Raw genomic sequence first — 144,179 nt, forward strand, 5'->3', positions numbered from 1 at the left:
AGGGCCTGAACCCCACAGATTTCATGGAAACCCTAATACTGCAGGAAATTGGGGCAGCCAATCTCTCACAGGGATTTGTGGTGGAGAGGGCCCACAGTTCCATGCAAAAACGACCACCGCTGGGCTCACACCCCTGCCCGATGATAGCAAGAATTCTGAACTATCCGGACTGGGAGGCTATCCTGAAATACTCAAGAGAGGGTGGAGAGATACGAAGGGATGATGCCAACATGGCTATATACCCGGACTACACACCTGCGGTCCGGAGAGCAAGAAACTCCTTTGTACCAGTTAAAGCCAGACTCAGACAATTCAACCTTAAATACATGCTGATCTACAAAGGACGGCCTGTCTTCCTTGAAACACCGGTGGCGGCCACATTGTGGATGGAACACAATAACATTGCTGAGGGGGAGGAGGCAGTCACATGAATGGCGATTATGTTTATGTTTATTGAGTTATATAGCGCTTTAATCCAAAGCCTAATTGGGGTGCTGGGGTGCGGGGTGAGCATGATAATAGAAATAGCCACAAGGGTTCAACTGCAAAGTGACTGAAACTTACCGTAACCATATCTCTGTTCTGAATGTTTGACGGGGTGAGTTCAGGCTCCTCGACCCAGGGTAATAGACCCACCCCACAAATCGTTTGCTGTCGGTCAGTTGCTGACACTACACAGCTCGCACACGATGGCCCGGACGGGTCAGAATGGTGCTGTGGTGCCTGAGCGCCGCAGCAAGGAAGTGGCTGCTGGGCGCAGTTATTTAGTTTGGTTTGTTATTTGGAAGGTTGTTCTTCACAAACAATGACACACACGCTGAGAAGTGCACTGGCTAGGCGAAGGGATACTCATGGGCAGCGGCCTCCCAAACAGAAGAGAGTGTGGAATGAATACACGCTGCATGAGGAGAGGAGCGGGGAGAAGGGGTCTAAGAGTACAATCTCACATTGTCATGGCAGCTGATATTAAAATAATGATGTGGCATGTTCGTGGCCTGGGCACATATATACGAAGGAACCAGGTGAAATCCTTCCTTCACATGAAAAAAATCTCTATTGCACTGCTGCAGGGAACACATTTAACACAAGACACTATGGTCAAGGTCAGGGACTACTGGGGCAGGCAAGGCTATGGAGCGGTTTACTCTAAATATGCCAGGGGTGTCTTTACATGGATAAGCGCAGTGGTTCTCTTCCGGTTACTAGGGATGGGGGCTGACCCAGATGGGAGGTACCTGATTTTGAGGGGCCACATAGAACAAGTTGAAATATATATAGTTAATTCCTACTTCCCTAACCATGGGATCCCAACCCACCTTACCAAAGTATGTGCTAAAATAGCCCCTTACCTGGACTGCTTTTTCATTTGGGGTGGGGACTTTAACTGTGTACGAGTTCTGAACCTAGATAGATCCAACCCCAAGGAATTATCAAGGAATTCCCGCTTTAGGCTGATACAATTAAACGTACTGTAACGCGCGTACATGACCCCGCATAGGATAGCTACGTTCAGTGACCGTACACCACCTGCAGGTCCCTGGTGTGCACTGGGTGATGCAGATTTGATAAACATGTTCTGGGGATGTTCGAGAGTGCAAATGTTCTGGGCAGTGATAGAACAGGCCTGTAAGAAGGCTGGGATAGTGAGATACAAATGGACACCAAAAGAATGCTTGCTAGGCGCATATCTCATAAATAGTAAATGCTAGCATGTGGTCCGGTTCATGGATATGGCATGCATACTGGCCAAAAGAGCCATTGCGATGGCCTGAAAGTCAGCTAGGGGGCCACAGTATGTTTGCTGGTACCGAGAATTTGAACGTTGGGCTGAGGCTGAGACTAGTGTATGGATGGAGGGAGCTTGCAGATCTGACACAGAAGGTAGCGACAAAGGCACAGCATGGAATCTGTTGGTCTGCGATATGTTCCACCCGTCGGATGACAAACCCCCTTGAACACCAATAGACTGGTTGTTTGCAGATGCTATTCATATATCGATTACAACTGCTGAATATTTAGTGGAAGCTGGGGGGTTACTGTCTGCCTGTTGATATTATCCGTCACCTCTGGCCCTTCTGCCATGCTACACGCACATGCAAAAGTTGAATAATACTATGGCCCTCACTATAAGGTTGGTGGAATGGGGTTACCGGCACCGGTAAAGGTGCTGGTGCCGGTAAACCCGTTCCGCCCTATTACGAGGTCTCCTCGCGGGACCCGCAATGAGCGCCTGGAAAAACCAGGCGTCCTTACCGGGTCCCGCGAGGGGACCAGGGAGCTAAAAACAGGCCCGTCATTAACGGGCCCGTTGTTAGCTCCATCCCCATTCCCATTGAGCCCTATGAGGGCTCGAATGGGAATGGGGATGGATCGGGTCCGGGTTCCTCGGACAGGGAATTACCGGGTCCGCCAAGGTTGCGATGGCACGGTAATTCCTCATTCAAGGAACCCGGGCCCGGATTGCGGTATGAAGGCAACCATGCCGCTAAAAGCGGCATGGTTCCCTCCAACCTTCTAATGAGGCCCTATGTCTCTCAAGTGATGTAACTGTTTGTTTGTTATCTTGTTTACCGTTATTATTAGCAGGTCGCTATAAGGCATGGACACGTTTGCTACGATGTAAACACCTGATATGTGAACATATGTACTTTACAAATGCCAATAAAAACACGTTAAAAAATAAATAAAAACAAAAGAAATAGACTGATCATACATCCTTGGGTTAATATGCTACAATGGAAGTCTAGTTGCCTGACAACAACAGACAGAAAATCATGACAAATAACTACAATACCCTAATCACAAACACATCAATCACAAATCATCAATGCTATACATATGTATACAAGTTTATAAAAGTAATGCAATTAAAAATGTCCTAGGAAACAGTATAGAACTCTTTGTCCCAACATAATAAGCTGTTCATGTTTATGCAATCCGCCTCCATGGTATCCTTCCATTTTTCTAGCCTGCCAGTATCTTTTGTGCAGGGCAGAGGAATCAGCAGCTTGGCTGGTAAATGTCCAATTTTGTATTTTATGTTTCTGTTCCCTAAGTAAGGGGTCATTATGAGTTGGGCGGTGCGGGTTAAATGCAACGGTATTAACATATACTGCTGCGTTACCGTGCCGCCCAACTATGAATTGGGTGTAAAGTTGGAGGATTCATCTCCATGAGTTGGAGGTAAATCCGCTGGCTTTCCGCCCATTTTCGTCGGAGTGACTGTGGCAGAATTACTGCTGCAATAATTCTCACGAAAAAGCTCCATAGAGTCCAATGCACTCTAAAAGAATTGTAATCCAGAGGTAATTCCGCCAGACGAAGTAGCCGTAACAGTAATTCCATTGGGCGGGGGATTTACCGCCAGAATACTGCTCCACTCGTAATGATCCCTTATGACTTTCTCTCAGCCTGACTTGAAAAACAACACATTCGAACACACAGATTCACAACCGTTTCTCTCTACAGTGTAAACGTGTTATTGAAAAACGTGGACCTTCATAAATTGCACAGCATTTCCTATGGAAGTGCGTTACGCTGAACGATCAATTAAATATTGGTTACTGTGTTCCCAAATTTGCATGCGCACATCTATGCACATCATTCTAGGCTGATTCTAGGAGCTATGTTTTTAATGAATGCTATATTATGCTTAACAATTTTGGGAATCACCCACACATTTGACAGTCCTTCACCAGAGAAGCGTCAGTCCTCAGCTGTAAAGTGGACAATAGGCACGGAAATGAAGCACGCAGTGTATGGAGTGGCCAAAACCAACAGCACCCACCAGCTCTCTGGGGGCGGGGGAGCAGGAGAAAACAGAGGCCCTTGACAGGCGGAGGGATACATGAAAGTGCAGCTCTGAGAAAGATGAGGTGAAGAAAAGAATGCTGCGCAGGAGCCGAACACCACTCATCAGCAAACAGGAAAAGTTCCTCTGGAAAACATGAAGACCGCGCCCACCTACATTAGCCTCTACTACTCTGGCTCCTGCTAGTTACTGGCACTTTTCGCTTTCCGGTAAGACCTGCCATCTTGGAGTGACATAAGTTCTAAACGGGTGACCGTGTTAAAAAAAAAATACATATGTGTAGTATGTTTGTGTAAGTTCTTTAGGGTTGGTGGGTGAGGTGGTCGGGGTGGGCTAACACCACGGTGAAAATTGCTGTGGCCAAAATTGCTGCGATGAAAACACGTGAAACCTTTCTAAACCAATCCTTTGTGCTGCTCGACCGCTTGCCTACTTTCAACCTGTGAACCAATTCTTGCTCCTGCTATTCATTTTCCCAGCAGAACTGCCACACTCGCCAACCTGTGCCCAAGGCTGTGCCCCCGCTGAAACCATGCCATCTAGAGAAGGTCAGGATGAGAAGGTTTTGAGGGAATGTATTGGTGTAATGCATGCAATAACCAGGGTACCATTGACTGCCAGGAGCATTCTTCTGGACTATATCCCTTCCATCCAACTAAATGCTGTAATTGGCCACAACGTATCCTAGAAACTAAACATGATGACTTTGCTGGTCATCAGACATAGAAAGATACTATGTTAATAATTGGCAAACTCTGAAAGGGTCACTACAAAAGGTGTTACAAATTAAGGATGGTACCCTTGTATTTCCAGAAAACGAGTGCACAGGTGAACCCAGTTGAAACACTTGTGTACGAGCGCGCTATAAATAAAATATATCATATCATACCTGTTACATGGGTTGCAATGCACATTTAGTACCAGCAAACCGCTTGTACAAGCCTTTTGCTATTTTGAGGTAGTTAGCAACTTCTAATGAATTCTTGAAAGATTTCTCTAACGATCCTGATAACTTACTGGACCCCATACCCCAGGAAACATTTTTGGGTTAAAGCCAAAGTTAACTAACAACGGAGATCCTTGTGTAGAACTGCGCAGCAAATTGTTGTGCACCAATCCTGCGATAGGAAATAATTTTGCCCAGACTTCTGCGTTTTCCTTGAGAAGTACCGAAGGTATTGTTTGGTGACTTGCATAACACTTATCCTTTGCACATACGATTGGGGGTCAAGCAGAGTTGTCCAACTCTGGGCCTCGAGGGCCAGAATCCTGATGAGTTTTCAGGCTATCCCTCATTAATATTCATTAAACATTTGCGTACATTTAGAATCATTTTATGCAAATGTATCTCATGAATATTAATGAGGGATATTCTGAAAACTTGGCATGGATCCTGTCCTCTAGGCCTGGAGTTGGACAACCCTGCAGGATTTATGGGATTCAATCTTCATTACTGACAATAGCACACCCCATACTTTGGAGACAAACTGAGTGGCGCACTCTTATATTATGTATATCATTGGAATAGTCTGAATGATTCAGAGTCAGGCAGCCCCTTCGGTTATTCCCCATCGCTGAGTCCCATTAAACACGTTTGGGATGCCATGTTACTGACGGCAGTAATATCGCATCCGGAGCTGCTTTTGTGGGAACTTAAAAGCAGGTGGTTTTGATGAGTTTCAGTTGTGAAGCTTGGAATTTGTTTCAGTTGTGAAGCTTGGAATTTGCCAAAGTCATGATGGGGCTTAACGCTATGGTTCGATGTTGTCCAGCCAGACATGCCATTTGGTAGCCATCGTACTGATAAAGGTCCTGAAATAGTAAAACATTAGTAGGAAGGCACAACTTTTGTTTCTAACATAGCGACCCATCTTGGATCATTCTATCCTTTACATCCTCCCCTCCCTCTCCACACCGCCACCATGCTAGTTGCCTCTCAATGCAAAATCGTTCTCTTTAAATCCCTTATTGTCCTCAAATCTATCCATGGTCTTGCCTCCACCCTCACCTTGCTGACTGCATCTTGCTGTACTCACCTTCTTGTACACTGTGTGCCTGCCCCTTCTTCGACCTCTACGTTGTGCACCTCCACCTGCTTCCCCTCCTTCTCCCTACCTGCCACCCTCTACCGCCTCCTGCTTCCACTTCTTCTCCATACTTGCCCCCTCCACTGCAATTCCCTCCTTCCAGACACCAGGGCTATCCCATCTGTCGAACGCATTAAAACCAGACTCAAGCTACACCTTTTGCTAAGTGAAGGGGCTTCTTCCTCCCTCGCTTATTGGCCCCATTCGTCCTCTTGCCACTTAACCCCATGCTCTTTCCAGCTGTGAATATGTAATTATGTGAATATGTAGTGTATCAATTACTATGGCACTAGGCCAGAGGCAGGTAAGTAGTATGCCTTTTCTCTAGTCATGTATCAGACTTTTTATGTGACTCCTGCATTAACTGGTTACACATTGTCAAACACAGTCAATCTATTGCGAAGGCACCTTAACCAGGCACTGCCTCTGTCTCGTGTATTGCTCCCTATGTTAGTCATTTCTGATTGAATGATATCCAAACTTTTAATAAATAACAAATAAGTAAATACAAAATGCTGCCAACGCCAATCGGATAATTGTACCTTGCAGCAGTCTGCGGAGACTGGCTCTGGTCCAAGTGTCTGCAGAGCACGAGTGAGAATGCCTGATCTGTCGCGGACACAAACTGTAACTTCATGGAGGTTGACTCGCAGCCTAGTATACACACTGTGTATGCAATGACGGATGCAGAGGGGGTCTTTGGATTCATATTTCAAGAGACATAATTCATAGATAACATGCCCCACAAAAATATGATTCCTACTATATACCTCAATTTTCGTAGAGTAGTCAAATGGTTTTGACCAATGCCCCGGGTAGAGGCCGCTTATACACCCAGCATCGAAACATGACTTCACGTCTGAAGCATGGGGAGGAGAGCTTTGCCGGATTGAGGGACAGACTTCCGGTCTCAGGGCTGTATTATGACTAATGATCCCTGGAGACCGAATTACAGGCCAGAGTGCAGTAAGTATATAGAAGTATATAGAAATTGAAGGCTATATGAACTAATTGGTGGGCTATGCTGGTTTGTCTATCCTGCAAAATGCCCAATAAGAACTCTCTTTAAGTATTCCAAGGGTTAGCTCGAGGGTGATACCAGGAGTTATGGGACCTTAAGACTGAGTTGAAGACCAAAGCACAACAAGTGTTTAACGTGTTTGACAGGCCCCCAACTCCCGGTACAGCCAGGGGGCATGGTCTATAAAGCTATTAGTGCACCCCTCGCTCTTTAGAATAATGAGGAGTAAATCTTTTTCAGAACCAGTCTTATATATTCTTGTTTTTTTTAGATGTGGTACACCACAGAGAGCTCCTTCAGTGTTTTGTGACCTTTCATTGCTGTCTTCAGAGTTGAGCCACACTCTAAACTGCAGTTTCTGAGAAGGTCAAAGCTTATGCTTACCATTACGTATGGAGGGTCTGGAGGATGACATGTAGCCCACGAAGATAGAAACAGCAACAAACAAGGGACACGATTACCGTAGGTCCCATTGATTTAATGTGACGCTATTGCAGGCCTAGCTTGTGGAAGTGGGCGGGGGATAATGAAATGGTGGCACAGCTGTTTATTGGAGGCACCGTAATGCAGGTTAGGGAGTGCACTGCTAGTGTGCACTTCTGTGACATTGTCGGTGTGCGATTGAGTCCTCTTGAGGGAGCGCGTTGCTAGTGTACACTTGGTTGCATTGCCGGTGTGTTCTTCGGCCCTTGGAAATACATATAAAAGCATTTGAAACTTTTTTTTTCGTTCCTTTTGGTTTTGAAAAAAAGGGCATTCGATCCTTTTTTTTCGATCCTTTGACCGGACACCGCTGAGGGAGTACTGTTGCAGGTGTGCTTGCTGCATCATTTTCCGTTTCCTCTGCATAGTTTTTGTTTTTGTATTTATTTGAAGAACAGGGATGTCAATTTCAGTCAGAAATGACCTACAATAACAGATTTGCTGATGGCGGAAGAATTTCCACGAAGGGTGCCTCTACAATAGACTAAAGATGAGAAGAAGTAGTGTGCCAGTTTATAATAGTGTAAACAGAATTAGGACCTATACCAGGGAGAAAACAAACAGAAAAACGTTTATAAAAGAAAACAGGTTACTTGCAAAGCTAACACTAACCTAAGGGGGAAAGTGCTTCAAATAAAAGAGGAGCACTAATTAAATATTCAAAATTACGTAATTAAGCGTCAATGTAGGCAGTGGTGGGGTCAGGTAGTGAGGAAGGGTGAGAGGGCGGGGCAGTTCACTCTAGCAATTAAGTGAAGTTTAAGCCGAGCTTTGAAGGCATCCACAGTTGGTCTAGCTTTGATTGTTATGGGCAGTGAGTTCCAGTGGAGTGGGGCGAGTAGGTAGAAAGGGCGGGAGCGAGAGGAGGCAGAGGGGGAGTATGGGACGGACAGATTGAGTGCAGTGGAGGATTGTATGAAATTAGATTGTGAGTAAACTGAGATACAGTCAGACAGGTACTGAGGAGCAAGACCCTTCATAGCTTTGCAGACTAGGAGAAGGAGCATGAAAAGAGTGTTGTGCATGGAGAGCCAACCAGCATGTTGTTGGTATCTAGAAGTGGGGGAGGATCTGGGTAGATTGTAGAGAGTGTGGGTAAACAAATTGAGGACTTTATCTAGCGCAAGGAAGCAGTAGGGAGGAAGGTCAAGGTGTTGCCTTGAGCAGTAGCCCAGTTTGCAGAGCAAGAGTGGAGATTAGAGATTTGTAGAGTTAGTAAGAAAATAATGCATTTTCTGAATGTTGTGAAGGGTAATACGAGCAACAGAGGAGGTGGTAGTGATTAATTGTTGCAGTCACAGGTCCCTATCAAAGAAGATCTCAGGTTTGTGTGAGAAACCTAAAGGTGCCTCACTTGCTAGTCCCCGGGTATCTGTCATCCAGGTGGGCAGGACACGGTCATCGCTTATAGATCCGGGTCGATGGGAGTGTACCAGTGCGGGAGGATCACCTGCCTGACGGGTCTTCAGGGAGTGGAAGTTGGCACCACCGGATTACGAGATGCGGTATCACCTTCCCTGTAACACCTTTATCCCATTCTACCAGATAGGATACTTAGAAACTCAACCCACCCCCTTTTCACAACACAAACACTTTCTATCGGACAGCTCGCTATGAAAGAAAACGGACTAACACCCGAGTTGTATACCTGATATGTCCCAATAAAATGGTCTGGCAGGATCTGACCATCACGCACACCTGACTTCCATCACACTCTGATCAAGGCAAAACACACGAGGAAGCAGCAGTTCCAAGATGGCAGTTTGACACGAGGAGAAAGATGGCAAAACAGAAGGGTATTGCAAGGAGGGAAGTGCCCTTGACCTTTTCAACGAGGAACCATTACTCTCACGAACCCTCAAGAATAGAAAGCGTAAGTTCAGGAAACAAGGCTGAAGAATCCTGTATTGTGTGTCAGAGGTACCCGGGGCCCTCCCTCGTCGATAATCAAGGCGGGGTGAACAACAAAGCAGTACAAGTGAAATAAACACAGCCGGTGCGTTGGGGAGGCCGATATCAGACCAGTCTGTGTTGAAGCCAAGGTTGCATGCAGCAACATTGTATGGTGAGCGCTGAAGCAGACAGTGTGTTAAAATGCATGTGATAACCAACACTAACCAAATTGAATAACAGATGAGTGACTGAACTGTGAAACTAAGATACAATAACTTTTGACAGAGTCGTCTGGCACTGCCTGTGTGCTCATTCAAAGGTCTCTGTAAGGTATCCAAATAAGAGTGAAGAAAGGTGAAAGTGTGGCAAAGAACTGTGCATCAAAGTGGTCATGTGACTGTTCAAGCAAAATCCTGGGCACAATCGAAAGTCTTCGATGTTGACATTGCCTAACAAATTGATGATAAGTGAATTAAGTTGGTCTGAGACCGAAACGAGGGAGATCAATTGAACAAGTTAATGACAAAGTGAATTAAATTGGTCCGAGCCCAAACGAGGGAGATCAATTGAAAGGTTTTGGGACAAAATAAATTTTGTGTTAAAGAGAATTAAATTGATCCGAGCCTGGTGGAGCGAGACTGATTGAACATTGTGTTAAACCGCATCTGAGCACGGCTGAGGGGATCCAAGGTGAATAGTGAGTCACCTATAAGGTTGAGTACATGTGAACTTCCGAGAGGAAAGGAACTTGTGCTCAGAAGGCCCTGATGCTAAAGTTTGAACTGCACCTATGCGCAAGTGAAGCCAGAGACTGTGCTAAACTCGAGTGTATACTGCCTTGTCCTGTGCTGAAAACGTGGGGAAGGGAGGCCAACGGCCTCAACATCCTGACATATGATTTCTTGAACACTTTTCTTTTGCATAACATTGTTTCCCACACTTTTTGTATTTGGAGCTAAGGATTGACAATAGGGTTATTAGTATAGGCCCTTTTATTTTGACAAGACATCACTAGGACTGCATTATTATTATTTGATGGTCGTAGCTTGCTCCTATCTTTAGATTTAGGATTAGATAGTCGTTTTTCAAACCATTTCATTTGAAATTCAATTAACACCCTTGAACTGTATTCACTTGTGTCTGTCTTACTGTGGATGCCATGCCTTCCTTACAATTGCTTGCAAACCCCGGGTGATGGAGCAACAGCATCAGGCAGGAAGGGAATGGGAGCAGGGAGAGTAGGGATGGCATTGACAGTTGGGAGAAAGATGGCTTCCATTTTTGAGGAGTTCAGCATGAGGCAGTGGAGAGACATCCAGTGATGAACTGTAGCGGGACAGTTTGTAATCTGTTCGGTGATGGCTGGGGTGGAGGAGGGGAAGGAGAAAACGGTTTAGGTACCATCAAAAAAAAGGTGGCTGTGAAAGCAAAAGGATGAGCTTAGTCTTCCTAGGGCAGACGTATAGAGGGTGAAGAGCAGGGATCCAAGCACTGATCCTAGGTCGAAGGCAACAAGTAGAGGGGTGGGATCAGAGGTTTGTGAGTTCCAAGAGATTTTAAAGGATTGACCTTCCAGGTAGGAGTCGATCCAGGAAAGTACAGAATTGTGAAACCTAAGGTCCTGGAGAACAATGATGACAGCGGAGTGGTTGACAGGGGCAAAAGCGGCAGAAAGGTCCTAAAGGATGAGTATGGAATAGAGTTTGGAGTGGCGAGCATCATGTAAAAAGTTGGAGACATGTATGGGTGCCTTCTCGGTGGAATATTTCCTAACAATGCTATATTGAAGTGGATCTCTAAGGCTATTATCCTTAAAGGCATGGTCTAGTAAAACATTTATTTAAAAAATAGATAGGCAAAAATACTAGCATTCTCTTTTTTAAAACTTCCATGGGCGCATCCATTTTGTAAAATGGATGCCCTCGTGTGCTGGCTTTTGCTTTTGCGGCACTAATGAAGGAAAAGCCAGCCAGCTGTAGTAAACAAATGCTACCGCTGGGTGGCTTTCCCTTCATTAGTGCTGTACGCGGAGGACGGGGACCGGAGACCAGAGCAGGAAAGCTGCAGCTGAATCTCGGTAAGTGCTATTTATTTTTTTAAAAAATAAGCACGAGCTGCGTTTTTTTTTCTAAGTTTTCCGGGCCGGAGGAGCCCACTTAGAAATAAAACCGCAGCTTTAAAAACGTTGTATTTGTGTTTGCGGTCGCTTTTGAAGCGAACGCAAACATAAATACAACGTTATTGTGTTGGAAAACGCTGCGGTTTATCTTTCCAAGTTTCTCAGGCTCCTCCGGCTCGGAGGAGCCTGAGAAACTCGAAAAGAAAAACCGCAGCGTTTTCCAACACAACCGCGTTGTGTTTCGGCCTGACTCTGCTTTCCCATTTGGGGCTCTCGGGCTCCCCATGGGGAGCTCGAGAGCCCCAAATGGGAAAGCAGATTTAGGCAGAAACAACGCAGCATTTAGCATTTCCCATTTGGGGCTCTCGGGCTCCCCATGGGGAGCCCGAGAGCCCCAAATGGGAAATCAGCTGTAGGCAGAAACACTATGCGGCATGTAAACACAACCGCGTTGTGTCTCTGCCTGCTGTGGCTTTCACTTTGGGTCTCCGGTGCTCCCCTGGGAGCACCGGAGACCCAAAGTGATAGCCACAGCAGGCAGAAACACAATGCGGTTGTGTTGGAAAACGCTGCGGTTTTTCTTTCTGAGTTTCTCAGGCTCCTCCAAGCCATAGGAGCCTGAGAAACGTGGAAAGAAAAAGCGCAGCGTTTTCCAACACAATAACGTTGTATTTATGTTTGCGGTCGCTTCAAACGCGACCGCAAACATAAATACGTTTTTAAAGCTGCGGTTTTATTTCTAAGTTTTCCGGGCTCCTCCAGCCTGGAAAACGTAGAAAAAAAAACGCAGCTAGTGCTTATTTTTAAAAAAAAATAAATAGCACTTACCGAGATTCAGCTGCAGCTTTCCTGCTGTGGTCTCCGGTCCCCGTCCTCTGCGTACAGCACTAATGAAGGGAAAGCCACCCAGCGGTAGCTTTTGTTTACTACAGCTGGCTGGCTTTTCCTTCATTAGTGCCGCAAAAGCCAGCACAGGAGGGCATCCATTTCACAAAATGGATGCGCCCATGTGCTTGCTTTTGCGAATTTTGAGGGTTTCTTCAATAGGGGTAAGACAGTTGCATATTTAAATCGATCAGGGGAGATTCCAGCTGAGAGAGAGACTTCAAAGAGCTCAGAGTGATAAGGGCAAGTGGTTGAGACTAAGGCTTTGGCCATTTGGGGAGAAGAAGGTTTGAGACGAGTGCATGATGGCTTGGCACTGTCAAGTATGGGTGCAAAGTCAATAGGAGAGGTAGGAAAGAAGTAGTAGAAGAGGTAATGGGAGAGGTGGTGGACAGAAGGAGGGTTGGGAAGGAAGAGAGACGAGGGCTGTGAGAGTGACACCAATTTTTGAGCTTTTAGACGGAAGGTAGTGAGCCAAGTCATTAGTGGGAGGAGGCGATAGATGTTGGCTTGGGAGGTGTAAGAAAAGATTGGAGGGTAGATGAAAGTGCACAGCAGCAGAGTAATGGAGGTACTGGTTGTACATGGCTGTGATGCTTGACCGATCAACTAGCTATACTGGACAATAGAGCTTGCAGATTGACCAATCGCCATACAAGAGGGGGCACTTATTAAGCTTTATTGACCTAGCCTGAGGGCTGGACAGTGAGTTGTGGGTCCTGAAGACCGGAATAAAGACACAAGTGCAGAGAGGGCTTTTAACAATTTGTACAGGCGTATAACACCTGGTATGGACCAAGGGCATGGTCTTTAAAGCTATTACTGTACCTGTTGCTCTGTAAATTAATGGAGAGAACATTTTAAGCTTGTTCAGAACAGTCTTTATATTTTTGGCAGGTGAGCACAAGGGGGCGTACCTTCAATATTTTTTGGTCTTTCATTTGTGTCTTCAGAGATAAGCCACATCTCTACATTGAAGTTTCCCAGAAGGCCAAACGTAATGCTTTTAATTATGTATGCGTGGAGAGGAGGGGGGTCGGGGGGCTGGCATGTGTCCTATGAAGACAGAAACACTAGGAACCAGGAGCTTGGTGACAGTAAGCAGTGGCACGACTACCATTGGGCAGATCGGGCCACACCCAGTAACCGCCCGACCCCACGAAATGTTGGGTTATGTTGACTTGATCTGGCTGACCTGGCAGTGCAGGACGCAGACAATAAACCGTGCTGTGGCTGCACAGCTAACAAAAGCCCAGCAATTACTAATGTAAAGCGTTTCACTGTTAACACCTGCATTTGTATGCACACTATTTTAAGCAGTTGAAATCGTGATGGGGTGTTAGCGCTTGCATGTCATGGGGGACAGTAGACAGCTCATGCTCACAGCAGTCCTTAAGTGTGTGGTTTCAGACGTGAATGAGCGAGTTGAATGTGTGTAATATTGCAAATGCACTAGAGTAGTCTAAATAAAATGTGTAAATAAGTTAGTTTCCCACACGCAAGTAAGTTAGCCCCTGCAGTTTGCCCCCTCCCAAAATCTGAAGAGTTAGCCACCCCCCCTCGAAATGTGTGTCTAGATGCATGCCTGACAGTAAGGACCTCTGATTTAATGTGTCGTTAATGCAGGCCTAGCTTGTGGATGTTGGTGAGGGGTTGGGAAATGGCTGATGGTGCTGTATACATTAATGGCGGCGCACTAATGCAGTTGAGGGAGCGCATTGCCAGCCTGCGATTATGGCCTTTTACTGGGGGGTCCGAGCTAGTGCATGTGGGGGGGACATGGGGGCCGCAGGGCTGAGATTTTAAGCACCCCATAGAAACATTTGCCTCATAGCCCCTCACAATATTACTCCCGAATTCCTGTAAAATAGCCCCATTTCTTATAGTCTCATCAAAATACAATATGTCACATTTGAACCTCCTCCCCCAAAAAAATACAGATCAATGTTTCCGCTCCAGTGCAATAGTGATAAGGGACTGCACAGGACTCTTGCTCAGACCTCAAGTGTTGTGGAGAAATGTCTCGCCTCTGAACCTAGCAACCACGATTCAGGCACCACAGAATTCTAAAATAATTGTAAAAAGCAGCATTCTAGAATGAATGCAGAATGCACATGATTGATTGATATTTTATTTCTATCGCGCTCGTACACAAGTGTTTCAGAGCGCGATAAGGCAAGGGAGGGGAACAGGGGAGATCAAAACAGCGATCTTAGTAGGCCCAGTGACATTGAGAACGCGCAAGTGCATGGGAGAGGGGAGGGAGGGGAAAAGTGCATGGAAGGGGGGAGAGGTGGAAAGTGTGAAGCAGAGGAGAAACAGATACATAACAATAAATAAATAATAAAGGCAACAAACAGTGGTAATGCAGCCAGCAATTTGCAAGTGCTAGGTTTAAGGCAGCAGACAGGGTAGGTCTGATAAGTGCAGGAAGAAAAAGGGGGGGCTGTATGGGTACAGATACAGACTCCAGTGCAAGGGGTGGCCCGGAGGCAGTGCGGGAGGGTGGCAGGATGAGCAGGTACCCGGGCCCAAAAGACAGAGGGTGGCCAGATGCACGGTGCCAAGAGAGAACAGATCAGCAGGGGAGAGGGGGAGCGAAGGCAGAGGAAAAGAGGAAGGTCTTGAGGTGTTTCCAGAGCCGGAGATGGTTCTCCTCAAGTTTTAGAGTGGCAGGGAGGCTGTTCCAGAGGGAGGCCCCAGCCGAAGACAGAGATCTACCTCCAGCTCGTTTCTTAGTAAAACGACTGACCCTGAGTGAGTTGGAGGTAGATGAGTGAAGAGCTTGAGAGGGGAGGTATTTGCGGAGGGATTGCTGAAGGTATTTTGGACCCAGGCCCCAGAAAGCCTTGTGGACAATGCAGAGGGTTTTGAATTTAATCCCTGCATCCACTGGGAGCCAGTGGAGAGATTTCACAGCTGGAGAGATAGGATCCCAGGGCTTGAGGCCAAGGACAAGTCTCGCAGTCCTGTTTTGGATTTGTTGCAGAGGGCAGAGAGTAGAGGCAGGTAGAATAGAGGCTGTTACAATAGTCCAGCCTAGAGAGAACCAGAGCTTGAGATACCATGAGCTTCTGGGGGAAGGAGAGGAAAGGCAGAGTACCTCTGAGGAGGTGCAGTCGGAAATTTGACTTTTTAGAGACCTCAGAGATGTGGGCGGAAAAGGAAAGGGTGGAGTCAAAGATGACCCCGAGGTTCTTAGCCTCGCAGGTGGGGGTAGGAGGAGGGCCAAGGGAGGCCGGCAAGAGAGTGAGGGGAAAGGATGGTGAAGGTGTGCCGATGAGGAGGATCTCCGTCTTGCTGGCATTCAGACAAAGATCATTGGCGGCACACCAATCTTGAATGGTAGTTAGGCAATCAGAGATGAGAGAGGGAGAGGAGGTGGAAGAGGGCAGCCTGGAAATTAGTTGAGTGTCGTCAGCGTAGCACTGGAAATTTAAGCAGAAAATGGCAATGCAGTGGGCGAGAGTTGCCAGGTATTGGTTGAAAAGCCAGGGCGAGAGGTTAGACCCCTGGGGAACACCACAGGTAGAGAGGAAGATAGATGAGAGGAAGGACCCAAGTTGGACCTGGGAGGGTCGATCTGAGAGGAAAGAGGTTAGCCAGGCCAGAGCCTGATCAGTGATACCCAGGTTTTCACAGAGACGGTTGAGCAGGATGGTATGGTTGACCGTGTCAAAGGCAGAAGAGAGATCGAGGAGGATGAGGACAGAGAGAATGTTAGAGTCAAGGTTGGTGAGCAGATCTTCACAGATGTTTAGGAGAGCAGTTTCCGTGCTTCTGGCAGCTCTGAAGCCAGACTGGTGGTCATGGAGAAAGCCAACAGAATTGGAATGAAGGTTAAGCTGAGAGATGGCCAACTTTTCCTGGACTTTGCCAAGAAAGGGAGTAATGGAAATTGGGCGATAGTTAGCTGGACAAGAAGGATCAGCTGTGGGTTTCTTGAGAAGAGGATGCACAAAGGAGTGCTTCAGAGGGGAGAGGAAGGATCCAGAGGCAAAGGAGTGGTTGCAAAAATCAGCAAGGGCCGGAGCAAGGGTGTCAATGTGGTCCTTGATGGTTTTAGAGGAACAGGGATGAATCTGTTTTGAAGAGGCTTTCATAGATCGGACTTGTCTAGCAACCACGTCAGGAGTGAAAAGAGGAAAGGGCGAGAAGGATGGTGGGAGGGTGGCTAAAGGAGGGTCAGCAAGCACAGATGGAGAGGGAAGAGGAGGAGTGTGGGTGGAGAGGGTGGACAGGATGTCCTGGGTTTTTTAAATGAAGTGAGAGGCAAGGGCATTGCAAAGAGCCTGGGAGGCAACAGGAGGGGTAGAGACTGCAGCAGGGTTGGCCAGCTCCTTGCAGATTTTGAAGAGTTCGGCCGAGTTGTTAGATGCCGCAGAGACACAAGCTTGAATATGGACTCTCTTCTTGGTGAGGACAGAGAGTCGGTATTGCCTTTGTAGCAGGCGACAGGCCAGTTTGTCAGAGGATGAACAGGAAGTCCTCCATTTCCTCTCAGCTGCCCTACACTTACGTTTAAGTGTAGCTAGGTCAGAGTCATACCAGGAATTGCACTTGGCTTTGGACTTCAAACGGATCCTCATGACAGGGGCAAGAGCATCAAGCGTATCAGAAATTGAAGAGTAGAGCAGAGACAGGGCTGTGTCAGGATGTGAGACAGCCAAAGGTGGAGGGGGGGGGGAGAAAGTGGCAGCAAAAGCCTCAACTGACACACGCTTCATGGCCCGGATGTCCGAGAAGGTAGATGGCAGTGTTGGGGTAGGATTGGCTTGGGGGGAAGAGAGGGAGAGATGAGATGAGAGGAGGGAGTGATAGCTCCAGGAGAGAGGAGTGGTCAGAGGGATGGAGAGGGGTAGGTCAGAGGAGATCAAGACATCGAGTGTGTGCCCTGCAGAGTGAGTCGGGCCAGAGGGCAGGATGGACAGGGAGAGGGAGTCGCAGAGGTCACGGAAGAGCACAGAGGAGGAGCAAGGAGAGTCTAAATGTATATTTAGGTCACCGAGGAGGAGGAGTTGAGTGGTAGAGGCCAGGAGGGAGGAGGAGAGGTCTGCCCACTCATGGATTTGCCAGGATTTTGTGGAGCCACATCTGAGATCAGGTAAGGCATTTTCTGATGGATCTTGGATCTGGGACGATACGGCCCAATGCCAACACTGCTTGGTTGAGGGAGAACGTTGCGGGTATGTGCTTCGGTTCCCCAAAGCAACTGAGGGAGTGCCAGTGTGCTTGCTGAATCTTTTTCCATGGCCTGCGCATCCCATTGTCAGTGTGCTTGCTCAAACTTTTTCCATGACCTGCACATCCCATCGCCAGTGTGCTTGCTGAATCTTTTTACACAACGCTTGCTGAATCTTTTTACATGACCTTCGCTTACCATTGCCAGTGTGCTTACTGAATCTTTTTCCATGACCTGCGCATCCCATTGCCAGTGTGCTTGCTGAATCTTTTTCCATGATGCTTGCTGAATCTTTTTCCAAGACCTGCGCATCCCATTGCCAGTGTGCTTGCTGCATCTTTTTCCATGACTTGCTCATCCCATTGCCAGTGTGCTTGCTGAATCTTTTCCCATGACCTGCGCATCCCATTCCCAGTGTGCCTGCTGAATCTTTTTCCATGATGCTTACTGAATGACCTTCGCATTCCATTGCCAGTGTACTTGCTGAATCTTTTTCCATGACCTGCGCATCCCATTGCCAGTGTGCTTGCTGAATCTTTTTCCATGACCTGCGCATATCATTGCCAGTGTGCTTGCTGAATCTTTTTCCATGACCTGCGCATATCATTGACAGTGTGCTCGCTGAATCTTTTTTCATGACCTGCGCATCCCATTGCCAGTGTGCTCGTTGAATATTTTTCCATGACCTGCACATCCCATTGCCAGTTTGCTTGCTGATTCTTTTTCTATGACGGTTGCTGAATATTTCTCCATGACCTGCGCTTCCTATTGCCAGTGTGGTTGCTGTAACTTGTTCCATCAACTGAGCATCCCATTGCCAGTGTGCTTGCTGAATCTTTTTCTATGACCTGCGCATCCCATTGCCAGGGTGCTTGCTGAATTATTTTCCATGACGTGCACATCCCTTTGCCAGTGTGCTTGCTGAATCTTTTTCCATGATGCTTGCTGAATCTTTTTCCATGACCTGCGCATCCCATTCCCAGTGTTCTTTCTGAATCTTTTTCCATGACTTGCGCATCCCATTGATAGTGTGCTTGCTGAATCTTTTTCCATGACCTGCACATCCCATTGGCAGTGTGCCTGCTGAATCTGTTTCCATGCCCTGCATATCCCATTGCCAGTGTGCTTGCTGAATCTTTTTCCATTATCTGTGCATCCCATTGCCAGTATGCCTGCTGAATATTCTGCCATGACCTCTGCATCCCATTGCCAGTGTGCTTGCTGAATCTTTTTCCATGGCCTGCGCATCCCATTGACAGTGTGGTTGCTGAATCTTTTTCTGTGGAGCTTGCTGAAACTTTGTCCATGACCTGCACTTCCTATTGCCAGTGTGGTTGCTGAAACTTTTTCCATGACCTGCGCATCCCATTGCCAGTGTGCTTGCTGAATCTTTTTCCATGACCTGCAAATCCCATTGCTAGTATGCTTGCTGAATCTTTTTCTATGACCTGCGCATCCCATTGCCAGGCATATTTGCTGAATTCTTTTCCATGATCTGCGCATCCCATTGCCAGTGTGCTGGCTGACTCGTTTTCCATGATGCTTGCTGAATCTTTTTCCATGACCTGTGCACCCCATTGCCAGTGTGCCTATTGAATCTTTTTCCATGACCCGCGCATCCCATTGCCAGTGTGCTTGCTGAATCTTTTTCCATGACCTGCGCATCCCATTGATAGTGTGCTTGCTGAATCTTTTTCCATGACCTGCGCATACCACTGGCAGTGTGCCTGCTGAATCTTTTTCCATGACCTGCGCATCCCATTGCCAGTGTGCTTGCTGAATCTTTTTCTATGACCTGCGCATCCCATTGCCAGTGTGCCTGCTGAATTGTCTGCCATAACCTGCACATCCCATTGCCAGTTTGCTTGCTGATTCTTTTTCTATGACGCTTGCTGAATATTTCTCCATGACCTGCGCTTCCTTTTGCCAGTGTGGTTGCTGAAACTTGTTCCATCACCTGAGCATCCCATTGCCAGTGTGCTTGCTGAATCTTTTTCTATGACCTGCGCATCCCATTGCCAGGGTGCTTGCTGAATTGTTTTCCATGACGTGCGCATCCCTTTGCCAGGGTGCTTGCTGAATCTTTTTCCATGACCTGCGCATCCCATTGGCAGTGTGCCTACTGAATCTTTTTCCATGACCTGCGCATCCCATTCCCAGTGGGCTTGCTGAATCTTTTTCCATGACCTGTGCATCCCATTGCCAGTGTGCCTACTGAATCTTTTCCATGACCTGCGCATCCCATTGCCAGTGTTCTTTCTGAATCTTTTTCCATGACTTGCGCATCCCATTGATAGTGTGCTTGCTGAATCTTTTTCCATGACCTGCACATCCCATTGGCAGTGTGCCTGCTGAATCTTTTTCCATGCTCTGCACATCCCATTGCCAGTGTGCTTGCTGGATCTTTTTCCATTACCTGTGCATCCCATTGCCAGTGTGCCTGCTGAATATTCTGCCATGACCTCTGCATCCCATTGCCAGTGTGCTTGCTGAATCTTTTTCCATGGCCTGCGCATCCCATTGACAGTGTGGTTACTGAATCTTTTTCTGTGGCGCTTGCTGAACCTTTCTCCATGACCTGCGCTTCCTATTGCCAGTGTGGTTGCTGAAACTTTTTCCATGACCTGCGTATCCCATTGCCAGTGTGCTTGCTGAATCTTTTTCCATAACCTGCACATCCCATTGACAGTGTGGTTGCTGAATCTTTTTCTATGACGTTTGCTGTATCTTTCTCCATGACCTGCGCTTCCTATTGCCAGTGTGGTTGCTGAAACTTTTTCCATGACCTGCGCATCCCATTGCCAGTGTGATTGCTGAAACTTTTTCCATGACCTGCACATCCCATTGCTAGTGTGCTTGCTGAATCTTTTTCTATGACCTGCGCATCCCATTGCCAGGCATATTTGCTGAATTCTTTTCCATGATCTGCACATCCCATTGCCAGTGTGCTTGCTGACTCGTTTTCCATGATGCTTGCTGAATCTTTTTTCATGACCTGTGCACCCCATTGCCAGTGTGCCTATTGAATCTTTTTCCATGACCTGCGCATCCCATTGCCAGTGTGCTTGCTGAATCTTTTTCCATGACCTGCGCATCCCATTGATAGTGTGCTTGCTGAATCTTTTTCCATGACCTGCGCATACCATTGGCAGTGTGCCTGCTGAATCTTTTTCCATGACCCTGCGCTTCCCATTGCCAGTGTGCTTGCTGAATCTTTTTCTATGACCTGCTCACCCCATTGCCAGTGTGGTTGCTGAAACTTTTTGCATGAACTGCGCTTCCCATTGCCAGTGTGCTTGCTGAATCTTTTTCTATGACCTGCACATCCCATTGCCAGGGTGCTTGCTGAATTCTTTTCCATGAACTGCGCCTCCCATTGCCAGTGTGGTTGCTTTAAACTTTTTCCATGAACTGCGCATCCCATTGCCAGTGTGCTTGCTGAATCTTTTCCATGACCTGCGCATCCCATTGACAGTGTGGTTGCTAAATCTTTTTCTATGACACTTGCTGAATCTTTCTCCATGACCTGCGCTTCCTATTGCCAGTGTGGTTGCTTAAACTTTTTCCATGACCTGCGCATCTCATTGCCAGTGTGCTTGGTGAATCTTTCTCAATGATGCTAGCTGAATCTTTTTCCATGCCCTGCACATCCCATTCAGTGTGCCTACTGTATCTTTTTCCATGACCTGCGCATCCCATTGCCAGTGTGCATGCTGAATCTTTTTCTATGACCTGTGCATCCCATTGCTAGTGTGCTTGCTGAATCTTTTTCCATGACCTGCGCATCCCATTGCCAGTGTGCTTGCTGAATCTTTTTCCATGACCTGCGCATCCCATTGCCAGTGGGCCTGCTGAATCTTTTGCCATGACCTGTGCATTCCATTGCCAGTGTGCTCGCTGAATCTTTTTCCATGACCTGCGCATCCCATTGCCAGTGTGCTCGCTGAATCTTTTTCCATGACCTGCACATCCCATTGCCAGTGTGCTTGCTGGATCTTTTTCCATGACGCTTGCTGAATCGTTTTCCATGACCTTCACATCCCATTGCCAGTGTACTTGCTGAATCTTTTTTCCATGAATTGCGTCCCATTGCCAGTGTGCTTGCTGAATCGTTTTCCATGATGCTTGCTGAATCTTTTTCTATGACCTGCACATCCATTGCCAGTGTGCCTACTGAATCTTCTGCCATGACCTGTGCATCCCATTGCCAGTGTGCTTGCTGAATCTTTTTCCATCACCTGCGCATCCCATTGACAGTGTGGTTGTTGAATCTTTTTCTATGATGCTTGCTGTATCTTTCTCCATGACCTGCGTTTCCTATTGCCAGTGTGGTTGCTGAAACTTTTTCCATGACCTGTGCATCCCATTGCCAGTGTGCTTGCTGAATCTTTTTCCATGACTTGCACATCCCATTGCTAGTGTGCTTGCTGAATCCTTTTCTATAACCTGTGCATCCCATTGCCAGGGTGCTTGCTGAATTCTTTTCCATGACCTGTACATCCTATTGCCAGTGTGCTTGCTGAATCTCTTTCCATGATGCTTGCTGAATCTTTTTCCATGACCTGTGCATCCCATTGCCAGTGTGCCTACTGAATCTTTTTCCATGACCTGCGTATCCCATTGCCAGTGTGCTTGCTGAATCTTTTCCATGACCTGCGCATCCCATTGCCAGTGTGCTTGCTAATCGTTTTCCATGATGCTTGCTGAATCTTTTTCTATGACCTGCGCATCCCATTGCCAGTGTGCCTACTGAATCTTCTGCCATGACCTGTGCATCCCATTGCCAGTGTGCTTGCTGAATCTTTTTCCATCACCTGCGCATCCCATTGACAGTGTGGTTGCTGAATCTTTTTCTATGATGCTTTCTGAATCTTTCTCCATGACCTGCGTTTCCTATTGCCAGTGTGGTTGCTGAAACTTTTTCCATGACCTGTGCACTGTGCATCCCATTGCCAATGTGCTTGCTGAATCTTTTTCCATGACTTGCACATCCCATTGCTCGTGTGCTTGCTGAATCTTTTTCTATAACCTGCGCATCCCATTGCCAGGGTACTTGCTGAATTCTCTTCCATGACCTGTACATCCCATTGCCAGTGTGCTTGCTGAATCTCTTTCCATGATGCTTGCTGAATCTTATTCCATGACCTGCGTATCCCATTGCCAGTGTGCTTGCTGAATCTTTTCCATGACCTGCGCATCCCTTTGCCAGTGTGCTTGCTGAATCTTGTTCGATGACCTGCGCATCCCATTGCCAGTGTGCTTGCTGAATCTTTTTCCATGACCTGCGCTTCCCATTGCCGGTGTGCTTGCTGAATCTTTTTCTATGACCTGCGCATCCCATTGCCAGGGTGCTTGCTGAATTCTTTTCCATGACCTGCGCATCCCATTGCCAGTGTGGTTGCTTTAAACTTTTTCCACGAACTGCGCATCCCATTGCCAGTGTGCTTGCTGAATCTTTTTCTATGACACTTGCTGAATCGTTCTCCATGACCCTGCACTTCCTATTGCCAGTGTGGTTGCTGAAACTTTTTGCATGAACTGCGCTTCCCATTGCCAGTGTGCTTGCTGAATCTTTTTCTATGACCTGCGCATCCCATTGCCAGGGTGCTTGCTGAATTCTTTTCCATGACCTGCGCATCCCATTGCCAGAGTGGTTGCTTTAAACTTTTTCCATGAACTGCGCATCCCATTGCCAGTGTGCTTGCTGAATCTTTTCCATGACCTGTGCATCCCATTGACAGTGTGGTTGCTAAATCTTTTTCTATGACACTTGGCTGAATCTTTTTCCATGACCTGCGCTTCCTATTGCCAGTGTGGTTGCTTAACCTTTTTCCATGACCTGCGCATCCCATTGCCAGTGGCCTTGCTGAATCTTTCTCAATGATGCTAGCTGAATCTTTTTCCATGCCCTGCTCATCCCATTCCAGTGTGCCGACTGTATCTTTTTCCATGACCTGTGCATCCCATTGCCAGTGTGCATGCTGAATCTTTTTCCATGACGTATGCATCCCATTGCCAGGGTGCTTGCTGAATTATTTTCCATGACGTGCGCATCCCTTTGCCAGGGTGCTTGCTGAATCTTTTTCCATGACCTGCGCATCCCATTGCCAGTGGGCCTGCTGAATCCTCTGCCATGACCTGTGCATCCCATTGCTAGTGTGCTTGCTGAATCTTTTTCCATGACCTGCACATCCCATTGCCAGTGTGCTTGCTGAATCTTTTTCCATGACCTGCGCATTCCATTGCCAGTGTGCTTGCTGAATCTTTTTCCATGACCTGCGCATCCCATTGACAGTGTGTCTGCTGAATCTTCTGCCATGACCTGTGCATGCCATTGCCAGTGTACTCGCTGAATCTTTTTCCATGACCTGCGCATCCCATTGCCAGTGGCCTTGCTGAATCTTTCTCAATGATGCTAGCTGAATCTTTTTCCATGCCCTGCTCATCCCATTCCAGTGTGCCGACTGTATCTTTTTCCATGACCTGCGCATCCCATTGCCAGTGTGCTCGCTGAATCTTTTTTCCATGAATTGTGTATCCCATTGCCAGTGTGCTTGCTCAATCTTTTTCCACGACCTGCGCATCCCATTGCCAGTGTGCTTGCTGAATCTTTTTTCCATGAATTGCGTATCTCATTGCCAGTGTGCTTGCTGAATCATTTTCCACGACCTGCGCATCCCATTGCCAGTATGCTTGCTGAATCTTTTTCCACGACCTGCACATCCCATTGTCAGTGTGCTTGCTGAATCTTTTTCCATGACCTGCGCATCCCATTGACAGTGTGGTTGCTGAATCTTTTTCCATGGCGCTTGCTGAATCTTTTTCCATGACCTGCGTTTCCTATTGTCAGTGTGCTTGCTGAATCATTTTCCATGACCTGTGCATCCCATTGCCAGTTAGCTTGCTGCATCTTTTTCCTTGACATGCTCATCCCATTGTCAGTGCGCTTGCTAAATCTTTTTCCATGACCTGCGCATCCCAATGCCAGTGTGCTTGCTGAATCTTTTTCCATGATGCTTGCTGAATCTTTTTCCATGACCTGTGCATCCCATTGCCAGTGTGCCTACTGAATCTTTTTCCATGACCTGCGTATCCCATTGCCAGTGTGCTTGCTGAATCTTTTCCATGACCTGCGCATCCCATTGCCAGTGTGCTTGCTAATCGTTTTCCATGATGCTTGCTGAATCTTTTTCTATGACCTGCGCATCCCATTGCCAGTGTGCCTACTGAATCTTCTGCCATGACCTGTGCATCCCATTGCCAGTGTGCTTGCTGAATCTTTTTCCATCACCTGCGCATCCCATTGACAGTGTGGTTGCTGAATCTTTTTCTATGATGCTTTCTGAATCTTTCTCCATGACCTGCATTTCCTATTGCCAGTGTGGTTGCTGAAACTTTTTCCATGACCTGTGCACTGTGCATCCCATTGCCAATGTGCTTGCTGAATCTTTTTCCATGACTTGCACATCCCATTGCTCGTGTGCTTGCTGAATCTTTTTCTATAACCTGCGCATCCCATTGCCAGGGTACTTGCTGAATTCTCTTCCATGACCTGTACATCCCATTGCCAGTGTGCTTGCTGAATCTCTTTCCATGATGCTTGCTGAATCTTATTCCATGACCTGCGTATCCCATTGCCAGTGTGCTTGCTGAATCTTTTCCATGACCTGCGCATCCCTTTGCCAGTGTGCTTGCTGAATCTTGTTCGATGACCTGCGCATCCCATTGCCAGTGTGCTTGCTGAATCTTTTTCCATGACCTGCGCTTCCCATTGCCGGTGTGCTTGCTGAATCTTTTTCTATGACCTGCGCATCCCATTGCCAGGGTGCTTGCTGAATTCTTTTCCATGACCTGCGCATCCCATTGCCAGTGTGGTTGCTTTAAACTTTTTCCACGAACTGCGCATCCCATTGCCAGTGTGCTTGCTGAATCTTTTTCTATGACACTTGCTGAATCGTTCTCCATGACCCTGCACTTCCTATTGCCAGTGTGGTTGCTGAAACTTTTTGCATGAACTGCGCTTCCCATTGCCAGTGTGCTTGCTGAATCTTTTTCTATGACCTGCGCATCCCATTGCCAGGGTGCTTGCTGAATTCTTTTCCATGACCTGCGCATCCCATTGCCAGAGTGGTTGCTTTAAACTTTTTCCATGAACTGCGCATCCCATTGCCAGTGTGCTTGCTGAATCTTTTCCATGACCTGTGCATCCCATTGACAGTGTGGTTGCTAAATCTTTTTCTATGACACTTGGCTGAATCTTTTTCCATGACCTGCGCTTCCTATTGCCAGTGTGGTTGCTTAACCTTTTTCCATGACCTGCGCATCCCATTGCCAGTGGCCTTGCTGAATCTTTCTCAATGATGCTAGCTGAATCTTTTTCCATGCCCTGCTCATCCCATTCCAGTGTGCCGACTGTATCTTTTTCCATGACCTGTGCATCCCATTGCCAGTGTGCATGCTGAATCTTTTTCCATGACGTATGCATCCCATTGCCAGGGTGCTTGCTGAATTATTTTCCATGACGTGCGCATCCCTTTGCCAGGGTGCTTGCTGAATCTTTTTCCATGACCTGCGCATCCCATTGCCAGTGGGCCTGCTGAATCCTCTGCCATGACCTGTGCATCCCATTGCTAGTGTGCTTGCTGAATCTTTTTCCATGACCTGCACATCCCATTGCCAGTGTGCTTGCTGAATCTTTTTCCATGACCTGCGCATTCCATTGCCAGTGTGCTTGCTGAATCTTTTTCCATGACCTGCGCATCCCATTGACAGTGTGTCTGCTGAATCTTCTGCCATGACCTGTGCATGCCATTGCCAGTGTACTCGCTGAATCTTTTTCCATGACCTGCGCATCCCATTGCCAGTGGCCTTGCTGAATCTTTCTCAATGATGCTAGCTGAATCTTTTTCCATGCCCTGCTCATCCCATTCCAGTGTGCCGACTGTATCTTTTTCCATGACCTGCGCATCCCATTGCCAGTGTGCTCGCTGAATCTTTTTTCCATGAATTGTGTATCCCATTGCCAGTGTGCTTGCTCAATCTTTTTCCACGACCTGCGCATCCCATTGCCAGTGTGCTTGCTGAATCTTTTTTCCATGAATTGCGTATCTCATTGCCAGTGTGCTTGCTGAATCATTTTCCACGACCTGCGCATCCCATTGCCAGTATGCTTGCTGAATCTTTTTCCACGACCTGCACATCCCATTGTCAGTGTGCTTGCTGAATCTTTTTCCATGACCTGCGCATCCCATTGACAGTGTGGTTGCTGAATCTTTTTCCATGGCGCTTGCTGAATCTTTTTCCATGACCTGCGTTTCCTATTGTCAGTGTGCTTGCTGAATCATTTTCCATGACCTGTGCATCCCATTGCCAGTTAGCTTGCTGCATCTTTTTCCTTGACATGCTCATCCCATTGTCAGTGCGCTTGCTAAATCTTTTTCCATGACCTGCGCATCCCAATGCCAGTGTGCTTGCTGAATCTTTTTCCATGATGCTTGCTGAATCTTTTTCCATGACCTGCGCATCCCATTGCCAGTGTGCTTGCTAAATCTTTTTCCATGACCAGCGCATCCGTGGCAGCAGAGTAATGGAGGTACTGGGTGTGCTTTGCTATGCCGCATGACCGATCCGCAAACTTCATAGGATAACATAACCCACAGATTGGCTAATCTCCATACTAAACCTTAGAACCTAGTATGGAGCATGCTAAGTAGCAAAGAGGATGCTTGAATGCCTCTGGCCTTGATATAGAATTCAAATGATGGTATTTGCAGAGCAATTTCATAAACCGAAAAATATCTATGCCGTATGTTTAGGGGTTGTGGAGATTGGCACCCCTGCGCTGCTTCTTACAATATTTGTATTTTTGCTTTCCCATTGTGCATGTCAGCGCTGTGTGTGCTGTTCACAAGTGAAAGGGGACAACTTGAAACATCAGCAAACTCATCTCATGGTTGCATTTTCAGGGAAAGGTCTCTGATTCTATGTCAAGACGGAGGAGAGCATTAAGCTTTCTCTTCTCTTTAATTTACTCTCCAGCAGTTTCAACAAATAACATTTTTTCAAAATAACATTTTTTTTTTTCTTCAAAACTTCAAGTCCCATCATTCCCTTTAGTCTCTATCTCCAGTTTCTGTAACTTAGTCCTTCCTGTTCCTGTGTTCCTCCTCTTCTTTTCCTGCTCTCCGGAGATAAGTACACGTGTATACTAGCTCCGTATAGTATGCCTGTATAACTAGATATATATTGTGTTTGTGAGCTAATGTGAACGTTTTACGTAAGGGATGATTGAGGAGCGCTGCGCAGAGTTTAGTTTCACATCATTCCTTTGGTTTTGTTAAGGAGCCGGCGGCCCTGTGCCGCATTACTCGGCACATCAGGGGCCAGCCGCCCTCCTTACATAGGCCCGCAGCGCGTTTCTCGCGCTTCAGAGCGATTAAGCCCCCACCCTCGTGAGGGCGGAGCAAGCATCAGCAACAGAGTGGCCCCTTCCCTCGCGAAGGAGGAACTGAGCGCGAGCGTGTGGTGGAAGTTCGCGCTCAAAATAGGAGAGTGGCCCCCTCCCTTGCGAGGGAGGGGCCGGCCTCACGAGCACAAGGCCAATCGAAGAGCGCGAGTGCTCGACTCTAACAGCACCCACCCTTGGGGGGGCGGAGCCATATCTCACGACACAGTGAGAATTCGCTTCAGGACACACGGAGCGTTACGGAGCGGTAATAAGCTCGTTTTTTCATACATCTAGCTGAAAATCATAAAGAAAGTGTATTTTCATACATAAAGGGCACAGACACTATCCCTGAGAGGGCCTGCCCATTGCAGAAACAGTTCACACCGGTGCAGCCTCCCAGAGTGAAGCAGTGGACGTGCCACTACACCTGAAAAAGTTTTGAAAGGCACCTAAACTGCACGATAATGACCAATTTTGAGTGGAGTGAGGAGGAGCAGGAGGCAGTCTATCCGGAAGACTTAGCCTACAGCTTTAAAGAAGTTCTGGGAGATTCGCTCACAGAGGCAGTGGCTCAGGGAGTAAGACCCCTACAAGATAGACTACACAATATTGAACTGTATTTGAGCCAAAAAGAGAGCACCGAAGAGAGCACGTCCACTAGGGTCACAGCAGAGGACCCCAAGGGGTGTAACAAGGCTCGGAAGAGCAAAGACTCTTCAGACCCCCCGGGCAAAAGTGAAGGGGCAAATACAAAGGCCCCGGAGGCTTCAGACGCTTTCAGCAAACTAAGAGAAGTGTTCATGAGAAAAGCACAGGTGCCAAGCCTCGAGACCCACTACCCAGGGGACGACAAAATGGGCAATATGGAGGAAGAAGGCTTCCACAAAGAGGAACCCCCAGAATCCCCCACCTCCTCACAAGAAGAGGCAGACAACGAAGGGGAAGAAGGAAGCCAGCCTCCGCCGAAGAAAGGCAAAGAAAATTGAACAACTTGGAAGAGGATGAGACATCTGACATGTTCAATCCTGATGACATCAGGAAGCCTAGATCGTCCGATTGGGTGCCATCACCAAGAGTGGCGAAATACATGATGCAAAGATTGCGTAAAGCTCTAGAGAAAGAAGTCAGGCAGAGGATGAGGGCAGAATCCGGCAGAGGTCCGAGACCGGAATTACCAGGCAAGGTGGCAGAGGTACCAGAGCTTGATCCGAAAATGCTATCGTTTGTCTCAAAATCGAACAGAGACCCAAGGAAGGGTATAGACCGCTCTTGGAAGAGCTGCCAGGAAAAGGTCCTCGATATAGCTGGACCGTTAGCAAAAATTAGGGACCTGGCAGAGCAGGCGAAGGACACTGGAGAGGAAGTGGACCCAGGAGTCCTAGCAAACTGGGCGCAAAGAGCAGTATGTCTTTTAGGCAATGCAAATTGCGCAATCTCCTCCGAACGCAGGGCTCCTGCTTAAAATTGACAACAAATTGGGAGATTTGTCGTCATATGAGGCCGGAGAGGCAGCGCAAGGACTGCTGTTCGGCAAAACTTTTGGCAAAGAAATGGGGAGGTTCGTGGGAACCTATACCTCCTTAGAAAAGGCCCAAGCGTCGATGAAGAACATCTTCCCCGGGAGAGTTTTTGGCGGGACCGGTCGGTCCAGAGGCCGAGCGACCGGTCGCTATCAAGCTTTCAGAAGGCCTCAAGGAAATAGAAATAACTACTTGGAGAACAGACAACCAGACACATTGTTACCGCCAAGAGGTTGCTTCCCTAGAGGAAGGCGAGACAGAGGACAAGGAAGAGGACACAACTTCCCCACAGGTGAGAATTTCTACGTACCCTCCTGTTGGGGGGTGAACAGCTATATGCTGGGAGAATTGGCGCTCGCTTTCCAGCGACGCCTGGGTTCTGCAGACAGCGAGAGGCATTGGCATAGAGTTTATAGACACTCCCGCTCAAGGTCAACCACCTCGTCCTCTAGCCAAGACACAAGTAGAGATAGATCTTTTACACGCAGAATTACAAAGGCTTGCAGAGAAGCAGGCAATAGAGCCATGCGAAACACATCCAAAATTTGTGAGCAACATGTTTTTGGTCCACCGAAAAGACAAAGTGAGACCAGTAATAAACTTAAAGAGCATGAACAGATGGGTGGTGTACAATCATTTCAAAATGGAAGGGACCCATCAGCCCAGAGACACACTCAGGCAAGACGACTGGTTAGTGAGGATAGACCTCAAAGACGCATATCTCAGTGCAAAGAGACTTTCGTCCATTCCTAGCGTTCAACTGGGACGGGCAATTATGGCAATTTGCCACAATGCCGTTTGGCCTAGCTTCAGCGCCATGGGCATTCACAAAGATTATGAAACCAGTAGCAGCAGCGATCAGGGAGAAGGGTATACGTATGATTATATATCTAGACGACATCCTCCTGATGGCCAGCTGCAGAGAGACACTTCTCTACCAGGGTTAGACTGGGTAGTGAAGCTCCTGACATCCCTGGGTTTCCTAGTGAACCAAGAGAAGTCAGAGATGAAACCAACCAGGAGGCTATAATTCCTAGGGTTTGTAGTAGATACCATGACGGCAACCCTAGAACTTCCAAACAGAAAGATAAGAGACGTAAAGAGGGAGATAAGAACATGCCTCAGCAAAAGTGTCATATCACTACGTACGATAGCACGAGTAGTTGGCCTGCTAGCAGCCTCAATACAAGCAATATTCCCAGGGCCTCTACACTATCGAGCTCTGCAAAGATTAAAGATAAGACACCTTCAGCAGGATCTGCAATATCACCAGCTAGTACACATCGACCAGGAATCCAGGACAGAACTGGAGTGGTGGCTGGCAAACATGGAAGCATGGAACGGGAGAGCCATTTTCGGCGACCGGCCAGACCTGATAATAGAATCGGATGCCAGCAGAGCAGGCTGGGGTGCCCGATGCGGAGATCTACACACAGGATGGAGGTGGAGTGCGGAAGAACTCCAACTGCACATCAACTGTCTAGAACTCCTAGCCGGATCATTTGCAATCAAGGCATTTACGAAAGGAAAAGTGAATTCCTGTATTCTGCTGAAAATTGACAACATTTCAGCAGTCAAATACATCAATCACTTAGGAGGGACAAGATCCAAATTATTGGCAGAGATAGCCAAAGATTTCTGGCACTCCTGCCTGGAGTCAGGGATCTCGGTAGTAGCAGAATATCTGCCAGGGTCACAGAACGTGATAGCGTATTGGAACTCCAGGTACCTCTCACGGAGAGGTACCTGGTACCTCTCAGACTCCAGCGACTGGATGCTGGATCGAGAGATTTTCTGGCAGCTGGAAGAACGTTGGGGACCGATTCATACAGATCTGTTTGCGTCCAGACTGAACGCACAGAAAGAAAGGTTCTTCAGCTGGAGATTGGACCCAGCAGCAGCCGGAGTGGATGCCTTCCTACAAGACTGGAGAGAGCAGACGCTTTACGCTTTCCCGCCCTTCATAATGCTGAGCAGGGTACTAGCGAAAACGCGCAGAGAAGCAGCGAATCTGATACTAGTAGTCCCGATATGGAAGTTACAAGTATGGTTTCCAGCACTCATGGAAATAATAGCAGATTACCCGAGACTACTGCCCCAAGGAGCGAGCCTGCTCACGGACCCAGTTGGGTCATATAACCCTCTGAGAGTAAAGGGGACGCTGCCGTTGATGGCGTGCAAGATAGCAGGAGACGGTGGAATCTCTCAGGAATTTCGGCGCAAGCTGCAAGTTTCATCCAGAGTCATGGGCACCTTCGACCAGAAGGAGCTACGTCGCAGCTTGGAATAAGTGGTCGACATGGTGCAGAAGGAGAAGTATTCATCCCATTTCTGCCCCTCTAGTCGAAATACTGAATTTTCTAGCAGAGCTTCTGCAAGATGGCAAAACTTATAGAACTATAGGAGTCTATAGGTCGGCGATTTCAGCAGGACATCTGCCGTTAGAGGGAATACCAGTGGGAGAGAACATGGCGGTGATTAGACTCCTGAAAGGAATAAGATTTAGAAAACCACCTCAGCCGAAGTACAAAGTGCTATGGGACGTATCGGTAGTGTTGAAACTACTAGCAGATTGGCCTAGTAACAAACACCTATCACTGGAACAATTGTCAGGGAAACTAACCATGCTGCTATGCATGGTATCGTGCAGGAGAGTAGCTGACGTTAAGGCTCTGGAAGTGAATAGAAAGACATATGGGCCAGAAGGGGTGACTTTCAACCTGGCCAAGAGAACAAAAACGGATTTATCTACAATTACATATCCATACATGCAAGACCACCCGAGATGGTGCGTAGCTGCATGTATAAAAGAGTACGAAAATAGAACAGCAGAACTGAGGCCAGTAGGGACTACACAACTCCTGATAGCGTGCAGGAAACCACACAAAGGGGTAGCATCAGCCACTATAGCGCGATTGGTTAGAGACATCATGAGTCTAGCAGGTATTGACATGTCCAAGTTTGGTGCATATTCAGTCAGAGGAGCGATGGCCTCAAAAGCGCTAGGGCAAGGCGCAGCCTTACAAGGCATCATGAAAGCGGCAGATTGGGCTAGCGATACGACGTTTAGGACGTTTTCTTTTAGACCAATCAACACGATAGCAGAATCAGTGATAAGAAGCTTTGAACAAGCTTAATGCTCGCCTCCGTCTTGACATAGAATGAAGATTCCCCCTGCTAATAGCGCAGCATTAAATTCCCGACCCAGATACACAAGAAATGGGAAAGATAATTAAATGAACGTAATATGTACTGCAAATATTCTTGATGACCATTTTCCTTCCTGAATACAGTGTGTATTCCCAGCCCTAACATATCTCTATTGTTATTCCTGACACTAGGAGATGAGCAAAAGAACGGCTGAATCGCACTTGAGAAAGCTTGGATTAATCGGAACGGCTTGCAAGTTCTGAAGCAGAGATCGATTTCCGCTGAAAGCAGGAAGAGTAAAGTTTAATGGGCCCGTTGGCAAGTTAACGTTTCAGAGGATTGCAGTTCAAGGCAGTCAAAGAAGAGGAGGAATACAGGAACAGGAAGGACTAAGTTACAGAAACTGGAGATAGAGACTACAGGGAATGATGGGACTTGAAGTTTTGAAAATAAATGTTATTTTGACTTAATGATATTTATTTGTTGAAACTGCTGGAGAGTAAATTAAAGAGAAGAGAAAGCTTAATGCTCGCCTCCTTGTCTTTAATAGAATCAAGAGCTCCCTGCGCTATTAGCAGGGGGAATCTTCATTGTATCATTATTTGAAAGGAGGTTCAATTTCTTAAGCATCACGTGGAAAAAACGTGCAGCGCCGCAGAGAAAGCAAAAATACTTTTTGCTAAATAGCTTCATCTTTTTTTCCCCACAAATTAGAAGTCAAGTCCAGATCATGGTGGAATTTAGAAGGGTCACTGTGCTTTTCCTCATGACTCAATTTACCATTAATTGCAGCCTGGCCAGGCCTTCCTGGGAGCAATGGGGTACATTGCAGCAGTGACAATATGAAAAGGACAGCATAGCAGGGGCCTTGTTGAGGGTGTGGGGTCCCAGTCATGACCTCTGTACCTGAGGCCCAGTTCCAGAACTCGCAGGACACTCATTTGCTGACACCGTGGTAAAGAGAGGGATTGGAGGAAAGGGGGTGGGGAGGCACAATATCGATGGATTGGTCTAAAAACAAGACAGGTTCATTGCTGTGATGCCTTTTGGGAGGGGGGCAGGAGAGGTGCAAACATTGCCGGGGACCAAGGAGCAGCTTTCAGAATGTGAGGGGCCCTGGTACCTCTTAACTCCAGCCTGCTGGCTGCGTCTTAGAGCACTGTGCGCTCTTTAGCATTGAAACTCGGGTTGCATACAGGGGAACGCTGCAGGGGAGGAAGGTGCTGCCCATCGGCCTGTAGACTCGAGGGACTGCTCCCGATTTCAGAGGCTGTTTTACAGTGCAATTTAAATATGAATAATTAGTCACCGGGCTCCAGATATGATGACAAATTTGCAGTATTTTACTCCACAAAAAGCACACCATCAGCAACCCATGCCAACATATTCTTCCACAGCAACCAATGATTAACATCCACCATTAGGAAGCAGCTCATGCCAAAATATCCATCATCGGCAGCTCTGACAGAAATATCCCTGTTAATAATAATGTATTTCTTATATAGCGCTGCACACCCACAGGTCTCAGAGTGCTCAAATAACAGAAGCTATTATTGATCAGCAACCCATGCCAGAAGGACTGCATTCATACGTGCTGGGTGAAAGATTTACTTATATATTTATTTATGCGCACCGGGAAAATATAATCAGTTTTGACCAAAGAAAATTTACATAATCATTCAAACATAGTTGGCAAGGTGCCCTTGCAGTGGGTAACCATGAGTACAGCGGGTGGTCAGTGGTTGGCTGAGGAAGTGATACATATACCTGGGATGCAGTAGATGACAGCCAATCATCTATGAGTGGGGAGAAGTGGCGTACGTGCTGGTATTCTATGATAGCCTGTTGAGGCAAAACCGAGTGTGGAGCAGGACTTGTCATAGATAAAGTAGGGAGGCAGGGAGAAGTGCGCAATATGGCGCAAAGAGAATCAGGTGGAAATGGTCAACAAGAGAGTGGGAACAGTGAGGAGATGGCCAGGGAATGCAGAGCTAGTGTGCGCCAGAATGAAGCTCGGTCAAGAGCAGGCAAGATAGCAGGGTGGTCTCTCTGATCTCGGCTGGGAGATGATGCCGGTGGAGAGGAGCTAACAGTGAGAAAGAGCGAAACAAGATGGCGCGCTGGGAGGGCGATTGGATGCACGAGGAGTGGAAGAGGAGGAGCTGAGAGTGTGAAAAAGAGAGTAGCGAGAAAAGGAGTCAGAGAGGAAAGGTGCAACAAGATTGTGAAGGGCCTCGAACACCATGAGGATGAATTTTAGTTTGGCGCTGATTTTCATCGATAGCCATTCAATCTGGTTTGTAAGGGAAGTAGTGTGCGTGAAGGGAGGAAGGTTAAGCAAAGTGTGAGCAGATAGGTGTAGTACTTTATCTAGTGGAGTGAAGGAGTATTCAGATAGGCCAAAAAGTATGCTAGCACAATAGCTCAGTTTGGCTAGTACCACAGTGGAGATTATGTGTTAAGTGGTGTATTTTTCGAATGTTAAGTAGGTTCATTCAGGCCATAGAAGCAGTTTTTGAGATTAACAGAGAGAAGTTAAGAGTGGGATCAAATATGGGCCCAAGATTGCGAGCAGAGGTGGAGTATGAATGCAGGTCAGGAGTAAAGAGCATGTGAGAGGGTGAATAGGAGGGTCTGGCAAGTATAGAATTTGGTATTACCCGAATTGTTTGTTTACAATTGTTCGAATGATACAATTGTTCGAATAACAGGGGTCCGAAATGACCTTCTGCACAATTGTCCGTATGGTCATTTTTATATATATAATCGGTTGGGTTGGGGTAATAATAATATAAGGGGATTGGGTAGGAGATTGCGGGGGGGTTTCCCCCGCATATATATCCTAATTGAACGTTTAAATTTGGTCAATTGTGCAGAAGGTCAATTGTTATTGGAACAATTGTCATTCGTACAATTCGTATACAACCTAGAATTTCAGTGTTTGTAGCGTTCATCATGTGGGAGCGAGAGGATGTTCAGTATCTGATGGCAGATATGACAGCAATTTCCGTCATTTGGTCTGTTGTGAGAGTGGGACAGGAGAAGATCTGTGTGTCATCAGCCAGTGGATCATAGGTGAAGCCATAGGATGAGACTAGCTTGCCCAGTGAAAGTGAAGAGGAAAGGACCGAGTATAGAGCCTTGTAGAAGCTCTCGTGAAGAGGGGTAGTAGACTCAGTGGTAGATCCATTCCATGAGGTATGAATGGTATCCAGTGATAATATTGCAGGAAATAATAAAGAATGAATTTACAAAGATGAAAATAAATTGCAAGAAATAACAGAGCAGGTAAAAAATAGCTAGCAGCAGAAAAAACATTGAAATAGAGACAAGAAACTGTAATGATAGCAGTGGTTTTAGGAGTAAACAGATTAACCAGATTTAGGTTAAAATTAGGATAAAGGGGAGGGAGACTAGGAGAGTTTAGGAGTAGGAGAGGTAAGGGATGCTCGGGGTCCTCCCACCCCGAAATTAGGTTTTTCTATGATGTGCACTGTAAAAGGCATTTCCATATTTTTTCTTGCAATATTTTTTGCACTCTAATTGTACGCTTCTGTTATTTCTGCAATGAAATCACAGTGAACGGATATGAACGTGTCTGTCAGAGAGGTAGGATTTAATCCAGTGGATTCTTTTGTCACCGAAACCAAGGTTAATCTGAGTGAACAGAAGATCAATGTTATTGACCGTATCAAACGCAGCCCAGAGGTCAAGGAGATTTAGCATGGAGGAGAATTTACAGTGACGGGCTGTATCGATGTAGTTGGTCTTGCTCATCCGTGTAGTTTCCGATGAGTGTCAGGCCAGAAATGTAGTGGATCATGGATTTGGAGTTCATGAGGAAAGCAGAGATGTAGATGAAAACAGCTCTTTCAAATATTTTCGAGTAGTGAGGAAAAAGCTATAAGTCGGAATTTGGTGGTCGAGTTTGGATCGGTGCAAGGTATTTTTAAGAGTGCAATGACACTAGCGAGTTTGTAGACATTGGGTAAGATACCAGTTCCCAAGGGGAGGTAGAATAGGTGAGGTAGGCAAGGAGTGGTGATAGCAGCAATGTGATTTACAATCTGCGGAGCTAAAAGGTCCTTGGGAGCCCAAGAAGGGTTAGCCAGTTTGAGTAGCCGTAGGACTTCCTATTGAGTGGATAGTGTGAAGAAGGAAAGATTTGAAGGTGCAGGAAAGATGGAGGAGGGAGAGAGTGAACTGTTGTGAGCAAGTTGTGGATTTTAGAAATATTTAGTGGAAAAATATTTATCGAAGCGGTCTGCATATAGTGACAACAGAATAGTAGAAGGCTTTGCAAGAGAACGTAAAGTTAGTTGACTGCAGGCATTGTTTTGTTGGCAGCAATGCGGGAGTGCAAATATTCTTGTTTACCAGAATTGAGAGCTTGCGGATGAGGTAAAGGTCATCATCAGTATGTCATCTGTGCCCCTTCTGGGGAGGTTTGCACAATAATGTTTTGATAGAGCAAGTGGGTGGAGTGATGCAAGGTTGTGCGCTATTGGATTTTAGTGTGTGAACATTTTTAGTGTGCTGAGAAAGGAGAATTAAGAGCATTATCGAATACCAGGAAAGCAGACTGTGGATAGCCAAGTGAGTACGAGACAGGTGGAGGCACAGATGAAGATGCCAGTGAGAGGGAGAGATCAGAGAGGTACGAGTTGAGAGATGATGGAGAGAACTTCCTGAGAGAGATCAGTTGTTGTAACGTAGGGGGTTGAGCAGAAGGAGGGATGGTAATGTGTGTAGTGATAATAGAGTGTTCAGAGGGTGCTGGTAGGATAGTCCGTTTGGAGTAGAGGATATTAGAATCAAATCTAATAAGTTACCCCATTTGGGTGTGGGATGGATGTGGATGGAGGAGAGAGTGGTCATGCGATAGCAAGGATATCACAGTAGTTTGGGATGGAGATAGGCTGTGCAGGTTAAAATCACTTAAACTGAAGAGTGGTTGAGAAAGTTGTTCAAAGAGGGGCTCAGTGGGGGTTGGGGGACTGCCTCTGCCAGACAGAGGGAGGTTGGGGGGTGTTGAACAAAAGAGAAGCAGGAGCAAGGAGTGCCAGAAGCATGAGGGATGATCCCATTTTCTGTGAGTGCTACTATGTGGAGTTTGAGAGTAAGTGAGAGCAAGAAATCAGTGATGGAAGTAGTCTTCTTACAAGTGGATTGAGCATTCCAGGGAGTAATGGTGTGTGGCTGGTGTGATTGTGTGAAGAGAGCAGTGGGTTTAGTGGATGGGAGTCTGGGGAGTGGGTGATGGAATGAGAGGAAGAGTTAGATCTCCCCTGGGAGTACGACTGTTTGTTGCAGATGGGTAAGGGGCGCGTGTTAGGAGCATGTGCAGCTGTGGTTCCTATTGGAATGAGAGGAAAGATTAGCGAGGTGTGAAGTATCTTATGATGACCGCGCTCTGCTGCCATTTGTCCGGTCTCCAGGCACGTGACTCTGTGAGAAAGTGGGTGGGGTTGGTTAGTGAGGGAAGAGGGACAGAATAGAGGTTGTGCTCTTCTGTTGCCTGCAGAACCAGGAAAAACTGGCGTCTGTGCATGTGACCTTTCTGCGTGTGCTTTGTTGTGTGCACTGGACTTGATGTGTCGGGTCGACTAGCGTTCAGTGTCTGGTGGTTTGAAAGTAGAGAGAGATAGCATGGAAGTGGGCGAATGAGAAGAGGGGATGATGGTGGTGGCAGAGAACATAGTTAGAGGTCAAAGTGAGTTTTAGTAATGTATTATGGTGCAAGTGCGAAGAGAACGGTGGTGAGTATGGTGGTGAGGCAATAGCTGCGTTTGGGGAGAACATAGACAGTGTTAAACCAAGCAAACAGGCAGCTAGCCCAACGAAATATAGTGTCCATGTGCTTGTTGTCCTTAGCGGATCCGCCCGCACTGAGTCCAACAATAGCTTTACAATATATGGAAAAGAAGGCCGGTCACCTGACCTTGCCCTGGTTTCTCCAGTGCTCTGCTTGACACAGGTGACTCACCAAGCGGGATCGAGTGCCTTGTGGTTCATTGGGCAGTGGTGACATCCGGGAGGTGGAAACACCCAGGCCTGGCACACAGAATACAGTCAGCAACTTAGCCTGGTGCGGCTAGAATGTGGATGGTTTTACCGCAGTGTGAGCGTGCAGCGCCGATGTCCTGGGCACTTCAGAATAGGAATGATCGCTGGAGTAGGGTGCTGGGTGTAGGTACCGGGCTAGGCATGACACATAACCGAGCCTGAGCTTCTCCTGTCCTCTGTCCGAAACAGGTGACTCACCCAGGGGGATCCACCACCGTCGGCAGCCCATGGTGCAATATTCATCAATGGTAGCCCATAGTGTAATACCCCCCATAGACAGCCCATGGTGAAATATATATCACTGGCAGCCCATAATGAAATATCCATCATCGGCAGCCCGTCGTGAAATATCCATCATTGGCAGCTCATGCTGGAATATATCTATCATCAGCAGCACATGGTGAAATATCCATCATCAACAGCCCATGGTGAAATATATCCATCATCGGCAGTCAATGGCGAAATATCCATCATCGGCAGCCCATGGGGAAATATCCATCATCGGCAGCCCATGGGGAAATATCCATCATCGGCAGTCTATGGGGAAATATCCATCATCGACAGTCCATGGGGAAATATCCATCATCGACAGCTCATGGTGAAATATTCATCACCGGCAGCCCATGGTGAAAAGATCTACATCATCGGCAGCCCATGATGGAATATCCACCTTCCCGAGTCAGCCGTGACATTCCTCGATAGGTTGCTCAGGACTGAACGACCTTTACTGGCAGCCAATGCCCAGAAACCAGCATTTTGCCATTTGGTGGTGGGTGCACTGGAGAGCCGGAGTGCAAAGTATTAATTAGTTCATTTATTTTTTAGAGCGCTGGAGGCACCTTTGGCCTCCAGCCTAGATCTTTGATGTGTAGCAAGGATTTGGTAAGCACAGTGAGCATGACATTGTACATATCTCAGATAGCCTTATACATTTCCCCCCCTGTGTCCTGTTCAGCATTGACCAATAGGGGGGGCACCCTGCGCTCTCGCCACCCACAGCCCGTGAAACAGTTTGCACTCGATCACTGCCTCTGCCCTGTAGTGGGTTCCACCTTTCCCCTTGTTCAGGTCTTGACTAGGGACCCTCCCCGTTTCTGCTTTCTCAGCCACCACCCTTTTATAAAGTTTCCGTCCTCTGTCAGTGTAGGTCCAAACTCCTCACTTTTTGGCTTTATTATTTTTCTAGCCTTTCCCACTTTCCACATAATTCCATCATCCCTATTTGTGAGCACAGTCTCTCCAACGCCCAGGCCATGCATTCACCTTTCTGCGAAGCATGCACTCACCACATCTCCATATGAGTATTCTCCCACCCCATCAGAGAAAGCCTACAGCTATTTGATGGGGTCATCTCCACAGACCCTGTTACAGGGCCTTTTTCACTCTCTTCCAGCCTTGATGCTAACCCCCCCTCTCCCGTCCGTCTAGTCCAAATGGCCACTTGTTTGGTCTGTGGTGTCCTTTGCTACCGGCCCCACCCACCTTCATGACTCAGGGGCCCTGTGTACCTCAGCTCTGCTCTGCTTTACAGATTTACATGCATTGCATGCATGCCAAACTTCCGGCCTTGGAGCTCTGCAGAGTCAACAGTGCTGTTTGCATGTTTACTCACGCCAGAAACCAAAGGTCAGCAACTTGAAAAACCTCCGAAACGACGAGCAGCAATCAGTTCCAGAGAGCCCCTCACCAGTGTGGTCGATTCCAAGTCCCCGGGTTCCTCCCTAGTCCCTCAAACTCTCATTTACATCGAACTATCTCCAGGTGGCCCCACTTTTGGATACAAGACCTCAGAAGTCAGCTCAAGGCCGGGGAGCCGCTCGTGAAGTGGGGAGGTCAGTCCATAGACACGTTCCAGCTACACCGATCTCCAAGGAGAGGCCTGCTCGCCTTGTGGATCTCGGGCTCTGGTATCCAACGTGGCCCTCAGAAGCGCAGGGGGCCCTCATTGCAGATCTGCAGTCATCACCAAAAGGCCAAGGATCCAATGAGTGGACACACAATGAAGATTGCCATTGGTGGTCTCCTGCTCCTGGGTACGCTCTGGCACGTCGCCCAAGGAGACATCCAGTACCACCAGAGGAGCCCCATCTATTCCGAGCGGGTAAGCTGGGGGTTGAGCTGGGTCCATTTGAGGATTCTGCTTTAAGAGCTGAGATCATGGGCTTCCTTAGGAATTTCATGAGGAAATACTGCCATACACAAATAACGTTGCTGCTTGCGTAGACGAGACGGGTCACTTGAGCCCGAGAAGGGTTCACGTTTTGAGTCACGTAAACCGTTCAGCTGTTCCATATTTTGGTGGCTCGACTGGGGAAGTGTGGTAAAACTGCAGAGGCAATGCCACATTCATTAATGCTTTTGTGTGGCGGTTATTTCCCCGGCACCAAAACAAAGTACACTTTTTAGGTCAGATATCTGGATCCTGCCAACCGTTTTGCCCATCTCCCCCATGGTCCCCTGCCCTATGCAGGGCCAATGGCCTACATGGCAACATGTGTAGGAATCTTAAAGTTTCAAAAATATTGAAAAAATCGGTATTTCTTACCACTAAATCAGTAGGCAGTAGGACTGCTTAAAAAGCGGTATCCTAACGCCTAAATCAGTAGGTTTGGCAAATATGTAGCAGGTGCCGGAGAGAGGGGCGCTGCGTTGTGCAGTTACGCTGAAGAAATAGCATATTGCACTTGCAGGCGGGTGGAAGTGGTGAGACTCCCGCAGGGTGGGGCTGAAACGTACGGTTTCCCCCTGGCTCCTGGCGGAAGCTCACATCTGCCAGAACTCATTAGGAGTGGCTCGTCATTGCTTCCGCGGCTCGCCCCAGCATGTAGATGACTGGCACCTGGGAGCTGAACCATGTGGCTGTTGATATCCAGAAGTGCTGGAGCGGACCTCACGGGCGCCTCTGACAGTCTGGGGAGGTTGCACTGGCGCACTGGTCTGCTAACTGCTGCCAGTAAGAACACACCATTATAAAAGCAGCACACATCCCCACTGAAGAACGTTCTTCGGATTCTGTATACTTGCGCTCCCTGCAACCATGGCTGACAGGCTGCTAAATCCAGGCAAAAAAAAAGAAAAAAAAGATTAAAAAATAATAATAAATCGGTATTTGTTGCCACTAAATCGGTAGGTGGTAGGACTGCTTAAAAAGCGGTATCCTACCGCCTAAATTGGTAGGGTTGGCAAGTATGCAATAGGCTTCAGAGACAGACCTCCCAAGAAGCGGCATGTTACAGACTGACCCATTATCGCATGCTGCCTGTTTATAAGTGCTCCGGACCTCGGACCTCTTTGGCGGGCGGGGAAGCCTGTCTAGGGCTGCAACCAGCCCCTTAGCCCCCAGCACCCATCACCCCACCGGACTGAGCACCTGAGACTCCAAGTAGAAGACATACTATCTCGGCCTGTTTCCTGTGCTGAAGTGACAGCCTGTGAAGCATGTTTCGTGTACCCCCTTAATAAAAGTAATCCAATGGCTGCTAGGTTTTCAATTTGGCCCTCAGCCATTTGGCAACTGGCTACATTAGTGTGTGCCTGGCACAGTTCTGTCCCAGGAAAAATTCTACTTGACTAGTTACCAGGGATTTCTACAGCATCCAGTTACAGCATATGGGTTTTTGGACATCGAGTCCAGTGGGTAAGGGGAATGGGGAATTCTGCTCAGTGACATTGTGGGGCCCCGGGGTCTCGGGCCCAGTGGTGAAGGGGGAGGCCCACCGCTTGGTGTGCAGCGCCAGCGCGCGCTGATGTCATACACCAACAGCTATGGTTGCTTTGGCAATTCTTTGATGGCCCGCCTCCAACGTGTCACAAATCACGTGGCTCCTACACGGGCCCGGGAGGGGCTCGGGAAACCTGAAGTACTATATAGAGGCCCCTATGCCTGCAACTGGATCTACTAGAAGTCGTCATCTAGCATTTCTGCCATGGTGGAAATCGTTTCTGTCGGTAAATGTTCAATGCATGAGAGAACTGTCGCTTTTCTGTCCTCGTCCCTGCTTCATGTTTCTACCTGCCCTGCATCATCCAGTCTTATATCCACATCCTCTCAGCCACTGTTAAGGACACTGGCCCTCTGCTCTGTAAATCAGTGGTGAAAATGCTGTACGCATTTATGCTCCACTAAACCAATTATTTCACTGTAATTCCAAGAAAATAAATAAATAAATACATACATTTTCAGCTGGGCAACTAGCCCTCCACGATTTAGACCTGGTAGGATGCCCTATGCCATTATGAAATGTTACATTATATTGCCATGTATAGCACAATGTCTGCTATTGTTGCGGCTTCTAGATCTAGGTTCCGCAAGAGATGGTTGGGTAGGTGCAAGGGGGCGGGGCAGTGGGATAGGCCAGGTGCAAATCCTCACATGTTGTTGAGTGCAGATCCGGAAGATCCCACTGTCACAGTGTGCCGGTGAGTTGGGCATGTGGGTTTTGTGTTGCCCTGTGGACACAGGCATGGTGCTCCACTGCGTACCCTTCTGCCTGGCTCCTGTAGGTGCATGAATGCAGTGTGGTGAGATGATAGCACAGATGAGGACGGCTGGTCTGTGTGGTAAGTGCTCTAGGAGCAGCCGAGACGGTGCTTAGTTGGACGAAGGAGCGTGCAGAGTGGGTTGGTTAGCGCAAGAGGAGGTTCGTCATTCAGGTCTAGGTCTGGGGTGGTAGGTTCCGACAAGCAGTGTAGCATTCAGTGGGTGTGGGTGTGGACAGAGGCCAAAGTGGGCAGAAACTAAAGGGTACAATGTTCTTTTACTTTTTGGGGAAATCGGTCATCGTTCGCTTTATTCAACCCAGAGCACTGTTCCAGGGCGGCTGTAAAGGACACCTTCATTTGCTTAACTTCTCCCCTACTGGGGATTTTTAACCTGACCCATCTTAGTAACACTAACCAAAAAAGTGATGGTTGGAATGCTTTGGATTCATCTGAACCGCTGGTATTGCTCTGGGCAACCTTCCGTTTTTTCCAACGTGTTTTCCACCCACCACCGTCTGCGCCCTCGCTAAGGTGGGCCAGCAAGCCGAAACATGCTGGGGTTGCTTGTGTTTCCGTGCAGAGGGGACCTGGCCTAGCAGTTCGGGCAGGGCTGCTACCATTGATGACAATGCCTGACTTATGTGCTTATGGCTGGACCCCTTTTGCAATGGCACAGACAGGCTAAAAAACATTGCTGTGGAAGGTTGCACAAAGCATTGCCAGTGGTTCCGATTGATTCAAAACCTTCCATCCAGGGGTCAAGTCCTAGAAATTAAAGTGGGGGGACTCATCAACAAACGCAATGGGATGTGACGTCGCCAGAAATTAACATAACAAGGAGAAATATGCACATTTCATTAAATTGGCCCATTTGCATAACCACCCACATTAAACAGGTGAATGGCATTTGCCTTTCATAAAATCAACACACACACACAAACACACACACACACACAAAACCAAGACAGGATATTTTCTTCTAATAGTGTTTTTGAAAACGTGTAAATGTGTGCATGTTTTAAACTCCAAGAACCAATATAAATGTTTTCCCTGGGACTTGCAGTACCGAAATGGGATATTTCACCTTTAGTTGTTTGTTATTTTTCATCAGGTTATATAGTGCAGTGGAGAAGGGTATGGCCTGTAAACCTGACGACTGCAGGTCTGCCAAGGACGAGTATGCTCGTCCTTTTTTAATAGACTTGCATAATAGCCTGGCACTTAAGGGGTTAATTCATAATTTCAAAGGAAATCCAGTGTTTCTCTTTGAGTTGGGGGTGGGGAGGGGGGGCTGAGTCCACCTTCTGAATAAAGTGGTTGGACTCCATCCCCCCACGTGTACCCTCGACTTGAGCCCTGCTTCCATCCATGACATTTTTGGTTGCCATCTTGGTGTCACAGCATGCTGCGCTATTTTGCTCTTGTTCATTTGTATAGACTGCCTGGGACATAACGCTCATTGCAGAGCAGTGCCTGTGTCTCTTGCAATAAATCATGGATTGCTGCAGACAGAGTGCCTGTACAGGTAATGGGCAGGGGCATGTGGCTATAGTCCCAGGCGGGTCCCTTGAGAGGTGGGAATGGTGGGAGGCTGCTTAAAGCTGCATGCTGTGGGGGACAATGGCCACCTAATGGTAGTTATGTAAATGCATTTTATCACGTTGTGTTTTTGTTGGTTTTTGATTGTACTGGTGCAAACACAGCAGTGTGGGGTGGAGTTAGGGTGACCAGATTTAAAAAGTAAAAACAAGGGACACGGCAACTAACATAAAAGTAGGACTTACTCTTGAAAGTGTCTGTCAAGGCACTGCACTTCAGTAGCAGTAGCATTTGTTGGAGAACGGGGTTTAAGTGTTACTGTTAAAAGAAATACATATTATAATTAATTTATCACAAACGAACACGATCTTAAGTAGTAAAATGCAGCATTTCTTGTGTGTGAGATTGTGAATTCATGCCTGCCAGCTATGAAGACCTACTACCAAAATCTGGGACCACTGCAGTTTCCAATGGAAACATAATCTTGAGAAAGGTGGACAGAGCTCCAAATACTGGGACAGTCCCGGCAAAACCAGGACGTCTGGTCACCCTGGGTGGAGTGGAGACAAGGAAGGCATGGTGTTTGAATTGTGGTGGGGTTGAGAATGGGTTCGGTGGGGAGCCAGGGGGAGAGAGGAGGGAGGAGGATTGGGGCGGAGGAACATATTTACACTACTTTGTTTTTTCCACTTTGACCACGGGTCTGGGATTCCTGCATGCTTCCTGTGGCTTGTTGTACGCCATCTTATATTGGTGCAGTTGTTCCAGTTCCTGTTGACTGGTGTCAGATATTCACGATTCTTTTTCCGCTTTATGGTTCTGGGTATCAGCAAGACACATGATGGAGAGCCCCTGGGGATTGGAGGAAAGCTTGTCGGCCATTTTGTGTTAGATTTCCCCGCCGCGGTTCTAGTGAGTAGTTCTGGGTAGGATGTCGGTGGGTACTTAACCACTTAGGTTGATTTGGGTTTGCTGCCTAAAACTATAACAAGTTGCTTTGTGTTTTTTAACAGTACGACTTGTGCTTACGCATTGATGATGAGAGGGAGGCCGAGGCCTTGAATATTGGGCAACACTGGGGCACGGAGAAACCCACCGCCACAACCAGGATCGACCTATTAAAAGTGTCAAGGTAAAATATGACTGTGTGCCAAGGTGGGTGATGCTACCTTCAGAAAAAGAAGCAGGCACTGTCTGTGATGTCTGAGAAATGGCTGCACGGGCAGAGCGGGGCAAGACAAATTTCATAGCTAATCTATTCCTCATAATTCAAATATGTTAAAGGGTCAAACCCCAGACAGTTCAGCTATGCATCAGGTTACACGGACATCACAGGCTAAGGCACTCCCCGGCTACAGCGATTTCACAAGCATTGGTTACAGCCAGATTTGATAGGCCTAAAACAGCAGAGCTATCCCTGTGGTTAAAGAGACTCTGAAGACCATATACCTTTGCAGGTTATCACTGGTCTTCTGTGAGCTATCTCTCGGCCCTGACCCAGTGAGAGCTCTCTTTCTAATGTCTCTCTATGGTTTCCACCTGGGGCCAGATTATCAAAGCTTTGCACTGATTTAGCACTGATTTAACCGCTTAGATAATTGTTAATGTAGCAAATAGAATTAGACCCAATTTGAAAGATCTAAACATGTTTTCAGAAGGGCAAAAAGGAAACAGAGGGCCTCATTACGAGTGTGGCGGTCCAGTAACAACAGTGCCGGTAAGCTTACTAGCACCGTTGTTACCTGACCGGCACACTCCGAGTCTGCGGGTGGCTGCCGTCCCGCCCGTCAGGCCTGACCTGGCGGGCGGGATGGCAGCCGCCCACAGACTTTCCGGGAAGCACCTGCACTGTTATTGTTGCCAGTGTTTCCGTCATTCACATTTCCATTGAGTCCTCTGGGATTCAAATGGGAATGGGGATTAACAATTTTTCCAGCGCCTGACTTCCAGGAACACCAGGGTCGTAATACCCCAGTGTGTCCGTGGAGCCAGGCACCATAAAAATGCACAAGTCCAGTGGCAGCCTGCCGGTTTTACTGGCACTGCTACCGCCAGACTCGTTATGAGGCCCAGACTGTTTTATTTGCTATGTTTGATGAGTAACATGAGAAGAACATAGCAAACAGATTTCCTTTTAGGATATGCAGCAAGCATAGTACAAAACACGGTATGATTATTTTTGCCCCAGTGCAACTGAAAAGCCAGGAATGGCAGAAGCTGTCCTTCAAAAGTGCTGCCCCTGTGACACCTTTCCTTGTAATGCCACTGTGATACCTTTCCTTGTAATGCCACTGTGAGACATTTCCTTGTAATGCCACTGTGAGACCTTTCCTTGCACCGCCCTTATGAAGCCACAACAACTGTCAAGTAACCCCATGCCATGCATCTCTCTGGACTCTCTCTGTGATGCCTCATGTGATGTCTCTTTGGAATCTATGGATGCCCCAGTGAGGCCTCTCCGGGTCCTCAGAACCCTCTATGTGCATCCCGGGGATGCCTCTATGGAATCGCTCTATGTATGCTCCAGTGAGACCTCTCTGTCCTCAGAGCCCTCTGTGAATTCTGGGGGTCCTCTATGGAATCCCTCTATGTATGCCCCAGTGCAGCCTCATGGCATCTATCTATGTATGCCCCAGTGAGGCCTCTCCCGGACCTCAGAACCCTCTATGTGCACCCTGGGGGATGCCTGTATGGAATCTCTCTAGATATGCCCCAATTAGGCCTCTCTTGGTTCTCATAACCCCCTATTTGCACCCCGGGGAATCTGCTATGGAATCTCTCTATGTATGCTCCAGTGATGCCTCGCTGTACTCAGATCCCTCTGTGCACCCCAGGGTTGCCTCGATGGAATCCCTCCATTTATGCCCCAGTGAGTCCTCCATCCGTCCTCAGAACCCTCTATGTGCACCCGGGGGTCCTCTATGGAATCTCTATGTATGCCCTGGTGAAGCCTCTCTCCATCCTCACAACCCATAATGTGCACCCCGGGGGTCCTCTATGGAATCTCTCTATATATGCTCCAGTGAGGCCTCTCTCTGTCCTCAGAACCCTCTATGTGCACCCCGGGGGTCCTCTATGGAATCTCTATGTATACCCCGGGGAGGCATCTCTCCATCCTCACAACCCTCTATATGCACCCCGGGGGTCCTCTATGGAATCTCTATGTATACCCCGGGGAGGCCTCTCTCCATCCTCACAACCCTCTATGTGCACCCCGGGGGTCCTCTATGGAATCTCTATATGTATGCCCCAGTGAGGCCTCTCTCGATCCTCAGAACCCTCTATATGCGTCCCGGGGATGTCTCTATGGAATCTCTCCCCTTGTTTGATATAATGGGAATGGGGGCTGTGGGGGTGGCCCCCGCCTACGGACATAAAGTTAAAAAAAAGAAAACTGGAAAGGACCCTGGGGTGCCTGTTCCCAAGCACATAAGAGAAGGGACCCTGTGTTGCAGGGAGTTAGGTGAGTCGGCGGCACCCAACGAGGCATGCTGCCACAAGGTAAGGAAGGGGAAAGGAGTGAATTTCTAATGTATGGGTTGTTTGACCGCAAAGGTCAATTTAGCTACGTTCATTTAAACCGCTACCTTTTCCATTACGGTCAAACAACCCAAATTCATCCCCCAGTGAGGCCTCTCTGTGCACCCTCTGGGACGCCTCTATATGCGCCCCAGTGAGGCCTCTCTGTGCACCCTCTGGGACGCCTCTATATGTGCCCCAGTGAGGCCTCCATCCGTCCTCAGAACCCTCTATGTGCACCCCGGGGGTGCTTTATGGAATCTCTCTATGTATGCTCCAGTGAGGCCTCTCTCTGTCCTCAGAACCCTCTATGTGCACCCCGGGGGTCCTCTATGGAATCTCTCTATGTATGCTCCAGTGAGGCCTCTCTCTGTCCTCAGAACCCTCTATGTGCACCCAGGGGTCCTTTATGGAATCTCTCTATGTATGCTCCAGTGAGGCCTCTCTCCGTTCTCAGAGGCCTCTTTGTGCACCCCGGGGGTGCTTTATGGAATCTCTCTATGTATGCTCCAATGAGGGTTCTCTCCGTCCTTAGAACCCTCTATGTGCACCCCGGGAATCTCTCTATGTATGCCCCAGTCAGGCCTCTTTCTGTCCTGGGTTGAATAACTACAGATTGCGTCATGGGACAGGCAGCCATCAGGGAAGCTGAAACCCTAAATGAACATAGAGGGTTCTGGGTACAGAAGAGGCATTAAGCACACTGGGCCTGGGCCACTTATTTACAGAATGAAGGTGCTTTACTCGCTTATTGAATTGTTTATATCCAGAGTGAGAAAGGGCTTTATTTACAGGCACGCATTGGTGCCAAGTGCTACGGGTCCTGGGGAATCTCTGCTTAGAGCTGCCCTATCTTTAAAAGAGAGAAACATACTGGTGCCAAAAGGGAAAGGAAAACAAAAGGACTGCATGGACCTCTGACACGCCACAACAACCTGAGCTCTCTTCGCCTGTGAATGGGTGGGCATAGGGCACAGAAGAACCCCAAGTGGAAGCTCTACTAGTGACTTGCACAACATTCCACTACAGGAGCTTGTCCTTGTTTCAGGGGTCTGTGCCCAGTCAGCGACTGTTTATGGGCAAGGCAGAGCTAGGCAGCAGTTTAGGAACTTTTGTAGGCTCATATTGACATCGATGGGAGACTACAGAATGTCCTCTGTTTTTTTACTTTGGTGCCAACTTTCACTTTAAGGACTTACCAAAGAAGAGACAGGTTTAAAGAGTGGCATGCATTTCATGCCTCGGGTTTAAAGTTGCTTTGAAATGATTGCTAGGAATGCTCGTTAAGTAGAGCTATGAGATTGCCTTAGACATAAAAGGCGTTTACAGGGCCAGAGCGATGTTCCTGAAGAGATTGGGCGCACTAACAGGCCTGGGGCTAACTACAATGGCCCCAGGTTGACCTTTAGGGCCATCAGCCGATCACAACGGGGTTCTTTACCCCTTTAAGTTAGCATGCACTCCAACGTGATGGCGAGCAGCCTTTATTTGTGTGGAGCTGAGACTGACCACTTTTCCTACTTTATTAATCCTTAACTGGTACTTTGACACTCCTCCTTTCGGCCCTGGCCTTCCTTTGCAGCCAGGTCCACTTCTACTACTTTCCCAGGTGCAAGATCGTTAACCTTTCCCACCTTGTTGCCTGCCCCCCCTTCCCCGTTGGCCAGGCGTGCGTGATCTAAACTTGCCCTTCCCCAACCCCTTCCTAACCCCAGCCCCCCGCTTCCAGGCCCATATCTTTTTCCTCGACCCCAGGGTCCTGCCGCTGTCTCGCCTCCTCCCCCTTCCTCCCTCAGTACCAGACCTCTGACCCTTCCACCCGGTCTCCCGGCCGATACCTCGTCCCCCATTGCTTGCGTGACTCCTCCCTTGCTCCCCCCCCATAGATTTCTGTTCTCCTGCCTTCCCCCTGGCGCTTGCCCCCTTCCCTTACCCCCGTTGTCTGTCCCTCGCTCCCCTGGGGGTTGTTCCCCCCCTTGACTCACCTCCCCCTTTGCTCCACCCTGGTACCCGACTACTAGTCCTTTGCTAACTCCCCAAGTGGCTGCGCTCATTTTCCATACGTGTCCCCTTTCCCGACTACTTGGATTCCCCTGCGCCCTGTTAGCTTCTGCCTGCAAGCCCATACCACCAGTTGCATAGTCCTCCGCCAACCGCCAACCTTGATCCTTGCACTTGTCCACCTCTCATTCCTTCCCACCACCCGCGCTTACCCACACTCATTCCCCATGGCTTGCTGAGTTAGGTACTCCGCTGCCATCAAACTCGGCCACTGCCAGTCCCTTGTGGATTCCAGCAGGCCTACCAGCCTGGAGCACCCTGTACCTCCACATCGACAATCCTGCTGTAAAATTCAAACACAGATGAATACATTCAACACTTTATCATCTCCTGTTCCTATTGTTTGGGTGGGCGGGCACGTCCTTCTTCCTGTGGCGTTGATGATTGAGTCTGTCCCCCCCCCCACCGTGCTTATAAACTTGCACAGAGGGGATGGACTGGCTCACCCCCCCACCTGCCCCTTTCAAGCACCTTGCCTGCTCCCTCCCCTCTTCCTGTTCCTTGGTGCCCTCAAGTCTGGGAAGGGCTCCCTCCCGCCTGCCCTATAGTTGGAGGGGGATGGGATCCTTGGTCCCAGGGCTGGCTGCTGGGGGGGTCTTGACTACGTTCGCGTCTGCTTCAGCCCTCGCTGCGTTTGGCGCATCCCCAGGCTTTTATGCTCCTTTGCCTCCATTGAATTGAGTCCTAATACCCCTTCTCGCGCCCTGTCGTGAGCCTAATATCTGTTTGTTCTTGCTTTTCAGCCCTGCCTCTTCCTTCGACTTTCGCACCTGGGACCCGGAAGGAGTGATCTTCTTCGGGGACACCCTGAGCGGGCAGGATTGGTTCCTGCTGGGTCTCAGGAAAGGGCAGCCGGAAATCCAAGTGCGGAACTCCATCTCCCAGGTCAGCGTCTCTGGCGGGAACCGGATCAACGATGGACAGTGGCACCGGGTAAGGCCCGCGCTATTGAGTGATAGGGGGCTACTTGGAGGTGGGGTAGCGTGATGATGACGTACGCCTAGAAACCACGACTCATTCCGGTATTCGTACAGAGCAGTAGCCATTTTGTCACAGGGTGGTCTTGCACTATGTATATGTGTGTGTGGGCAGAGGACAAGGGTTCCTCTAAAGGAAGGGAGACATACTAATTGAAGTGCTTTATTTTGTGTGCTCTTGTTTAAACACCAACGTTTGAGCTTTTATAGAATATCTTCATATTTATTGCAAATAACACTAATTGCTATTAAGCAACTAAACCATATTCATGTTATCGACCCTGTAAGCAAGACAAGCAGCAATGACCGTGCCAGAATGTTGACATGTGCATACCGTAATGTTTCTTTTCATAGATTTGGTTTTTAAAGCGTACACTTAGTTTGTGCACTTTTGGTCGAAACGACCAATTGCATACACACATACGGTTATATGTATATGGGGGGTTGAAGCAGCGGTAGGTGAGTCGTGGTTGGCCGAGGGGGTACAGGTGTGGGCCACGGGGGGAGAGGGGGTCATGGGAGAACCCCCGTTTAAATAAACCAGTCGAATGCATTTCGACAATGAGCACTCAAACAAAGGGCACTTGTTTAAAAAGGTGCTATGAAAACAGGTAGGACCTATGCATACAGGTTCCACGTATATGTGACGCTGGACCAATGGGATGAACCCTCTAAATTGCCCCCTCCCATACTCCTTGCCATCTACTCTCTGTATTTTCAGAATTGTTTAGAGGGTGCTGTAGAGATTCCCAAACATATATAGATACATATCCGCAGGTTTTCTCTCGGCTAGGTCTGCAAAAGAGTTGAATCTTTTTCATTTTTTTAAATTTTCTTTTTATATTTCTTTATTGAATTTCCGTCAAATTACAACAAATTTGCGTATATCTAACAAGATTTTACAATAAACATGTAAATCCATACTTCTTGAACATCCACAATATAGATTTCAGGAATCAAACCCCCCTTACGCGAAACGCAAAAGTAATCACCACCAAATACACTCATTACCACCACAGACAAACATCAGACAACATAAACAACAAGAGAAAAGAAGAGAAAGAAGATGGAGAAGAAAGAAAAAAGAAAGAGAAAAGAAAAAAAAATACTTTACTTGTTCCGTCCAATATCCCACTGCTTCATCCATAAAGGTCATCAAACGGTCCCCATAATGACAAGTACACCTCTTCCTTATCCTTTTTTTTTCAATGAGATCCTCTCATATTGTGACAAAATTTGGAATTCCATCAACCTTAGGTTTCTTCCTTGTTTTCTAAATTCTGAGGATCAACTTAATTGCAATCATCACAGCCTTGTGAATCCATAAGTTATATTTCCTAGTCTTCGCACATCTATCTTCATGCGAGAGCAAGATTATGTTTGCCGCAGAACGCGGCAGGTTTATACCAAAAACCAAATCAATCCTGTCTATTACCTCTCTCCAAAACGTCCGAACCCTTGTACATTCCCATAGCAGATGCAGAAGCGTACCTCTGCCAGTACCACAGCTCCAACACAGGTCATCCAATCTCAGTTTTAACTTAAACATTTTAACCGGAGTCCAATAAATCCTCCCTATAATTTTCTGTCGAATCAAATGCAAAGTCATATCTCCCTTCAAATTCACACCCACCCTTAAAATATTCCTCCAATCATTCTCAGATATAAACCTACTCACATCAATCGCCCAGGCCTTCCTCAACCTATCCCAAGCTAAAACATGGCCTGCTTCCAAGGGCATAAACTGCATATAAGTCCTTACACCATACTCCTGTCCCTCTAACAATCTTTTTCTAACCAGACCTAAAAGAAAGGTGGTTGGCTGCCACCACTCTAAGAGTATGTCGAGGTACGACTGCACCAAACAATAGACATGCCTGGGCCTTTGTCCAAACTGGGGGTTGGGTCTCTCGCTCAGCACCATGACTGTAAAGACAGGTGGAATGTTCACATGGCCAGCCACTGTTATCCTGCCAGATGTTTTCGGTTTTTAGCACTATATTTGTACCCTTGGTGAGAGTGGGCACTATGCACCACAGAGGTAGCATGTAACTAGACTCCCCACAGCGCTGTGTACTGCAGCCAGTGTCATTGGTTGGTCTATGGAAATACCCCCATCAGTCGTCAGTCATAAGCAGAGCAAGGCCTACCTGCTACAGGATCTGAGCCAGCCAGCACTGCGTGTTGCATTGCTAGTGCAGATGTGTAGGTGGCCGCTGATTGTGAATGAGAGTGAATTACAGGCTGTGCAGGATGGATTGCACATTTCAGCCAGGCCAGCAGTGCTCCCTCACCCCACAGAGCCCCAGTTTATTGTATCCTCTTGCTAACTTCCTACCGGGCTACATAGCCTGGCCAGTGGGAAGGGCACTGCTCTTCACATAAAATGGCCTCCATCCATGGGTTCCCAGAAATTACCACGGCCCAACAACGTGTACATTGAGTGCATTACTGCCTTGAAGAGTGTCAGCGGGAAGGCTCTTCATCTAAGACATGCAGTCATCTCCTTACCGGCTCCACGGTAAAGATGAGCCACAACAAATTCACACAGTTGAAAAGACTCCTTCCTGGCTCTCAAGACCTTCAGAGAACAGGTTGGACCAGCGGCGAGGTGTGATCGGTGGAGGTCAGGCTCTCTTCTGCCCTGCTCATCGTAGCCAGTGCCATGAAATGATTGGGGTCTAGTAATGTTGAGTTCACATGGACCCAGAGTTGCGTTGCTCTTTGAGCAGCATGTTATGTACACATAGTTACTCAATGGTTGCGGCAAGATATATGGTTTTCCAATTGAGAACCTACAGCATCTGTGTGGGGAACACCACCAGATAATGCTTACCTTTGAGCACTCTGACCTATCAGGAACCCAGTCTCAGGTTAGACAGAGAGATGCCAGTGTGAGGGCCTAAGTATTATGGAAAAGCCATTCCTTGAACAGGAGGGTCTTAAGCTCAGCCCTGAAATGTAAAAGTGAGTGGGCATGTCTGGTGTTGATGGAGAGGAGATTCCACAGCCTAAGGTCTCTTGGGGCATAGGTGTGTGGGTGGGGGTGTGTGTGTGTGTAAAAGAAAAAATCAGTTTCAGTTTCGTTTCTGAACTGTCTTTCTCCTAGTAACCAATCACTGGTCTCTGGGTCATACTGCCCCCTGCCAATGACTGCCCTCTACCTAAGCCCCTCTGGTAGCCATCTTCAGATTTTTACCGCATGTTCAAGTGTTGGGAGTCCTCGTGCTTAGCTCTCGAGCTTTTACTGCGTATTGCATTTTTTGAAAGAGTTTACTCTTATTTTTCCGGCCAAATTGAGCCTCAAGCTCCACCGATTCATCCTCCGATTAACAGGGACTCGTTTCGGAAATCTCTACGCCCCTCAAGGGTACATTTTCATCGAATTTCACTTCTTGGAGGATTCCAGAAGATCTTTGAGGCCTACCCCTTGTGGACATGGCGAAGACAAAGGAGACTCGACACCTCTGTTTAGGATCTGCCCAGGATGTGGACTACAGAACGTCTTCAAGGAGGATAGGCACTCCTGGTGCCTTTACTGCTAGCACTCGGACAAATTGCTCGTGGGGGAGTCCTGTGCGTTCTGCAAGGACATGTCCTCCCGCTCCATGAAGGACCATCACAAGCGATTTGCTGACTGGCTGGAGACGAAGAGCTTGGCGGCTGGTGAGCCCCGGCAACGTACTTATCCCAAGAGAAAAACTGAGCGGTCTTCATAGACCTTTCAGGGCGCTCTGGCGACAGGGGCCCAACTTAAGGCAAAGCACCGAAAGTCTGCGTGCACCGGGAGCACTGTTGGTACAGACAGAGAAGAAGGGGGGGCTCGATAGTCCTACCGGACTCAGATATCTCCTCTGAGGACGATCTTTTGGGCCTCAAGGCAGTTCTTGACAAAAAGTTTGTCGAGGTCAGGTCCTACGGGAAGGACCCCGACGAGGCGGACATGGAGAGCGATGAGGGAGCCAATGAGGAACGGCAGGTCAACGAGGAACCGGAGGACATCACGCCGCTGCCGATGCTCCCGTTGCAACGGCTACCACCACCAATGGACAGGTTGAAGGACATTTTACTAGCCCTGCAGACCCTCTGCTCAGAAATAAGGACAAGGATGCCCTTGCCTCCGGCTGGCGATCCAGTGGCGCCTGGACCGTCAGGGAGCCCTCCATCCAAGCAGAGGTGAGTCCACCCACCCCACCCTGCCATCCTTCACCTCCTTCCCCTCTGCCGAGGGACGAGCCAAAAAAAGCGACGACTGGGACGGACGATGGCGACGGTACAGATCTCCCATCGCCGCCACCCAGGGCTTCACCTCCCGACAAAATTGTCTCATTTCACGCCATGATCGCTAGGGCCTCAGAGCTTTTTCAGCTATGCCCCAAAGAGCAGAAGAAGGAGGGATTCCTTTATCAGCGACGAGACACCAAGAGAAAGGCCGTGCTCTCGGTCCTGCTGTTGGACGACATCTGGGACGAAGGGCTGTCCCTCCTGAAGAACCCATCCTCGGCCCTGGCGAAGAGAGACCAGTACGAGAAGAAGTACCGGGTTCCAGACTCTGCACCTATGTGCCTCAGAGTGCAGCCGTCCCCGGACTCAGTGGTCTCTGCGGCGGCCAAGAAGAAATAGGCTGGGGCAATGGCATCCACCTCCACTTCCCCGCCGGACGGCAAGGGGAAGAAGCTGGACCCCATGGGACATTGGGTCATCTCATCAGTGACGACGACCATTAAGGCAGCCAACGCTCTCGTGGCCCGCTACGATAGGAAGCTGTGGTTTAAAATCGCCCCCCTACTGGACTTCCTCCCAGACGACAAGAGGGCGGAGACCCTTGAAATCTTGCAAGAAGGCAAGGTGGCTTCAGACCACGCCATCACAGTGGCCACGGACATCGCTGACACCGGCTTCTGCCAGATGGGCAACAGCGTTTGCCTTCGCCGGCGTGGTTGGCTCAGTGCCACGGACTTCCATCAAGACGTACAGGCAAGGGTACTGGACATGTCCTTCGACAGGGATAACCTGTTCGGCAAGGCAGTGGACGATTCACTGCAGGCCATCACGGCCGACACTGAGACGACCCTTGCCTCGGGCATGCTCCATCAACGACGGTCTTCCTTTTGGTCCTCCGGAGGCAAGTCACAGGGTGCCTCCAAAGGATTTGGTGGCCACTCTTCTTAATACCGTCAAGTGGCCCGTTCTTAGTCCCAGGAAGCCTACAGAGGCCCCAGCAAGGCCAGAGGACATTGTCGTCGTCGCCAAGGGGCCCAAGGTGGTAAGGCCTCTGCAAAGCAGGACTGAACCGGCTATGACGTCGGGCCCCCACCCGAGCCCACCGGTGGGAGGCCGGCTGGCGAACTTCGTCGGCGTGTGGAAGTCCATCTCCACCGACCGTTGGGTGCTGGATGCTCTGGCCCACGGACACACTCTAGAGTTCCAAAGGAAGTGTCCCTGTTTCCCTCCTGCGGCCAGGAAAGATAAGCACATTCCACAGCTGCTGCTGGAGGTGCGAGCAATGCTGAAAAATGGCGAAATTGAACTAGTCCCAAAGAGGCTCCGGGGCTCCGGAGTATACTCGCAGTACTTCCTCATCTGGAAGAAGACCGGCGGTTGGCGGCCCATTCTAGATCTTTGCCGCCTCAACAAATACAAATACATAAAATCCCAGAAGTTCTTGATGGTCACCCTTCAGCACGTGCTGGGATAAAGCAGGTGAGTCCATTTGTGTTATAGGTATTCCAGCACATTGAGTGACGTCATTTGATGTCAGTAATAACACTTATTTGTGATCACCATTGCAATAGTGAGTTATAAGGAGTTCACCCAAGAAAATGTAGTGAAACATTAAGAGAAGTCCAAGGGACTTCTCAGTAGCACTGTGCAAAAGGTGCTATGTCACAATGTAAAAAGCAGATTCCTATGGAGTTTACCAGCCTCCATTAAACAGTAAGAAACACAAATATCCTAGTCAGAAAAAACACACGAGAGAGTGAGAAAGTCCCACTCACTTGGGAGTTAAAATTAAAAAGCCCAGAGTCCAGCAAAAGAGCTGGGGGTCTCTAAGGTTAAAGGGAATTGGCACAAAAATGAAAATTTTCCCTAACAGTGATCTAGTCGCTCAAGGGCAAAATTGGGGAGCCTGAGGCTCACCCCTGGGATTGTGGGGCCGACCCAATATTGTATACGTTGAGTAGGGCAAAAAGAATTGCAACGGCAGGGAGAGTTGTCTCTGACCACCAAAAATGTGTTGGTGATGGGAAAAATGGTGCCTCATAATGTTCGAGAGAGAGAACTCCTTTATTAGTCATGTGGCTAGGCTGGTGGCAGCTTTTTCTTTGGGTAATATGACATCTTAGTTGTGGAAACACATTTTTCCGGACTGGAGTCCATTTTGATCCCCTCCCCCATTCACAAAATGGAGGATGACTTTGCTTGCCGCAAAGACCTTTGGGGGGGTAATCATGACTATCCCATTTCCCTCTGTGTGTGTTGGAGGAAGTCGCCATATTTGTCCTCAGCATTCCATAAGCCCAGGACTGGGGGCTGTAGCAAGCCTGAAACCAGTTCTTACTGGCATATGCAGATGCCTGTCTGGTATAGTGTGGATTCCCTTCCTTTATTTATGTGAGCCTTTCTGGAGTGCCTGGGTGTGCTTGGTGGGGAGGTCAGCCAATAGATGACTGCCCTTCCCTTTGACTGATACTTGCTGTGTGCTCTGGTGCTGTGCTCACTAACTGATCCCCAAGGTGATAAAAGCAGACCCCCCCCCCACACACTTAACCATAGGCACCCTTACCCACTGCTGAAACTCTGAACTTGCACTCCTGTAATGCCTGCTGTGCAAGGAATGGCAAAAGCTCGGCACCAGTATCTTTGGATGCTCCCCCAAATCTGATGGTAAAGCTCTGCTCTTCCAGAAGGAAAGGAGTCCAGCGCTTCTTTTCTCCCTGATCAAGTGGCGACAACTGGATCTCTGTAAAGCCCCTGGCCATGCATCTCTAGATCCAGAAGTGGGTGCCCCTTCAAAGCCTGTTCCCTGCTCAATTTGGACAGCTACTTGGTTTCACATCCCACTGTTTGGCAAGCTCCAGGGACTTGTGCTGCCCATTGTTCTTTAATTTCACCACTGATTGCGCCTCCTAGTCCTTACTCTGTAGCTAGTCTCCCTCTTTGGTGTGACAGTGTTAGGGAGAATTCTCATAAATGTGCGAATTCCCTTCACCTTAGAGACCTCCAGCAACTTTGCTGGATTTTGAGGACTTGATTTTTTTTTTATCTGGGAAGAGTTTGAGCCTTTTTTCCCCCCACCTTCTCATGTATTTTGATGTGTGTTTTACTCTTGGGTTCTTTGATTATGGAATTTTGGACAACTCCATAGGCATCATCTTTTCATTACACAGCACCTTCAGTGCAGTGACACAGGGATGTCTTTTAGACTTCCCAAAGGTTTAAATACCTTCTCTGGGATAAACTACTGTTTCCCAGAGAAAGTAAAGTGAAATTGACTTTACTAGTCTTTCCAAATTCCTAGACCCAGGACACACTATTTTACAATAGAGAGCTGGAGGGGGTTACATAGTATTCCCTGTGTCTAAATACTCATGTAGCAGTCAAATGCTACCCTTTCCTATTGGAATGGCTGGTGGCAGTGGTTTTACAACGAACTTCCATGATTTTTCCTGACCGTGAACACCGGTAGCTAAAAATCGAGGGAGCCATGTTTTCCAAGATGGCGCCTTAAGCCGATTTGTTTAAACAGGTCCCGGTCTTCTTTTTTCACCATTTCATTTTGGAAAGGTCCTTCTAGTATTTGTCTCTGCGCGCAAAACCAGGTTTGGTCCCTTTGTTTCTATGCCTTTGGTGGGCTTCAGGACTGAAGACCGCCTCTGGCATCTCAGTGTTTTGGGTGGGCAGGAAGTGAGGGCGGTGGCCGAAACTCCCTGGGCTTGTCTCTGAGGAGACCCAAATGCACTCTGGCGTGATTGGCGGGCTGACTGTCTGGCAATGACAGCCACCCTGCTGGGTGAGTGGCAGCTAGGTTGGAATGAAAGTGAGAAAACTGTTTAAAAGGCGAAGCTCTTGGACTGGAAAGCAGAGTCGACCACTGGAACGAAAGAACCAAAGACGAGCTGGAAGAGGACGGCTGCTGCAACTCCTGGACCGTTGGTTTGCCCAGTGAAGCCCTGCAGCAGGTCCGAATTGCCATATCATCTCGAGTCGAGAAGCCCCTTCAATGACGACTCCTTCCTTTGAGTTGGTGGACCAATCAACTCGTAAGCCAGGTGGATACCATTCTCAAAGCTGGTTAGGATTAACCAGGGAGAGGGACACCAGCTTGTGTGCTTGAATTACAGCTACTGGAACTGAAGTGACTCCATTTTCTCAGTGTTTTCCGACAATGCCGTGCAGGAGTCCCCCAACATCCTTCTTCTTGTCCCCACGATTGAGGCTCAGCAACAGTGAGATCTGCAGGAACTGCCAGGAACCAACATCTTCAGCTGCATCTTGTTCTTCATGTTAAGGTACTTTGCCAACGCGATTGAGAGAACTTACCTCTCGCTGTGAAAGTTCATGGAACGTTCCCAACTCACAGGCCTAATCAGCTTGTACCCAACATATGATTCTTTTTCGTACAAACTACTTCTAAGAACCTTGGAAAAGACTTTACCGTTTACTTCAAGAACTCCTCTTTCCTATCCAAGACACTAGTACATTGACTTTGGCCTAGGCCTATTGAACTGAATCGAGTCCTCTAGTGAACTAACACTATTTGCACTGCCTAAGAAAGTATTTGTGATCTATTTTGCTAACTTGTGCCTTTTTACTCCTGTTGAAAGTAACTGAAATGCCATTTTGCTCCTATTTCAGGGGAACCTAATTTACTTAAACGTATAATACATTGCCTCCTTCTAGTGAATGTTTGCTAAATGACTGAAATAAATTAAGAAGTGTTTAACCAAGAACCTGGTTCTACTTGAACCACTGTGATTGTAAGACCTCTGTGTAACATCCTTTTACTGCTCACATTCCCTCTTGAGATAAGCCTGGCTGCTCAGCTCGCTACCACAAACTGTGTAGTACAGACTTATACCAAAGGTTGGTTTTGCTTACACATGTAGTCCTAATTGTATGTGGTGGTGCCAGAGGGTACTGCATGAAATTCTGCCCAAGAGACTCCATGAGCATAGCTTGAAGAATCCTCTTACCCTATGGTCTTCTTAAGCGGACAAAGTCTTCAGAAGCCGAATGCTGAGCCTGAGGATGACTGAGGAACACCAACAGACTAGCTGCCTTTCAGCTTTTCTTACTTGCATCTTTGACCATGGAAATTACCAAAATTGTTCTTCCGATGGGTCTTGGGGTCCCTCATGCATTGGTGTGTCCTAGCTCGAGCCCTTGGTGATCGCCAAACAATGTGGACAGTAACCGCAGAACCTCTTCTAGGACATAGGGTATTGCTTTCCTGACTCTTTGGCGGTGCTGGGGAATCCTCTGTCCAGGCCTCCATCTTGGGGGTCCTTCTCTTGTACCAACTCCAGAAACTGCTCCTTTGGACATTTTCTTGAAGGTTAACTTTTCAGCAAAAAGCTTGCTAAAATGTACAAAACTGGGTACCGTTCTCTTCTAGGAAAGACTATTTTGAAAACTTACTACTTACTAGGTACAGTACTGCATATTTGTCTTGTAAAGCTTTTTTACCTGTTAGTGCCTTATCTCTTGTCTTTTTTTCTGTATAAAGATTTTATTTTTCTTTAAACAAAATTATAGTGTGTGGACAATCGCTCATTGTGTCCTTTAGCTGTTAGCCACCCCACAAAGTTAAACCTGAGCAGCTGTCAGAACACACAACTTTGAGAGCCAAATAAAAGTTTGGGGAATCCTAGCTGCCTAGACGTTAATGTTAAAGGACATTTGTGCCATGCACTATCACCACCGGAGTGGTACCCAGGTGCTCTGGCGGCTCTAAAAGAGGAAGGGAGGGTGAGTTAGTGGGAGGAAGCTGGAAAAGTACAAGAGAGCAGTAATGTCCTGTTGGCGGCCTCAGCCCGGTGGGTCCGTTGGCTGGGCCTGGGGCGTTTGCAGCCGGTAGTTGTCGTGTACTGTTGTGCAAGTCTGTGTTTTTGTTTTGTTGTTGCAGTTTAGTGAAGTTTGTGCGGTTTGTTGTGCTGTAGGTTTGTGATTGTGTTTGGTTTGGAGTTAGAGAGGTGTAAGCAGAGGGGGAAATTGTTAGTGGAATTGGTTAGTTGGCATCTCTCTCCTGAGTTGACGTGTTGGGCTTGTGTAATCTCTTCAGATGGTGTGCGGGGGCTCCCTGCGCCTCTGTCCTGATCTGGGCCCGTCCAGCAATTAAGGTCCCGTTCACATCTAGCTCCCACTTCCACCAGCCTTCCTCACAAGCCCACCTGTCCTCCTTTCCCATTTATATGGCTAGTGCACCTGCCAGTGTCCGCAACTCAGTGTGGTGATTGGCAATATCCCCACAATTCTACATCAGTGTGGTATCTGGTAGTAACTAAGGGGCGAGTGAAGATGTTAGATGGGATTGGCTGGGGTTGTTGATTCAGTCTCCATGGTGTCACCTGTGTTCCACTCTACCCGGCATCAGCCGTCCAGGTGCTGTTGGTGCTCCTTAGTCAGTTCTGGGAGCTTGTCAGTGTCCTTTCTGGTTTAGTCATTCTTTTCTTTCTGCTTTTGGTTTTCAGTTTGAGTCTGTGAGGTTTTTAGTAATTTTCTGAATTTTAGGTGATCTTGGTGTTTATTTCTTTTGGGATGTTTCAGGTTTTTGCGGCTAAGTGGTAGGAGGTGCCTTCAAGTTCTTTCTTAAGGCCTGGTTTTAGTTCCAGGCGGATTTCGTTGCTTAACCTAAGGAGTCTCGTTGGCTTGTACATTGTTATTTTCTTTTGTAGGAATTCTGCTCCTTGTCCACAGATTGCCCTGTGCGTTATGCACATTGTTTTGAAGGTGATGCAATGTTTTAATGGGAGCCAGTGTAGTGTTTTTAGGGCAGGAGTGATGTGTTCCCTTCTGGATAGTTTGAGGAGTAGTCTGGCTGCTGTATTTTGGATCTGTTGTAGTTTCTTCTGGAGGTATTCTGGTATTCCGAGGTAGAGGCTGTTTGCATAGTCGATTCATGACATGAGGGCGACGATAGTGAGTGTTTTGTGCGTGAAGGAGAGAAAAGGTAGGATTCTTCTCGCTGTGTGGAGGAGGAAGAAACATTTCTTGAATGTTGCATTTATTTGTGTTTCCAAGGTTAGGGTGTTGTCCATCAGGGCTCCCAGATTTTTAACTACCTTAGATGGTGATGGTGCGGTTCCCGTTTCCGTTGGCCACGGGATGGCGGTTTCGTTCTCTTGGTCTTTGGATATGATCATGATTTCTGTTTTTCATGGGTTGATTTTCAGGTTGTTGGCATTCATCCAATTGAAGACTTCTTTTAGACAGTCGATTAGGGTTGAATAATCGGCTTGGGTGTCTTTGATTTTGTAGATGATTTGAGTATCATCTGCATGGTTGTAGCATGTAATGTTGTATTTTTTGAAGATTCTGATAACTGGGGTCTGGTAGAAGTACAGTGGTGATAGTGAGGATCCTTGTGGCACTCCACAGTCGTTAACTCATGGGGTGGATTTGAAGGGTTTAATCCATATGGTTTCTGTTCTGTCTGCTAGGAATGATTTATTCCAGCGTAGTGCTGTCTGTTATGCCTATATCTTCTAGTCTTTTGGTTAAGGTGTCATGGCTAACTGTCGCAGGCTGCAGAGAAGTCGAGTAGGATAAGGACTGAGGTTGTGTTTGAGTCTGCGTTAGTATTTAGGTCGTCCCAGATGGATAGTAGTGCTGTTTCCGTTCATCTTGCGGGTCTGAAGCCGACTTGAGCTTGGTCTAGCAGGTGGTGGTTTTCTACGTGTTCTTGGGTGAGTTTGTATACATAGGTTTCCAGGAATTTTGCCGGGTAGGGAATATTTGAGATCGGTCTGTAGTTGGAGAGGTCTTCTACGTCGCCACTTGTGTTTTTCAGAAGTGGTTTGATATATTTTGATTTGAAGGTTCTCGGTACAGTTCCTGTTGCTAGTGATAGGTTTAGAAGGTTTCTGTAATATTCTGCTGGCGTTCCTTGTGCGAGGATTGATTTGTAGATGTTCGGGGGACATGGATCCATGGGTGAACCAGCTTTCTGGCTGTGTTTTACCAGAATTGCAAATAACTCTGCTGATATTTCAGGAACGTTTTTGAGTTTGTGCTGTGGTTCTGAGTTCGGTTTGTTTGGTTGTATGTTGTGGTTGGTTGGTCTCTGTTGAATAGTTTGTGGGATGTCATTGATTTTTTTTTTTTAAGTGGTCTACCAGGTCGTTGCATAATTTCTCTGAGGGGGTTGTGTTGTTGTCATAGCCTGGTGGGTTTCTCATTTCTTTAATGATGATAAACATTGCTTTTTGTGAGTTGGTGGCATTGGTGATTCTGTTATCATAATGCCTTCTCTTCGCCTTTTGAATTTCCTTCTTGCTTGCGCGGATTTGTTTCTGGAACAGTGTTTTTTTTGTATCCTTTCCTCCATTCCAGTTCCATCTTTTTGTTTTCCTTTTTCATGGTGCTTAAAAGTGGGGTGAACCGTTTTGCCATTGCTCTTTTTTTTGATGGGGTGAATGGTTTTTCTGGGCGATCTTGTCAATCGTATCTGCAATCCATTTGTGTAATAGCTCTGCTTTCCTGTGTAGGTCAGCTAGCTCTAGTTCTGTAGTTGAGGGTTTGGTTAACACCAGTTGTTTGAATAGGTTGCTTTCTTTTGACGTCTTTCCAGTTTCTTTTTGTAGTGGTTGTGATTTTAGGGGGTTGGATGCAGACTTGAAAAGGCAGAGTGATCACAAATGGGATGATGAGATGGTCGCTCCACAGTATTTGTATCTACGGTGCCATGGTGATGAGCTTTTCCTTGGCGAGAATTGCGTCCAGGGTGTGTCCTGCCGAGTGTTTTGCCCCTTTTACTAGTTGTCGTAGTTTCATGGTAGTGAGTTGTTCAATCAGTGACCACAGGACTCGAGTAAAGTTACCATAAATTACCATAAATAAAGAACGAGTGCATAGAGCGGATGAGTCTGGGGAACGGATGAGTCCATAGAGCGTGATGGGTGCGCAGAGCGTGATGGGTGCCCAGAGCGTGAAGGGTGTGCAGAGCAGAAGTAATGTGTAAGAACAGAGGAGTGTGTAGAGTGGATGAACGTGTAGAACAGACTAGTGGGTAGAACGGACGAGTGTATGGAGCAGACAAGTGCATAAGAGCTAATGAGTGCGTAAGAGCGGTGGGGTGCGTGAGAACAGAGCAGGGCGCAAAAGCGGATGAGTGCATAGAGCAGGTACGTGCGTAGAGCGGATGAGAGCGTAGAGTGGGTGAGTGCGTAGAGCGGGTGGAATGGGCGAAGTATGTGGACGGAATGGGCGACGTATGTGGATGGAATGGACGACATATGTGGATGGAACGGGTGATGTATGTGGATGGAACGAGTGAAATACGTGGATGGAGTGCATAAAACAACTAAGAAATACACAGAACAGATCGGAGTACATAGAACGGACTGGAGTGTGTGGAGTGGACTGGAGTGTGTTGAGTGGACTGGAGTGCATAGAACTGCGCGACTTACATGGAATGGTTTGGAGTGCATGGAACATTTGAAAGAGCATGTAAGATACTATGACACCATTCGGTATAGCTGTTCTCATACCAACATCTGCCACATACTCCACATCACTCTAACTAAACACTGCTGGTTACACATCCCCCAGCCAGGCGTTCTCCTCAGGCCTAACACAGCCACAATCGGTCTGGATAAATCCTGCCAGAACGGACACATACTCGTGATCTCTCAACCACCACACCTACCGCTAAGAAGCAGATATTACACAAATGCAACACCAGCTGCACACATATCCGGTGCTCACATGCACCTTTGACTCTCTCTACTCTCTCTACTGACTTGAACTTTTGTTCCCAAGGGCGTTCAACCTTCCAGCGCCTTCAGACCATACCAATGGTATATAAGGCGCTATATAAATGCAAAATAACATAACAGCTAGAGTAAGGCGACTTTCTGTCGTCGTTGGATTTGGAGAATGCCTGTTTCCACATCCCCATTCTCAAGGGGCATCGAAAGTTTCTGCACTTCATGGTCCAAGGGCGGCACTACCAATTCAAGTCCCTTCTCTTCAGTTTGAAGTCGGCCCCAAAGGTCTTCACCAAGTGCCTGGCACCGGTGGCGGCGCGGATGCGCCTACAGGGTCTCCACGTCTATCCCTATCTGGAAGATTGGCTTATCCGAGTGAAGTCAAAGGAACTCGCCGTCGAACACACAGCGAGGACAGTCCGCCTGCTCACGGAACTGGGGTTCTCGATAAACTATGCGAAGTCCTGCTTGGAGCCATCACAGGATGCTCAGTTCCTGGGAGCCAGACTCAACACGGTGGCCCAAAGCCATCCTGGGCAAGGTACAATGGCTGTTGACCATGAAGGTTGCCAGGGTGAGGTCCATCAAGTCCCTGCTCGGCATGATGTCGTCATGCATCTACCTCGTTCGGCTGTGCAGGCTGCGGATGTGGCTGCTGCAGGAGTTCCTCGACACCTGTTGGATGCAAGCAGTGGAAGCTTTGAGGACAAGATTGCCCTCAACGAGACATTCCGTTGAGCGATTCGGTAGCCGCGTGGGAGCTCAATGTGGTGCTGTCAAGGCTCATGGCTCCTCTGTTCGAGCCTCTGCATTCGGCACCTCTAAAATTCCTATTGTGGAAGATGGCGTTCCTGGTGGCCATCACCTCCGCACCACGAGTGGGAGAGATCCAGGCCCTCTCCTGTAAGACTCCGTACTTGACTTTCCATGCGACGAGGGTCGTGCTGAGGATGCACCCTCCTTCATGCCCAAGGTGCCATCATGCTTCCATCTCAACGAGCCCTTGGTGTTACCTGTTTTCTTCCCGTTGCCTTCGTTGCCGGTTGAGAGGACTTTGCACTCGCTGGATGTGGCTAGAGCGCTGAACTTCTACGTAGACCGCACAAAGAGTTTTCGGAAGACGTCACAGCTGTTTGTGAACTTTCGTCGTGTGAACCAAGGGAAGGCCCTCTCCAAGGCCTCCATTTCCAGGTGGCTCTCCGGAATGCATCACGTACTGTCACCGGTTGGCAAACCGACCGTTGCCTGGCTGTCCGAGAGCCCATTCAACCAAAGCGATCTACGGCGTTCCTGTCTGGTGTGCCCCTGCTGGACATCTGCAGGGCTGCTACGTGGAGGTCGACGCACGAAATTGTACTGCATTAACCGGGATTCCAGGGAGGAGTCCAGAGTCGGCCAAGCAGTGCTGCGCAACCTGTTCGCTTGAAGGTGAGCCTGTTGAGGAGGTAAGAAATGCTTAATGTTGAGCCTTGCCACCTCCCGTGGTTGTGCATGTGTGTACTGCTATGTATTCTTTTATTTTTGAGCATGTGAATTCATGCCAGCCCCCATGCTGCAGAAGGAACAAGTTACTTACCTGTAACTGTTGTTCTCCAGCATGGGTCTGGCATGGATTCACATGCGAACCCCGCCTACCCCTCTGCAGCTCTTCTCTTGGTCCTGCTACCAAATTTGAGATGGCTGCCAGAGGGGAGGGCCTTAGGTAGAGGGCAGTCATTGGCTGGGGGCAATATGACCCAGAGACCAGTGATTGGTTATTAGGAGAAAGACAGTTCAGAAACTAAACTGAAAGAGATTTTTTCTTTTACCGAGGATTCCCAGCCTGACGCGGGGAATATTCATGAGCATGTGAATCCATGCCAGACCCATGTTGGAGAACAACAGTTACAGGTAAGTAACTTGTTCCTTCTGGTTTATAGTGTTTGTGAAACATAATCCAATGTTCTAAATCAGGAATGTTTCAATAGATTGTGGCTGCAGGTTCATCAAAATGATTTATAGTGACCATACTAGCATAGGTTGTGGACGCAGCTTCACAAATGGGATTTGCAGTGACCACACAACCCTAGATTGCATCTTCATACAAGTGATTTATAGTTGCCATAATGGCATAAATCGTGGCCAAAAAAATCAAAGCACTTTACACTAGGAATGCTGCAATTAATTAAGGGCTCAGCTTCATGAAATGATTTACATTGGCAATGCTGGGATATAGCATGGGTCAGCTGTATGAAAATGACTTATAATGGAAGGGCTGGCATAAGTTATGAACTCAGGCATCATGAAAATGTTGTCAAAAGCTTTGGTGTCCCATCTACTAGATCTTGTCATGCATTGCCCTAGAGAACCAATTGTAGATTATATGACCTTTAAACCATTTTTCTCAAAAACGATGGTGTAAAATACATACTACTAAAAAAATTCTACGGTGGCACACCCGATTTTGCCGACATCACTTAGGACTCTCTTGCTACATTTAGTCGCTTATGCTAATTTGTTTAAGATGCTAATGCCCCGGTACCAAAAATATTGACCTGCCGACACTGACATTTAATCATTTACAATGCCAGTGCCCTCTCACAGCCGTCCCAACCCCCTGGCACCAAAAGCTGTCTCATGAGCAAGAAGGAAAAAGAATTTAAACTCACTCCGTAAATCGAGTATGGAGCAAATTAAATAAGACAAATCCAGTAGATGCTTACCTGGGTTGCTCTAAAATACTGATAGCCGCCATGTACGCCACGGAAGTGACGATGGCGGTAGCGCGAGCGAATTACATCGCGTGAGTGATGTACATTGTCAACATTGTGACGTCGGCAGAAGCAAAATTCAAACGGGTCGCAAAGATGACGTCTACTGTCAACAAAGGACCTAAAATTACGCCGAGGTACTGTGTGCGTGATCACGATCGCCACGTTCATATGACTAATTGTCTCATAATTGGATACTAAAACACATATTCAATGCATCATGCAAAGTTAAAGTCTTTGAACGCATCATGTTTGAAAGGAAATCAATGTCAGAAAGTATACAGAACACAACAGAAAATCAAACAAAATCGCAGAGATGGGGAGTGATGTCAACAAGGGATCAAGGTACTGCAAACGTGTTCACGGTAACCGCGTAATTATCATGAATGACTGGAAGTCGGATGCAATTAATTATTAGCACAGATAATCAGTGAATTGACAGATAGGAGAAACGATCCAATGTCGACAAAGTTATGTAAGTTAATCAAACCATGTGAGTTGGCAGTAATTGCAGAGGAGTGCTGGCGAGTGAAAAAGCACAGGGGAGTTGCAACAGTGAGATCTGACCGCATCAACATAATGACTGGCAGGGGCTAAAGATTAATTGATAAGCAAATTAATACACTTAAACAACAGTACATTCAAATTAACATTCCAATACAGGCCGGATTCATAGAAAAACATGCATCTCGTGGTCAGAATTTAGTCCACGAGTGGTACAACGCAGTAGACAGATGAGTTTAGCTTCCATCTGCCGCAATTTCAATTGAAGATTCCCGCCCCTTTTCCGCTTATGCGCTCTCATTAATCCAATGAAGCGCAAATCAGAGGTTAAATCCAATTGATGTTCAGCCTCCCAGTGAACGGCTAGAGGGGATTTTGGTTCACACATCCGGACACTGGTCAAGTGTTCTCTAATACGGATTCTGAGTTGATGTATGGTACTTCCTACATAAAGTTTGCCACAAACACATATGATGGCATACACCACGTGGGTTGTTTTACAGTTGATGAAATCTCGTATAACCACTTGAGATCCAAACTTGTCTGTAAAGGTTTGACATTTGGGATGGGCCCCAGGACACTGATTGCAGTTTCCACACTCGTGAAAACCAGCCGGTTGTCGTAGCCAAAAGGGGTTGGCCACTTTATTCTCAAAAAATGACGGACTAACCTGTGATTTGATAGTAGGTAATCTCAAAAAAGTGAATTTAGGTTTAGGTGTCAAAAAAGGTTCAAGGTCTTTGTCGAGTCTCAGAATATGGCAATGTTTAGCAACCATTTTATACAGCATAGAGGAGTCTGTCGTGAATGGGGTAACCAGAGAGATGTATTGTAGGGAATCTTTAGATTTTGGCACCTTGTCCACGATGTCAAGCTGAGTGACATTAGTAAATTTAGCGTATGCTTCATTTATGACTATGTTTTTGTAGCCTCTGTTCAAAAAGCGCTGGTTAATAATATTACATTCCATGTCATAGTCTATAGGACGCGTGCAGTTACGCCTTGCCCTATGAAATTCTCCTGTTGGAATATTGTTAATAGTCATACGCTGGTGATTGCTTTGTGCTGCTAACATAGAATTGACCTCAGTAGGATTCCTGTGAGTACTGGTCAGAAGTTGTTGACCTTCTACAAAGATATGTAAATCCAAAAAGTCAATTTGTTTGGAATCACATGTACTAGTTAAGCTGATCCCAAATGAGTTAGTGTTGGCAAAAGTGAGAAAGTCATTAAAAGCATCTTCAGTGCCTTTCCAAATCAGAAAGGTGTCATCTATGAAGCGTCGCCAAGTGATGATATTGGCAGAAAACTGGGTTTGGTTCAATATATGGGTTTCTTCATAGTATGCCACAAAGAGATTGGCCAGTGAGGGAGCAAATTCGGCCCCCATGGCCACCCCTTTCAATTGGAGATAAAATTGATCATTAAAAATGAAGACATTGTTAGCTAGAACAAATTGTAGAAATTGCTTTAACATAAGGACATGTTCAGGAAATGATGCCGAGTTATTTCTAAAGACATAGTCGAGTGTGAGCAAAGCTAAATCATGATTAATGTGAGTATACAAGGCGACAACGTCAATGATGACTAACAAATAGTCTGATTGCCATGTGATGGCAAGAACGTCTTGGAGAATATGAGTACTGTCTCTGATGTAAGAATTCATTTGGACTACAAACGGTTTGAGTGCCTCATCCAAATATTTTGATAGGCCTTCTGTAGCCCAGTTGATTCTGCTCATTATTGGCATGACTTCAGGCAAGACCTCAAAAGATTTATGAATCTTTGGCAGCAAAAAATACATTGTAGGTAAGGTGGGATCTTTGATCAGTAAAAATTCCTTTTCCTCATCAGCCAGAGAACCTTTGGTGTACCTGCAATCAATTAGGTCAGTTAGATCCGATACAACCCGTTTGCTAGGATTGGATTTAAGTACCAGGTAACACCCGTAACACCCGGGGGTATTAAGGTGTTTGAGGCCCATAGTAATATAATCACAAGTATTAAGTATGACAATATTGCCCCCGTTATCTGCCTCTTTGATCACAATGTTGGTGTCATTGGCTAATTCTCTTAGAGCAATTTTTTGATTGTTAGTAAGATTGGATTTTCAATAAGGTTTAGAGCGCCTGTCTAGATATTGATGAATGTCTCGAGTTATTGCTTGAATGAAAGTCTCAATGACGTTGTCACCAGTAAATTGTGGAGTGAATTTTGATTTCGATTTTAGTTCCCTAAGATACAAATGAAGTGGATTGATTCCCAAATCATGAAAGACATTTGAAAGGTCACTGCTGGCCTCTTGATCCAAGGAAACCAAAGTTTCAATGGCTCTCAGATCTCCAATACTGAGAGTGCTCGGGGGATCCAGTTTGGGCTTGGGAGTATACATAGTGACCTGTGTAGCAAAGACCATTTTTAGCTTGAGTTTTCTCAGAAGTGTGTACAAATCTACTTGGAAGTTAACAAAATTGGTACAAACACTGGGTGAGAATGATAAACCTTTATTAAGGGCAGTCATTTCATGAGCAGGTAGAGTGCGTTTGGAAAGGTTAATTACTAGATCAGCATCAGTTATTGTCCCAAACATTTTTTGGAGCGAGTTAAGATACCCGGACGGGCCTGGTCTTCGTCCGAACTGCTGCATCCGCGGCCGCCTTCCCCGCCTCCCACCCCTGGTATGTTGGGTAAACTTGGAGTAAATACGGTGGGAGTTTTGGTGAAGCGAATTTGTTTGGTATTGGCAAATCTGCCGTTTCCCTTCTTGTAACATCTGATTTCTCCTAATGAAAAAATTCCTTTTTGGTTGGTTATTTCAGGAATTGGTCTTTCATTTGTCTGTGATTCACTGGGTTCAGTTTCAAAATCAGGATCTGAACTAGCGGCAGTCGTATTAGCTGAAGTATTAGCAGAAGTAGGCTTAGAACCAATGTTGATGTTATCATATTTGGATTGAAATGTGTAAACTCTGTCCTGACGATAATCTTTATCATCCCGGAAAAACTTTCTGCATTTTCGCAGTTTAATCTTATCTTGCTACTCGACTAGAATTTCGTGCATCTTTTCAAAATTCTTTTGTTTAGTTCCTTCAGCATTGGGCATTTTAGAGATTTCTTCTTTGAGTTCCTGGATTTGAGCAAGTACTCTTTTATGCTTTCTAGTAGCATGAACAATGAGTAACTCTAACATGTTTTTAGAGCTCTGATTGAGGTTATCAACCCACTGTTCCTCATTGTCAAAATTGGGGAAAGTCAAATTACGTAAACCTCTGGGGATAAGATTATTCTCAAGGTGATTGGTTAGGGAAGCCTGCTCCCAGTATTTATTAATTTCTTTTTTCGATAGTCTCTCAAAATTTCCACCATATTCCACCGTATTTACTCCAACTTTACCCAACATACCAGGGGTAGGAGGGGAGCAAGCGGCATTGGAAGCGGCAGTTCGGACGAAGACCAGGCCCGTCCGGGTATCTTAACTTGCTTCAAAAAACATTTGGGACAATAACTGATGCTGATCTAGTAATTAACCTTTCCAAACGCACTCTACCTGCTCATGAAATGACTGCCCTTAATAAAGGTTTATCATTCTCACCCAGTGTTTGTACCAATTTTGTTAACGTCCGAGTAGATTTGTACAAATGTCTGAGAAAACTCAAGCTCAAAAAGTTCTTTGCTACACAGGTTACTATGTATACTCCCAAGCCCAAACTGGAGCCCCCGAGCACTCTCAGTATTGGAGATCTGAGAGCCATTGAAACTTTGGTTTCCTTGGATCAAGGGGCCAGCAGTGACCTTTCAAATGTCTTTCATGATTTGGGAATCAATCCACTTCATTTGGATCTTAGGGAACTAAAATCGAAATGAAAATTCACTCCACAATTTACTGGTGACAACATCATTGAGACTTTCAATCAAGCAATAACTCGAGACATTCATCAATATCTAGACAGGCGCTCTAAACCTTATTGAAAATCCAATCTTACTAACAATCAAAAAATTGCTCTAAGAGAATTAGCCAATGACACCAACACTGTGATCAAAGAGGCAGATAACGGGGGCAATATTGTCATACTTAATACTTGTGATTATATTACTATGGGCCTCAAACACCTTAATACCCCCGGGTGTTACGGGTGTTACCTGGTACTTAAATCCAATCCTAGCAAACGGGTTGTATCGGATCTAACTGACCTAATTGATTGCAGGTACACCAAAGGTTATCTGACTGATGAGGAAAAGGAATTTTTACTGATCAAAGATCCCACCTTACCTACAATGTATTTTTTGCCAAAGATTCATAAATCTTTTGAGGTCTTGCCTGAAGTCAGGCCAATAATGAGCGGAATCAACTGGGCTACAGAAGACCTATCAAAATATTTGGATGAGGCACTCAAACGGTTTGTAGTCCAAATTAATTCTTACATCACAGGCAGTACTCATATTCTCCAAGACATTCTTGCCATCACATGGCAATCAGACTATTTGTTAGTCACCATTGACGTTGTCGCCTTGTATACTAACATTAATCAGGATTTAGCTTTGCTCACACTCGACTATGTCTTTAGAAATAGCTCGGCATCATTTCTTGAACATGTCCTTATGCTAAAGCAATTTCTACAATTTGTTCTAGCTAACAATGTCTTCATTTTTAATGATCAATTTTATCTCCAATTGAAAGGGGTGGCAATGGGGGCCAAATTTGCTCCCTCACTGGCCAATCTCTTTATGGCATACTATGAAGAAACCCATATCTTGAACCAAACCCAGTTTGCTGCCTATATCATCACTTGGCGACGCTTCATAGATGACATCTTTCTGATTTAGAAAGGCACTGAAGATGCTTTTAATGACTTTCTCACTTTTGCCAACACTAACTCATTTGGGATCAGCTTAACTAGTACATGTGATTCCAAACAAATTGTCTTTTTGGATTTACATATCTTTGTAGAAGGTCAACAACTTCTGACCAGTACTTACAGGAAGCCTACTGAGGTCAATTCTATGTTAGCAGCACAAAGCAATCACCAGCGTACGACTATTAACAATATTCCAACAGTAGAATTTCATAGGGCAAGGCGTAACTGCACGCGTCCTATAGACTATGACATGGAATGTAATATTATTAACCAGCGCTTTTTGAACAGAGGCTACAAAAACATAGTCATCGATGAACCATACGCTAAATTTACTAATGTCACTCAGCTTGACCTCGTGAACAAGGTGCCAAAATCTAAAAATTCCCCACAATACATCTCTCTTGTTACCCCATTCACGACAGACTCCTCTATGCTGTATAAAATGGTTGCTAAACATTGGCACATCCTGAGACTCGACAAAGACCTTGAACCTTTTTTGACATCTAAATCTAAATTCACTTTTTTGAGATCACCTACTATCAAATCACAGGTTAGTCTGTCATTTTTTGAAAATAAAGTGGCCAACCCCTTTTGGCTACGACAACCGGCTGGTTTTCACAAGTGTGGAAACTGCAATCAGTGTCCTTGGGCCCAACCCAAATGTCAAACTTTTACAGACAAGTTTGGATCTCAAGTGGTTATACGAGATTTCATCAACTGTAAAACAACCCACGTGGTGTATGCCATCATATGTGTTTGTGGCAAACTTTATGTAGGAAGTACCATAAGTCAACTCAGAATCCGTAATAGAGAACACTTGACCAGTCTCTGGATGTGTGAACCAAAATCCCCTCTAGCAGTTCACTGGCAGGCTGAACATCAATTGGATTTAACCTCTGATTTGCGCTTCATTGGATTAATGAGAGCGCATAAGCGGAAAAGGGGCGGGAATCTTCAATTGAAATTGCGGCAGATGGAAGCTAAACTCATCTGTCTACTGCGATGTACCACTTGTGGACTAAATTCTGACCACGAGATGCATGTTTTTCTATGAATCCGGCCTGTATTGGAATGTTAATTTGAATGTACTGTTGTTTAAGTGTATTCATTTGCTTATCAATTAATCTTTAGCCACTGCCAGTCATTATGTTGATTCGGTCAGATCTCACTGTTGCAACTCCCCCATGCTTTTTCCTTCGCCAGTACTCCTCTGCAATTACTGCCAACTTACATGGTTTGATTAACTTACATAACTTTGTCGACATTGGATCGTTTCTCCTATCTGTCAATTCACTGATTATCTGTGCTAATAATTAATTGCATCCGACTTCCAGTCATTCATGATAATTACGCGGTTACCGTGAACACGTTTGCAGTACCTTGGTCCCTTGTTGACATCACTCCCCATCACTCTGCGATTTTGTTTGATTTTCTGTTGTGTCCTGTAAACTTTCTGACATTGATTTCCTTTCAAACAGGATGTGTTCAAAGACTTTAACTTTGCATCATGCATTGAATATTTGTTTTAGTATCCAATTATGAGACAATTAGTCGTATGAACGCGGCGATCGCGATCACGCACACAGTACCTCGGCGTAATTTTAGGTCCTTTGTTGACAGTAGACGTCATCTTTGCGACCCGTTTGAATTTTGCTTCTGCCGACGTCACAATGTTGACAATGTACGTCACTCACGCGATGTAATTCGCTCGCGCTGCTGCCATCGTCACTTCCGTGGCGTACATGGTGGCTATCAGTATTTTAGAGCAACCCAGGTAAGCATCTACTGGATTTGTCTCATTTAATTCGCTCCATACTCGATGTCCCGAGTGAGTTTATATTCTTTTTCCTTCTTGCTCATGGCCGTCAACTGATGGTTCTGTGTTCCCATCTCTCATTTATTATGCTACTTTTTTCAGGCGATATATTCATCCCAGCCAATTGGCTTTTCATATTGATCAAGATATACATTCTTTAACGGGTACTTACCCATCAATCTCCAGTGTGGTAAGTTTCATTAGTTATCTTTCTCCTTTTTTTCAGTTGATTCCAGGTATTTCCTGGCATCCTTTACTAATTCACTCTCGTTCATGTTCCAATAGGTTTCTCATATTCATTGGCCATTTCTAAATACTTATGGTAAGCATATCTTTATTGGTTACATCATTTTCCACCGACCCATATGGTACATTTGACACTTATTTATATTTTCCTTTGATGACTATCGGCACCACTACTGATCGGACCACTTTTCTGGCTTGATACTACTACTTTGTACTTATGGCACTGTGCTGGTGTGTGATTTGCATGATGGCCTTGCGAGGGTGTGTGTGGCATCAACTACACTTGAAGATGTTATCGTATTGATTACAATTATGCTCATGTACATTCTCCATATCCTTGTTCCTTCTGCGATGTGCCTTTATTGATCCATTACTGCTGTCCTACCCTTCTTAGCGGATATGGTATGTCCCTCACTTTTTCATTTTTTCATGTTGGATATGTCCTTTTTTGTGAATGTCTCACATATCTGTTATTTAATTTTGTATCTTATATTGCTATATATGCTGATTTATTATGTTATCGTCTATTGTACATGATACTTGTATGTGGTTTAACCATCCAGCCTTGAAGACGACGCAAGTGTCGAAACACGTGTCGGCTGTTCTTCATTCCAAACCATTAAAATACTGTACTTTGATTGTTGTCTCTTAGCCTATTGGTGTTTAGCGCAATTCCATCCCCCACATCCCACAAATTGTTTCTATGTTTGGTTTAAGAAGAAACTTTTTATTCAAAACCTTATATTTTTCACCTAGTGCAGTCCGCATTACGCCGCTGCAGCAGCATGATCATCATAATCAATAGGCATTAGGCACGAGTGGTGGCCTAGGCCGGCCCCGAGTCTGTGGCGCAGAATACACTTCCTCGAGGAGCTTACGTGGAACACCTCAGGAGGGATCACATGGGGGCCCCTCATTTTGTACTATACCACCCACTGGTTTTCCCCCTATGCCCGGCTCCCTCAGATCCACACTTCTTTCTATTTTTGAGGTCCTTAATAATTACTTTAATTTGAATATATGGCTTGGTACATTGTTAACAATTATTATCACTGCATTTGGAGCCTTACGTACTGATAATTCATTTTTCCTAAGAAAAGTCTTACGCTGCTACCAACAGTGGACATGCCATTTTTTTCTGTCTTTCAGGGAGATTTCTTTAAGCCGGATCAGGATAATCTAAATTTGGCCTTTGTGTGTTAAACTCATAAAAGCCCTACCCAGTCTATTGGCCTTGAAAGAGGCTGGTAGCATCCCATTAGGCTACAAAGAGGCAGTAACACACCCACTGGACTTGAGTATTCATAACATAGACAGACTGAAGGTAGGTTTGACCAATAATGGAGGGGAATTACGTTCTCTAAGTAGACTTTCATTGTTTTGCAGATCTCAGTTAAGAGCGAAGGTGACAGCATCGTGCTGGAAGTGGATCATGCTGAGGCCCTCCGTATCTGGCACATTACGGCCCCCATAAACGAGAGTACAGACTCCACACTACGCATCGCTGTTGGGGGCATGCTCAACAACCAGAGTAACTTGCTGGTTCCGGTAAGGCCAGTTCCATCAGCAGATGTATTTCTAAGAACTTCCCTGATAAGCTGACCAGTTTTAGTGTTGGGATCTGTGCCGCTAACCCCCCTTGGTTTTTTTCAGTGTAATGTTGTGGGTGTGATGGATCAGATAGTACATTCTGCAGGCCTTGTGTTTAGGGCTGAGAGCCTTGTTCACAAAGACTTATACGATTAGTCATTCACACAGACTATGAATCATTCAAACTGAAGATTATTCACTGACACTGAAGGGCTATTATGATCATGTTTAACTATTTGTGTTGTATTCACTAACATGCTGGAATAGTTCACTGACAACATTATATTATTATTTACGTACATGAATGATGTGCAAAATGTATTTTCCTGCAGAGGAATAGAGTGAAATTCATAGTTTTACACTTTGAAGAATTGTGAATTTGTGATTTCTTTTGGGTTGATTACAGCTCTGGGGAAATTTCCTGCAAAGTCTTTTTTTTTACAGGAATAGCATATGAAAAATGATTATTTGTAAGATTTTTGAGTGGCAAAAAAAGAGTGAAATTCAGCAAATGAGTTTTAACTTTTTTTGATAAGGAAAAAAAGAGTCATTTTTCAGCTATTATGGAATTTGAACCACTTTAAAAAAACCTTATTGATTAGTTACTTGAAACAAATGAAGATTGTGTAACTTTAAAATAAAGTTTTAGATGTTGTTGGTCATATGAATAAGTAAAGAATGTTAAATAAACAATATACTTTTTTTAACGTATTTTATTTGCATTTGCTTATAGGCATACAATTTGATCGTAATATGTAATAATGAGAGGTTACATATAAGGCGCTTCATACCCAGAGGTATCTAAACGCGCACTCAGGGAGCAAACCTGTGTTGCTCCCTGTCGTCTTGTTTGCAAGCCAAGCATGTTGCCCCTGAGCTATCCTCCCAACACATGAATAATGTTTCTCTTTCCATTGGCGATTAGAGATGATATAAACCTTGAATACATTTTTTTGCATCTGTTCTGACTATCCCTGAACTTTCAAAAATGCTAGATTACATTTTGGGGAAGTCAGTATCATAAGTGACCACAATTAGTTTAAATCGGGGGAGAAATTCTGTAACTAACTTTACTAACTAAAAATGTACCAAATATTTCTTTCAGTGACCTTTGGTTTGGTCCCATCCCATTTGAGAACACCTTAAATTCAATGTTGGACTACTATGCGTATGTTGGACGAAAAGAAACGGTTTGCGTAATAACAAGATTATTTGTTTTGAGGCATACGTCTTATAAAATACAGTAACATATCTTATATTTGGTACACCTAGGTTGAAAATGATTGGAATGCAGGTGGATTTAATGAAAGTTAGTAAGCACAGTTAATACATAATCAAAAGTTGAGAAAAATGATCAATGAAATAGGTAGCATACATTATATAAATATTACCTACAGCACGTTGTGTATATTTTGTATGTAATGTGTACAATTATGACAATCAATATTAAATATATGATATTGCTTGCACACATGAATACAAAAAATATACATTAACTCTAAAAAGGAGTAAATAATGAGAAATAGTAGTGCAGATAACACTTATATCATTCTAAAGCAAATTAAAAATTCATAAAAAACCTGTGTTTCACATATTTATTTTATTTATTTATTTATTGTACATTTGTATGGCACCTATGCACAGGTGTTTCCAGGCGCCACAAGACAGGATGGTGGTTGAGGGAAGACATGGGAATCACAAAAGTACAACAACAAAAAAACGGTTATATTGGCCTTGTGATAATCCAATGGTGCAAGTGCATGACAAGGTGGTAAGTGCAGGGGGGGAAGAGGAAGAAGTGCAGGAGTGGGATACCCCCACGGGTGGGGGCGTGCAAGTGCTGGTCGGGCCAAGATGGCAAGTGCCAGTGGAAAGTGGGGGGAGGGGACGAAGAGAGCGGTGGACAGGGAGAACCAGTTGGAATGGTCCTGGAAACGGAGTCCGGGGGCAAGTGCTGACAAGGATGCTGCGGGGACTGGTAGGGGATGGTCTGGCCCCTGTATGAATCTGAAGGGACAAGACCACAGTCACAGCGGCAGATGGAGAGTTTAGCACAGGAGGCGAAGAGGGAAGTCTTCAGAACTTTCCTGAACTTAAGACGATCCGGCTCAAGACTGAGGGGGTGAGGAAGGTTGTTCCAGAGGGAGATACCAGTCGAGGAAAGGGATCTACCTCCTACTCTCTGCTTGGAAAAAACATTTGATCTGCAGAGAGTTGGAGCCAGAAGACCGAAGGACTCTGGCCGGGAGGTATTTAGGGAGTGAAAGCAGGATTGAAAGAAGTCCCAGGCCACAGACAGCCGTGTGGATCATGCGAATGGTCTTGAATTTGATCCTTGCGGTCAGAATGAGCCAGTGGTGAGATTGTAGGGCTGGAGAGATGCAGTCACTGGGCTTGAGGCAAAGGATAAGTCTTGCAGTCCTATTCTGGATTAGTTGAAGGGGGCGAAGGGAGGAAAGAGGCAGGTTGAGGAAGAAGCTGTTGCAGTAGTCAAGCCTAGAGAGAACCAGAGCTCTGGAGACATTAGAGTTTCTGGAGGAAGGTGAGGAAGGGGAGACTGCCCCTGTGGAGTAAAACCCCAAGAAAAGAACGTTTACACCTTTGTATAAAGTTGGGAATAATTTGAGTAACCCGAGTACGGGAACCTATGGAACCTTTGTTTAAAAGTAGAACAGGTTGAGGAGTTTTACCAGATAATCACAGCCTTTTAAAGATTATTAATGTTATCAGAGCCAAAGAATATGTTGGCATTATCTGGCAAAATATCTTGTACTTAATAATGCTTTGCCAGGCAGATATGCGTTTCTTCAAAGTTGTTCAAGTTAGTGGAGTTTCCTAAAGTGTTTCACAATGGTTGGTAAGCAATTGTAAAGCAAATCATTACTTTTCGGTAATATGCATTATTTATTAGTTTAACTGTTAGGCAGTTCCACATTAATAAATAACTCTGCCATTTTTCCAAATGGCTCCTTGTACTTGAATTTTTCTGATTCGTATCCTGCAAGACCTATATTTTTGAAATATAAAAGGAACTATATTGGCTACCCATGACTTCTCGTGTACAGTTGTTAAGGATTTCAAAGGCACGGTACACTCCAGACCAGGACTCTTTCTAATGGCCGGGGATGTAGCGCACAATTAAAACACTTTTATTTTATTAATTATGAATTCAGTTTGAGAACGCACACAACCCATCTCACACTCACCTTTACAAACACCCTGGGTCACAGTGGACCATGACCAAGGGCAGTGTGTAATAATACAATATATATTTATTTTTAAATTCCAATGAAAATCACAGAAATTTAATATAGGGCAGCAACCACCAGTGTGGTGATAATTACACTGTAAATTGATAGAATACACTTAGTTTGACTTTTTAATGTAAAATACACAATGCACAATTGAATAAAAGCAAAATTACTTTTCAGGGATTATTTGCAGATAGCACCATAGTTAATGTTTCCCCCTGCAACACTCCCTCAAACCCCTATTAACCGAATTTTGTGTGGGTAGAAAGGAGGAACAAGGGATCAGGTATACTAGGCAACAAACAGAATGAAAATCCGACCTTGCCCTGCTGAATGGGAGGCAAAATCGGATTGAAACCTTTGAAACTGAGCAAAATAGCACTCGGAATGACTAAATACTTGTTTTACATGTGTGGTTAAATGAATGAGGTAGAAATGAGTATAGCAGTATCAGAGATGTAAGAACGCTAGCAAACTACAAGGCAATGTACTACAGTGGGCATACAGTTCATTAAAACCAACTTGGGAAGGAAAAACATAGTGCAGCCAAATCACACGTGGAGAAATTGCATTTGCTTATTTTCACGGGTTTAAAATGACAAAACAGCTTGAAAAATGGGTTCAACAGACAAAGTCGGAATGTGGTTTTCATGCTAAGGGACAAAGGCACATCACAGGTATAATATGGAAATGAAAGGGTAACTCTGGAGGGCTGACAGTATGAGATTCTTAAGGGGAAAGGAAACTCGGTTTTTAAATGGGAATTATTTCATGGGACAACTCGGTTTTGTTAACAAAGTTATTTCTTTTACTGAAACTACATTTTAGTGACTAGGTTGTCAAAAAGAAAAGGGTTAAGCTGCAGTTTTAACCTCCTCACACTGTGTGTCTCTTTAGGTGAGAATTAATTAATTTATTCCAAATAGTATTTAGGACTTATACAACGGACTGAAATGATTGGAAAGAATGGCACTAACACAAGGAGGTTACTACAGATTTTCCTAAGAACAAGGTACACAGAGGATTCTGACATTTTTAAGTATTTTGCTAGGGAAATTATAGGATCTCTATGGGATTGGACCTAATACAAGGTAACAAAGCAAGGGATACAGTTTGTGGTTGCTGGGGGAGAGAAATACTCACACAAGCACTTGAATGGGCTAACTTGGACAACAAACCGGATTTCTGGACAGCGAGGCAAGATCTGGTCTCTGCGCAGCGGTGGGCTCTCCTGGAAGGGACAGCTGGGCCTAGTCTGGTCACTAGAGACAGCGAGGTGCATCAGCTGGTCAAAACCAGTAGCGGGGCAAAAGCCGGTCTGCTCACTGGATAATCCCAAAAGGTGTTCCACCGCCTTTCCTCCTTTCTCCCTGAATTATTGGGATTTTTGTAGGGTTTTAATTCTGGATCAGAGGTTCGGCCTGGGTAAGATCAGCTACCTCTGGCCTGGCTTCTGGAATCAGGAATCTGGCAGGGTGAATATGGAATGTCTGGATCCCTGGATGCGCTGGAGCTGGAAAAGTCAGAAGAGAGTCCAGAGTTCCCTATGCCTCCCCTTTATATAAGGAGCATGATATCACAGGATTTTACTATCGGGCAGACTCAAGCTGAACACACCTCTTAAAATTGGATAGGTCAGCTGTGGATGTCACCACCTCTCTGTAAGCCAGTTGGACTCAGGGACATGACATCAGTTTTATGGTGTGTGCTTTATGATGTACTGGGCCACTCCACAGTTACTTTTGCCAAAATCAGTTATGACATAAAATTGTTATGCTTTTGAAAAATCACGTAGGCAGATTCCATATTTAACACAGGAGATACCATTCAAACTCCCAAGTTTGTACAATGTTGTTTAGTCCTTCTAATAATCTTTTGCCATTTTTGGTGGGAACCGTTTCACCGAAAATTCTACAATTTTATATATGTATACATATTATCACAGGGCATGTTTTCATTAATTATCAAAGCTGTACCATGTATGCTTTTCCCATAAATGGCATTTTCTTGGTGTTTGCGTTCCGAACATGCTAGGAACACCTACAACGTCCTATTTTAATGGCACAAACATGACATTTAAACAGTCATAATTTCTTCAAATTAATATGTCTTTTGATCACTGAAATAAATGACAATCTGAACAGTCTCTGCAATCAAAAGGGCTGGCATGTTTACCAAATATGGGCATTCCTTCCAACCCCCAGCCAAATGTCAGGCTCTGATCAGTTTAGCCCTATGCTGCCATCGACTCGCCTTTGAAGTCCTTCAGTTTGAATTGAGGGGAGGTGACACCAGGAATTTACACCTGTGTGCCATGGCAGTCCATTGTCTCATGCTAGAGCTCTGCTGCCTCGTCTGACGAGGGTGCTAGATTCTCCCCCTTGGCCCATTCATAGTTTCCAGGGGGCTAGTCCACTTGTAAGGTGATTCTGTTCCCAGGGGAGGCAGGGCCCTTTGAAGCCAGGGCCTGCCAAACCTGTTCTGCTGTCCTCACAGTAATTTTATTTTATTTTTTATTTATTTTTCCCTTTAACCAGAAAGCAAGTCTTTTCGAAATAAACATAATATAATATAACATATATATTTTAAAGCAAACCCATCACATTTCTATGCAAGCACAAAGCCTTAGTTTAACATTTCACTTTTTAAAAGGCATTTTCTTATTTGGCAAAAGCACCCTTTTACACTTGGGTTAATTCTTCTTGGAGGTCACTTTAACAAAATGCGGTTCTTTCTCTCATCTATATTCTGGGCATTATTTATAGCTCTAGCCAATTTCTTATACACAGAAATCAGTCCAACACAAGGATTCTCTGAAACTGACATCAAGCAAAAGGAGTGAGAGAGCTTTTCTTGAAGGGTTTGGACTGCGTTAGATTGTTGCAAAAGTAAAATGTTTGCTGTGCAAACGGAAATGTAACTCCTGCTTTTCAGACTTGATCAAATAAAAACAATGCTGTTCTACAGGGTTTATCTGTTTTCATGGCATTCAGAGGCAAGGCACAGGCAAGGCTTGGGTGCATAAAACACATTTTGTGCTGTTTTTAAAACATACATGTCACCAGGGCAAAGTCTTCCGGAATGCATGTCATTTTTTCCAAGCAGCCCATAACTTTTTGTCATTCAGTCGACTGAAGCCATGCAGGTCCGTTTTTTTTTTGGACTCTTGACAATGCCTGCCCCACAAGTGCCAGAGTAGGTTTCCATGAAGGGCACAGCTTTTGGGATGTTTTAAAATGAAAGGACAATTGCAGTGCAGAGCCATTCTTCATTTATTTTATTTTCTTTGAATGAAGAAACAAAGTGCAGCCATTATTTTGGTAGCTGCTAAATGCAGTTTTGTGATGCAAGGGAATAGGTGCTCAGCAAAACAGCGACACCATGGTTTCTTGGTAACTGTTAATGCAGTTTCATTGTAGGGGGTCTGCCTTAGGCCTTAAAATACCCCACACAGTTTAAGATACTTACATTGGTGCATATGTGTATTCATGTGACTGCGCCCCGCTAGCTGTCGGACAAACTGGTTAAATATGAACCAAGTACAACTCTAAGATCTTCAAGCGCTTGGTTGCTCAAGTGTCTTAAAGTAAGACGTGTCTTGGGCAACCGGAGATCCTTTTCACAAAAAGGGGTCCTAAAGCATGGAACACCTTGCCATTGACTCTTCAGCAGGAAGTCAAGCCACTTCAATTTTGTAAACATTTGAAGATACTCTTGTTTACATAAACCCAAATGCTGATGTCACTTCCTGCTGCCACGTCCCATGCTTGATGTGTTGTCTTTAGTCTTTGTTTGCGCCCTAATGCCTGTGGGCTTCGGCGTGGTAAAAATAAATAAAAATAAATAAATACATTTTTGCATCTTGCATATTTTGAATTCCACCGAACTGGTTTTTTAAAGATTTGTTTTTAAGCATTTTTGAAATAAGTATATTATTTAGTTTTGAGGAGTTATGATCCAGCAACCTGACAAGCTTGGATCCGTGAGGCGTAAGACCGGCCTGGCGGTCCAAAGCACTTGGACAGCCTTGGTCCAGGGCGTCACGATACATCTGGCAAATCAGGGCCTTTGAGGCCATCTTGGGAGCACTTGGCGTCTGGATAGGCACAATGATTTTGTGAATCAGATATTCTTTTCTCATACAAATAAGAGCCTTGGTCGTTATTTCTTCCCTGCTTGGATGTTGGGCCTGGAAAACAAAGTGTGGATTTATATAGGTTTTGCTTGCTGAAGGTGTAGGTATACAAGGGATCATCATTCTCACTGTACAACTCAGTGTCTAACTCTTGATATTTTGCAGACATTTTGAATAGTTTGTTAGGGTGCAGATTCACTATTTGGAGGATTTCAGAGATGCCTGGGATTTTTCCCTGGCACGTTCAGGTTGCTCACTGGCACATTGCCTGAGATTGATCACTTATGCTCTGGCATAGCCCACTGCCACCTTGCTGGAGCTCAATGTCACACAGAATACGTGGGTGACATCCGGTGGTGTTTCCTTGACAACACAGGTTTGTTCCCAGATACTCTGGTATAAACCCATTGGTCTGTGAGTGGTGACTTGACCGATATCCCTCTCGTTTTCAGATGAATCCCGCCATGGACGGATGCATACGTGCCTGGAATTGGATGAACCAGACCAGTGCGTGGCTGACCAGCCCTGCCATGGACCAGGGTATCAGCAAGCCATGCTTTGAACAGGTGAAGAGAGGCAGCTACTTCGCTGGGGTGGGCATGGCAGTCTTCAATTCCAGAGGTAAAGTGGTTGGGCTTGGGACTGTTATCTTTCTTCCTGTACTGTCTGCTATCTACTTCTCACCACTTCACTACCTCAATTCTCCTTCTCATTTAAAATGTCTTTCTGCCCTCCATGTACCTCCTCTTCTTCTTTTTAGTTATTCTATTGTCTCCTTCTTTAGTTTCCTGATTATGCCGTGCATCATTGCTTTCTCCTCCTCTTCTTTCTTCCTTTACACTCCTCTCATCTCTATCTCTTTTGTTTTTCTTTATCCACTCATTTTTGCTTTTATTTTGTCCTCGTCTTTCCTCCTCTCGTCCTTTTCTCTATCGGTACATTCGTACCTCTCATATTATCAGTTTTCTCCTGTTTGCTCTCTTGTAACTCCTCTCCCTCATACTGTTCCATTCTTTTTGCCTTCACTCTCTCCCATCTTCTCTTATCCTTTTATTTCTTGTCCATTCCCTGTTCCTGTACTCTGTTCGCTTCCCCTATTTATACGTGTCTCGCTCTGCCATTTACTGTGTACTCTTTTTCTTCACAATCTCCTGTGTCCTCACTCCTCTGCCAGCTATTGCCCAGAGATCCTGGGAGATGTTGTGTTTATGAGGATAGGCCTTCCTAGGTACCCCATAAACTTAGATGGAATGACTGTCTCAAGGAAGGGACGAGCAGGAAACCTAGGAAGGAAGTACCATAGTGGGATTCGTCAAGTTATAAAAGAATGACAGAAAGAGTTAATGATAATTATCAATGAATGTGCAACCACCAACATCCCAGCGTATACCTAAGGATCTGGGACGTACTTTAGCTAAAATGGCAACCTAAGAGGTTAGTCCATAGGCCAAAGACAGCTGCCCTGATGGCATAAGAATGAAGACAAACAAGAAAATGCTATTGGGGACTATCCCGATGGCATGTGGACATTCCTAAGCACCATTGTAGGATCATATGAGGAACCTAGAAGTACAGCAGCAGAAGACCCACAGCAACGGAAGCCGAGAACGGGCTGGTGTATTTTGCATGAGGCTAGTTGGAAACTCTGAAGATCCTGGAAAGGTGCTCCATGCAGCAAACAAAGACATGATCTGGGCTAGAGATGAAGAATATATGATTGCTGGTTGCTGGAAGAAAGGTCCAGGAAGGAGGCAATGCACCCTATTGGTCCAGTGAACAGGATCAGCACAGAGCAGAGGGTAACACAAGGCATATCTGCATGGCCAGCCTAGAGTCCAGCACGAATGGGCACCAATGAATAGTGGATCAGACAAAGGCAAGTCCAGTAAGGCAGGCCAGGGGTCTGGTAAGCAAGTCCAGAAGTATGGAATGGAGGCTCACGCAAAGCGAGTCCGTAATGGCAGACCAGGAGCCTGGGGGTGTGCACAATGTCTAGAAAGTGACAAAGAAGGAGAACTGTGAGCGCACACAGCCAGTCACTGACTGACGTTTCCGAGAACCTGTCTTCTCCAATGCTGCTCATTAATTGCTGGCGGCGCTTTGTGGTATGCTTCCAGAGAAACCTGACAGAGCACGTGGAATGCTGTTATAGGAAATATTTGTATGTATCACTTCACACAATTTCCATGGTAAGTTCACCATACAGCCGAAAGGCCTTGCAGTCCAAGTGGTACATGAGCTGGAGTGTGCATCGCTAACACCAGTTCCATCTTCCGTAGATCTTTGCTGTTTTCTACATTCATTCTTTGCCCTCTCATCTTCTTTCTCCCCCTTCACACTCTCTTCTTCTCTTGCCGACTCTCTCCCTTTGCTCCCCTATCTTTGTTGTTTTTTTCACTCACCTCTGGTCTCTCTCAACTATCCTCATTCACATTTTCCTTCTATCCCCTTTCAATTCCATCAGCCTTCTTCTCTCCTTTACTCTCATCTCCTTCTCTGTCCTCTACCTTTCTCTCCCCTTAACTTCTTCTGATGTTTTACTTTTATCCTTCACTCTCTCCTTTTTTTTTCTCTTTTTCTCCCTTTTACTGTGCCCATTGCTCTCTGCCTACTGCTCTTCTATCTGTTGGCATCAAGAGCAGAGCTCCTCTTCTCTCCTTGATGCAGGATTATAGGTGACTCTTAGCCGATGTCACTCTGCCATCTCTGTAATAAATGCAGAGGTATACGGAAAGGTAGGGAGGCGAGGCTGCTTGCTGGAGGAACAAACACAATGCAGAAAAATAGCCAGCATGGACAAGCGCAGTTGGTGTTGCAGTTGAAGTTGCAGGAGAAGCTAGGGCCGTCGACCCTGCTGATGAGTGCCAGCCCCACCCATGGGAACCCAGGGCCGGTCTTACAACAGATTGCACCCCAGGCGGGAAGCATCGTTGGCGCCCCCCTCACCCGACCTGTGATCTCATGCATGTGTCATGGGCTGAGCAGCGGGAGTGGGGACTATGAGTTAACAACATTGTCAATGCTGGCATTTGCTGAATTTCATGAACCTCAGAAAACAGCAATAAGGGGGTCAAACCCGAACATGCCTGGTTATGTTAGTCTGCTTTTGCTCTTCATTTTTAGTAACAATGACCAGTTTGCTGCTGTGACTCAGGTCAGAGAATCGTCAATTTCAGATATACACTAATGTCATTCGTATGACCTCAAACATTTGGCCACTCTTAAAAGGTGATGAACTGGTCTTGAACAGTGTTACTCGAACCTCCAAGAACAAGCACCAGCTACATACCCACCGATAGCTGAACAAGCCCGTGTATCTCAGCATTAAATACATGCATTTATGCAATATGCATTGCATCAAATATTTCACGGGAAGTTAAATATATTTAGGAGGGACACATGTAAACAATATCACTACTCCATGTGAATGGTAAGGTCTACTTTAAACATATGCAGAGAGTTGACATGAATGTACAATTCAACATAGCTCCCAATGTTAATGTTGGAGAGGTGGCGTTCTAAGATTATGACATTACAATGTGGACTTTACATTGAAACACACTGCAGTGCATTACCGTGGCAGAGAAATGGCAGTTTGTGTATTGGGGTTTGTTTCGCTCATGCTCGGGAACTCTCAAAATTCTTAAATGTTTCCTTCGTGATCACTCATTTTAGCTCCTGACAGCACCATGAAACTGTAAGATCGCAAAGAAAAACGATGTCTACTATCCCAACATAAAAACAAATACAATCAAATTCTTAAAGGGTGGAAGGAAACCTTTTCTTGGGACTCGTTAAGTTTACTTTTTGCAAATTGCTAGTCGCGTGCTGCTTGAATAACAGCGGCCCTTGCACATTGTGCAGTGTATAGACGAATTTCATTTCAAGGGACTTGGAGTACTGCGGGTATCAGGTGAAGCATCTCCAGTGTACTCCAAGCATAGGGCGCTTTGCCCTCCACCCTCACCCCCCAGCCTTGCAGCCCTGTGCTTTTTCACATTCTCCATTATGGTAAAGAACATTGTCCCGAGCTTGGCAGACAAATGGACTATGCAGAAGGAGCTGCCTCCCCAAGGTGTGTTTAGCTGCTGGTGTATCAAATGCAGAAAAGGGTGGCATCAAGAGCCCCACGCTCTGAAACACCTTTCGCGCACTGGTTGGTCACACGACAGAAAGTGTGAGCAGGTGATTCCCCAACACTTAAACCATTATTTAGAGACCTGGCTTTGATTAATGTGGCGTTAGCTAGTCATGGGCATGTCCCAGCGTTTGTGTTAAAGGAGATGGGAAGCTGCACCCAATGGAACAAAGAAAGTGAAGCATGCATCCTGCAAGTCTGGGTATTTGCATTATACGGAAGACGGGCCAACCATCCACGGAGACGGTTTCTACTATAGTTGCTGAGTCGCTTTCCCAATCCAGCTGCTGTGCAGACTTCGCTCAGCTTTTGGTCCAATGCCTGCATCCATCCTTCACACCATCATTCACAAGGCGCGTTCTTGTAGGTGTTTCTTTATCTCGTTAGACTAGCATGATTGCTATTCCAAACAAAAGAAGCACAACGACAAAGAGTATGAGACAAGTCTGAGCGAACAGTGAAATGTATGAAACGCTTGCACTAAAATAAAGTCAGCAGTGCATGTCCAGGAAAGAGGGAACGATGAATGTTATGCTCGGGAGCGGGAACTAGGGGGGCATAGTAACCTCCAAACTGGCTCATGCATGGTACTGGCACCCAGGGCCTCGCCCTCAAAGTGATTTTGGCCTGGCCACGGGCCGAATGTCCGACGGATGGATCAATCCAACCCCGCTGGAACTTGCAACTGTCTAAGATCTACTGACAGTGACACTCTGCCCAGGTCTTCCGAAAACCGGACTTTTGATCTCCTGAGGAGAGTCCAGCAACAGTGCTCGCTTCCTTTTTCATGACTACTTGAGCCTTGACAAAAGTGTCTAGCATTGTGGCCTCCAGAGGCCGTTCTTGGTTGGCCCAGTCATCTCTGCAATACCATTTTAAAATAAATAAAACACCTATGCAGCAATAGGCCTCACCTGCGAGGACGGGAGCAGGAGGAAAGAAGTGTGCTTGCCTCGGCAGGCTGTAGTTACAGCCGGATTTCCTGAAACAAGGCCCAATCAGCGAGGACAGGATGCGGCAACCGTTTGTATTTGCTGATTCTGCTGCTGCTTGGCAGTGTGTGCTTGTGATGGGAACAACTTCAGGATTTAGTGACCCAATCGTTCCTCTTTTCTGTAATGGCAGGGGCCGACAACACCAGGCAGCCCCAATCGATCCACACTTCAGTGTCAGTGAGCGTCCATAGCCTGGAGGAGGGCACACTGCATGTGCGCCCATGGGCCTGGCTGGCGCCAGCGGCGCCGGCGCCCCCCGGGTCTGGGGGAAGGTAATAAAGCAACAAATGTTGCTAATGTATTTGCCAATTTCCCTGCACTGACTGAGGGGCAACTCCAGGCCCGTTTCTTGGCCCGGGCGAGGTGGGCAACTTCCCGGGGCGCAATAGCCCCGGGGGTGCAATTGCCACTGTCCCTGGAGCCTCTGGAGGGGATAAATTACCCAGTTTGTGGGGCGGTGCATTGACGTGGGGAAAGTTCTGCAGGTCAGGTGCTGGCGCTGCCCCTTCCGACTGTAATGTCACGTAGTACAAAAGTACTAAGTGACATTACAGAGGTCAGAGGCTCCCTCTGACCACTTTCGTGCCACTTGGGAGGGGGGGGCATAAGCACACCAATAAAAACACTTTAGGTCCCCCTGCAGCTAAAACCATCACAATGCCGGCAGGAAACTGCTAATGGTGACCCATTAGTCACTAAATGATTTTGTGCTGGCATTGGATGGGAGGGAAGGTGCGGTGGGCTGTGGGGAGTGGGCGTGCCTTGCAGGGACGCACCGTGGACCCCGACACGGTACAAACTGAAACCTGTTTGGGCCCATGGTGCATCCCTGCAAGCTCAGAAAATGTCCAAAATAATAGTTTAAAGCAGCGCTATTTCTTTCGTGCCACTTCTTTTCCAAACTATATATCACTTACACTTTAAACCACTTCCATGGTAATGGTGATGAGTTACTTCACTATGCAGATAATAGTTTTGACCAGTGTTGCTGAGTAAATATTCTTTAAGCCACGAACCAGTTTATTTATTTATGCAATGTTTGTCGGTTACATGGAGACAGATAATTTATTTATTTATGCAATGTTTGTCGGATACCTGAGTCCGACACACATTGCATAAATAAATAAATATGCAAGTACCCGACAAACATTGCATGAATAAAAAAATAATTCTGGTCCATGTATCTTTACAACAGTCAAGACTTTACTGTATCAAAGCATAACCCTTGATTCCCATTCAAAGAATGTTAAAGTGATTGTTTATTGGGTTCATGTGTCTCCTTGTCATTGCCCTTTTGGCTTAGGTTTCCTCCAAACCCCCTTCAGCATCTTGTGTTCTTTGTTGGTTGTATATACTGTATCCTATGCCATATTCATGGTCTCTTGGTGTGCCCAGTCCTCATTATCTGCAGCCTAAATGGGACTGGGGCATAAAATTGTCTTGGGGACCGGTGAAAAAGTGGCCCACCGTTGCAAATGGCAATTCATTCCTTGTGTGACAGACTGTTTGACTTTGGGTAGGAGTTCCTTAACGGTGTAGTTTGGGAATAGCGCGCAGGGTGCAGTGGGAGTGGTGCGCGAGGTGTGGCGGGAGTGGAACATGGGGTGCATTGGGAGTGGCATATGGGATGAGGTACAGGGGGGCGCATTCCTAGTGTTTTGCACTGGGCACCAAATGGACTAGAAACTGCCCTGGCTGAGGCCACAGCCTGCAGCAGTGCCAGTGGTAGAATACACGTGTAACACGTTTGTTTCCTAACATTATAAAAATGAACAGGCACATTCATTTTTATAATGTTAGGAAACAAACGTGTTACAAGTGTATTCAAGCACTGGCACTGTGCTGGTGCAGCGTCCCCTAGAGGCTGACTGATGTCAGGCAGCCGCCTGGGCTGCCTGATGCAAAGACCGGCCCTGTGGGAACCCATGTATAACCTAAGGATTAAGGGAGACCAGGGTGGGGCTCTTAGTGATAACGGGGGACGTTCTGCCGGCTAGCGAAGTGAAACTTCTATGTAAACCTTTCGAACGGGTGCCCCTGTCACGGGCCACCACGGCCGACCACGCTTTTGTTATGTTCCTCCCCGAGATGAGAGTTATTTTGGCCGTCTTCTCTTTGGCTGTCCCCCAAGCAGTGGACTGAATGCTCACTTCCACGTGGGACATTGCGCAGGGCTCTCCCATTCTGCTCGACTCAAGACGCAATTCTGAAATAGGTGCGTCACTAAACCGGACAAACCTTGCCCCACACACGCCCACGGTTCGGAGCAATGCGGTTCAGAGAGAGACATCTCCCTCCCCTTTACAGGGGTCTCTGACCGCAACTCCTGATCTATTCAATACATTGAACGTAGAAGAAAGGAACGCAAAGAGGACTCCTCTGCGACGTCCTGCCCAACGGAACTTTCACAGCACCCATTATCGGAACAAATGAATCCTTCCACACTTGCTGCATTAAGTTTGCTCTTCAAATCACCTGTGAACCTTTTTGTACTCCTCAGAGAAGAAGCAAAAGATAACTCGGTCAAACTGATAGAAGTGCAGAATAACGTAGTTTTAGTTGCTGTATTACGAGCGGATGCGAGCAGAATTCCTTTCAAGTTGGTTGAAATTAGAAATGCGCTATCTCTGGTTACCTCACAATAAGAGGAAATGAAAGACTGTTGTAACCAGGCTACAGCTATTAAAAATCCTACACTTCCTACTCAGTCACAAAAGCAAGTGTCTGAGCTACCACCATTTACTCCCATTGTGGTTAGGTCACACTTTGTCAATTACCATGTGCCCTCTTCATGATCCCTTGTGTCAGTTTATATAATGACACCCCCCCCCCCCATCTCTGTGATTTTTAGGGGAATGTGCAAGATTAGGTTCGATAATATATGTTGAGCCTAATGAAGATATTAAAAATAGACTGGCTATACTGGAAGAAAACTGCAACTCCAATATAAGAGAAGAACCGTCTCCGAGGCAAATCATTGCCCCACATAAACTCGACACGAACGATCACCTTGGGACCAGTATGCGATGTAAGAAAATAAGAAAACCAAGCCCAAGGGGTCGTCCCAATTGCTAAAGAAAACTAAACATCAAAAAGACAGTAAAGAGAAACTGGTCCCTGAGCAATAATTATTTTATTTTTGCCGGAATAAGAGTCGCCAGACCTGTTATCCAATGAGTCGCAAATTTGCCCTTTTTGTGGCCTTGATGCTAGTTTCTGTCCTTATTCCCCTCTTGCTACTCCTGGTTCCTGCCTCCTTCCTTCCCTGCACTCTGCACTTGCACTCTGCACGCTGGTTCCTACTTACTGCATTCTTGGGCTCTGCTACCTTGTCTCTCCTTGTTCTCTGCTGCTTGTTTTGTACGCTGTCTCACCTGCTGAAGTGTTGCCCCCGCTGCCTCTGCTGCAGTATAGCTGTGTCTGCTGCCTCACTTGCTGAAGTCGTACCTCACATGACTGTTGTGATTCCTGTGGGTTTTTTCCCTTTTGGGGTTTTCCCTCTTTGCAGGATTGTTCCTTAGGGTAAGCCCCCTCCTTTCCCTGAAGTATCAGGGTTCGAGGTGACTTCCCGAAAGGATAGACCCTACCTCTTCCCTGAACACAAGCAACCCACGACCCTCGACCCAGATAAAACGTGCTCATCAGACTACCGACCAATCGCTCTGCATCAAACATTTTTGCCTCAATTCTCATAACCGAACTAACCACTTGGGCAGACCATAACAACATCCTTATCCTGAATCAAGTGGGTTTTAGGGCAGGAGGCAGAGCCACGTGTGCTGGATATGTCATTGTGTTCTCGCATGCAAGCTTTTGCATCTGGTCAATCAAACATCTTTTCAGCAACAATGGATCTCTCTTTTGATCAAGTAAATCGAGCTACCTTATGTACCAAACTAAGTCGATGGGATCTTCCTAATGGTTTACAAAGAAAATGAACCCATCTTCACGCAGGAGACTACCATTAAAGCTCAGTTGAATCTAAATGGTGATTATGCACGTGAAATCCCTACTTTCCATGGACTACGTCAACGGTGCATCATAGCCCTCTTTTTGTTTTGACCTAGGAAAATAATGAATGATGCGTCGTTTACCACCTCTAGAAAATATGGGACTGGTGTCCCTTGGATCTCTTACGCGGATGACGCCATCCTGATGGATCGAACATATATTGGGTTAAAAAGGTTGTTAACAGCGTTCAAGATTTTTAATGATAACAATGACGTACTGATAAACACTAACCAAACCAAAATATTTGCGAAAAAGGTCATAAGAAACGTCGTCTGTGGTGGATAAGTGGGTGCAAATTTGAGATAGTTAATGAATTTAGGTATTTCGGCTTTCACATTTCTGCCCAACTGAGTAAGGCATGTCTTTTAAATCATAGAAAAGAGAAGGGTATTACCTCAGCCATACAAATGAAACACTTTAACCTCAGGTTCGGGAAATTCTCTCGGCTTCCTACTGGAAAGTTTTACAAGGCTAAGGTCACAGCACCCTTTATCTATGACCTCAAGATTCACCACTTATTGGCAGATCACAATTTCACTGCTCTGCAAGGTTCATTTTCGAAAACGGCCCTTTCCATATCAATTGCCATACCTATGGCAGCAGTTAGGTTTGATTTAGGGCTAGTCTTATTAAATGCCTGAATTCTATGGAAAATAATTCTGCTCTGTAAACAATTGGATACTGCTCCTCCAGATTCTTTATTTGCTAACTTCAAGATGGCGGCTCGCAGAACGATGGGCTTGCACCCCACAAACTGTAAATCGTTATTTGCTATTTATGGTTTAAATTATGAGAAGGTCATGCTAAATCTGTAGCATTTAAAAAGCAGCTCTGGCAGTCAGATTGGTGCCTCACTTGCTAGGGTATCCTAAACTATAAGAGTTCCTGATCTACGCATGGTTTATAAGAGGGTAGGCACTTGTGCCTCATACCTGTGTAAATTTCCATCTAGAAAGTTTGGTACCCCTCTGTTGCGTTTTCGGTTAAATCTGTTCCCAAACAAAGAAAATTGTTTTCTGTGGAAGAGAGATCATTATGAAGATGATATCTGTCGTCATTGCCTGATGGAAATGGGATCTTTTAAAGACCTGATATTTAGATGCGCTAGTTTGTTGGCAAAACTCAACTTATGTTTTGCACCTCTCAGGAAAATGTTTGGTTTAAATCTGAGGACATTTTGTGGCTGTACTGTACTGCTCCCAAATTGCACAAGAGGAATAATCGGCATATCCACAATGATGGATCAGAAACTATGAACCATTAACCTGCAAGAAAGACAACAAAGTCGAAGGCCAGAACCCAACCACAGTTGGAGGCGCCAGTTGCTGCAGCACTGTGTAGTACAACTCCACCCATGGGGAGAGCCACAGATCCCTTGCCTGTGTCCAGAACTCCGATCTCACTGTAAACTGGCAACAGGCTGCTCATGATGCTGTTGGACTCAACTCAAAGATGTTTGCACCACACCTTAGTCTCCCCTTCCCTCTAATTTGTCCTCTCGTTTGCTGTATTCTGACTGCTCTCCCTCTTAATTTTTCCTTTTCTTCTCAGTTTTTTCCTGTCTTCTCTAGTCCTTTACTCTCCTGTTCTTCTCTTCTTTTCCCGTCATTTGCGGTCACGCTTCTCTCCTCCTTTAGTCTGTCACCTTTTCTCTTGATACTCTATCATGATTCTTCTGTCTTTAAACGTGGTCTCCATTTCTCCCCTTTTCTCACCCTTGGCTGCTCTCTCTCTTCATGTTCTCCTTTACTTCTCTTTTGTTCTTTCCTGTCTTCTCGCTTCCTTTACTCACTCATCATCTCCTCTCTTCTTTTAATGTCCTGCAGCTTCTTTGCTCTCATTGTCGTCTCTGCTTTATGTTCCCCTTTCTTCCCATACTCTCCCCTGATTTGTCTACCTTTAGTTACTATGGTCTTTCCCCCTTTGTTTTTTCACTCTTCTACCTTATTACTGATTCTTTCTTTCTACTTTTCTCTTTCCTGATGCCTCTCCCAATTCTTATTTATTTGTCTCTTCTTTTTGCTCTCCAGACTTCTCACCCTTTCTCATACTCTCCTTCCGTCCTTGGATTCTGTCCCGTTACACTTACTTGGTCACTTCTCCTTTACTATCCTATATTCTCTGATAGTTTACAGTGTCTTCGTGTCCCTCATTTACCAACTCTTCTTCTTTTTATTTCCTTTATTATGTCTCTTTCTTTCCTCCTTACTCATGTGTAGTTCCCCTCTTTTCTCTATCCTAACTCCTACCCTCTTTCTCCTTATCGCCTCCTTTGCTCTTACCATTATCTTTCACTCTTTCCTTTACTATCTCTCCTTCTCTCCCCTCTATTGACTCTTCTGCCTTTAAATCGTTTCTCCTTTATCCCCATTCATTTTCTCCTGGCTCCACTTTCATTCATTTTCAACTCCCCTGTTCACATTCATTGGACTCTTGCTACCTCCTTTGGTCTCTCCAGAATATTCTCCTCCCTTTACCTTCGCTTATTCTTTGCTCTCTTTTGAATCCTCTTCCCCCTTGCTGTCTCCTTTTCTCCTGCTTTGCTCTTTCCTAATTCCTCTTCCCCCTTTACCTTTTCCTCTCCTCCTTTGCACTACGATTGTTTTCTTTCATATTTTTGCGCTGGACTCCTTCTCTTATACTTTACTTTGACTTCTTCTCACCTCTTCTTTTCTTGCTTCTGTCTCCTCCTATACTTTACTGTCTTCTTCTCTCCATGTTGTTCCCTTCTGTCTTGTTCTCTGATCTTTTACTTCTATATTGACTTTCACTTGCTTCTTTCTATCCATCCTCCTTTTTGCCGTCTCCTTCTCCCATTCTGCTGTCGCTTTACTACTGTCCTACTTTATTTTCCTCTATACTCCATCTTTACTCTCTCCCACCTTCCCTCATCCTTTACTCTTTTACTGTCTCTCCTCTTTGCTCTATTGACTTCTCTGCTCATTTGTTGTATTTTGCACCCTTTGCCCCCCTCCCCCCTCTGTTGTCCTTGAGCTCTATGTCCCTCTCCTAGATTTTGTGCATAAATATGATCCCAAGCCTGAGAACTGGGCCCTGAGCCTAGAGATGAGCATTCGACCGACCAAGCGAACGGGTTTCCTGTTCGCTGTTTCGGCCACGGATGGGAGGCCTCTTCTAACCCTGAGAATGAAGGCACAGGTGAGAGATGGACAACAATATAAGAAAGGAACAGGGCCCAGTATGTAAGCAGGTGCGAAGGCCCTGTGATTGAGAGCCGAAGGGTAATGCGTGTGAGAGGAAAAGGAACTGTTGCAAGAGCATCAGGCAAGCGGGCCCAGTTAATGAGCGCATGCGAGACCTATGAAAAAGGGCCCTATAGAGAAAAGCAAAAGAGTCCTGCTTGCGAGAGGACAAGGCAACTGTGCAAGACGACACCCTGGGACAGGGTGTGAAAGCAGTATGGCATAGTGTATGCAAGCTCCTGGTGTATGAGACCAGTGTGTGTGTGTGTACCTCAGAGCTTGCTCGATAATCCCCATAGGGGCTAGTGGGCAAGGGCACTGGGGAGCACTGTGTAAGGGATCTCCAAGGCAGAGTCTACTCTGCATGATATTCAACGTGTGGTGTGAGAGAGAATGCAGGGTGTGTGACAATTGTATTTGTATTTTATTAATTTTTATAAAGCGCTTTTATCCATAGTATAAAAATAACGGTACAAAATTGTTGAAATGAAATAACTCAAATATCAAGTCAGAGAGCAAACAATCATGAGCAGTGAAGTAGATGATTCTTCAAAGAAACACGGAAAAGGGAATAGACAGTGATAGATCGAAGGGATAGCGGCAGAAGATTCCAATGGAGAGGAGCAAGAAGCTCAAAAGAGCGAAAACGAGATTAGGCACAGTGCGGACGGGGAACAGCCAACTTAAAAATACAAGAAGAACAAAGAGAGCAAGAAGGAGAGTAGAACAGCAAGATAGTTTGGGGCAAACCCATAGAGAGATTTAAAAACTAAACAAAGAAATGAAATTTAAGTTGGGACTGAAAGACAACCATGCAAGGGATGCAATTGAAGCTGAAATGGAATCACGGTAAGAGAGAAGACAGAGTACACGAAAAGAAGAATGATAACTAGATTTCATAAGTAAATAATATCAGTGACCTGCATGGAAGAGATCACAACAGCTGTTTATTTGAGAGCAGCCAAGGCTAGGTTACAAAGTCAACACTGTCTAGTGTGTGGGACAACCAAGGCTTAGTGTACGAGAGCTCCAAGGACTGATGATCTCAGCGTCTGAACCCCCTGATACAAAGGGATACTCTGAGAAGTCTCCTAGTAGGAGGGCCTTTGAGTTGGAGGCCCTTCAGAGTAGGATAGTGTTAAGTCAGTGTCCTTAAGGTTACAAATGCCTGCAAACCCATGCTCTGTGATCTCTCAAACTAGGAGGTACTTAGAGCCAAATCCTCTCAGTCTGGGAAGCGATCTGGGTCTGTCAGCCATGGAAAATCTTCTCATCAAAGCCACTTATGCAAGAAAGGTCGCAATCAGAATCTCTCATGCAAGGAATGTTGTTGAACCAGAGCACTCTCATTAGAGGGGTGCTTCAAGGTGGAGCCCCCAGACATGAAAGGGATCAAAATCATAGCCCCTCATACTAGCAGAGCATGGGAGTCATTGGCGACCTGACTAGGTTTGCATCGGAGTCAGAGGCCCTTGAAGAAGAGGGTCCATCAACACCTTCAGGCTAGAAAGGTGTCGGTGTCAGTGCCCCTCAGGTCTGAAGATTAGCAGTGACAGAGCTCCTCAGAGGAGAATATTATCAGTGTCAGAACGCCTCAGGGTCTCAAAGCTTCCTAGACAAGCAGGGTTTCATGGTCAGAACCCTTTAGACTTGAGGTTGCAGTGTCTGACAGTCTCTAAGTCAGAAGGCCTCAGAAACTGACAGGATTAGACTATGGAGGTCTCCAGATCAGTGCTCGTAAGACTAGGAGAGTTTCAGAGTCACTCAGGATGGAGAGATACGGAGCCTGCACCCCTCAGACTTGGAGGGTCATAGTCAGCATCCCACAGAGTAAAAAGCTGTCGGGCTTTCTCCAAGAAAAGAGATCACATTCTCTGATGATACCAGGGGAAGCGTGTCCTACCAGCACATCTCCCTGAATATGGAGCTTCATCCTCACTATAGGTTAGATCTGGGAGACCTGTACTTCATCAATGGTATAGGAAACACACTTCTAGAAATCGGTCTTCATATTTCCAATAATATATACATATCCCCATGTACTGGTGTCCACTGCTCCTGGACAACCAAACATGTGAAACATCTCATGAATGCATTTATTTTTTGGGTGGTTCTGGGTTGCCTGTCCCTGAATATCGTCATGAGGATGCACACCCAATAATTTTGAAATGAACAATGTCTGGTCCTCTTCTGGCACTCCTGCCTATCCCACAAGGCACTTACTCAGCCACACTAGAAGGCAATAGTCTTAGCAGGCCAAGCCTTGTCAGGGGGAGGGCACAGTTGTGCCGGAATGCCGTCTGCACGTGTGTGCAATCCTGAGCTTTTTTGACTTGTGCTATCTTGTGCTATGCATAATGATGGTGGTTTTCTCTCTTAGAAAGGAATGTGGGCTCTGCTAAATAGGTCCCACTTTGAACATGCTCCATGCTGAAAAGTATAGTACACACAGGTTATATACTCTGCTGCGCCCAGTCTATTGACACACCAGCAGCTGCAATTTGAATTGGCCACATGGCAGCTACAGAGTAACATGCGCCTACCCAAAACATTCTGCTGGAATCAAAATTAATTTCAACACCCACTGGGGGTCTTTAAGAGTGCTGGCCCCCATGTTTCCAAATACCTTTAACTGCATCTTCGTCTTTCCTGGTGGCAGTTATTTGGTTAAACATAAGCCATATCTGGTTGGAATATCCCCTGAATTCCTAGTGTGAACTGCAGCTTCAGGGCCATTCGCCTATTGCATCTGTCCCTTGGACTTCCACCCACACCGCATGGTGGCTTTCCCAGGAAGCCTTTGTTGTCTGCTAGGAAGCTGCCACCTCTTTTCAGGGGAACAGGATATACCTCATCCAGGCGTGGTGTAGGATATCGGAGCTTCAGACGGGCTTCTGCAACACAATGGAGAAGTCAAACAATGGCGATAATTACTGAAGTACTTTCTCTTTGAGGCCGATAGGCGAGGGGGGGGAAGTGCAATGTAGCTGGGACAGGACCTTCGGCCAGGTTCCACCTTCCTACCTGAGACACCCCTAACGTTCTGCAAACTGGGCACCCCAGGAGCTGACATGAAAAAGAATGAAGATGAAGGATTGGCCCCTTGCAGAAGGGCTGGAATGGACCGATCCGGAGTGGCAAAGTGACCATATAAGCGGTTGAGATCATAACAACATTTTTAGGGTAATAACTTGCCTTTTTCGACGTCTGGGGAGCTAACACAAGACCTTTTTACCTATACAATTTTTAACTCCTACGAATCCGCTTCTAGAAAAACTATTAAAAGTGATTCAGAAAAAATATCTACATTTATTTTGAAAAACAAATATGCCAGAATTTTGAATGAAACGCATATGGCATCTTATAAGAAGAGTGAATTATCAGTTCCGAACACTGAAAGATGCTTGATTGAGGCTTATTTAAGATCAGTTGCGCTGTTCATCAGTGCACCACTATACGCAGTATAAAACATTATCACACCATTAACTTGGTGTCACAAGCAAGTGGACATGCATGCATTGATTGTATCTTGGACATATCTGATAAATGTGCATGTGACTGCATGTTATCCAGTATGCACATGTATAGCATTTACAATATAGCAGATCCTACAACTGTAGTCAGTTGCCCTTGGGATTGAGACAAATGTAAAATAGCTATTTCCCCCTTTCGCAATGCAACCTACAGAATACGGCTGAGTCTCATTAAAAATGTTGTCCAGCTGTCATCTTCAGTTACATTGCCATCCTCTCTGACCCAGAATACTGGACGTTGTAAGGTTAGTAATGTCTTTATACTAGATATCCCTGCTAGTAATTGAGCATTCACCTTAATTCTAAATACTATTTACATTCAATGGAATGCTGTTTTATTTGTATGTTTGTTCAGACTATGGTCTGCCAAAGGGCCATTCACATATGGTGCACAGTAAAGAGTTTTGAGTCTGGGCCCCACCTTAGGCAACTAGATGGGGAGTTTCCAGAAAAGGATTCATGGAACAGGACCTGTAATGTGAGAGCTTTGTTTGTGAGAGTATGGAATCGTACAGAAATGTCGACCTGGGAATTGCGACGGCCGAAAATGCTGACTTTGTTTTTTCCTTTAAACCCCCCTTACACCACATATATATGTGGGGGGGTTTAGAGTATAATATTATTATGGGGGGGAGCTGCGGGGGGTCGGCATTTTCAGCTGTCGCAATAATCACATAGATCCTGAGAGTACTAGAGTTCCTTTTTAGAGGTGTCCACAAGACTGAATGACTGTAAAGTGAGAAAATGATGGGTGGGATATGAATGACCATGAAGCAATGCCCTAAAAGAGACAGCCTAAGGTGGGTTGGAGAAGTCTTGTGCTGGGAGGAAAAATGAGGATAGAGGAGAAATCTTCACTCACTAAAATGCTCCTCTCTTTTTCAGATCTTCATCCTGGAGGTGGGCAGTGCCACGGTCTTGCGTCTGCCCTTCCCCCACAGGTTGTGCCTTGCCTCACGCCTGGTCCTCCATATCTCCAAGACTCTCCTGTCCTGGCAAATAGATGAGAAGAAGGTGGTGCAGCCGATGGCGGTCCAAGACTACCAGGCACTCAGGGCGGTCTGGCAGGACCAGCACGGGAAGCTCTTTATTGGGGGCATGCCAAGTAAGTTTATGCCTACCCAAACGATGGCTACCACATTCATATGTCCTATGTAGTCCACTCTGAAAGGTAGAAGTTCCTGCACTGTCGGGCTCTGGCATTATTAGAAGGACAGAAGGGAGAGGTGTGTCGCACTCATCCGCCATTGCTTATTTACTGCCCTGTCTTGGTTGATCTCACCATCACCCTGATTAGTTGCACATGCCCAGATTCATCTAATTGGTCCCCATTGACCCCCCAGCCCCCAGATTTCCAACAGGAAAGCCCTAATTGCTCGTAGCGGTCTTCTCCAGCTACTCATTGCCACCTCTGGTACCCACTTCCTGCCACCTGATTGCTCTCACTGACACTGGATTAATCTCTGTCTCCCCCTTGGCTCTCCCACTCTAGCGTGGGTTCCTTCTGTCACCCCATATCTGTATGCAGATATGTTTGGGATAGATTGAACCACCCTAGTAAGCAACCGAGAACTGTACAGAAGAAGTGGGAGAACAAAGAGGGGAAAGAACAGAGAGCGCAAGTGGAGGGCCCTGGAGGACAGTGGGAAGAGGTGCCATCAGGGGGTCAACAGGTGCAGTGGTTTTCCATGACTAGCAGGGTCTTCAGTTCTGCCCGGAAGTGCAGAAGAGAATGGGCCAATGTGATGAGCGTCGGTATATTGATTTGTCTGACCACAAAATGAAGATAGTTGAAGCACTTGCCACGCATTATCCCAAATCTATCATAATTGCAAGAAGCGGCACCTACAAACATGATGACATAACATTTTGAATTACAAACAAGGGCAGATGTAAGGGGAAGGTTGTGATATTCGGGTGCATAGCTGGAGAGGCCCTTGTTTTCTGTTATTTCATCTTCGCATCACTCTAATTCGAATATGACGTTGGGGTGGTGCTGGAGAGGACTGGTAGAATGGAGCGTTGTCTCGTATGTGATGCAGGTCATTTTGAAGGTGATGTGGACTTGGAAACTTTCAGGGTTGGGGTGATGTAGTTGTATTTCTTCCATCCTGTGATCAGACAGCTTGATGGACAGCTCATACTCGGGCCTCGTGTGCCTCACTCATGTAGGAAAGGACAAGGTCTTGGACAGTTTCTGAATTCTGTAGCAAGATGAGGGACTTGATTTTGAGAAGGAGAGAGATCTGGTGCCAGAATGTTTGTGTTTTCTTTATGCTCTGGCTCTTGAAGCAAAAGGTTGTTTTCAAAGACGACGCCACAGGACCTAGTGCCGAATTGGAGCTGATGAAAGAAGACATCATGGGGAACCTTTTCTATGACTTGCTGCATTAAATGGAGGCATAAAAGTGATAAGTAATGCTTTTACGCCTCCATTTTACATAATTGCCCCATTTATGTCCCCTTCCAAGGTGTAGGACAGTCACAATGCAGTTTTTGCATCCATGAGATCTTCATGTAGGTGTAAAACCATTGGATTCCTATGGAATTCGCATGATCATTGCACCTTCATAATGGCAGGATGATTCGATAGGAATCTGTTATGAAATTCTGCCTGCATTTGCCTAGCGTTTCAGTGCTGGACTGCCCGGGGGGTTCCACCCTAAGTAACCCAGACTAATCCAGATGTGAAGGGTTCCACATGCCTTAGAGAGGCTCAGCTTCACCACACTGAGGAGGCCCAGAAAGGCAGAAAAACGTGTCCGGGGTTACTGGTGGTACTCTTGTTCAGAGTAGAACTGTCGAGCATTTCGTTGCTGAACTGTTCTTGTGTGTAAGACCAGACTGATTTGCAAATTGTGTTTTCTCTCCTGTGAAGGGTGCAGTGAGCTTAAACGTGGTTGTAGATCCTCCTCAATGGAAGCAATTCATAGAACAGTATATTTGAACCATGTTCTTTCTCATTAGAGGAGCTCTCTCATGCTTGTTAAATTTAAAAATAACACTAGCGTTCTTAAATAAATACGTTTAAAAAGGCCTAAAAAATTGATCACTTGTGATAGCCCTCCATTGTTTCACTCAAAAAGCTAAACAAGCTCTGGCAAATCCCACAGTGTTGTCGTTTGTTTAGGCATGAGCTAAGCATTTGCCAGGGAGGACCATAATGCTGGAAACTGGTGTGATTACTTGGGTATATCATACAAGTGCTCGGCTAATCTCTCGAATGCCTATACTATAGCAAAATCTGTTGGCTGTATGTTTTTAAATAAATGTATTTAAACAGTTACGGTGTACACATTGCTAGTTTGATGGAACATATTAGCGCATTTGACATTTAGTAATTAGACATGTTGCTCTCCTCAGCCGGTGGGGTGTGGATGTGAAGGTTGTCTTCAGGAAGAGTCTTGTTGTCCGTGGTTGATGCATTTGGGCTGAGTATTTGGGCCTGTTCATAGTCCAGGACTGGTGTCCATATGTCAGTGAAACGGTGGAGTGTCCCTTCTTTAATTGCTATGACCTTTTCTGCTACCAGTATATCCCAGATCTTAACCCACCAGAGTTGTAGCGGCGGGCCCTCCTGCCTTTTCCATCTGCGGGCGAATGTGATTTTGGCTGCTAGGAAGAGTTGGGAGATTAAATTTGCTGTTGCACCAGTACTGGGGTAGATCTCTGGCAGGGGGGTCCCTAGTAGTATCACTTCTGGATTTAATGGTAGGGTTGCCTGGGTGACGGTCTCAATTACTTTAGATACTCTTTCCCAGAAGGCTCGTGCCACCAGGCAGTCCAACCACATGTGAAAGTAGGAGCCGAGGGCACCACATTTCCTCCAGCAGGTGGGGTTCAGTGATATCTCAAAGTGGTGTTAGCGTATCGCGGGGAAGTACCATCGGTATAGTAATTTTAGGGCACATTCTTTTTTGGTAATACATCTGGAGGCGGTTTTATTCCTTGCCCAGATATCCAACCATGTCTGGTCTTCTATGGGGTGTCCTAGATCGGCTCCCCAAAGGACCATGTATTTGGGACGGACTGATAGCATGTCTTCCTGAAGGAGCTTGTACCATCTCGAAAGTGTCTCCTCCCTGCGGGCCCATCTGTAATGTCAGTTCCAGGGCGTTATGCTCACATGTGGCTCCTCGTTTGGTAGATGGATGCGAAATCCAGTGGTGAATTTGCGTGTAAGGAATCTATCTTTGCATTTTTCAAAGGGGAGGGCTGCGCCATTTTTGTAGAGTTGTGAGACCTTTTGAAGCCCTCACCTTATCCAATTCCTAAAGTTAGCTGAGTGTAGGCCCAGGGAAAAGTTAGGATTGTGAAAGACTGGGGAGCGGTGGCCTAATCCCTGCATGGGCCATTTCCTTTTTATTGCCCAGTGCCAGGTTTTCAAGGTGGTTTTAGTGGAGGAAAAGAGTTTTTTCCAGCTCCTACATGCGACTTGAGTAATATGTGGTAGGGTGCTAAGAGGTGCGGGGAGCGTTGATCGTTCGATGGATAGCTGTTTGGGTGGTTTACAGGAGAGTACCAGGTAAGCATGTTCGCCAATTGTGCTGCGACATATTAGTTACGAAGGTTGGGGACCCTTATCCCTCCCTATCATCACCCTCTTTGGTATGCATGATTTCTTCCCCATCCAGATAAACTGGGAGATTTGTTTTTGTAATTTAGTGAGAGGTTTCGGGGATTTCCACTGGGAGGGCCGCAAAAAAGGTACAGGTATCTCGAGAGTAGGTTCATTGTGCATGCTGTAATTCTCCCCATGAGTGAGATCTCTTGAGTTGTCCATCTTTTTAGATTGGCTTTCAGGTCATTAGGGAGGTGGGGAAAGTTGGCTATATAGAGATCTTTTGGGTTTGCTACTATGTGGACCCCTAGATATTTAATTGATTTGTCACTCCATTCCAGCGGACAGATCCTTTGGAGAGAATTTATTTCCTCTGGAGTTAGTCCCACCCACAGGATCCCTGACTTTGCATAATTAACAGTGAATCATGCTGCTTTCCTAAAGCATTCCAATTCTTTTAGGGCCATTGGTAAAGACGTCTGACAATTGGTGAGTGAGAGCTTTGCATCGTCTGCGTAGAGTGATATTTTCTAGTCGTCCTTTACTGTCAACCCTCAGATAGAGGTGTTAATACGGTTTTGTTGGGCCAGGGTTTCCTTAATGAGGGCAACAATTAGCGGGGAGAGAAGCCTGCCCTGTCCTGTACCACAGGAGAGCGAACGGGGGGCTGTGAATTTCTTATTCAGCCTGAGGATTGTTTTTGGGGCCCTGTAATTCACTAGAATCATTCGAAAAAATAAAGGGCCAAAGTGGAATGCTTCATGGGCTAGCCACATAAATGCCCAATATACCTTATCAAAGGCTTTAGTTGCATCTAGGGATAATAAAGCCTTTTGTGCCGATCCGATGCCGCCACCTCCACTATATTAAGAGCCCTCCGGATGTTGTCTCCGGTGCTCCTACCCAGAATGAAGCCTGTTTGGTCAGCCTCAATAATTTTGGGGAGAATATGTGCTGGTCTATTTGCTAGGATTTTAGAATAAATATAAGCATCAATATTGAGCAGGGAAATTGGTCTATATGACACACAATCCTTTTGTCTTTGCCGGGTTTTAGTAATTAAATAGTTATGGATTCTTGCACTGAGGGGGTTGTTGTACCTGTCTCTCGGAAGGAGTTAAATATCTCTGCCAATGAACCTGTGAGCAGTGGCCTGAAGATTTTGTAGAATTTGGGGGAGAAACCATTGGGTCCCGGGGCTCTGGGTTTTAAGGTTTTGATTGCTGAGTCAACCTCTTCTGCCGTGATCAGTAATTCCAAGGCGTCTCTGTCATTGACTGTTATCTTGGGAAGGGAGGCTCCTGCAATGTAGCCTTCTTGTTGGGCTTGCGAGCGTCGAGAGGATGACATGGTCTCTGTCAAATGTGACGTAGCCAGCTGTAACGTAGCATCTTCTGCATATTAGAATCTGTCCTGTGAGTCTTTTAGGCTAATGATCAGGTTTCTTCTTTGGGTTTTTGCCAATTTCTGAACCAGTCTTCTGTGTGCTTTATTGCCTTTAGTGTAATATCCTTGTTTTGTTCTTATCAGGGTTTGTGCTGTTTCCTCTGCGTAATGGGCTTCCAGTTTTTTTCCGGGCTATGCCTAATGTTCAGGAGACCTTGTGGGTCCATCTTTTTTTGTGTTCAAGTTCTGCGGAGGCCACTATATTCTCCAAGTGCTTTTTGATGTTTGTTTGGTGTTTTTTGTATGCCACTGCATGAGTTATTAATTCCCCCCCTAATGAACGCTTTCAATGCCTCCCATCTGGTGGCTAGCGATGTATGTTCACAAGGGTTTTCCTTGAAATAGTTTTGAATGGCTTTAGTTAGGTCATCCCTGAGTGTCATGTCACTTAACATTGGGTCATAGAGATTCCATCTGGGTATAGGGGAGGTCTGTGTCGTGAATCTGGGCTGTGAGGATCACTGGGGAGTGGTCCGAGATTACTTTGGTTCCAATGTCCACCTCTTCTGTGTACTGCATAATCTGGGGGCTAACCAACAGCAAGTCGATACGAGAGAAAGTGCAGTGCACGTGTGAAAAAAAGGCGAAGTCTTTTGTCTCCGGGTGAAGCACCCTACATGAATCCACCTCTCTCAGGGTCCTGAATAGCTGCAGTTGGGCCAGCGCAATTCTGAATTCTCTTGCTGCTGATTGGTTGGCCTGTCAATAAGGGGGTCCAGGACCCTGTTGAATTCCCCCCAATACCACTGAGCTCCCCAGGTCGTTTAGGTGTTGGAGTGCTGACCTAAGTTTGTTTGGGGAGTTCAGGCCTTGTATGTTGAGGGAGACAAAGCGTAAATTCTGTTGTGGAGGGGAACCTTCTTGTCTCTCTGTCCGGCTATGTGGGGGGTGGGGGGAAGAGTCCAAATGATCAGCTGTTGCCATCTGGTTCCAAATTCTTTCCTTTGAGGAGCCGCAATCAGGTTGTCAACTTTTTCAACCAAACGTTACTGAACTGTTCATCAAAAATACAAACGAAAGGAGGCCTAGATACCCTTTGGCCAGCAAGTGATTGCACTCTCCTGAGTCAGGTTATACCGTGAGGAGCTCGGGCTCCTTTGTTTAGTTATAGGGAGTCATATTTAATTGCCCTGCTGCCCCTTGACAGGGAGTCCATGGGGCAGGCAGGCTGGCGGAGATGGTCAGGTTTGTTGTGGGGGCTTAGCTTGGTAGTTTCCGGCCTATGCTACCTTTGCCCAGGTGTTGCGTCTTTGTTTGGGGTCTCCGTCTTTCCCTCCTGCGGGTGATAGTGCTGTGAGGTACACGTCTGTGGTCGAGGGTTCCCCTGTCAGGATGCTCTGCGCTTCTTCCAGTGTGCTGATAGTTTGCGCCGTCATATCCTCATAGGTGAATTTGGAGAGTTGCAGGAAAGAGCAAGCGGTATCTGATTTTCGGGTCTGGAAGGAAGGTGCTTAATGGTCTCAGCGCTCTGCGTCTTTGTACCGTTGCCACTTCCAGGTCCTGATATATATGGATCGGTGCTCCTTGAAAGGTCACCTCGCCTTCTAAGCGGTTTGCAGCCATGAGATTTTGCTTCGTGGAGAAGGAGTGAATTCGGGGGATTTCATCTGGTGGGTATTCTGTGGAGGCCCCTCTTCGGCTGCGTAGTCTGCGAGTGCGGTCCAGTCGCAGCATGGATTCATCACAATCCAGAGGAGGGACTGGAACAGGTTGCATGTATAGTCCTCTAGGGCCTAGTCTGTTATTGATGCGGGAACCCCTCTGATTCTTACGTTGTTCCTTCTCGCTCTGTTTTCAATATCCTGCTGCTTGAGTGTGATAGCTTCATTTTTTCACCCCAAAATCTGGACTTTCATGCACAGCTCTGTTATTTGGGTTGTTTGCTCCATGGAATAGTCTCCCGCTTCACTGAACCTGTGCTCCAGTTCCTCCATCCTGCTGTCAAGACTGTCCATTCTGGAGGCGATTTCAGACATGCAGGTTCTGAATTCTGATGAAATGTCCATGAGAAGTGATTGAATATCTTCCTTTGTGGCCCATTGTCCCTGGGAGTATTTCAGGTGATTGAGTTTTGGAACGGCCCCCTTCTGGTTTTCTCCCTTTGCCTTGTGGTTGCAGGAGAGTTGCTATATCTGCGGTTTTGTGGGGTTTCTGGTATTTGTCCATCCTTATTCTTGGCTGTACGCTTCACCCCAGGGTCAGGGGTATGTAGGCCACTGTATTCACTTGCTGGGGGCGAGGAATGGGTCCCCGGGATTTCCGTTGACCTCCTGGCTTGAGGAGGGTGGAGGTGGTGGCTGTTTGCAGTTCCCCCAGTGACCCAGGAGCAGGATTGTGCTCTCTGTTTTGGCCGGGTTGGGGTTCTCACCTCCTGGTGTCTGGCAATGGGCTGGATGTGTTGCCTCTGCCCCCTCTCTCAAAGGCGGGGGGGCGCTGGGTTGGCTCTAGCCTGCAGAGAAGGCTTGTCTCCCTCTCCCCTTGTTGTGGCATTGTCCCTTCAGGCCAGGGTGATGGTAGCCCACTTCTCGGGAGGTCGCTGTGGCTGTGGGGGGTCAGGAGAGTGGTGCTATCCTTGGGGATTCAGTATGTATTGGATCCTTGGGTCAATCCGACTGCCCTCCCCGGTGGTTATCTGCTTTCTACTGCAATTTGGCTGTGGATCGCGTACCTTTGAGGGAACCACTAGTCCCCCTCTGCCGGGGTTGCCGTGACTCTTCTTTCGACTCCGTGAGTGAAACCTCGCTTTGTTTTATACTGCTACTACAGCTCCGTTTTCATTATAAATCAGCTGCTGTCATCTGTGAGGGATGCAGTAACTCCACACACTCGGGGAATCCATGCATAGTGTCCGTCTCTTCTCCACGGGTCCCTGTTAGCTCCGACGCGTCCTGGGACTATTCTCCAGTGAACTGTACCACCTTGGATTTTGCTCTCTCTGAGAAGGTTGTAATTTTGGATGGCCGTGTTTTGCTTCAGCCGGCTCCCAATTTCTTTCAGAGCTTCCCTTATCATTCCGCCTTTGGTCCCATAGTTTATTGTTCAGGTATGTGCTCCCTAACCGCTGCTATAGGCGGGCTGCCACAGGCTCCCCACGGAGGCTCTTAAAGAAGCATCTGCATTGCCGGCGCTTCACGCCACGCCCCCCGCTGGCTGTTTTTTTTTAACCGAACTTCAGTGGAAGGAAGTAAGATAAAGCAAGTGTCTGAAAGCAAAGCACTTTTGGTTATGCCATTTTTATTACACCAGTAGCTCATTTGCAGCTTCAGTTAATCTGTTAACTCTCAATAGCCTGCTTTGAATAGCCTCTGCAACTAATCCAGAACAGGACTCAGAGACTTGTCCTTGGCCTCAAGACCTGGGATTTGTATCTCTCCAGCTCTGAAATCTCTCCATTGGCTCCCAGTGGATGCAAGGATTAAATTCAAAACACTCTGCATTGTCCACAAGGCTTTCTGGGGCCTGGGTCCAAAATACCAGCAGCTATCCCTCCGTAAATACCTCCCCTCTCGAGCTCTTCGCTCCTCTACCTCCAACTCCCTCAGGGTCAGTCGTTTTTCAAAGAAACAAGCTGGGGTTAGATCTCTGTCTTCGGCTGTGGCCTCTCTCTGGAATAGCCTCCCTGCCACTCTAAAACTTGAGGAGAACCATCTCCGGTTCCGGAAGCACCTCAAGACCTTCCTCTTTTCTTCCCCCTCTCCCCTGTTGATCTGTTCTCTCTTGGCACCGTGCACCCGGCCACCCTCTGTCCTCCGGGCCCAGGTACCTGCTCACCCTGCCACCCTCCCGCACTGCGTCTGGGCCATCCCTTGCACTGGTTTCTGTATCTGTACCCATACAGCCCCCCTTTTTCTTCCTGCACTTATCAGACCTACCCTGTCTGCTGCTTTAAACCTAGCACTTGCAAATTGCTGGCTGCACTACCACTTTTTGTTGCCTTTGTTATTTATTGTTATTTATCTGTTTCTCCTCTGCTTCGCACTTTCCACTTCTCCCCCCTTCCATGCACTTTTCCCCTCCTCCTCTCCCATGCACTTGCGTGTTATCAATGTCACTGGGCCTAGAAAGATCGCTGTTTTTTTCTCCCCTGTTCCCCTCTGCCTTGTCGCGCTCTGAAACACTTGTTCCGGAACAGAATCCCGTAATTTACTGTCACCTCCACTGCCCTTAATATCCTGGTAATACCGGAATATCAGGCGGTGGAGATGGTAGGGGCCATTTCCCGGTATGCCAACAGAATTACCAGTGGGATACTGGAAAACTTGTAATGAGCACCTTATGTCACCAATTATTCCCCAAAATATCGCTGATTTGCAACAGATACAGTCGCACTCAGAGCCGACGATCGGTTTTAAACTAGCCGTTTCCTTGTTGTGCAATTGGAGTCATCATTCCTGCATATGCATGCTTTGTCCGCGAAACTCATAGGCATTTGAGGCTGAAATGTAGATTCATAGGTGCTTAGGCATGTGTCCTTGTAAGTGCACTGGTTAATCAGAGGTTAGCATTTGCCTAGGATGTGAGCAGGTGCTGGAGCTGTGGGTTCAGTCCTCTCCATTACCAATCCCCTTGTTATTCATTACAAGAATTCTTGGTGCAATATAAAAATGTTTGCCTTTTTAATGCGCCGCATTTAATTTTTGGCAGATGAATGGCCAAGAAAATTGAAAAAACACCTGTAGCGTACAAACACAGCAAACACAAAAAAAAGAATGTGCATGATGTTATTTCTAGTTCAGCTACTTAGTGATATATGATATGATATGATATGGCATTTGTAACGCGCCTATACACAAGTGTTTCAAGGATTAGGGCTCCATTACAATGAAGCTCTTTATGTTATGTTATATATGAGCACTGCACAGATAGGGGAGTGTGATGGCAGTACTACTGCTCTGCAGGGGTGCCGGGATGAGTGGCGGTTAAATTGCCTACTCAGCTCCACACTACTACTAAACCAGCAGTGATTCCAATCATAAAGGTGAAAGAGGCGCAGCCCGACAGGTATACGTGCTTAACCTTTTTAGCAACATGGGCCGAGTTCAGACTGTACCTTTCAGGAGGGGTGTGAGCTGATGACAGTAGCAACCCAAACAACTTCAGTACGATGGTTCCAAAATAAAAGAAGTTCCAATCAAGGGTCTATAAATATGTAGAATTTTAATTAATTAAACAATAATAATGCAATCAATAAGAAAAATCCACCCCTGTAAAGAAAACAAAGAAAATGCAGACTTTGATGGAAAGGCCCTTTGGGAACAGATAAATTGGTGTTCAGGCTATAAATTGGCACAATGTCAATGTTCAAGAATGGGCAGAGGGTGGGGCTTAAAAGGCACTATGGCCCCAAAAGTGGAACATGGGAACAGGGCCTCTTCAAAGTATCTTATTTCTTATTCTTGGATGGGCTTTATGCCCTTTCATTCACTTGAACCGGTGTCGAGACAGGTCAAGTTGCATCGATCCAGTGTCACGTCATCTTGGAGGCTGAGCTCTGTGTGGATCGAGTTGTCGCTTGAGTCTATGTGAGTCGATAGGTCCCAAGCTTTGAGACTGCTGTTGTCTCCAGCAGAAACAAAGCTTCCACTGGGATAAGTAGGCATGCAACATGATGGCTTCTAGCGGGTCGAGTCAGTGGTCCATTTGAGATGATGTTTTGTGAAGTCGAGTCAATGCTTGTGATGTGTTTTCACATCGGTGAGCTGGCGGTCAAGTCGCACTAGCGTTGTGCTTGAGCAGTGCGATACAGCGTCGAGACAGCTTGGAGAATCAGGTGAGAAGCTCAACGTTTGTGGAGTGCCAAAAGCAGCACTGCCGGCTCTATGTCAGCTCTAAGGGTGTTGAGCATGGCCGAAGCAGCTCAAAGATGTCTCGGGCCTGAGAACAGGATTCCAGCTGCTCTTAGAATTCAGTGTTTCTGGGAGTCCCACTTCAGGGGCTCCAAGACTGAGTAAGTCCTTCTGTTGCACTGGCTGGCACCTACAGTGGTTCCTTCACGTTCGGTGACAGAGTGCTGGTTCCAGTGAAGCCAGCAGTAAGACCGTGGTCCAACAACAGTCCCCCACAATGTTTCCTGGGCATGGTTGGATGACAGAACTCACCTCTGCCTTGGATGCCTTCTGTCATCACCTCAATGGTAGAGGACATTGCAATGGACGCACTGCCAACACAGGTCCAAAAGTGTATTCTTCCTCTTCTTGTGATGGTCCAAAGATGAATCAAAGAATGAGGACGTGCCCCTCTCTTTTTAAAGGCAAAATGTCACAGAGGATTAGCCCCAAGCAAGTCGGGTGTAAGGGGTCCAATGTAGGTGGTTTTATCAAGTGCAAGTGTCCTTGGCTTTATAACATCAAACCGAGAGCTCCTTGACTGTAAGAAATAGAGAGGACTGGAAAAAGGAGAGATCTAACAGGACTCAAGATGGTGGGACCCTTCTCTCAGCCCACATCTGCCCCCTTCCCATACCTTCTGACTTCAAGGGCACTGTAGTGGTCCGTGCCCTGGTCTGAGGGAGGCTTTTGTGATGTCTGATTAACAGAGCTCCTTTTCAATACCAGAAATACCCCCATTTTTTTATATTAATACAAATTTAAAAAAGCGTGGGCTATCACCAGATGGCCATTTAGTCAGAGGCAGTACCTCCGTAGTTTAGGTGAATTGGCTGAGGCTCTAGCATCTCATCAGCCTAAACTCATACCTTTACTCAGTTTGATACCTCCCAGGCACTCTGTGCTTACAGAGGAATTGGCTTACTCAGGCATTGTAGTACCACCATCTGACACATATTAGCTTCTCCCGCTAAATAGTCATGCCACCTTTCAAATGTTAGTCCTCTCTAAACAACTAATGCTATTTTGTACAACTCGTCTACTGCCTTTAATAATAGTAAAAGTATCTTTTTAATCTTCAGAGCAAAGGCTTTAATCAAGCAATATGCCCTGAGCCGCGGGCCATTACCGAGTCAAGTAATGCCACAGGGCCCATAGGCCAGAGCAAAGGAGGATGGGTCCCGCAGGAGAAGGAACATCTGCAAGATGAGGCAGAAAGTCTCTGGGATGAATCTGCAACGGGTTCTCGAGAGTCACAAAACCTGCTGTATTGTCTTCCCGAATGACGATCAGGCAAAATATCAAGCCATTCTGGGAGCAGGCAAAATAGTTTCAAGTTAATAAGTTCGCCAACGTATGCTGCAAACGAAGCGTACGTTGCAGCATTTCGTTTGCAGCATACGTTGGCGAATGCTGTGGCATTAGCCATGAAATCCCATCAGTGGTCAAAGTGGGCAGGAACGGTTGGGAGCGGTGCTCCTCTACTTTTTTTAATTAAGTTATACTGTTGCTATACTTTTATTTTTAAAATAAATCCTTCCGGAATGGTTTTGTTTTAAAGTAAGTGTAGGAAGAAGTTGAAATCTTGCACTGCACTGAACATTCACTTAAACAGCAGGCACATCTTACTAAGGTTTTGTATTGCACGTCGGAGGGGGTTTGGTGATGAGGTTTGTTGTCAGTGAGCACATGCCAACAGGGAACATAGTTCCACTACTTCTTTTCGTACACTTTGACCACTGAATCCCACGAATTCAACTTTTGAACTATCTGCCACACGGCCATTAAGACTCAACCTCCCATCTTAAATCCAAGCTCATTATTACTTTACTTGCCTTGAGAAGGAACCTCTGGGTTCGAAACACGTGTTGGCTGACCAGGCTTTAGACCATGTGTCTACCTTATGAATATTAAAAAACACAACCTCGTACACTGCATCCAGTTTGTAAATCTTTGTAGTCACAAGATTCTATGAAAACCAGTTGCAGCAAGGTAACCAGGAATTCCCACTATTTCACAACAATTATTGCACTCAGACTGAAGATAACCACCACTACAGCATATCATATATAAGAATTACCAACTCCACTATACTCCTTGCGAGGTTCGATCGTTCACAATTGAACAAATGGAGCCATTTATGAAAATGTTTTCTGACGAGGCTTGTGCACAAGTCAAAGCTATTATGCAAGAAGGGCAGATATCGTCCAACACCAAGATTAAGACAAGTTTGGACACAGCTGAAACAGCTGTCCACTCATGGCTTGGTCGTTGAAAGGTATTCTATGGTTGCGAGTAGCAAGGTTTAGACCTGAGACACATATCCAGATTATCGACATGCCATTTGATTAGAATACCTGTTTCAAAACTAGCTACTTGAGCCGTTGAAAAGAATATAGAAAAGAAACAGAGACAGCTAAATATTCAGGAGTCTTAACCACAAGACCATTCAACAGAAGGGTGGGTACGTCTTTCTTCAAGGAAAGGATAAAGAATACACCATCACCAGGTTACCAGCAGCCCGTTTAGGACAAAGGTCTGTCATTGTAGCAGTACCTTGAAGAACAAAGGACTGCAACATTTCTCTCCAGATATTTTGGACTGCAACTCCTATCAGTCCTAGCCAGCATAGTCAATGGTGAGGGTTCATGAGAGTCATAGTCCAAAACATCTGAAAGGCCACCGGTTGCAGACCCCAGTGCTAGAACCATATGACGGTTCAACACAAAGATCTCATGAAAAAAGCGGAGGTCGCAGAGTATCTTCCATGGAGGACCCCCCAACCCAAAAGCAGTGATGTGCCATGCTAATTCCCTCCCAGTGATCTCCAGTACTATGCCAGTGTACCCAACATTTGCATGGCGATTGTGCACACAAAAGTCCATGCTGGTGCATCGATATATGCCAGTATTCCCATATATTAACATACTCATGCTTGCTTTGCTCATAATGCCAGTAACGATACTATAACAAATCATGATCATGCCGGTTCCGCCAATATATGCCAGTATTCCAATGTATTCTATTGACTTTGCCTTTAAGACAGTATAAAAAAGGCCATGCCTCGGCAAGAAAATATGTCCTTGCTGGCTGCACAAATGCACCCCCATATAAGAAAACTCATCCCATTGTATTTTCCCCTAACATCAATAACAATAGTGCCAAGCCACAGTAAGAAAACATTGCCTTGTGGGCTGCACAAATGGCCTTCATGTAAGAACACTCATAATGTTGCCTTTGACACCAGTAAAAAAGAATGCGAGGCCACGGTAAGGAAACATGCCCTCCCCTCCAACATGTCATAACACTCATAATGTAGGCCTTATCCTTAATGAGTACAAAATTCCATGCCACAGTATGAAAAGGTCCAGGCTGCCAGCCCCATTGTAAAAACCTCCACCCACCCTAGCCCCTTCTTCGCATAATAACACTCATAGTGGCTTTGCCTTGGCCAAAAATGCCAGTAAAACATGTTAATGCTTCATTGCCCCCTGGCACCCACCCTGGCATCTACACGCAGACACGCACACACATTCATGCACATGTATTCACTGGCAAGCACCCATACAGCTTCTCTCTCATCCACGCTCAGACCCAGAACACGCACACTGCATTCTCACTCACACACGCCCTCGCACCCATGCATACCCTTCACACTGCAGTCATTCATGCACGCGCATTACAGACGCTCCCTCACATACACACGGGCACTTACACAGACACCCCTTTGCATGCATGCACGCACACATTTATACATACACACAATCCTCTTAAACACGCATACACACTCAGACCTTTTTTTCCTTACCTGTTTCGCTCCAGACTCAAAAAGATGCCCCCACATTAGCTGCCCTGCAGACCACCATCTTGCGTGCTCCAACCAGACAGGAACCAGGGACGAGGGAGCGCTTGCTTATTCTGACATGTGATGAGGAGATAAAGAGCAACCCCTGCTTGCTCTTAAATCCTCTCTATTTTTTGGAATGGGCTTTAAAATAAACCTTATGCTGTTTGCACATATTCTTAGGGGAAAAGTAATATTTATATTCATAGTAAATCAACAAAGGTATTGGGTGTTTTATCTCACCATATTACACAGTATTTAACAGCGATCAGACCTCATATCCCCCATTTTTGTTTTCTTGTTTTGCTAGGGACCAACCCCCCCCAAATAAACGTCTGTATACCGCCTGGCATTCAGCCTATACAACTAAATTCACATTTTGAATAACATCTCGACGCAGGGCTGATATATACACCGCTGATTAGAAACCCAGCTCACATATTTCCAAATGCGTACAGGCACACCATTTATTCATTCAAGCACGTATCGACAAATTCCTGCCTTCATAGATGTGAAGATTATAAATGGCAAGTGCTGGGTGACCTCTGACATTGACATCTGTAAATGGCCACTCAGCTTTGGGTGGGCCTTGCCTTCTCATGCCCTACCCTGTGGGCACCTCTTCTCACGACAGCGGACACTAGCTATGCTCTACGATGGCAGTGGTGATATGTTCTATACCAGGCAGAAAAGGTGTCCGGTCATTTGGTCGAATCAAAATGGTCGAAAAAAAGGTCGAATTTATTTATTTATATTTTTTTTTTAGTTTTGGTTGCTTAAAAAACATTTTTTAATAAAGAAAAAGGAGGTTTCGGGGGAACCCCCCATAAAATAAAAATAAATAATAAAAAAAAAATCGACCTTTTTTTTTTCGAACATTTTACATCGATCAAATGGTCATTCGACCATGATGCAAGTCATATTATAGTGCTGTGGTCTTCCATACGAGAAAGATAGTTATATCAAGTCGACCAAATGACTGGTAACCGGCAGAAAACCCTAGTCCTTGAAAAACCCTAGGGTGGCAGCAAGGACATGATCTCATAATGCTACTATTACTCCATACAAAGGACACTAGTCCCATAATACTCCAGGATGGCAGCAGTGGTGACATGTCCTGTAATATTCAAGACAGACATCATTGTCCTTTAATACAGTGAATAGCAGCAGTGACATTTTTTAATACTGCTCAAGACAGAAGTCACTAATCCTGTTAAACTCCAGTGCATCAGCAGGGACATGGTTTTATAATGCACCATAAAAACCGCACTAGTCCTGCAATATTCTGGGTTGGCAGCAGGGGCATGCCCTATAAAACTCCTTGCAGAGGGCTCTAATCTTGCAATACTTCAGAGGGGTAGCAGTGACAGACAAGTTCTTATAATGCTGCATTCAGACACCATTAAACCTCTAATATACCAGGATGACAGCAATGACATGGTATTATAGTTGATAAAGAGGACAGCAGTAAATGACCAGCAAGTCTTGTAATGCTCCAAGAGCGTGGCAGCGCTGTGTTAACAGTGGTGCATTACTACGTATTAGTACCCGGCAAGGGACAATGAACTTGTAACAAGCAAGCTCATTTGTCCTCGCCGGGCAGTTACCCAACAAAGCCTTTCTCTGGCCGGTCGCAGCCACAACCTGGCTGCCATAAAAAGGGAGAAGAGGCTATGTGTAGTCCCTTCAACCTGTTCTCTGGCGGCTATCTTTATTGTTTACATTTTTTTTTCCATGACCGCCATGGAATGGCAGAAGAGACTATGGGGGTCATTACGAGTTTAGAGGTAGCCATGGTGCTATTAGCGCCATGGCTGCCTCCAAACTTGTGTCTGGGTCCGGGTTCCTTGAATGGGGACTTACCAGGTCATTCCAACCTTGGAGGACCCGGTAAGTCCCCATTCAAAATACCCATCCCCATTGCCATTCGAGCGCCCATAGGGCCCGTTATAATGGGCCCATTATAACGGGTCCATTATTAGCTCCCTGGTCCCTTAGCGGCTCCTGCTAAGGACGGCTGGTTTTACCAGCCGGTCTTAGTGGGACCCGCTAAGGGAACTCGTAATGCGGCGGTAAGGGGTTAACGGGACCGGCATCCTTACCGGCGCCATTAACCCCTTACCGCCAGCCTCGTAATGAGGCCCTCTGTATAGTCCCTTCTCCCCGTTCTGTGGCGGTCCTATTTTTTAATATTATTTTTTCAGTTGCAAAAGACACTATTAGTACACCAGTCTTACAGGCCTCGCTTCACCAGGGCCTGTAACTATGGGCCCAGGGCATTGCCTGAAGCAGTAATGACCACCAGCTTGGGTCTTATTGAACAAAGTGATGGATTACCAGCCCCCAGACATGTGACTTCTTTAGTTCCAGCCATTCTTGCTTTTTAGATCCAAAGAGCCATTTCACATTTGGCTTATTAGCTTACCTCACTCCATGTTTCTTTTGCAGATCTGTTGAAGCTGTACCCTGCAGAGGCTATGGTTTTCTTTCAAGGTTGCCTGCAGGATTTGCTGGTACAAGGCCATACGCTGGACATGGACACTGCCGTTTTCAAATGCAACAGCATCTGGGCACATAGCTGCCCCAGCACTGACCTCTTCAGCCAACTACTCGCACTGGATGCGAAAGAGTAATACATGCGAGTCTGCCTGATTCCTTCCTGACACAGAGTACTTGCTGTCAACCGACTCCACCAATGGAAACGTTCTCCCTGAATCTACAAGAGCGGCCCTTATTGGCGAGCCAGGCAGCCCAAATCTACGTGAACCCGCAGAAGACCTTCTGTCCACCTCACCCAAATCTTCAAAAGTCATTTGAGTCTTCCAGATAGTCTGCCTAATTGGTTGGTGACACATTCCTTAGTCTCCCTGGATTCCCAAGAGCTTTGATTATTGGCTAGCCTGACAGTCCATCCCCTTTGAACACACAATTGGCCCTCAAGAGACTCCCTGACTGGATATCAGTCTCCTGGAACAAGAAAGACTAGTCCCTGGTGGATATATATGATTTTCTACTTAATTTTCAATTTAATTTTCAACTTAATTTTCAAGTGTCCGAATGAATCCAAAAGACGCTATGGACTGGGTGTCAACATATACGAAGTGATTTATTTTGCTCATGTATTACATTCTTTGAAAAGACAGACATATTCATAAATTCATTTGCATCTGATTTTAAACAAATTATTTTTTTCAACAGTTTGCTAGGGCAATAGATCCATTAGCATCATGGTGTGCAAAGAAGAAGGGAAAACCCCAGTATCCCCCAGTTTTAGAGAGGGGAGACGGGGCGATTGTGCAGCAAGGTGTTGAGTGCAATGGCTATCATTCGCGCAATTCCTATTGGAAGGGGAAAGTTCCTGTTTCCCATCCACTCCTGCCTGATACAGATCTCTTTAGTTGATTATATGTAAAGTTTCTTAGACAAATCACAAAGACCCTTTCTTACTGCCCAGGGAAGGAGGGAAGTGGAAGAGCATTGTTGTCTGTGTCTTCATGGCCATGGCTTCAACATGCCCAGGCTCACCATTAGATGAGTAATTTCCAGACATACCGCTGGCGTGTCAAACACCTCCTCTAGCTCTCTCTCCTTTAAGCGGCATACCTCAGAGAATGCAGTCAAGCTCCAGGATAAATTTGGTCCAATTATCCACGTAAGTCCTCCACCTTTTCCTTCCCATGCCTTCCTGAGCATTTTATCTATCCCTCACCTTCATCCCAACTATCTACATAACTTTGCTCCTCCTTACCCCCACTGAATGTTCCATCATATCCTCCTTTGCCTCTCTGAAAGGTCAAGCGCTTCACCTCCATAACCCATGGCAGGACGCACTATACAAATGCAAGACAACATAACCTCACTTGGTTGCAGAATGCCTAGTGTAAAATGTGTTTAGATTTGGTTGCAGTGCATCTTCTGGAGTGATTGTTCCCTCTGGGACTTCAAGATGTTGTCAGTAACTGAGTTCTGCTGCAGTGGAGGATACTGGCATCGGGGGTGGGGGTCTGTCAGTGCTACCACTCAGCTTTTCAATTGGGCAAACAGAGTTACCCAGTCAGTAATATATCTCTGGGTAAACCTGATCCTCTCATCACCAGGTGACAGAGGATAAAGCATCCATACTAAAGTCAAGCTACCTCTATATCTGCTTAGCGATTCTCTTAGCAGCTAGTAAATGAAGCAACACTGTAAGCCACAAATGACCAGGGAAGCAACACATGCTGCTCATGCTAGAAGAACAAGTTACTTACCCCTGCTAACGTTCTTTCGACTGGATGTTCCTCCAACGTATTCCTCATCTCTGATATCTCCAATATCCAGCTACAACTGCTACAGAAAAGATGTCCGGCAGAAGGCGCTGGGTGTTGATGCGGTCATCTCGATGTTCCTTGAGGGCCTCCATCTCGAGGATGGCGTTATCGAAGGTACATATGGAACGCCATGCGCCCGTTGGCTTCAGTTCTGTTTTTTCGTGTTTTCCTTACTGTAGAACTACCAGCATTAATGTGGTTTAGACTCTACTAGAGTCTGAAGGAGCGTGAACTGCAATAACATGGAAAATTCTACGGCGAGGTAGAATGGGAGGGCCATGAGGAATACGTTGGAGGAACATCCAGTCGAAAAAACTTTACCTGGGGTATTGTGTCCTCCCATGTATTCCTCATCTGTGACAGACTCCCAAAGTAGTAGTATTTTGGTGAAGGGAGTACGAATTTTGTCATCAAGGGATGTTGTGAACCGAATGAAGGACTGCTTTCCCAAAGCTTCTATCCTGATTTAAGGTGGAATCAAGGCAGTAATGCTTTGCAAAAGTGTGGATGGTAGACCAAGTGGCTGCCTCACAAATGTTTTTTTTTATTAACATGCTTTCCAGGGCAGAAGAAGTAGCCATGTCCTAGTGGAATGGGCCCTCAACCCTTCTGGGGAATCTTTCCAAGCCAGCCTATAGCATTCAGTAATAGCTAAAATAATCAATCTGGACAAGGTTTGTTTAGTTACAGCCTGTCCCAGTCTATGACCAGTGTAACCGATAAACAGTCGGTCATCTAGATGAAACTTGGACATCCTTGAAATGGAGAAACTCAGAGCCCTTCTTGGGTAAAGTATGTGTAGCCTCTCCTCTTCCTGGCCAGGATGAGGTGAAGAGTAAAAAGTAGATAATATTATCCTTGGTCCCAAATGAAAATCTGATATAATCTTACGTAGGAACAAAGGTTTGACCTTACTGATGACCATGTCCTTATAAAAGACTGTAAAAGGTGATTTAGAAGATAGTGCTTGAAACTCTCTCACCCTATGGGCTGATGTTAACGCTACTAACAAGATGGTTTTGAATGTTAGTAGTTTTAAGGGACATGAATTACGTGGTTCAAATGGTGTACACATGAGAAACGTCAAAACAAGATTAAGGTCCCAAACAGAAACCTGAAAAGGAAAGGGAGGGAACACATTAGTGAGTGCCTTTGCGAAATTGTATCGCCAAAGTTATTTTAAAATGTGACGTTTCCTCAGACGAGCGCCTGAAGATGGAAAGCACCACTAAATAACCTTTGATGGTTTCAACCTGAAGCCCCAGATTGGCCAAATGCAGCAGAAAAGACAACACCTCTGGTGTTTTGCATTGAAAAGGACCCACATTCTTAATCCTGCACAAGCTGCAGAATTTATACCAACGGCAGCGGTACAAAGACGTTGCTGGCCCGACGCCGAAAGCAAAATCTCCATTAAGTCATCTGGGTGGTCCCAATCCTTGTACCTCAGCCTCTCAGAAACCATGCTTGAAGGTTGACTGCCTTGGCTTCTGGATGAATAACCCAACCTTCCTCTCACGAAAGGAAGTCCTCTCTTTGTGGAAGACGTATCGGAGGGCAGATGGACATGTCCAGAAGGTTCGGGTACCACATCCTTCTGGCCCAATCCGGGGCAATTAGGAGCATGGATTTCCCAAACTTTCTCAACCTCCTTATCACATGAGGAATGACGGGGATTAGAGGAAACGCGTAGAGGAGTGGAAACTCCCAGTCCACCACAAACGCGTCTCTTAGAGCTCCTTTTGGGGGAAATTCCCTGGAGCAGAACAGTTCGCACTTCTGGTTGACCCTGGTCACAAACAGATTCACTTGAGGGGTTCCCCAAAGGGCGAAGAGCTCTTGAAGGACTTCCTGAGCTAGTCCCACTCGTGGGAGACTATGCTCTGCCTGCTTAGGGTGTCCGCCGCCGTGTTCTAATCCACGGCTAGGTGAACCGCTGACAGGGAGATTCCTTCTTGAATTGCCCAGTACCAGAGCTGTAATTGCCCCTCTGTACAGTGGTAGTGACCCTACACCTCCTCTCTTGTTGAGGTAGTACATGGACACTGTGTTGTCTGTCATTATCAGGACATTCTTTCCCCGTACACAGGGCAGAAAGGCCCTCAGCGCTAGTCTTATTGCTCTCAACTTCAAAAGATTGATGTGTAGTTTTGACTCTGATGGAGACCAACCGCTGATTGTCAGATCTTTGGCATGGGCTCCCCACCCCGTGAGTGAGGCGTCCGTCACTACCGTTATCTCTGGCCATGGTTGCCAAAAAGGTTCTCCCTTCAGAATGTTGTCCTCGCAAACCCACCACAGGAGATCCTGTGCGACCCTGTTTGGAACCTGAAGTAGGTCTGACATGTTGCTTGAGAATTGAGACCACTGTGTCCTGAGAGCCCTTTGGAGGGATCTCATTCTCAGGTGAGCCTCTGGCACCAGGAAAATGCAGTATGTCATGAGGCCGAGCAACCTCAAGAAGTCAAAGGCCGGGAGATGCTGGGCACTCTAAAATTTGGTGATTATCTTCAGAATGTCTTGAGCCCTCATCTTGTATGGCGAGGTCTTTACCAAGATTGTATCCAGCATAGCCCTGATTAATTGGAGCTTTTAAGATGGTATCATATGGGACTTCTTGTAACTGAGGGAGATGCCCAGTCTGTGGAGAGAGTGGCTGGTCACGCTGAGATGATCCAGGATTTGTTCGGGAGAACATGCGCTTATCTGCCAATCGTCCAGGTTGGGGTAGATGGGAATCCCCCCTCTCCTGAGACTCGCTGCCACCACCGGCATCAGCTTGGTGAAAACCCTCAGGTGGAAGTCAGCCCAGATGGTAGATTTCAAAACTGATAATGAGAACCAGAACCTCAGGTACTTTCTGTGCTTGAGATGGATTGGCACATGAAAATAAGCTTCCTGAAGGTCCAACGATACCATCCAATCCTGAAGCTCAAGCGCCTTAGGGATCTGAGAAAGTGTGACTTGTCCTTCCTGAGGAACTTGTTCAAGTAACTCAAGTCCAAGATGGGTCTGAGCCTTCCTTCCTTCTTGGGGATTAGGAAATATGGAGAATGCCATCCTCTGTTCCTCTTCGTTACAGGTACTGGAACGGAGAGGAACAGAGGATGGCATTCTCAACATTTCCTGCAAAAGGAACGGATCTGGAATCTTTAACGAATGGCTTCCCGGTGGATGATTCTTAGGTCTCTGAATGAAGGAGAGGCAGTAACCTTGGGCTCTGGATTCTAATGCTCAAGCATCTGAAGTAATACCCTGCCATTCTTTCAGATGCCGAGACAGTCTACCTCCGAGCTGTCATGAGTCAAGACCTCTGAGAGGTTTTGAGGAGGCTGAAGCGGCGGCTGATGGTAAAGATGCTGCTGCTTGAGCGGGCTTTGCACCTCTCCCTCGTTCACCACAAGGGAATTTTCTTTGGCCTCTTTGACCAGCCATTCCTCTCACTCTTCCAATCGAGGGAGTAGTACCAAAAGGATATACCCCTCCAAAAAGGTCTGCTGGGGTGAAAGGGCTGAGGCTGCCTGATGGCAGTACCTAGAGACTTGGCTGCTCTTCAGCTTCTCAAGGCTTTCATTAGCCTTGGCTCCAAAAAGATGAGACCCATCAAAAGGCATATTAAGGAGTCTAGACGGCACGTCCGGTGCAAATCCAGGCTTCCTTAACCACGCAAACCTGCATATCGCAGTGCTTGCCACCATGGCTCTGCCGATACTGTCAGCCGAATCCAAACCTGACTGAAGAGACTCACACATGGCCTCTTTGCCATCTTTTACAATGTCGATACGAACTTGGAGTTTCAGCACAGCAGTAGGGCTTCACCGGCAAAAAGCCAACAGTTCAGGAGTTGCAGTGTGCATCCTCTTCAAGTTCTTCTTCGGATTCCTTTGTCCAGTGGTCGACTCAGCCTTCCAAGCCAAAAGCCTCGCCTTTTATGTAGGTTTCTCCCATTCATTCCAGCCTAGCTGTCAGTCGCCCAGCAGGGTGGTTGCCCTTGCCAGATAGAGAAGAGTGCATTCCTGTCTCCTAGGAGACTAAGCACAAGGAGTTTCGGGCACCTCCCTCGCTTCCTTCCCCCGCCAGACACCCTGGAGCTAGAGGCTGGCTTCACTCGTGAATCCCGCCAAAGGCAAAATGAACAAAGGGACCAAACCTAGTTTGACGCGCAGAGTAAATATCAAGGACTTTTCCACAAAAAAATGGTGAAAAAAGAAACCCGGGACATTTTGACAAAAATGGCATCCATGGGTGCTTTACCGTGGCTGCGAACGCAGCCCACGGTAGAAACACACAATGGTAGTAAAAAGTAAACCACTGCCATCAGCCGTTCATCAAGGAAAGGGTGACATAAAAATGTTACAAGAGAAGCTAGACAAAGGGGATACTAAGTAACCCCTCCAGCACCCTATTGTAAGATAGTGTGTGTTGGGTCTAGAAAGTTACAAATGTAAGTAAAGTCAATTTCACATTACTGCTCTGGGAAACAGTAGTTTATCCCAGAGAAGGTATTTAAACTTTGGGGAAATCTGAAAGACTCTAAGGTAGAGAGGAATTAGCACATTTCTGAGAATTCTCCCTAACAAGATGTGACACAGGTTAATCTTCACAGTTCTATCTAGATGTGACACAAGCTAATCTTTACAATTCTGTCTAGCTGTGACACAAACTAATATTCACAATTCTGTCTAGATGTGACGCAGGCTAATATTCACAACTCTGTCTAGATGTGACGCAAGCTAATATTCCCAATTTTGCCTAGATGTGATGCAGTCTAATATTCACAGTTCTGTCTAGATGTGATGCAAGCTAATATTCACAATTCTGTCTAGATGTGACACAGGGTAATATTCACAATTCTGTCTAGATGTGACACAAGCTAATATTCACAATTCTGCCTACATGTGACACAGGGTAATATTCACAGTTCTGTCTAGATGTGACACAAGCTAATATTCACAATTTTGCCTAGATGTGACGCAGGGTAATATCCATAATTCTGTCTAGATGTGGCACAAGCCAATATTCCCAATTTTGCCTAGATGTGACGCAAGCTAATATTTACAATTTTGCCTAGATGTGATGCAGGGTAATATCCATAATTCTGTCTAGATGTGGGACAAGCTAATATTCACAATTTTGCCTAGATGTGATGCAGGGTAATATCCATAATTCTGTCTAGATGTGGTGCAAGCTAATGTTCACAGTTCTGTCTAGATGTGACGCAAGCTAATATTCACAAATCTGTCTAGATGTGGCACAAGCTAATATTCACAATTTTGCCTAGATGTGACGCAAGCTAATATACACAGTTCTGTCTAGATGTGGCACAAGCTAATATTCACAATTTTGCCTAGATGTGATACAGGGTAATATCCATAATTCTGTATAGATGTGGCACAAGTTAATATTCACAATTTTGCCTAGATGTGACGCAAGCTAATATTCACAATTTTGCCTAGATGTGATGCAGGGTAATATCCATAATTCTGTCTAGATGTGGCACAAGCTAATATTCACAATTTTGCTTAGATGTGATGCAGGGTAATATCCATAATTCTGTCTAGATGTGGCACAAGCTAATATTCACAATTTTGCCTAGATGTGATGCAAGCTAATATTCACAGTTCTGTCTAGATGTGGTGCAAGCTAACATTCACAGTTCTGTCTAGATGTGACGCAAGCTAATATTCACAATTCTGCCTAGATGTGACACTGGGTAATATTCACAGTTCTGTCTAGATGTGACACAAGCTAATATTCACAATTTTGTCTAGATGTGATGCAGGGTAATATCCACAATTCTGTCTAGATGTGACACAGGTTAATATTCTCAATTCTGTCTAGATGTGACACAAGCTAATATCCACAATGCTGTCTATATGTGATGCAGGCTAACATTCACAGTTCTCTCTGGATGTGACATGACTAGATACATGACTCACATGCATCTCAACCATGTGTGAGGAGAGTGCAACATGGACATGACCAGTGCAGACTTAAATGGCCACCGGTCCATTGACAGTCCAAATGTGGAATGGACATCACTCAAACATCTATTGCCCAGCTGCTGCAACTCCTGCCTAGAACACAGCCTTATAAGTCTATGCACTGGCATTGTCATCCATCTCCACCGGCTGCCAGGTGTAGAGAAACCCCTCAACACTCACACCAGAGAAAATACAACCCACTAGGGAAACAGGCCCAGCACACCTCTTGCAAGGAGAACAAGGTTTATTCTCATAAAAAAACAAGTACACTATAGCAAAGGAATGTGCTGCCACAGAGCGCTCTGACGAAATCAACATGGGCGACAGCTTATAAAGGAAAAAAGCGTCACAACTGGCGTACATCACATAGGATTCAAATCTGCATAGCTAGTTGGTGCCACCCTATACATAGGCGCCGTGCTCCATAAGGGATACCAGGTAATTGGTCCCAGCTGCTCCTGTCTGTCTTCATCCACGTGGTGTTCTTCTTAGTGTGTCATCGGGCGCAGAGCTCTTTAATTGGCAATTGTACGTTCCAAATCATAGCATGTCCTATCTAAGACCTTATGTGCACCTGGTCCTGCGGACATGGCCGAAGAGGCTACTTTTGAGGTTACTCTATCTTACAAACCCCATCTCGATCCCAGGCGCGCCAGTGCTGTTCCAGTTCTTCCCACCCCAGGCTTAGATTTGTTACTTGCCCTCTCTGACATTTCGCATCACAAGTCACAGCTCTATGGTCGGTGGTCTGAAACTGACTGGTACTCTGGAATGTCGGGATCCTGGAATATGGGCATCTGGGCACTATAACTTAGCATTTGAGCTGGAGGAGGTCAGAGGCTCGTGCCCTCTTTCTCGTGGGATAACTTCTCACAGGGAGCTCTCGGCCCCCTCATGGCCTTGCAGGGCACCTTCTTTCAGGGTTACACAAGCTGCTAATATGAGACAATAAGAGTTGTATGAATCCCTGTGGATTTGGCCTTTCCCACTGCTGATGTGGGAAAAACCAGCCTAAAACCAACTTAGACATTCACACATGGCCTTGATTTCAAGATGGCTGCTGTTTTCTAAGATGGTGTTTCATTTTCTAGTGCAATCTACACTCAATCACATAATATTCTACCTAAAATAAGCTTCCCTCGGCACCTCCCCCATACCCTCCCCAAGCATCTACAACACACTGTTAGGCCTCTGCCGCATTCAGAACCTCTTGGGGGCCTGGGTCGATCGCCCAGCTTCCCAACACAAGGCAAGTGTGTGGATGAATGTGACATCATCCACATCTTGGTGTAATTCTGGTTCAGTCATGATTTATGTTCTACTATCCACACGCATAACGTGCCCAATGAGATGTGTTTTGTATGCTATTGCCACGCATAGGTGTATTGGTATAGTAGTGAAATCCTGTATGCAGTAATGTGTACTGTGAGATCAATGACAACAGCACACGGCCACCACACACCCACCTTCCTGAATGCAGAACATTTGATGGAAGTGACCATGGTAGCATTACTGCAGTACACATAGATGGGTGAGGAGGACCCCAGTCAACTATACCACAACATTTGACAGCATTTCATGTGAAAATGGAAGCAAATATGACATACACACATGACACACACCTGATGTGGCTGCATAGGTGACAATGCTTCTCACACCAACCACCTGTGCACTGCTGCGACCAGTGGCAACCTCTTCAAATGGAATCAGCTTCTTCTTCTGTGGTGATCCGCCTCTAGTGGCCTAGGCAGAGCGCCAGTGGGTGTACTGGAAGGAGGGCAGACTCAAGGGTAGTGCCTGGGGTTGGGGCTGGGGTCAGTGGGGGAACTGTGAGGAGGGCCACCAGCGCAGTGAGGCAGAGGTTTGGAGATGATCTTGAAGCTGTCAGGGAAGAGGGAGTCCAAAGCAGTGACTGAGCTGGCACTGAACCATGTCTCGGTAAGAGCGAGAATGTCGATGTCAATGTCTTCAAGAAGGAGGCAGATGTCAGTGGAGTGTTTGTTGGCTGAGGGGAGTTAAGAGTCACCAGGTGGAGGAGGTCTGTGCCTTCGAAGGTTTTCTGAGGTGTGTACATGGACGTGGTACACCTGTCAGAGGAGGGAGAGAGAGAGTAGAAAGGGGAGATGTAGGAGAAGGAAGAAAGTTAATGAGAGAAGGCAGGATCCGGTCAAAGAGAAGGAGGTTGGGTTGTGGACCCTGAACCAGGACAGTGCCTGTGTGATAGACATTAATGAAGCACCGTGAGGATGAGAAGCCTGCCAAGAGGACTTCCAACTTGGTGCCACCGTTAATGGTAGGGGATGTGGAAGGAGGGAGAGTTGAGATGAGATGGGGGTCCATAGATCTAGAAGAGGGGACAGAAAGGAAATCAGTGAAAACCTCTCTAGAGGAAGCGCTGACATAGGTGTCTGCAATGGGAAGTCCAGGGTTTGCACTCAATATGTTTTTTTGTGCTTTTTCCTACTGGACTTTGTAAGAGAGGGGGGATAGGTGATAGTGTAGCAGTTACAGAAAATAGGAGAGATGGAGAGAGCCATAGCGGTGGCTGAGGTTAGTCGAGGAATGAAAGAAGAGTGGTTGCACAACACAGTTATAGCTAAACTCACCAGGTGATCTAGTAGAAGTAGACACAAAGGTATAAATACAAACCAGAAAGGAATAGAATTTCAACAGACAAGAGGTTCACAGAGAAAAGAGGTAAACACACATAAAGTCATTTTTTTAAAAAAGGATGCAAAAATGCAATGAGAGAAGATGTAGGTTAGTTGCGGCAAGGAAGGCAGAGTGCCAAGGCACAGTGAAAGGTTCAGAAGAGGTTAGTGGAGGAGTTCAGCCATAACCTATTTGCAGATCTGCAGAGCATAGATGTCCAAGGATACAGTAACGTGGGGAAGCAGTAATTAGTCTGGAGGCCGGGTCATAGTTTGAGGAGGGGTAGAGGGGCCCTCCTTGGACCAGACAGGGGCCTTAGAATCGGGCCTTGGGAGGCGGGCCAGCTTCACCTACCACCTCGTCTGATTGGGCCTTTGATGGAAGAGGGGCCCAATCACAGCAGGGCTTTCCACCCCAAGGCAGGCACTCCAGTGCCTACAAATCCAGCGGCAGCCATGATGGCGAGGATGGCCCTCCACTGAAGCCAATGCATGGTAGAATGCAGGCAGGCACACAGCAGCAGTGCAACGCGGCAAGCGGTTTACTTTTAATTTAAAGTCTTGCAACAAATAATTATTTTGCTTTCCTGATATTTAGGCAAAAACGCATTTGTGCCTAGAGCGCCGGTGGTTAGGGCTCCACAAAAGCCCAACAAGGCTTACCTTCCATCTGGGTGAGGAGGGGGACTCCTCCAAGCCTCGTGGTGAGGAGAGAGCAATTCCATACTTGCTGGATGACTTCGGGAGAGAAAGGAGGCTGGGAGAGCACAGACAGGGGCCTTAGAATCGGTCCTTGGAAAGTGGGCCTGCTTCACCTACTGGCTCGCCTGATTGGGCCTTTCATGGAAGAGGGGCCCAATCACAGCAGGGCTTTCCAACCCAAGGCAGGCACTCCAGTGCCTACAAATCCAGCAGATGTAATGGTGATTACTTGTAGGTAATCCATGATGACTTTTTTACATGCGTCCGGCACAAATTTTCTTTGAAGGTGCTAATTCTTGCTAGCTATGCGGGCGTGCAGTGGGCATTCCGGTTGCAACTAATATTTCTTTGGGCTGTAGGTTTCTTTGCGCTTTTAAATCTATGAATCAGCTGCCAGCGCTAATCAGACTTTGCGCTTTTTTTGTAAATCAGGTCCCCGGTTTTCTCTACACCTCTATTTCCTTACTATCTGGTCTGCCTCTGTTGTATATAACACTAATGAACCCCTTGAATGTATTATGCTGACAAATGGCATCACATGCAATATTTCAGATTAAGTACAAATCAAATCATGTCGGTTTAAAAAAATTTATATATTTCTTCAAACCATGTTACTAATACATAAATAATGTTCTAAACATATAACCATTCTTTTTCATCAGTGCATATAGCAACACAGGAACACATCACACAATTACTATTAATGTTGCATGGCCACCATTCATACACTCACAAACATTCCAACCACAAATCCACCTTTACTTCATTCATCACATATTGTCGTACATTTTTCATTCATTTTAAATGGAAGGGGTTCATTAGTGTTATATGTGAGTTTCTTAGAGGGATACCCTCCTCTAGTCCCTTATAGTGTTATAGGCTGCCTCTGTTGTAAACATCTAAAATTCCCCCTGTCTGATTTCCTTCATGTTCCCCTATGCACGCTGAATTTTTCACATTTCTGTTAATGGCCTATATGATCATGCATCCTTGGTGCTGTCAGATTACAAAAAGTGCCTAACATGTCACGGGTGACCTGGAGCCAATAATCAGCTGTGTCTTTCATTATTGAGCAGGTAGATTTTCTAAGATAAGTATGGAAACTATAGGTACATCTAGGCTGAACAACTGGGAAAACAGAACTGTATGACTTACTTAGGTGAGGTATCGGATGAGGGGCTCTGGAGTAAGAGAGACACTGATGTCTTGTTCAGGAACCAAAGTTCCTTGGTCTCTAGACATCCCATATTTGTGGAGCAGGCATCAGAGACAGGTTTATATCAGAATATGTCATTGCTAGTATCCAAAAATGTGTGTTCTGGGTTAACATGACCTGAAGAAGGATGTGCTATTTCTGCCGAAACAGGAAAACATTTATTAGCTGTATTTGCCCCATTTGCCACCCTCATTGCTCCTTTGTTTTGCTGGTCAATCATTTCAGCCCAGATCTCTTGTTGAAAGTGAATATTGTTTGACACGTTCCCTGGTATGTGGGGCATTGGGAAATTGTTTTCTTTCTCAGTGTAAGCATTGTACAAGTGTGTTGTCCATGTTTTCTTTATATGTAGAGCACCAATATAAAATTGACAGCAAGTGAATTGTTCTTGTGTATAGCCCACCCACTGCCAGATCCCTGCTCTATGGGCATAAAGATATTGGCTTTTTCCACTCAGTACCTTCTGCCAGCTTCTCCCAAAGACACTTGGGTGCTCAATTTGAACTAGCCTTAACATAAATAAAATGTGTAAAAGTTCCTCTGCATAATGCTTTTACGCATTTCATTTACATAACGACTCATGTTCCACAATGTGTACATTGGTGGAGGCAAGGATCGTAGGTTATGATCCCACCCCACCCCACCCTTCCTCTCCGTCATACAAATACTCCATGCATTTGCGCCAGCATGTATTTTCATGCTGTTGCAAATGCTGTGGTTACCTATGGAGCCCACTTATATTTTACACCAGCAAACGGCAGGCAGACTCTATAGGAGTCGATTATGCATGGTAGTGTTTACTCATTTTGCATGGTGGAGTGCAAAAGGGTGGAGTATAAGCGTGTATGCTACCTTTTTGCACTTTACCTTTGCACACCCCGAGCAAATGTTGAACATTGCGCTGAGGGAACATATGTTAATGTTAAATGTAATCCACTCATGTCTCCCACCACCTCCACCCCCCAGCCACCAGGGGCAGCCCCCACCAGGCCCCCACTCATGTCTCCCACCACCCCCCCCAGCCACCAGGGGCAGCCCCCACCAGGCCTCCACTCATGTCTCCCACCACCCCCACCCCCCAGCCACCAGGGGCACCCTCCACCAGGCCCCCACTCATGTCTCCCACCACCCCCACCCCCCATCCACCAGGGGCACCCTCCACCAGGCCCCCACTCATGTCTACCACCACCCCCATCCCCCAGCCACCAGGGGCAGCCCCCACCAGGCCCCCACTCATGTCTCCCACCCACCCCCACCCCCCAGCCACCCTGGGCAGCCCCCACCAGGCCCCCACTCATGTCTAAAACCACCCCCACCCCCCAGCCACCAGGGGCAGCCCCCAACAGGCCCCCACTCATGTCGCCCACCACCCCCACCCCCCAGCAGTGCAGAGGCACCCTCCACCAGGCCCCCACTCATGTCCCCCTGCACCCCCACCCCCCAGCCACCAGGCCCCCACCCATGTCCCCTATCACCCCCACCCCCCAGCAGTGCAGGGGCACCCTCCACCAGGCCCCCACTCATGTCTCCCACCACCCCCACCCACAGCAGTGCAGGGGCACCCTCCACCAGGCCCCCACTCATGTCTCCCACCAACCCCACCCCCCAGCAGTGCAGGGGCAGCCTCCACCAGGCCCCCACTCATGTCTCCCACCACCCCCACCCCCCAGCCACCAGGGGCACCCTCCACCAGGCCCCCACTCATGTCTCCCACCACCCCCACCTCCCAGCCACCAGGGGCACCCTCCACCAGGCCCCCACTCATGTCTCCCACCACCCCCACCCCCCAGCAGTGCAGGGGCACCCTCCACCAGGCCCCCACTCATGTCTCCCACCACCCCCACCCCCCAGCCACCAGGGGCAGCCCCCACCAGGCCCCACCCATGTCTCCCACCACCCCCACCCCCCAGCAGTGCAGGGGCAGCCTCCACCAGGCCCCCACTCATGTCTCCCACCACCCCCACCCCCCAGCCACCAGGGGCAGCCCCCACCAGGCCCCCACTCATGACTCCCACCACCCCCACCCTCCAGCCACCATGGGCAGCCCCCACCAGGCCCCCACTCATGTCTCCCACCACCCCCACCCCCCAGCCACCAGGGGCAGCCTCCACCAGGCCACCACTCATGTCTCCCACCATCCCCACCCCCCAGCAGTGCAGGGGCACCCTCCACCAGGCCCCCACTCATGTCTCCCACCACCCCCACCCCCCAGCCACCAGGGGCACCCTCCACCAGGCCCCCACTCATGTCTCCCACCACCCCACCCCCCAGCAGTGCAGGGGCACCCTCCACCAGGCCCCCACTCATGTCTGCCACCACCCCCAGCCACCAGGGGCACCCTCCACCAGGCCCCCACTCATGTCCCCCTGCACCCCCACCCCCCAGCATCCAGGGGCACCCTCCACCAGGCCCCAACTCATGGCCCCTATCACCCCCACCCCCCTGCCACCAGGGGCAGCCTCCACCAGGCCCCCACTCATGTCTCCCACCCACCCCCACCCCCCAGCCACCATGGGCAGCCCCCACCAGGCCCCCACTCATGTCCCCTATCACCCCCACCCCCCAGCAACCAGGGGCAGCCCCCACCAGGCCCCCACTCATGTCTCCCACCACCCCCACCCCCCAGCAGTGCAGGGGCAGCCTCCACCAGGCCCCCACTCATGTCTCCCACCCACCCCCACCCCCCAGCCACCATGGACAGCCCCCACCAGGCCCCCACTCATGTCTCCCACCACCCCCACCCCCCAGCCACCAGGGGCAGCCCCCACCAGGCCCCCACTCATGTCTCCCACCACCCCCACCCCCCAGCAGTGCAGGGGCACCCTCCACCAGGCCCCCACTCATGTCCCCCTGCACCCCCACCCCCCAGCCACCAGGGGCACCCTCCACCAGGCCCCCACCCATGTCCCCTATCACCCCCACCCCCCAGCAGTGCAGGGGCACCCTCCACCAGGCCCCCACTCATGTCTCCCACCACCCCCACCCCCCAGCAGTGCAGGGGCACCCTCCACCAGGCCCCCACTCATGTCTCCCACCACCCCCACCCCCCAGCAGTGCAGGGGCAGCCTCCACCAGGCCCCCACTCATGTCTCCCACCCCCCAGCCACCAGGGGCACCCTCCACCAGGCCCCCACTCATGTCCCCCTGCACCCCCACCCCCCAGCATCCAGGGGCACCCTCCACCAGGCCCCCACTCATGTCTCCCACCACCCCACCCCCCAGCCACCAGGGGCATCCTCCACCAGGCCCCCACTCATGTCCCCCTGCACCCCCACCCCCCAGCATCCAGGGGCACCCTCCACCAGGCCACCACTCATGGCCCCTATCACCCCCACCCCCCGCCACCAGGGGCAGTCTCCACCAGGCCCCCACCCATGTCTCCCACCACCCACACCCCCCAGCCACCAGGGGCAGCCTCCACCAGGCCCCCACTCATGTCTCCCACCACCTCCACCCCCGAGCCACCAGGGGCACCCTCCACCAGGCCCCCACTCATGTCTCCCACCACCCCCACACCCCAGCCACCAGGGGCAGCCCCCACCAGGCCCCCACTCATGTCTCCCACCACCCCCAGCCACCAGGGGCAGCCTCCACCAGGCCCCCACTCATGTCCCCTATCACCCCCACCCCCCAGCCACCAGGGGCACCCTCCACCAGGCCCCCACTCATGTCTCCCACCACCCCCACCCCCCAGCCACCAGGGGCACCCTCCACCAGGCCCCCACTCATGTCCCCCTGCACCCCCACCCCCCAGCATCCAGGGGCACCCTCCACCAGGCCCCCACTCATGTCCCCCTGCACCCCCACCCCCCAGCATCCAGGGGCACCCTCCACCAGGCCCCCACTCATGTCCCCCTGCACCCAGGTCCTCACAATCACCAACCATGTGCGTAATGGTCAGCCTCCACAGCCAAAAGGCCCTACCAAGTAACCCATTCACCCACATGGAAATGAAAATTACATGTTACACCCCCAACGTACATAAAGCAAATGAACCCATGTCTGTCACACACAAAGGTTGCAAATGAATTTGAAAACACCCAACATGACATGCATGAAATCAATGAGATGATACCACACAGTGAAGTATGAAAACAAAAATGTATTAAAAAAATATGAATGCAAATGAAATGAAACAAACTACAATGCAAATGAAAAAAAGAAAAGGTGCATGTCCGTCCCAAAAAATGAAAAACACCAAAACCCAAAAAAATGTACTTCAAAGTCACATTAAAAATGAAATCCATCCAACAGAAAAAAAATAAAATCCAAACACCATTGCTCCATGGAGAAGAAAAAATAAAATTAAAAAATAAAACAATACAATGAAGAACTATGTACAAAATATCCAAGGGTCCATGAGCCCAACTGAACAAAGGAAACCTACCAAAAACCCTAACAAAAAAGCAACTATATACAAAAGGTGGAGCTGTGTCCGTCGACTCCAAATCATAAGAATAAACAAAGGAAACCTAAAACTAAAGAACTATATACAAAGGCGGCGGGCAACTCCAGCGGCTCACTCCGTAGTGTTCCGGGCCAGGGCATCATCAAACTCCTCGTCTATGTCCCGGAGGCGGTCCTGTTCCATGGCCCCGAGGGTCCGCAGGGACGACGCCATCTGCTCCTCCAACCATCTGCGGATTGCCTCGAGGCACTCGGCCCGCCTCAGGGCCCTCCGCATGGAGTTCTCCGCCCTGACCATCGTGAGCCGCTCCTCTTCCGCCCGCCGCCGCTCCGCACCTATCTGCTGGCCCAACCGCAGCCACACGGAAGACACTTCCTGTCCTGGGTCCTCCTGCCCTCCGGCCGATGCCTGCCCCTCCGATGTTGATGGCCCCGAGCCATGATGCCTCCCACGTTGACTCTGCTGCTGCCTCCGACGCAACTGCCTCTGCCAGCACGACGGCATCCAGGCTGATGGAATCCACCGACGCCGTCGTGCACGTGCCCTGCCTGATGATGCCGGCACATCCTCCATCTGCTGGGGTACAGTTGCTGTGGTGTCCACCCCTGCTTGACCTCCGACTCCCGACTGTGGCAGGGATGGGATCCCCACCGAGCTGGCTGCATTGGTCAGGGCTGGTCCACAGGGGTCCCTGGTGGCATCTGGGCCGGAAGACGGCAAGGAGAACGACTGGCGTATAGCCTCCACAGAGGAGGAGAGGGCCGCCAGATTGGCTGACACATGCAGGAAACCCCCGAACATGGAAGATCCCAATTGGGCCACGTCGGCACGGTGCTCTTCGTGATGATGTGCGTGCTCCTCCCGGGAAGCACGCACGTCATCACGAATTGCACCCGCGCGCATCGCAACCCCAATCAGGACCTTCTCCATACAGACACGGGTCCCCTCGTCCGCAGGTGGAGGGGAGTCAGGTGACATGGACATCCCCTCTACCTGCGGACGGGCCTGGGACGGGGCAACCCTGCTGGTGCATGTTGGTGCACTCACAGGGTCAGGGACAGCGACATGCACAGGCCCCTCCACGGTGACCTGTGCTGCCTCCTGCCCCTGGCCCTGGACTGCACCACTTGCACCAGCAGGGATGCCCCCACCAGGCCCCATGTGTGCCCCTGTGGCGGCCTCCTCCTCCTCTGTGGAAACCACCAACCTGGATGGCTCCTCACCGTCTTCCACCGTAGCAGGCCCCTGTGGGGGCTCACCCACCCCTTCCGCTGCAGCCGTGGGGGCATCCCCGCCACCTTGCTCCACAGCGCCGTCTCCGCCCTCTTCTTCACTAGCCGCTGCGTAGAGGGAGACAAAGAACACAAGCATCAGGGTACTGTACAATGGTCCCGTAGACAGGAAGCAATAGCAGATGAGTACCACTGTCAAAGTACACTTCCATCATGTCCCTCCACAACACATGGGTCAGTCCAGGCAAAACACACACAGTAACAGGCATGGTGCATGCCATGGACATTTCCATACATGTCCAATGGACTCTTGAAACATACAATGATATGGAACTCACATGCATCATGGGTCATGCCTATCACATGCACACACTTCACCTCAGTCACATCCATCTGGCCCCATACACCCCAAACACAGCGGAAGGGTAACTAGGCTGCATCAGTGAATCTGTGCATTGTCACACACATGTGTCATGCATCCATGGCATGCACAAGTCACAGACATGCAGGTCAGGCACACAGACATGGCTACCATATATGTACCTGCCATTAGCACCCATCCCTCACCCTCACCCATGTCCAGGAACAGAGACTGGCAGGCTCTCATGTCTAAAATCTGCATAGGGCTCCCCATGTGGCATTTAAACACATGCAACAACCATGTGATTCACACATCACTGGTCGCACATGCATCACCATGATGTCCCTGCACACATACATGCATACATGGCCTATGTCACACATACAGGCAAGTATCAGAGAACCAGCACACCGCAACATGCCCTGTCTCACACAGCAATGCTTGGACACTTACCGCTCAACTCCAGACGGGTCTCCCTCTCAAGGATCTGGGCGTGGAGCGCTGGGCGTACGCGTTCCAGGACCCTCATCTGGATGGAACTCATGCGGCCCCGGCCCCCCTCCACGAGGCGCCGGGCCTTCACGAGGGTCCTGGACCTCAAGTCCTCCCAGCGCTTCTTGATCTTCTGGACGTCGCGGGTTGCCACCCCCTCCGCGTTGATGGCAACCACACAGTCGGCCCAGATCCTCTCCCGTCCTTCCTTGCTGGCGCGGGACGATCCAAAGAGGGCATCATACTGCCCCAGGACATGCTCCACCAGGACACCAACTTCGGTGGCAGTGAAGCTGGTGTCCCTCTGCCCCTCTGGCCTGGGGTTGCCACTGGTGCCAGATGTGGAAGTGCCCAACATGGCAACCCCAGAGGCAGGTGTGCGTGGGCAACTGGGCCCTGGGGCTGGTCTGTGGAGCGATGTAATCCCAGTCGGGAGTCTTCAGTTCCAGCAGGGGTGGACACAGCAACTGGACCCCTGCAGATGGCTGATGTGCAGGCACCAAATGGCAGGGCACGGTGGCAGCAGGCAGGCAGGAAGCAGCAGATGGCACGTGGGAGGCTGCTCGGGGCACTGGGGGGCAGTAATTCGGCCTTCTGGGCAGGAGCGTGGTCTTCCGTGTGTTTTCGCGTGGCCAGCTTGATACGGAGTGATTTGGCACGTGAAAATCCTGCACGTCAGCGTAAAATTCGAGGAAAGGCCCTTAGTGCGTAAGCGCCTCAGCACGCATACGCGATTCTATTGGACCAAAGGCCCTCAGCGCGTAAGCGCGTCTGTGACGTGACCCGCACGGGTGTTTCCCACACAGCACGTGATGACAGAGCACACGTGGAAAGACTGCACGTCAGAGTGTCATCGCGTGTAATTGGACAGCACGTCAGAGTGTCATCGCGTGTAATTGGACAAAAGTGCGCGTACACGCGATTGGCCTATGTACGTGTATATCAGGGGTGCGCGGGCACTTACACACGCAAGTACGTCAGCGCACCTGTATCCCGGGGTGTGCGGGAATTTCCACACGCTATTGGACTGGGTACTGGATTTCAGGGGTGCGCGGGTCACACGCTCGCCTACAACATGCGCAACGCATAAATTTGCGCGCTAACAAAATAACAAGCTCAGACCCAGGATGAACATACCGTTCCTAGCAGCAGTGGGCGTGGGCTACCAAAGGAGGAGGAGGAGGATAGTCAGGGCCAGAATATTCACACCCAGAACCAGCCTTTTCGGGATGCCTGATGACCAGGTGTATGGGAGGTACAGGTTTCCACCACACATAATACTGGACCTGGTGAGTGAGTGGGAGGATGACCTCACATCACCCACCCTGTGCTCCCAAGCACTCAGCCCCCTGGAGAAGGTCCTCAATGTACTGCACTTCTTAGCCACTGGATCATTTCCGCGGACAAGTGCCATAGTGGGTGGGGTATCACAGGCCACCCAGTCACGCTGCCTACACCAGGTCTTGAACATCATCACTGCACGCCCATCAGTCCGCAGGCACATATACCTGCCCAGAACACCTGCAGAAAGGTATGCTGCCGCCCTGGATTTTTACGGTGTGGCACGATTCCCCAAAGTGCTAGGTGCCATCGACTGCACCCATGTGGCTCCCCCCAGGGCATCAGAGCACATCTATAGGAACCGCAAGCACTGGCATTCCATCAACGTGCAGGTAGTATGTAATGCCAAGGGAATCATCACCTCAGTATATGCCAACTATCCCGGCTCCACCCACGACAGCTTCATTTACCGAATGTCCACCCTAAGCCGGGACCTAGAAGCTGGGCGGCATGGCAATACATGGCTGCTTGGTGAGTATGAATGCCACTGCACATGCATGCATGTCAGATACTGAGCAAGGTCACAACCCCACCAATGATACCAATCACCACCTCCACAGGGGACAGTGCCTACCCTCTCAGCCCCCACATGATGACGCCAATTCGGAACCCCACCACGTCACCCAAGGTAAGATATAACACAGCCCACATTACAACCCGGGGCATAGTGGAGCGCACATTCGGAGTGCTAAAGTCACGCTTTCGCTCCCTTGACCGTTCTGGCGGCCAGCTGTTGTACACTCTCCCAGTAGTGTGCAGGATCATAGTGGCAGCATGTGTCCTGCACAACGTTGCAACACGCCGGGGCCTGGCCGTGGAGATGGTGGTAGCCCCACATCCCCAACCACATGCACAGCCGCTGCGCATGGGAGGGGAAAGGGCACGGGGGGAGGCAGCCCGTACACAGCTAGTGGCTAATTACTTCACATAGAAATCACACCCCTGTGGAGTGCACACTGCCCTGGCACATTCCATCTGACAATCAATGATGACTCAGCCTGACACTGATCCTGAATGTCTGGAGAATCAACCGTGAAAAACATATCAGCCTGAGATTGTTCACCTGGAAGTGTTACAATGTGTGCATCCCTCCCCACACAGACACCACCAATGCAGTTTTGTGAAAAAACACATTCAAGCCGCTAAAATGAATACCCACTTGCAAAATGCAACAAGAGGACAGTGCCATGTCAGCCAACCCATCCCCAGCACCGCCACACGACACACCGTGCCATGTCATGCTATTTGCAGGTAAACAAAGTAATCCCCACAACATGACACTCGTGTCACAATGTACAGTGTCCCTAATTGAAACTTGCAACACCTGAAATGCTCACAGTAATGCAGGACCAACAACAAACTTGAGCAGGTACTACCATTAACATGACATCACAAATGTAATAAATTAGTAGTCTCACCACCTGGAAATGCCTGCACTCCCACCACTACCAACTGTGCAGTGTTGGCGCCATGTAGAGTTGTAGGTGCACTGCTGCCAACATGGACCGCATCTCCAAACTAGAGGGCCTTGTGTAGACATGAGGAAGGGACCTGCAAATTGGGAGGTAGACACAGATGATGAGTTACACATCAATGCAACATGCAGTGTACAACACAACAGCAATATGCACTAGGAATATATACACAGTATTGACTAGACTACCCACACATGTAGTGGGAGTCCAATGTCACCATGTACGTCAATGTCACTTGGGCACCCCCTTTGTAAGCCCATGGAAACGGGAAGCAGGAGGGGTGTGTGTGACTCAAACCCAAGCATCTGAACCAAATACATGACAAGCCTGCATGTGCCCAGCCACAATGCAGCGTATGCCCACAGGAACCACGGAAGGCAACAAATTGTCCCAAAAAAATTGGGAAAAAAATAATTAAAAATAAAAATAAAAATAAAAAAAAATCAAAAATGGCCATTGATGGGCCCGGGGGGGGGGGGGTTGGGGAGGCCACCCAGGAGGTCCGAGGACAGGGTGCACACCAAAACCCACCTGTGTGGATCCTGGGGAAAAAAAACACCTCCATGGGCTCATGGCCCACACGGCTAGCCTATTGTGGGAGTATCACTGCTGTCGCTATTATCACCCTGTGCAGCTGCATCCGGAGGTGGTTGCACTATGGGAGGCAGCCCACGCGAGGCCCTAGTCTGCTCCTCCATGGCTGCAAGCATGCGGGTGTGGTAGGTCTCGTTCTGGAGGATGAGTGTGCGGAGGTCCCCATGCAACAACTCACGGGATGCCCGGACCTCCGCCCTCGTTGCCTGCATCTCAGCTGAGAGCGTACGGGTGAGACGCTCCAGCTGCTGTTCTGTCCTTTGGTGTGTTGAAGCCTCAAGCTCAACAAGAGTCGTCCTGAGGTGAAGGAGCTCCTGCCTCAGGGCTTCCCTGTGGCCCTGGGACTCTATGGAGATGGCCTCCTGCAGAGTCGCCAGTGCCGCCCGCCTGTCCCTGTTGGACGCCAACATGTCCTCCCTGTGTGACTGGCAGATGGAGTCGGTTGCCTGCTGTAGTCGCTCCATCAGCCTTTCAGGGGGGACAATGGAAGTGACCACCCTATCCATGGCCTGAGCCATCATCTCGGATGATGCTGCCTGTTGGGTTGCCATACCGTAAATGGATTGCTCCCATGCGGTATTGCCAGGTGGCGTACGTGCCAACGTCGGCGGGCACCACACCGGTCTGGGGCAAAGCGAACAGCGCCTTGCAATGCAGGCACTGCCTGAGGCTGCAGGACTGCATTCCCCCTCTGATCTGCTGGCCCAGGAACAGGATCAGATGTCGCGGAGTGTGACCCTGCATCCGTAACCACCAAAGGCGTAGCTGCCAACACTGACATCCCCATTGAGGGTTCTGACCCTGGTGCAGGTGGGTGGGACAGAACAGAATCCCTCCCTGGAACACTCACCTGCGACGGCACGTAGGTCTCATCATCCGAATCAACACCTGAGTACAACTCGGGGGAGGTGCAGCCAGAGACACCCCTTGAGAGCACGACCTGCAGCACTTGTGGGTTCTCACCCACCACCACACCACGTCCCTCACTGGTGGTTGGTCGGCCCTCGGACCCCTCCTGGGTCTGCACCATCTCCACAACCCCAGCAGTATCAGGTGCGTCTTCCCCTGCAAAGACATAAAAACAAAGAAATGGGAACAGGCATTAGCACCATGGCACACAATGAGGGCTGAGAAGCAAGAGAACCAGTACTTGATTGACACATGTCCCACATGACTAAAACCCTCCCATGCATGCACCCTCACTGCGTATGAAGGGGAGGCAAATGGCACACATTGATGACACCAAGATGGAAGATGAACACATTTTCTGCATGCTGCCTGGCAGTGGCATCACACATTGGCCTGTGATTGCCAGGTGAAACACACATGCCATCACACAGATGGCATGTACCATTGCTATTGAGTGAAGATGGAGAGGAGGGCAGCACCTATTCATTCAGTCCAGTTCCCGCATGTAATAGCTTTTCTGATTCAAACAGGTCAGATTTTTCTCCTGGAGCTGCCAGTCCAAAATGGTCCAATTGCACAGGGACATGTGTGAACAAATGATATCCAGGTAACAAAGTCACTCCACTTTACCATAGCCATGTCAGACATGTGACTAGAGGACTGCGAAATGCCTAGTAAAAGTGGTGGAATGCAAACAATCTGACTGAATGAACAGTGAAAAATAAGCAACAATGTTGTGGCAAGGTGACACTTCAAGGGCAACTGGCGTGCAGTTGGGCTAGATGTCTACTGTTGGCAGAAGGGATACTGCTATGGCCAAATGCAGCTGCGCAGGATGTATTGCATGAAGCACATGGCTGACCCATACGACTCAGGCGCACACACTCTCACCTGGCACACAAACAGAAGCCCTCACACACACACACCATGCACATGGATGACACACACATGCATGTGCACTCACCGGACAATGCCTCGTAATCAGGCAGATCTCCCACGCCTTGGATCTGTTCCTCCGTGACGTAGGTCCCAGCGACTGACTCATGTGGAGTGAGTTCCATGTCTACTACTGGAGACCCACCTCCAGTCACTAGAGTTGCGGCATAACTTGAGGCCAGTTTATGCTTTGCCCTGCACTTTAGGTCATTCCAGCGCTTAGAGCAATCATTGGCTGTGCGCCTCACGATTCCAAGGGCACTTACGATGTCTGCAACGGTCTGCCAGTGTGCCTGGTGTTGTGCAGGTGTGGTCTTGGATCCTGCAACAATGACCATCTCGTTATCATGTGCGGACACATACTCGACAAGTGCATACAGGCTCACCCTGCAAGTAACGACCACGTCCCCTACCGGATCCACCACGGCCACCACTTGTGGCTCTTCCACCTTTGCCACCCTTACGGAATCCTCGCCTCCCAGCCATGGCACTGATGTTAATGTGCGTATGGGAGTGGCTGTAAACTATTGTGCTGGGCAATTGGGGGTCAAGGGGGTTGGGTACCAGATGGTAATTGTACCCTAGTGCTCTAGCAAGGCTGAATGTAACCCCTGGGGAAAGATGACGGGTCACGCTACGCACAGGAGCCCCAAAAAAGGGAGATGACGTGCACGCAACCCCTCCTAGACCACGTGTGCAGAAAGAAAAACCTGCACTACGCTGTGGCACCCAGTAACACAAGAATGAACGTATGCGTGTCACACGCAGCCTAGAATGACCTCTGAAGGGGTAGGCGACACACGGGGCAAGCACAGATGTTAGATACGTGCGTGACTCACCGTCTGCCAGGTAAAAGAGCGTGAAAAAGGAGCGCGTTTGGTTGGCAACACCCCCGCCAAAAGAAGATTGGTACGCTGTCTGAGGAGACAGGACAACAGTAGAAGGGAACACTGTTTGAGGGAACAGGCCCAGGTAAACCAGAAAAAGAGAAAAAACTGTCAGAGGTAACAGGGAATACGAACTTGAAACGCCGTGAAGTAAATCGCGTGTGAAACGAGAAGAAGTACAGAATTCACTCACTCGCTCTCCACGAAAAGCACATACAAGGAAATGGTGTTCTACACGTACCATTTATACAGGCCCACACGTCCAGCCTCACTTACGCGGCGTGTACGCGCTAGGGCCATTTCCACCAATTACACGCTTTGTCACTGCCGCGTGTACGCTAGGCCCATACCCACCAATTACACGCTTTGACACTCGGACGTGTCTTTCATTTTTTTAACACGGAACATTTTCAAGCGTGTGCCCAATTCAACGTGCACGTGACTTCATAGACGCGCATACGCTGAAGACGCCTTTACGCGCTAAGGGCCTTTGGTCCAATGACATCGCATATGCGTGCTGCCGTACATACGCGCATGGCCCTTTCCTCGTATTACACGCGGACGTGCAGTTTTTCACGCGCGCTGAAATGCGCATGCACGTCTGTACGCGTCACGTCACAGGGGCGCTTGCATTGAGGGGCCTTCTGTCCAATGAAAATGCGTATGCGTGCAGACGCGCTTACGCGCTAAGGGCCTTTCCTCGAATTACACGCTGACGTGCAGATTTTTCACGTGCCAAATCACTCCGTATCAAGCTGGCCACGCGTATGCATACGGAAGACCACGCTCCTGCCCAGAAGACCGA

At 47.2% G+C, this 144,179-nt stretch overlaps 1 protein-coding gene across 1 annotated transcript; it reads left to right on the top strand.

Moving 5' to 3' along the window:
• The first annotated feature begins 40,337 nt into the window (after positions 1-40,337).
• SHBG (sex hormone binding globulin) lies at positions 40,338-119,047 on the top strand. Its single transcript, XM_069645291.1, has 8 exons — positions 40,338-40,765; positions 45,699-45,817; positions 51,009-51,198; positions 76,731-76,892; positions 84,773-84,941; positions 96,478-96,623; positions 101,086-101,305; positions 118,325-119,047. Exons 1-8 carry the CDS (start codon positions 40,649-40,651, stop codon positions 118,507-118,509), a joined length of 1,308 nt encoding a protein of 435 aa, XP_069501392.1. The 5' UTR covers positions 40,338-40,648; the 3' UTR covers positions 118,510-119,047.
• The last annotated feature ends 25,132 nt before the right edge of the window (positions 119,048-144,179 follow it).

This window comes from Ambystoma mexicanum, chromosome 1p, assembly GCF_040938575.1.
Source record: "Ambystoma mexicanum isolate Mex_15411 chromosome 1p, UKY_AmexF1_1, whole genome shotgun sequence".
NCBI lineage: Eukaryota > Metazoa > Chordata > Amphibia > Caudata > Ambystomatidae > Ambystoma > Ambystoma mexicanum.

Coding starts and splice junctions, on each gene's coding strand:
- SHBG (XM_069645291.1), top strand. CDS start 40,649: ATGAGTGGACACACAATGAAGATTGCCATTGGTGGTCTCCTGCTCCTG. Junction 40,766..45,698: donor GCCCCATCTATTCCGAGCGG/GTAAGCTGGGGG, acceptor GTTTTTTAACAG/TACGACTTGTGCTTACGCAT. Junction 101,306..118,324: donor CTTTATTGGGGGCATGCCAA/GTAAGTTTATGC, acceptor TTTCTTTTGCAG/ATCTGTTGAAGCTGTACCCT.